The sequence below is a fragment of the Tauraco erythrolophus genome, chromosome 6 (genome assembly GCF_009769465.1).
Source record: "Tauraco erythrolophus isolate bTauEry1 chromosome 6, bTauEry1.pri, whole genome shotgun sequence".
In the NCBI taxonomy this organism is placed as follows: domain Eukaryota; kingdom Metazoa; phylum Chordata; class Aves; order Musophagiformes; family Musophagidae; genus Tauraco; species Tauraco erythrolophus.
In genome coordinates, this window is record NC_141470.1 from 9,125,595 (window position 1) to 9,254,958 (window position 129,364).

Genomic DNA, 129,364 nt, shown 5'->3' on the forward strand with positions numbered 1-129,364 from the left:
ACTAATCAGACTTTAAGAAAAACTATTGTTGCCAAAGAAAAAGCAACACCGTAGGGGTGGGGGGGTAGGGGTACCTATATTAAAGAAAGGAAATAAGAAAAGGACAGATCTCTGTCTCCACATAAAGCAAGACAGAACTGCATACTTGTCTCGTCTGAAAAACAGGAGGTTGCAGGGTGCTAAACATGAACTACTGAAAGAAAATTGAATGAAGCTCCACCTTTCACGGACCCTGCCATCAATGTTTTGTTCTTACGCCAAATTCCTGGACTATAAAAATCTGCCTATAAGCCAAGAAAAAAACACTTCCCTGGAAGGATTTTCAAGTCACCGCTTCATGGCAAGATGGAAATAAAAAAGGGGAGGTCATTTTGGATCTTCTGCCTAATTTGGAGTTGTTGCAAAGGCAAAGAACCGGTTCAGATAGGTAAGAAAAAAATCTAATTCTCAGATTTTTTGCTCACATATTGCTCTACATATAGAGTCATCAACTGAAAATGTGTAACATATCCTTGTAAGAGCTGTAGGCAAGCCAGATACTGTTTACCATTGTACATTTTTGTCCTTAATGTCAACCATTTAAGTACTTTCCTTTTTTTCTTTCACTACTAGGTAGTTTATCAACTGTTTTATGTCTTAAGTGACTAAACTTAAGGAAGAGACTCTCTGGATGCAGTTTGCATCATAAAAAAATCATGGCAACCTTTTCAACACATTTCATATCTATTCGTATGTTACCGCAATGCCTGCTCTGCTTGATGGACCAGTATGAAATACTGCATTAGGTGTAATCACATTTTTTTGTGGTCTGCTGCACTGTTGCCTCCTGGTTTGGTTTTGAATGTCATACACTTTTCCCAGTTGCTTAATACATAAGAAATTGATGTGACAGTTACTGCTGCCTTAGTAATTATATCAACTCCACTTCCAAGAACAGCCAAACTTTCGCATTTCCCCTCATTATTGTGCAGAAATGTGCTAAACTACCCTACTCTACTCTAGTGCTGCGAATGTCTATGGCAAATTACAGTCCCTTTAAAAAGGTGTTCCTGTAAGGACTTTTTGGCACTTGAGTATGTGTTGTACATTTCTAACACCAAGAGTTGAATTTTTCAGTGTTCCCCTGCTTAGGGGGAAATATTTAATAATATTATGGAGTTCTTTGGAGTTCACTGAGTGTATTAATGACTGGTTTTGGTTTGATCTGTGATGCATGTTGCTATGTTGATTTTCCTAAATGTGCTACATAAACAACACAAAGATTTGTCATTCTTTCAGATGGACCTAGAAGATATGTTAAAAGCATTTTGTAGCAAGTACATCTTATTTAATTCAAGGTGATTCATGTTGGCTTTGTGCGGCTCAGTGGTATGAAAACTACTTTCTGAAGCGATGTCTTATATGCACTTAAAGTATGTATCAATACCTTCAACACAGGAACAACTCAGAGGTCTGAGACGCGAGTTTTGGTTGAGATGAAAAACAAGTAGCTCTTGAGCTGGCTCCTGAAGCTGGTGGCAGCCTCAACTGCCGAGATCAGCGGCTGCCATTTTGTTGAAGAGTCATGCCACCTGTGATGTCTCCTGGAAGGGACTCAGTTCAAGACTTTGGACCAGAGTCTTGCCTGTGTTAAGAAGCAGAATTTCAAAAGTAGAAATGAGATTTAGGCAGCCAGGATGGGATTCCCCTCACTTCACTTTAGATATCTACAGTGTAAATGTATCTACAGTGTAACTGTAGACTTTATAGACACTGCATAGAAACAAGCAGTCTTGGAATGTCTTCTTCCTAGGTAGATATGTAAGAACTGAACCTTTACTGCTTCTCACTGTTAACTTTAAAGGAGCCTAGGCACATCTGCTCATATTGGAGGTATCTCTGACATGGACTTCAAAAGTTCAGTGAGATGAAACTCCTTCCCACAAACTAGTATATTCCAGGTGTTAACATTTTTGCCTTCGAAAATCTCTCCGTTTTTAAAAAAAAAAAAAAAAAAAAAAAAATGGAAAAAAGAAAAGCACGTCGTATGGGGTGAATTTCTAAGCTCCCCTCCTGTGAATCTTTCTCTAGTCCAGGTCTCTACTGTCGGTAGGAGTGAATGTGCCACCTGGGGCAATTTCCACTTTCATACATTTGACCATGTCAAGTTCACTTTTCCTGGAACCTGCACCTATGTCTTCGCTTCACACTGCAATGACAGCTACCAGGACTTTAACATCCAAATCAGGCGCAGTGACAAGAATAGCTTCCTGATCTACTTCACTGTCACCATTGATGGAGTGATTTTGGAGGTGAAGGAGACAGGCATTACAGTGAACGGGAACAAGTGAGTAAAGACCACACTGTTGTTTTCTTGCGCAGCAGTTTTATTGCTATGTATTAGCAACAGATGGTCTATCTAAAGTGATCCTGTTCTGCAGATGTGCAAATGGCTCTGTATGATATGTTCATAGTGCTTTGAACAGGGTGTTGCGAAGAGTCCACCCCATAGTGGTGGAAGAGACAAGAAGCACGTAAACTACTTCTCCCAGGGATCAACACCAACGTATTAGGCAAAAGGCAACGTGTATGTTATAAAAACAGAAAATGTAGGTTTCCTTAACGTTGCTTTGATTTGGGAGGGATAGGTAGAGCTAAGGAGATAAAATCAACACTTTATTTATAGAAGGTTTTATTTTGTAGATATTTTGTATTTTTTTCTCAAAACATTATTTCTGTGGTACAAACCCTACTGTTGCATGTTGCTGTTCAGGAACAGATGGCACTTTTAGAAAAAGTTTTCAGTTTCCAGATAGATTACTCTAGAAAACTGCACTGCTTTGCAGAACATAGCTTCCCTTGGGATCTTCTTATACAAAAGACTGAAGTTTCAGAAGTCAAAATCCACACCTTCGATTCCAACCTGAAATGAACCAGAAAGCAAACTGCAAACAGAGGAGTAAAAATACTCCCTAAGTAAAATGTCATATGCAACAGTAGCTGAAAGCTGGGCACAATTTTAAAGGCAGCCCTCATGAGAAGTGCAGTGACCTGCTCCCAGCGTATAGGTATGAAGGGCCAAGGCAGCCTTTGACTCTGGGAAAAACCTTCACAGCCTTGTTGGAGAGAAAATTGCACACATATGGGCTGTCTTCTCTTGACAGCCTTCCAGAAACGACCAAATATAGAATAACATCACTCAGTTGTAACTATAGTAGCAAAATCCAAACGTGTCTTCTAAATCAAAGATGCAAGAAATCTCCTATCTTTTAGCCATTTTCCGATTTTCTAAGTTTTTCAGGCTATGGGAAAATAAACAGTAATTGTCTTGGTGAAACGAAAAAGTAATGTAGGTCTGAGTCACATCAGTACATGAGTAGCAGAATAGACCTCTTTTCACACTTCTATGAATCCCAAAAGTGAAGGAAAGCCTGGAGAGATGATGAGAACCTGCAGTATCCTTGTACGGAGGGCCATTTTCCCAGTATTTTGATCTTGCTCCTTGTAACATTTTGGGTCAGATCCTCAGGATACGTAAACAGGCAGAGCTACATTGGTACCAGTTGAGTGGTTAATGTAGTATTGACACACTCATGACCAAAATACATTATGTTGTGGATTAAGGTGGGTAATAGGTCACTGTGGACAAGGTGATCGTACCTAAATTTAATGTATTGTGTGGATGAAGGCTGATCTTGAAAAGAAGGTCCTCAGGGCTTATTTAGCTCCTTTTGAATCTAGTTTTTCTTCCTGTATCTCTGAGAGGATTTAATAAGTCTTTTTTTCAATGCAATCTGTTTTGTTCCCTCCAATTTCCAGGATCCCCATGCCCTTCAGCTTGAAGAGCATCCTGATTGAGGACACCTGCGCTTACTTCCAAGTCACTTCCAAGCTGGGCCTGACACTCAAGTGGAACTGGGCTGATACTCTCCTAGTATGAACAGCCAGTTAGTTGTTTTTCTCTTGGTGAACCTCATCAATGACGAAAAGCAGAGCTAGACGCAGGCACAGTGTTGATATAAGAGATTGGGGCAGGGGGGATATCACTGTATCCATAAGCTGATAGGGACAGACTAAACTAGCTAATAGTTTCATGGGGAAGGGGCATGAAGTCACAACCCCCAGGCATTCCCAACTAATTTTATGTGACAAAGGTGCCACTGTTAACCCTGGAGATAGAATTTCTGAGCTACCAGCTTCCTGCTTGAGGTACTGGCAGCAACACAGCTAGTCCCTCCAGCTCTGACTTGTTATTTACCCTCTGTCTTGACGCACATCTTGTGTGGGAAACTAATCTGTGTGGCCATTTCAGACCTTGGCCTCTCTCATTCCAAAGCCTTGCTATGCAGGAGTTCCCCTCTATACATTAACCCCAAAATAGCCTCTTCTGCAACACTATATTTACACTTTTGGGTGTGAAAACTTATTCTCCACGATCAGGACTGAGATTAAAGAAATGAAAATTGTGTGTCATGTTTTGCGTTTCAGAGAGACAAAGAGAGGGTAGAAGGTGAATAGAGAGTAAAAAAGTCAGGAATCAATCAAGCTCTCTTCAAATTCTGATTTAATGAATTATGTGCTTTCCCCCTTCCCCTGTACTAATTAATACCTGAAGTACTGATAGGGTAGTACTGACGTCATTCAGGTTCACAAGGCAGTGCTTTTCCTACAAATGCCTTGTTTTGGTGAACCTGAATGACATCAGTACTGCCCTCCAAGCATGTAGGAATGATTAGATGTAATAGTCCTATGTGCTCACCTGGCTTTTTATTGCCTCTGAGCGCAGGCAGAAAAAGTTACACTGGACAGACCCACCTCTAGAAGTGCTATGAAGCTTTCCATTTAGCCTATGGATTAGAAAAAGCCTTAGATACAGCTAAAAGCTGACCAGAAGCTGCTTCTTTGCAGCATCCAGCATCAGAGCACAGTTATCTGACCTGCCCAGAGTGGAGCTGAGGTACCTTGAAAGAGGTACCACGTGTCTATATACCAGTGTATCTATACTAGAAGACATTGGTCCAAGGATTAGTCCAGTATTCAACATACTTCAGTTAGCTCTTTCGTAGGTAGCAATGACAATTGCTAGAGGATTATCTTCCTATTTAAATTCAACCTGTGTGCAGGTAAGTTTTATGACAGGTTTGTAATGGAAAAGGAGACTTCTACAAATTGGTGATGAGCAATTCTGCTGCTGAGCTTTTCCATTGTGTACCACTTTGTAACACCTGGTGCTGATGTGGGGAAAAGCCTTTAACCTCTGGGTTTCCTCTTTCCTTTTGTTTTGTAGCTGGACTTGGAAGAAACATATAAAGAGAAAATATGTGGTCTATGTGGAAACTATGATGGTAGTGAGAAGAATGATTTGATTTTGAATGGTAGGTCATGAATATAGCATATTCCACACAGAACAGAACTGTTGATACATGACACGAACTTGGTATATGTTTCTTCTAAGCAGAATTTCAGATTTCCTGAAATACATCAACATTTCCATACAGAGAAGGTGTACTTTAAGAGATTCTGGGATGATTTGGGTTCCTCTGCTGTTTGCAAGCTTGCAAGAGTCGCAAACCTCTTTGACACAAATTAATTGCCTGGCTATCATGCAGCAACATTGCCAGGTTCCCACTGATAATAGCTAACTTTAAGGAACTTGTAGTCTCAAATGAGACATGAGTGCATTATCCGTCCTTCCATTTTCAACATTTTACACTTGGGTATCAAGTGTGATTATTTTTGCCTTTAATGAAATGGAAGCATCATCACTGAGCCAGAGAGATTTCACTGAGCATCTTTGCAGAAGCCGTGGTGCCATCCACTGACACCTTCAGATATTGCACTGAACTGGAAAAAGGCCAACACAGCAAACAGCTGAGGCTACAGTCCTGCGGCAGGTTGCATGAGTGGAAAGAAACCTGCACCCTGGGGTATTACCTGCAGGACTGAAGCCAAAGTTAGAACATCATCCCTTCATGTAATACTTGGCCTTCTTAAGTCACCAGAAAAATATTGTCATCTGCCTCTCTCATTCAGAAAGAACCCTAAGATTTGATTAAAAATACCACTTGTAGTGGTAGATTTGGGGTTCATTTTCATATTTCACATTAAGCTTTTTGAGTGCACCTTAGTCATGTTTCCTCCCTTTACTTCAAAATGCAATAGGTAAAAACTAAAGCTGGCAATTGTTTTTAAGAAACAGCTTGCTACTGAAAAGTGCTGCTCTAAGAAAAACAGGCTCTTCTTTTACATATTTAGTTCCGCAGATAACAGGTTCCCACGCCCAGGGACCAGCTGGCCTCCCACATCCCTCCTTTCTGCTCTTTTGTGGAAGTACCTCTCTCAAGCCTGCACTTAGTTAAGTGACTGAGACAGTATAGGAGAATAAGCCTGGTCAGAAACCTGTCTGTTTAAACTTAAAAAAAAAAAAAAATAAAATAGAAAAAAATCAGAGAATGACAATTTCTGCATACTTTTCATAGAAATATATAAATTTCAAACTTGATCAGAAAGATTTCTCACATCCAGGGTCAAGTTTCTGGTAATGCTTTGGGAAAATGCACCCCTCTAGCTAATGAAATGGTTACAAATGTGTATTGTGTGACTGTCTTCCTTCTGCTTCCTCCTCCTTCCTCTCCCCAGCTTCTCTAGCCTGTAAAAAGTAATAGATTTCCAGATAATTATAAATATACGCACCTAAGGCTGTACTTTAAGATGTGATATATGACCATTACACATGCAAACACAAAACTCTGTAAAATTGAATACTCCCATAATGAACAGAAGTCTTTGGAAGTGATGAAGTCAAGAGTCTAATGTGATTACAAATGCCCAGGCTGACAGCAGACCTTGATATAAGTGTGCCAGATTCCTGACTACAGCTCAGCAGAAGTTATAACAGGCTGTAATGGTCTATAATATGGATGCTGTGGATAAATTTGGGCTTTTGGAGAAAAGCATACTGCTTTAGAGTCCAAAGATTAAGTGCATCTTTATAGCCCTTTAACTGATCTAAAGAGTTGCAGGCAGTTACTCAGATGCGTCTGGGGATTTTGCAGGGTATAAAATGCATCCGAGGCAGTTTGGGAACTTCCACAAAGTAGAGGATCCATCAGAAAAGTGTGCTGACGTGAGTCCAGATGACCACACTGGAAGACATCCTAGGAGGGAAGACGATAGATGCAGTAAATATGTAAGTATGTGTGGCCACGAAGTATAAACTCTCCTGAACTACGGCCCTGGAGAGACTATGTTGAAACAAGTGTTAATTACAGAGCATGCATTGAACTGAATTTTTCAGGAGTTTACCCATGAATCTGAGCAAAATGTTGATCTTACAGCTAATAGAATATCCTATTACAGTGTTAAAGATTCAAATATTGGGAAAATGCAATATTGAATGACAACTTCTAGTCCAAGAGAAAGGACCTCATGTCAGAAAGTTAGACTTAATAATCTTCTGAGGTGCCTTCCAACCTGAATTATCCTGTAATCCTGGAATTGTATCATCAAAAATTGGGATGCACATGCATAAATCTGAAAGCTGGTAAAATGTTAACTTTTGCTCTTCTTTACCTTCTTTTCTTTCTCACAGAAAAAAAGATGCAAGAAACTTATGTCCCGTTTTGGAAACTGCCCCAAAGTGGTTGCATTTGATGACTACGTAGAGACCTGCACTGAGGATATGTGCCACTGTGCCGTTAATTCTTCTCACTCTGATTTGGTTTCCAGTTGCATATGCAGCACTTTAAACCAGTACTCTCGAGACTGTGTCCTCAGGAAGGGAGACCCCGGGGACTGGAGAACCAAAGAACTTTGTTGTAAGTAACTAACTGCTCTGGAGATTTCTTTCGGAGTAAACATATACACATGTATTCCGATCCCAGCAGAGCAAAGCTAGGAGCTCTGTTAACTACTGTGAATCAATCTGTAGAAGCACTTCGACAGAAACATTGTTAATGGAAAAGCTTCTACAAATTTAACTTAATTTTGCTCCTTAAACTAGAACTATAACTGAATATTGACCCCCTCTTCCTCAGAGCTGTTTTCTACAGTTCATTTTTGATTTTTGCCATGCACAGTTAACTCATAAATAGCCTTGTTTTAAATGTTGACATCTAGTCAGAATAAGTCACTGAGAAGTCTAATGTGTTTGTCCTTAGCTTATCCTGTGTTTTCGTACTCGGTAGTCGCAGATATCGAGCAGGAAAACACTGTAAATCCAGGGGGAGGGCTACAGGTAGTTCTCCCAAACTGCTGATGTGGATTGGGATAGAAAATTAATGCCAGAATGACTGATGCTTCAGGTAAAATCAACTATTATTTTACTATCTATGAATGAATCCAGTGTCCTTTGCTTGAATCATGACTTCAGCCAACCTTGAGCTAGTACAATAATATGAAATAACTCCTATTTCCCAGCAGTACTATTTTCTCCAAAGATGAAGTGAAAGTGACCATGAAAAGTTCCTTTAGAGATTGGAAAAACATGACACATATGGATAGAAAGTTTTCCAAATAAGACACAGGGGAAAGGAGGAAGAAACCCTTGGGTAGTGATACAATGATTTGAGAGCTTTTGTAAATACATCCTTAATACACACCATTTTCATTTGGTCTTGCAGATCAGGAATGCCCAAACAACATGGAGTACATGGAATGTGGAAACTCGTGTGCTGACACATGCGCTGACCCAGAAAGGAGCAAGATTTGTAAAGCGCCATGTACAGATGGCTGTTTCTGTCCTCCTGGTAAGGCAGTTCACTTCTTCCAATGGGTCACGCATATCAAGGGACAAAGAGGGAGGTTGTTCCCTTTCAGTTAGTGGCAATTCTTTAACATTTTGCACTAAAGCAAGTTAGTAAACTGTTTCTTCTAGCATAATTTAACAACTTCTTGGAAGAACCAGATCTCTAAATATTCAAGATCCTGACACTGGAGGAGGGGAGGGAGAGATTTTTAAGGACTAGACAGAAAAAAAATGGTATGGATGTTGAAAGAGAAGAGGTGTTCTCTAGACAGTAGGAATGCAGGTGAAGATGCCAGGTGAGGTGTCTCCCTGTTACCAGGCTAGATCTTGGTGTAGCTTAAGTCACACATAATCTAAATGCATTGCTGGTATGTGCATGTGTAAGTCTGCCCTTGAAGTAGAGGCTAAGATGAGGATCTGATTTCTGTTAGATTCATTAATAGAAAATGATGGATACTGTTTTACATCCTTGTAATCTGGCACTTGATAATCCTGCTCAGGGACAAATTCCAGTAACATGCAGAGATATTCTTTGGGTTTTCTATTGCTTTCATTTGAGCTCTAGTAAGAAATGTTTGCCATCCATTAACACCTGAAAGGCCCTGGTGTGGTGTTTTCCTTAAAACATATTCTATCCATTTACAGAAATGCTGAATACTCCACAGTTTTTTTCCTTACCCTAATCTTCCTTGATGGTGTTTCCCAAACTCACCAAAGGTATATTAACTAGTTAATGTCTCTGAACAGGAACCATCCTTGATGACCTCAGTGGCAAAAAATGCATCCCCAGAGACAACTGCCCCTGTATGTTTCAAGGCAAAGTCTACTCATCTGGAGGGACTTACTCCACTCCCTGTCAAAACTGGTACTGTTGTGAACTTGATTGCACTCACAAGTAGGAGACATTTATTTCAGGGCACTGATGAGTTGCATTTTGTTCTTTTCTCCTTTTTTTTCCCTATTTCTCCTTTTTTTTTTTCCCTGTTCTGAACATTTGTCTTAAATAATAATGCGAAATCTGGGTCTAAATTTCAACAATACAGGAAAATGTAAAGGTAGTCCTCAGCCTCACATAGTTACCACCCTCACTTGGAACCACCAGCAAAAATTGAGCTCAAGATTTCAGAATGCGAAAAAGTGAGAGTCTTGGCTGTGTAGTTTAGAGGCATTGGCCGTGGTTATTAACCATGTTAATGAGTCACATTTCCAATCACCTCTAGATCTACAAAGGGCTGTTTTAAGGCCTGGATCTCAAAAGTCCTGATCCTTGAGAATTATTTGATTTAGAAAATACCCTGTAGCTTGAACCTGTCTCCACTCCGCGTTAGTAAAAGGTGAAAAGACCTCAGGTATATTATTTTCAAACCAGTTTTATTTCTTACTCTGATAGCCATCTAAAGAATGAATAGTTGTGTGTGTTGTTTGAACTCCTGTGACACAGCATCATTTCTTGACCGTAGGCCTAATCTTTACTATAGAGAGGAATGAAATATGCTGTGGTGCATGGAGGGGTAGACCAGATGTTCTGCAAACAACTTTGGATTAAATATTTCCTGCATTTTGAGGAAATACTCCTCAAAATCTGCAATTTTGAGGAACTGACCTTGATGGGCTCTGGGTGTTTCCCACCTAGCCACATCCTCACTTACTCCTCACAAAGCCAAAGCTAATGAGACTGAGCAGTTCTCTTGTGTCCGCAGCTCGAAGATTTGTAACCGCTCGTTATCTCAGGTCCTCCACTCCACTAGTTGCTGAAGAGTTGCATCAACTTGAAGAGGTTCTTTCTTCCTTTAAAAAGTCCAGTAAAAAATTTAGGCCCTGAAAAACATTTCTTGCTTGACCAACTCAGTGTCTCTCTGAAAGAGCTAGCTTGAAGCCCAGTGCAGTTAACTTTCTCATTGAGAGGCTTCCAACCTTCATACTTTAAGAGCCTAATACAAAGTCTTCTTCAAACAAGGATTTAATAAGGAGATGAATCATAGAATCATAGAATCATAGAATCATAGAATGGTTAGGGTTGGAAGGGATCTCAAAGAGCATCTAGTTCCAACCCCCCTGCCATGGGCAGGGAAACCCTCCACTACACCAGGTTGCCCAAAGCCTCATACAACCTGGCCTGGAACACTTCCAGGGATGGGGCATCTATCTCTGGGCAATCTGTTCCAGTGCCTCACCACCCTCTGAGTGAAAAATTTCTTCCTTAGATCTAATCTAAATCTACCCTCTTTCAATTTAAAGTCATTATCCCTTGTCCTATCACTACATGCCCTTGTAAAAAGTCCCTCTCCAGCTTTCCTGTAGGCCCCCTTTAAGCCATGGAAGGCTGCTATAAGATCATCCCAGAGCCTTCTCTTCTCCAGGCTGAACAGCCCCAACTCTCTCAGCCTGTCTTCACAGCAGAGGTGCTCCAGTCCTCAGATCTTCTTTGTGGCCCTCCTCTGGACTCGCTCCAGTAGCTCCATGTCCTTCTTGTGTTGGGGACTCCAGAGCTGAACGCAGTATTCCAGGGGGGGTCTCACAAGAGCAGAGTAGAGGGGCAGAATCACCTCCCTCCACCTGCTGGCCATGCTTCTTTTGATGCAGCCCAGGATATGGTTGACTTTGTGGGCTGCCAGTGCACATTGCCGGCTCATGTTGAGTTTCTCATCCACCAGCACTCCCAAGTCCTTTTCCTCAGGGCTGCTCTCAATCCATTCTCTGCCCAGCCTGTACTTGTGCTTGGGATTGCCCCGACCCACATGCAGGACCTTGAACTTGGCCTTGTTGAACTTCATGAGGTTCTCACAGGCCCACCTCTCCAGCCTGTCAAGGTCCCTCTGGATGGCATCCCTTCCCTCCAGCATGTCAGCCACACCACACAGCTTGGTGTCATCTGCAAACTTGCTGAGGGTGCACTTGATCCCTCTGTCCATGTCACCAACAAAGATGTTAAATAGCACTGGTCCCAGTACTGACCCCTGAGGAACACCACTCGTCACTGGCCTCCACTTGGACATTGAATCGTTGACCACAACTCTTTGAGTGAGACCATCCAGCCAACTCCTTATCCACCGAGTCGTCCATCCATCAAAACCATGTCTTTCCAGTTTAGAGACAAGGATGATGTGTGGGACAGTATCAAATGCTTTGGATAAGTCCAGGTAGATGATGTCAGTTGCTCTTCCCCTATCCATCAATGCTGTAACCTCATTATAGAAGGCCACCAAATTAGTCAGGCAGGATTTGCCCTTAGTGAAGCCATGTTGGCTGTCACCAATCACCTCCTTATTTTCTATGTGCCTTAGCATAGTCGCCAGGAGGATCTGCTCCATGATCTTGCCAGGCACAGAGGTGACACTGACTGGCCCGTAGTTCCCTGGGTCTTCTTTTTTTCTCTTTTTAAAAATGGGGGCTATGTTTCCCCTTTTCCAGTCATTGGGAGCTTCACCAGATTGCCATGACTTCTGAAATATGATGGATAGTGGCTTAGTAACTTCATCTGCCAGTTCCCTCAGGATCCGCGGATGCACCTCGTCTGGTCCCATGGACTTGTGCACCTTCAGGTTCTTTAGATGGTCTTGTACCTGATCTTCTCTTTCAGTGGGTGGTTCTTCATTCTCCCAGTCCCTGCCTTTGCCTTCTGTGACTTGGGCTGTGCAGCTGGAGTTCTTGCCAGTGAAGACTGAGGCAAAGAAGTCATTGAGAACCTCAGCCTTCTCCATATCCCGAGTAGCCAGGTCTCCCATGAATAACAAGCTAAAAAGACAAAAAGGATGTCATCTGTGCAGATTCGGATACAGATGTTGTCTCACCTTTGCTCCTTTAAAGCTATGTTTGTTCTAACTGCTCCTTTTTTGGGTTTTGCACAGTACTTGCAAAGGAGGCCACTGGAGCTGTACTTCTCTGCCCTGTTCTGGAAGTTGCAATATAGACGGAGGATTCCACATAACAACATTCGATAATAAGAGATTCAATTTTCATGGCAACTGCCACTATGTCTTAGCTAAGGTACGAACAACCTCCCCTTTGACTCCTACATCTCTTAAGTAGCATGAGGCGTTCAGCTGTGCTGGAGCTTTATATGACTTTATTTAAGTGGCACCAATCCAGCAAAGCACTTCAACGCATGTTCAGTCTTAAACCTCATAAATTTTCCCATTTGAAATGGATCGCAAGCCAACAGATTTATACTTAGCATCAAAGTTTTGCAGCTTCAACATAATTTTACATGTTTTTTAAATTGACTTGTTTTTCTTTTTGGATGTATTAGTGTAGATTTAAGCATTTCTCCTGAAGCTTTCTTCATGTATGACTGTCAAAAGGCAGCGGATGAGTAAAAATTCCTTTGAAAAGATTGAATTCCACACAACTTTCTGCAGCTATGAAATCCACTCAGGTTGATAGCAAGGAAACAGAGTGCAGAGGAAAGGCAGTGAACATTATTAATTTTGGGAATGAAATAAAGCAGTTTGCAGTTAGAGATTAAATGCCTCAGTTCTTTCATTATTCCATTTCAGCTTTCCAGAGATGCTTTTTTCCCCTTGTAGCTCCTTTCCTTTAACGTGCTAACAATGGCTACATGACCCTTTTCTCATGTCTTTTCAGAATACTGATGACACATTTGTGGTGATTGGAGAGATCATCCAGTGCGGGACATCAAAGACAATGACTTGCTTAAAGAATGTATTAGTCACACTAGGAAGAACTGTAAGTAACTTGCTTTAATTAGTGACACATAATATGCCTCTTTTATTTAGTTTTGAAGATGGGTTTTCTCCAACACTGTGGACTCGTTTTGGTCTGTTGCAGTCCTGAAATGACAAGATTAACACCAGCAGATGATGTTGTGCATGTGTTTATTGGTTTTGTTCTAGAAGAGTTATTTCCTTTCCAGTTCTTCTGGATTCTCATTTTATCATTTTCTTTAGAGGTAGATGGCTAAAAATTAGCCTTGTTGGCTTACCCTCTCTTTTTCATGACTCAAACTTTTTCACTTGTTTGTTTTTGAAAGACTGAGATTTCTACAAGAAAATATTCCCTTGTTTTTACAACAGTTCTGAGTCCTGAAGTTTTTCCTAATGTAATGAGTGAAGTTGCAGATTTTTCCAAATGAAGACCCGAGGCTTCTCCTACTGAAGATTATGCCATGATTCAAACTGAATTCAGTGGAAGCCAAGTTAGGGCTGGTATTAATGCACTCCTAAAGTTATATAGATTCATTCTGTCCACCTGCTATTTAACTGGTGTAGTCCTAACCTTGTTAGGAGATCCAACATCCTAACCTACTGCTATAGTCAATAAAGGAAGATGAGTATCTACAAAGGACAAGTCATCCCACCTGAGGTATGGGATGATCCTCTGGAGGGATCTGTCTCCCTCTATCTGCTACTGAGGGAGTTTGAGTCAGATAGCTCTCATTTTGGATATGTTACATTTCCAAGGAGATTCCAAACCTACACGTAACATCTCACGTGTTTCTAAAGAAGATAACTAACCTCTCAGGTATGTGAGAGCACTCAGTCAAAGCTGGTACTTATTGAGACAGTTTTTCATTTTTTGTTATGGCTTAAAGATTTGCTCTATGTTACTGTATGGCGTCCAGACACCGAGTTACATTGACCCCAGAGTTGATCACATTTTGAAGATTGTAAGGTGCTATTGTCTGTCTCATGTCATGTGCATTCACAACTGTGGGCTTTTTCTATTTCCTTTTTCCCTGCAGACTATAAAAATATGTTCCTGTGGAAATATCTACATGAACAATTTCATTGTGAAGCTGCCGGTAAGCAAAGGTAAAAGTCCTTCTTCACATCTTCCCCAGATTATCCTACATCTATTTACAGAGGAATTCCTGCTCTTTTCTGGGAACACGAGTCTGAGACTCCCTGGGAATTCCTGTGTTACATTGGATGCACTGGTAACTCTTTACTCAGCTTCATACAGATTTTCAGGTGCATATTTATTTATTTTCCTTTTAGATGGCATCACCATCTTCAGACCCTCTACATTTTTTGTCAAAATTTTGAGCTCAACTGGAGTACAGATTCAAGTGCAAATGAAACCTGTAATGCAGCTCTCCATAACAGTTGATCATTCTTATCAGAATCACACATCTGGTAGGCCACATCATGCTCTTTCAGTTTGCTCTTAAACTGAAATAAATTTAAGTGAACAAATTGTTTGATTTTATATTGACTTTCGTATGTCAGAACCCTCAGTTAAATCTATAGCCTTCCTGAAACAAAGTGTTGGCTAAACCCTTCAATTTGCTGCAGAAAATCAGATAATCTCTGTGATGTTTAGTGCATGCAAGTCTTTTAGACTTCATCTGTAAAAGCAAGCCTTCATCAGAGACTTGTGAGATGCAGACTATGTTCTTGGTTTTGCCACCAATCTCCTGTTTACATCATTTAAGCTTTTTTTGCTTCTGTTTCCTGTCTGTGTAATGGAATTACATCCTGTCTCTCTGATCCATTTTGTTTTGCTTTTGTGATTTCCTTTGTTTATAAGCCTTTGGGAAAGGCATTTCTCTGTCTGCCAGTGTTTACTGAAGCACATTTAAGCAACTTCCAATCTCTGTGATATCACTAAGTGCTACCGTAATGCAGAAAAATAATAATTACACTCTAAAGACAGGGTTCTGTCTGATTTGTGGGAACATCAGGAAATCTCTGAAGGAAAATGGACTTCTCTCAGGCAAGGTCCACTATAGAGCTAAGAGTATTCATCTAGAAGCCATTCCTTTTTCCACTCAGGTAGTAATTTCTTCTTCTCTTTTGCCTTTTTTTTTTTTTTCTGCCACCCACACAAGGTCTTTGTGGCAATTTCAATAATATCCAGACTGATGACTTCAGAACAGCCACTGGAGCTGTGGAAGATTCAGCTTCTGCTTTTGGTAACTCATGGAAAACTAGAGCCAGCTGTTTTGATGTTGAGGACAGCTTTGAAGATCCTTGTTCAAATAGTGTGGATAAAGGTAGCAGGCTTTTCATCTCTGGATTATCAGTGCTAAATAATTTTCACATGATGGATAACCAAAAAAGCTTTAGAAATCTCATAAACATTAAAGGCCATCGCCTTTGAGGCTATTACAAGAAAGAACACATTGGGTTTTGCAGGTCTTTAAGATGACAGCTTTGCTTTTAAAACAAAACGACTGCACTGCTGGAGAAAGAGCCAACATCTTCTTCACTGATAACTTGAAAAGCACACTTAGCATCAATGAAACAATTTAGGTTTAAGGCAGAGCATACCTGGTTGTCAATATCTGGGCAAGATCTTAATCCAATCTTGGTTGTTACAGCTATGCTGAAGTCAAAAAGAACAACTAATCAACAGTACCGACTTCAGCAAGCATTGCACTGTACTCAGTGTCCAGTCTGGTTTCTCACTTTGACTGGGTTTGGATATATATAGGATTCAGACTGTACTCTCCTAGGTATTGCCCCATGTCATTAAAGCTGCAGCTCATAGCCACACAGTTCACTGAATATTTCGTTTGATGTTATTGCTTGACTATAAAGAATTGACTGACTAAAGAATTGGGAAGGTTTGAGGGGAAATGATGAAAATGAGGTGCTTTTGCAGATGTTCTGCAAATCCAGCTGCAGTAATAATGTTAGTACTTGGAAGGCAAACCCTTTTTTTAGGGAGATGGCTGCTCACCCATCCAACTATGATTATCACCTTGATAAGTTAATGCCTCGTATTTCCTTCCAGCATTATCTGAACATTTCAGAACATTCTAGTTCAGTGTGACACCTGATAAGAATATTGATTCGGATAGTAACGTGGTTTAAGTGACTATGGACAATGATATTTTTTCCCACTTCAGAAAAATTTGCTCAGCATTGGTGTGCTCTTCTGTCTAATACGAGCAGTGTGTTTGCTGCCTGCCATTCTGTTGTAGACCCTTCGGTGTACGTCAAGGTAAGGCACTGGTCTAAATGGGTTGTCTAATCTAGTCCAGAGACTGATCTGTCATGAAGGTGGTCTGGCCTATGGGAGTGAAATAGGTTACAGTAATACCTATTTGCAAAGAAATTCACTGATGCTGATGAGAAAAATAACAAAATAAGAGTTTTATGGAAGATGCGATGGGCCTTTTTGGTTGCAGCTTTGAAAATATTAACTGACTGCCATCAATGACAGTTCGTGTTGCATGATCGAGAAGTGAAATAAGAAAAAATCATCATTTATATCCCATTTATTACTGTGGAATCATGTTAGTCTCTTCATATTTAGAATGCAAGAAGTTGCCCATAAGTACTCTTGGTGTACTGCTCTATAATGCTGTGGAGAAAGTTAGCTGAGCCGGAGTTGCTGCATTTATGTGAATAGTAAAGAAGTTTCTGAAAAAACACATAAAATTCGTGTAGGGGTGTGTGTAATGCAACTTACTGAGAAAATACCTGAGCCTCAAATTTTGCCTAAAATGTAATGTGTCTTCAAGTACCTTTAAAAATATGGCTTATGCTTTATCTTTCTCAAATTTTCCTCAGAAAATATATTTGCTTGAGAATTCGTGTTAACTGTAAGTAAAATAGGAATTTGCAATTTTCAATCAAGGAAAAGTAATAACCAGTTTCTTGGATATATCTGTTACTCTTGGTGATCTCATCAGATTTTAAACCATGATTCATGGAAGCCTTTTGCACCACATCAGTAACAGCACGCTAAGTCATCATCCATGCAGTATGACCCTACTGCTTTTGAGTGGCTGGCTGTATCTGGGTCTTCTGTCCAGCCACCCAATTAGAAGAAATTGAGCTTTAAATCCCCTTTATACTTACCTATTTCTTTAGATATCATTATATATCATTCCCTATTAAACCATCTTCTGTTATGCACCTGTTATTTAATTGGGTGTATCTTACCTACACACTACATAGGTACCCAAGTGCCAGTCATCGCTGTGCAGTATTTTCAGTTCTGTGTATTTTCAGGTGACATACTTTGACACGTCCTAGATTGTACATTCTCGTGGGAGGCTGGTGTAGCTCTTTCTTAGTGCTTTAATGAACTGTAGGTGCCTTTATCATTCTTATTATTCATCTATTCATGAGTGTTAGATGTAATGTCATTGCAGTTACATGACTAATTGATTTACTGTTTCTCAGGTTTGCATAGTATTTCATTAGCATACATTTTTAATTAAAGATATTACAAATTAAGTTTCATTGGTAATAATACTTTTCAAAAATATATTGATTGACCATATTTTGAATTGCTATATGTTTCCCTGTTTCTTCTGTGAGGTGGACATAATAATACCCATGTCCTTTTCTGTCCCCTAGAAATGTATGTATGACACCTGTAATGCTGAGAAGAGTCAAGTTGCACTATGTAGTGTGCTCTCTACTTACTCCAGAGACTGTGCTGCAGCAGACGTGCCCCTAAAGGGCTGGAGGCAGGGCATCTGTGGTATGCATCTTAAAATACTTTGGGTAGGGATATGGGGGAAGAGCTTCAGGAGAGCAGTCTGTGGCAGTCAGTATCTTTTCTGCCTAGCCATCAAGTTAGTGGGTGTTCGAAAAATAGAATAGGCACATATTCTATAAAACACTTCTGCCTGCCAAAATCAGCTCATGTCCACTTCATGCTCTTATGATGCATGTTCCTTGTGTAAAACATTAGGTGAATTTGATACTTAGAGAAGCAAAAGAATATAAGGTGTATTAATGAAATCACAACAAGGAGTTGCAATTAGGTTAGTTTAGAACACATAGGCCTCCCCATGTATTTTAATTTTGACACCTTTTTTGCAGTTCATCTCATTGCCCATGCAAATAGTATCACTTTCATTAACTGCATTTTTCCATGTTATAATAAAACAGTAATGGTTTTAATAAATATATATTGATGATATCTGAGAAGGTGAAAGTGTTTAAAGGCGTTTTCAGTTCAGAACTATCTAACAAATGAATAAAAGTTTCTTAGACACACACATTGTTGCTAAATCTTGGGTTTGGAGTCCACATATGTATATCTTTTTCTTTGACACTGACAGAATTTACTATGAGATAGTATCAGACCTGAGAATAAAACTAACAAGTCCCAGCTTCTGAATTTTACATGAATATTTCCATTTTTCCATTAACAATCAGCTATTTCAAGTGAGATTTGCCTATATCAACATGAAAATAGATGTATGGATTTCTTGAATAATATCACATCTGATTAGGAAACAGAACAATTATTTTTATGCAGCTTTGGTGCAGCTATGATCTCTTTAGTTGCCTGACTTAGTGTCTGGCTGGGATATTTAACAGAGACGAACTATGTAACTGATATGGTGCTTTGTCAAAGGCATTTAAGATTGCAGTAAGAACAATTTAACAAACCTATGCTGAAATAATTCAAAGGGAACATAGTGTAGTCTATAGCATATTATCCTAGAGTCACACAGATTTATGTACTAAACACAGTCACTGTTTATTGAAAGCTTTGTTACTGGCATAGAATTACTGGCAATTTTATGCCAAAGAAAGACTGGTTTGCCACATGGGTTAGTCTGAAATCTGTGGACTCGTGGCACAGTAGGTAATATTGACTCAAACAGTGCAGTAACCTTGGGAAAAGAATGCTAATGCCTTAATCAGCACAATCATTTTAGGCCTTAGTTTAAGAAGAAATAGTCTTTCGGGAACATGCCTGTGATAAGATTGAAGGTTGCGCTATTCATGAGTGAAAGAATAAATGGGCCAGAACAGTCACTCTCAGTGGTCTGTTCCTTTGTGGGGGTTGGAGAGGCTCTTCCAGCTCCTGCAGCTGTGTCCAGCTATGCTGGGCTGCAGGCAGCATCCAAGGAAAATTATATGTTAAGGGGATGTCTAACTGCAGTCAGTAGAGTATGTGAAATAAGGAATCCCTACTAGCTAGCTGTTGGCAGTGTGTATATGTGACGCAACCTTTAGTGGAAGCATGAAACATTGCTTGAGTTACTGGTTACTCAGAAGACCACTGGGGTTAGTAGCCTCTGCTAAGTAATAGCACTGTTTTTCTAGTGTTCCTTGTGCAAGCTAGCTTGAAGCTATCTTTGGTATCCTCATGTTCTCTGCACTCGCATCTCCGGTTGTGACATATGTAATCTAAGATTACAGATCTGTGACCATGAGTACTATAATCAAATAACCTTTTTCTTACCAGGTCTCACATTACCAATATTGATCTTTTTCCCCTGTGAAAAAAATAAAGGGAGAAAGTAAACACATTATTTTATGACATTAATAGCTAACAATTAAGACACTCATTCAGGTAAATCTGATGTAAACTCATGTTCAAAAACTTTCTTATTTGGTCTATTTTGACTTACAAATACCAGTTGCTTCATCTTCATAGTATGCCTATAAAGTAGGAGAATATGGCCTGCTCTATTTATACACTGGATATCGTATCTGTTCTAGCTAAGACCAGGAAACCAGTTGGGTTTTGTTGGTGGAGGTGGTGGTTTTGAAGTGTACACAAACGCAGCACACTAACTAATGTGAGAAAGTGTACTGTGGTCATGGACTGGAAAACCATACAGAACTTTGTTTAAGCATGGAAGCTATTGCCGATACGGTGATAACATTGCTGCAAAGTTGGTTAGCACAATTACCTATGAACAACTCCCCTGTACCTTCTAGTACATTTGTATATATCTGAAAAACAGCTGTGGGATTAAACCTGTGGATGTGAGCTAAAAGGAGGTCTAAAATTATTAGATGTCCTGTTATCATTGAATTTCAGAGGAATCTGGATACTGAGTTTTCTTGAAAACCAGTCTTAACGCAGATGATATTTCCTGATGTTATCCCTGTGGGTCACTACTGTAGATTTTATGGCAGAGGTGTGTTTCTTGGCAGGCTGTGAAAATTAACCAGCTTTTCACTGTCTTACAGGGTCAGCTGAGCTCTTTAGATTTTGGTGCTTAACTGCTTGGTTCACCCAGAGGTCTTGGAAACAGTCGCTTCTGTTTTCCTCAGAATGTGGCAAAGTGTTTTCCTCAAGTTGTCTATGAGAATTCAAACACACTTTTTTTGATAGCTTCAAATAATTAGCAGAGTTCCTTGGCACTGCCCATTTAAAGTCAAAATTTACTCCTTACAAAGTATGCTAAATTCTTAAATTATTCCCAGCCAAAGAAATTATTAATAAAGGACAGAAAATAATTTTTTTAACTACAAGGACAAGTCAGAAGTTATTGGTTTCAGTTTTTGGTGTAAAATAGAAATGTAGATTGTACAAATTACAGAATTATACTGATTCCCTTATTCAGTCAAGATATACCCTGCTGAGTGTTTCAGTGTTCAGTGTAAAGTAGTTTAGGCTATGTGAGCAGACTTCCCCCAGACCACTGGGAGACAAGGTCTTCTGGTTTGAAAAAAGCCCACATTTATGGTTACCAACATGCATTAGCAGCATAAGCAACGGTTGCACAGAGAAGGCCGTACATCCATTTTATTTCTCTTGCAAAGATCCCTCTGAGGAGTGTCCTGAGACTATGGTTTATAACTATAGCGTGAAGTACTGTAACCAGTCTTGCCGCTCGCTGGATGAACCTGATCCGCTGTGTAAAGTTCAGATTGCTCCTATGGAGGGTTGTGGTTGCCCTGAAGGGACCTACCTCAATGACGAGGATGAATGTGTAACTCCGGATGACTGTCCCTGCTACTACAAAGGCAAGATTGTTCAGCCTGGCAACTCCTTCCAAGAGGACAAATTGATGTGGTAAGCTCCTCTGACGATGCAAAGGCTGCATACCTGGGGGATGTCAGGGCTCACTGGGGAAGTCCCTGCTCTAATCCCTGAACGGTGTCATTTTACAATAAGGAATAATGACAAATTTCTCCTGGATTGTACCAAAGCAAATATTCCCCGGGCCGGAAGTACAGCCGCAGAAAAGGTTAAGCTCCTATATTCCTGGTGGCAAACAACAACCTGAAAACATGTTAAGCAGAGTAATGTTTGCAATCTATCTCTATGCAAAGTTCATTGTTGTGTAAAAAATATCCATATACGGTGGGGACAAGTTTTCTAGAAGACAGGGGCTTGGGGGAGTTTCTGGTTTCGAAATGAAAAAGCAAGATAAAAAAACCACCCTCCAACACACCATCCTGCAGACTATTTAAAATATAACAATGAGCCAGGAAAAAAATCCAAAATCTCAGTTTTGAAACTGAGGGGTTTTAAAAGAGAGAGAGAGAGAGAGAGAGAAATTTTGGGGAAAATACTAAAAATAACATAATTTATTTTCATCTGCAGTGAAAAATGATTATAATTTTCTCACTTTCAACCAACTCAGGGCAGCAATGCAAACAAATACCAGGGGAAGATTGTTTTCTTCAAACAATTTATTTGTATCTTTAGATGTCTGCTTATTCTCTCTCTTTTTCAACTCCCATACTTTTTCCCGAGGATTCTAGACTATTTTGTCAACACAGATTTGTTTAATAATTTAAGAGATCTCTTGTTTAAGAAAGTATTAGTCTCATCTCATGGAGTGGAAAATAGATGCTTAGGACAAACTTAAGGCAAACACACAGTAAACCAGTGGCAGATGAGAGAAGAGTATTTAAGAACTGGGTGCCTTAATCTTCCTTCTGGGGATGGCAAATCATGTCTGTGAACCTGACAGCTGTACCAAATATTCATTTTGATAGGAATTTGTTATTTGTGTGACTAGTGAAACTTTGCAGTGCCTTTCTCTTTAGTGAGAGGGAAATGTGCAAAGAACTGACGTGTTTCCTTTTACGGAATCTTTTAGCAAATGCATTCAAGGAAGATTAGACTGCATTGGAGAAACTGTCCTGGTAAAAGGTGAGATTTTGTTAAATAATGGCATTATGGTGTCAGCTAGTATTTATAATGTTTTTCTGTGTTATCTCTCACTTTCTGTAACATTTTAGCATTTACACACTTTGGCCTTCTCCCAGAAATGTGCTGGTTATTGATAGTAGTTGTCGTAAAATGTCACAAGACTTGCTGAATTGTTCAAAAGATGAAGATATTCCCAAAACTTAGAAGTTGTTATCTGCCACCTTCTAACCCAATGTTGGAGGGTAGAAGGAAAAGCTAATAGAAACTGTAAATGAGAGACACGTGCTGCCCTCTGAAATACACCACTCTGTTTTACAATTGCTGATGATGTTCTTACTGCTTTCACTAAATTACCTTCCTAAAATGTTTTCTTCCTCCTATAGATTGCCCAGCTCCTATGTATTACTTCAACTGCAGCTCTGCAGGTCCCGGTGCAATTGGATCAGAGTGTCAGAAAAGTTGCAAGACACAGGACATGCACTGTGTAAGGACTTCTCCTAGCAGGAGCATGGGACAGCATGATTGTGCATGTATGATTGTCCTTAACAAACGCTGACGGTAACATATTACGCTCTTCACAGACCAACTGCTTTACTGATAACACAGCAGCTATAGCTATTCATGTAGCTTTGGTGATTGTAGTTTGAATGTCAGTAACTTACAGTTGGGGAATTAAAAAAAAATTCAAAAGTTCGGCATCCAGTGCTAGCACCTCTGCTGCTTCCCTGTACTTTCTGTGCATTATTGAGTTTCTTTGTCTTGTACCTTTATATGCAGTATGTCACAGAATGTGTTTCTGGCTGCATGTGTCCCGATGGGCTGGTATTGGATGGCAGTGGAGGATGTATTCCCAAAGATCAATGCCCATGTGTCCATGGAGGACACTTCTATAAACCTGGGGAAACCATCAAAGTGGACTGCAACACATGGTATGGTATTCCAGCGACTCTTGTTTTATAACAAAGGCTGTTAAAATTGTCAGTGTGCTCATAGGGCAGGATGTATTTTGAAGCCTTCCTCTTCATCATTAGACCCACCAGACTTCTCGTAAAAATAAAAGAGAATACATTTCCTCTCTGCAACACACTGCACAACTCTGCACTTGGGACAACACATACCAAAATCTTCTGTCAAAAGACTTCCATCCTTTTCTGCAAACTGCTTCCACACCGGCTTTAGAATTACCAGCCTCATCCAGGTTGGTCTGTGGCTGGTCATTGTACAAGGGGGAATTGAGTCTGTGTCTGTTGGGCACAGCTGAACCGCAGAAAATGATTGAATTTAGAAGAAGGAGGAATTGCGAAAATCTTCTAGTGACTTGCAGTGCTTCTGGGTGTGTAGTTCCCAAGTAAGATAAAGTAAAGCTCCAGTTGCTCCAATCGCTGGTATAACTCTGCCATAGACTTCACTGTTATTACTGGTCATGGATGGTAAAATGCTTTGAATGCCTTATTTAGTGAGGATGAGACTCTATAGTCCTACCAAGAGGATACTCAGAAAATTAGAGCCAGAAACGCTTTGATCTGATCACCACTGGCACAAGCAACCAAGTTTAACATGTGGAGTCAAACCCTGATAAGCAGTTGATGACATCACAGAGGCCATTAAGAGGTTATATTGCAGTGAGGACTTTGTTTTCTTATGAGAACAAAACATACACAGGAAAAAAAATATTTTCTCTGTGTCAAGGGTATAACAACTAAAATTTTCTGCCTGCGGTCTCCCTGAACTGCAGGTAAAGTTTGTCAAGGGAAGACAGAAACAATATTGGTTCACACCACTGCAATCAGGAACAGAACTGACCACACGGTACCTCGCAGATTAATATTCAGAAAAGGTTGAAATATTCAGTTCTTCACCTTGAATTTACCTCCTAAATCCCCACTGTCTGCTGCCAGGACTTAATGATTTAAAAGAAGTTTGAAGGACAAAAGAAATAGAATAAAAATAGACAAAGTTCAAACTTGTCTTGGCAATAAACACGAACTTTCTGGTTAGTAAGTCACCTCATGGCATGGTCCCAGAATAGTTGAGAGGGTAAGCCTGGAAGAGTGAGAGATGATTGTTTTCTCTGTACTGCGAAACACAAACCTTTGAATTACTCTGCCCCTGTTGGGGTTAAGGAAAACAATGCTTCATCCAAAGATTCTGATTCTTTGCATTTCGCCTCCCAGCACCTGTAACAAAAGGCAGTGGAACTGCACAGACAATCCCTGCAAGGGAACCTGCACTGTGTATGGAAATGGGCATTACATGAGCTTTGACGGGGAGAAATTTGATTTCCTGGGAGACTGTGACTATATCCTTGCTCAGGTATCAATTTTTTTCACTTTCCTATCCATATGCTTTTCACACCTCACATTATAGAGTTCCGTCTGAGTAGTTAAAGGGCTATCCCATGCAAAACAGTCAACACCCATGAGTAGAGTCTACTCCCCTCTTCTTGTACCTAGAACAGATTCGGCGAGGTTTTTCACGTAAGAGCAAAGCCATTAACCCTCAGCAGTGACACAAGAGGGCACTGCGTGCTCTTAAATGATTAACTCCTGGGTGGACAGCCCTTTCCTGAAGTAATTCCACCACCTGCAAGGGGAAGGAATGGGTGTGGTGTTGAAAAGCAAAATGTTTCTCTCGACCATCCAAGACTGACAGTATTTTTGTGGTGACAGAAGCACGTAGGGGTTAACGCGTGAGCCTCATGTACAATATTTGCATGCAATGAGACAGTATTCTGTGAGACGTTTTGTCGTCTCCAAATTACAGTTGGTTTTGCTAATTTTAAGAAAAAATATTCTTACTTTTTTGGCTGTGCAGGACTGATGCTATAAAAAGCTCAGTTTTTTCCTTAGCTTTTCTCTTTGAAATTCCTAGTCAAGTACGAACCTGTCACCAGATCAACTGCCACCAGACTCTTCTAAAATGCCGAGGTTTGGTGAATAAAAAAGTGACAAAATAGCAGAAATTTGATTGGAGTGTCATTCATTTAGAGTTCCTGAAAATGTTTAAGACTGACTGATTGCCTGAAAAGATCTAATACAACATTATCTATTTTTCTAAGGATTTTTGCCCCAATAACATGGATGCTGGCACCTTCCGAATTGTAATTCAGAACAACGCCTGTGGGAAGTCACTCTCCATCTGCTCCCTAAAGATCACACTGATTTTTGAGGTTTGCCTATAATTAGTTATAACTGAGGAGCTGTAGTCTTGATTTTGCAGCAGTTAGTGTAGTATTCCCTTATATTCCAACCCAGTTGCTGCTAGACTGTACCTATGGAAGTCAAACAGCTAGAAAGCATAGGCAGACAAGCTGGAAAAGGTTCACGTATTTGGTGTTAACAGGGATGGACACTTCTGCAGGTGAGGGGATAGATACAGGGAGTCAACAGCACTCTATGTATGTGCATATGTGTGTATTTGCATTTGTGACATTAGAGGTTTAGGAGTGATGGAAAAGTTTTTACAGGAGCATGTTTTTCTATCCTGGTTTGAGCACAGGGCAGATATAGCAATAGAGGGGAGAGGTTCTTCCCTCCAGCTCAGGCCTACCATTTCCCCAGAGCGTACAGAAATGAGATTTCTCCTGTAGTGGGGGGTGAGGGGATGATGAAACAAAGCGGCATGGCAAGGGCTGTTCTAACATGTCCAATTGCCTGTGCACTCAGGAGCTGCTGTGCCAGCGGAACAGATTTCATCTAGAATGAGGAAAATTTCTGTGGCTGTAAGACTTGTCATGCAAGGACGGTCGTTTCCCATTGAACTCAGTGGGTCTTGCCTGTGGCTTGCATGTCTGGCAATAGACCAAAATGTAGTGTAAAGACTACAGAAAAATGAGATGAAGGACAAGACACAGAATACCGCTGCTGTTACACGAAGTTTTCTATTCAATTTCCTTCCTTGCGATGTATCTTTTCCTTGTAGAGCAGTGAAATCAGGCTCTTGGAAGGAAGAATTCAGGAGATAGCCACTGATCCAAGAGCTGAGAAGAATTACAAAGTGGATCTCAGAGGAGGTTACATTGTGATTGAAACAAATCAAGGAATGAACTTCATGTGGGATCAGAAGACTACTGTTGTTGTTCATGTGGCACCGTCTTTCCAGGTAGGTATGGGATGGACTGAGAGTTATGATTTCAAACTCAAAGTTATGCATCCAGAACTGGAGCCCTAGTTTGAAAAGCAGGGCTTGGAGAAGTGTTCGATTCATTGGACAAGAAGCAAGCAGCCCATGTCTTGTGTTTTATTTCATGGTTCAGTCAGTATGAAACACTCGAGAATATTTGGAACTAGAAGTAAAGCCAGACACTTTGCAGTGTTAGAGGGCTAACAGAGTGATCTTGTCTCTTGAAGTCCAGCTTTTTCTAAGCTGTATTTTGATCGCTGTTTAGAAATTTACAGCTATTTTACCTTGGCCTGCTCTAGAGTTTATTCCTGTCAAACAGTGGGCTGCATTCAAAATAAACAAACCATTCACTGTGCCTATGAAAATTACCCAGGGAAAAGTCTGTGGCCTTTGTGGGGACTTTGACGGCCGCTCAAGAAACGACTTCACAACCAGAGGGCAGTCTGTGGAGATGAGCATCCAGGAGTTTGGAAACAGCTGGAAAATAACAAGCACCTGCTCAAATATAAATATGACAGACTTGTGTGCCGATCAGCCTTTTAAGTCTGTCCTGGGACAGAAGCACTGCAGCATCATTAAGAGTAACATCTTTGAAGCCTGTCACAGTAAGGTAATCCTGTTCTCTCATCCTCAGTAGTTTCACACTAGGTATTTGTTGCTACCATGCAGCACATTTTGTGCACTTGTGCACAAATTTTTACTATTGCAGGATATTACACAGCATCCTTGAGTATAAGGACTACCTTTCTCAAAATCTCACTTTACAGTTATGCCAGTTGAATCCTGTTGCACAGTATTGAGGAAACAGTAGTGCCTGTTTTGAGCAACTGAAGACAAAGAGGATAAGAGTTGGCCAGCAGAAGTAAAAAGTTAGGTATCGGTTTGTAAAATCTAGAGATAAGTTATTACAGGACTGTTTGTATGGGAATCCTTGAGAAAGTTTATTCAAATTACCTAAAGAGATTAATTATTTGGTTTATTTTAGACACAAATTGAATTAATCTAAAGAGAAACAAGGCTACTAATTTGTAATGAGAATGCCTATACAAAGCTTCAGTGCATTTTAATAAGCCATTTTAAAAGCAAACTTGCCTTAATTTCCTTGGTTAGCTTATGTTGGCGCAGGTTAAAACATAAGAGACGTGAAGTTCAGTGGAAATAGGATTTCCTTTTACACTGGCTTAATCCCTATCTCTCAGTTAGAGAGTGCCCACACTGTCTAGCCGTGCTAACCCAAAGCAAGGTAGTTCAGTCCTGCAGAAACTACACTGGAAAGACATTTTGAGCATAAATACCAGTATTATACACATGAGAATGAGAAGATTTAGAGTCCAATTTTACTAGGCAGGTAAAAAGAGAAAACTATCTGTTGTAAAATATCATAGCTCCTTTGTAACAACCCCAGCCTGTCACAGGCTCAGCCTGGTTCTGCCAGAGAAATTGCCAGTGGATGGCAAAAACTCAGAGCCCTTTCTCTGATTAAAACGCAGTGCAGCAGGTACATCTGTGGTAACAGACCTGTCGGTATTTTGATAGGTGAACCCAATACCATATTATGAATCTTGTATTTCTGACTTCTGTGGCTGTGACAGTGTGGGAGACTGTGAGTGCTTTTGTACCTCAGTTGCTGCTTATTCAAGAAGCTGTAGCAGAGCTGGTGTCTGTATCGACTGGAGAACGCCTGCCATTTGTCGTAAGTATTGCACTGAAAATGCACACAGAGAAGCCGTGCTCCGTGTGCTCGGGCACATGGGAGATAAAGAAGCGCAGAACTCTTGACATTGCTGTGCATGTGTGACTTAGCAAGCTCTCGTTTGCAAGGTGTAGAAAATAACCCCTGCCTGGTGTCTGAGACTTGGACGTTTTTTATTCTTCTGTTCCAGCTGTGTTCTGTGATTATTACAATCCACCCGACAAACATGAGTGGTTCTATAAACCCTGTGGAGCCCCTTGTCTAAAGACCTGCAGGAATCCACAAGGGAAATGTGGGAACCTACTGTACAGTTTAGAAGGTAATTCTTGCTTGACTTTGATGCAGTTTATGGGAGTTGAAGCTATTAGTCTAATTTTAAATGTCTTAAGCATCCACGTTGCTGAAAGGCGGTCCCATTGGCCCCAGAAACTCATTGACCGTGACTTACCTGGGCTAATTCCCCATGTGATGGTGCCATTCATCGCATAATTTGCCTGTTGCTTTTAAATCTAGGGAGAGATAAATGATCATTCAGTCTAAAATTGCAAAGAATAATTATCTGTTGACAAACAGAGTTAATTGAAACTTTAGGGAGAGAGGGGGAGAAGGACATGGAAAAATAATTGGTAATATAAAGAACATTCATACTGGGATCACATTCATTTGGGGATGAATAGAAAACACATAAATATCTGATAGAGGTGTTTATGTGTTTTCTCTGGATCTGTGTTAAGCTGACTGAGAAAGCTTTGTTTGCTTTAACTTTCCAGGCTGTTACCCAGAGTGTAGTCCTGACAAGCCATATTTTGATGAGGAGAGCAGGAAGTGCGTCTCCCTCCTCAACTGCACTTCATGGTAGGTCGGTTGATGGTGGGAGGGGTAGAACAGGACTGGAAAGGACAAGCTAGGCCATATTTGGTTTGCAGTCATAGGCAGTGGCAATTACCATGAAATCCTCCAGGAGTAGACTTTTATGTAAACGTAGATACAGTTGCAGACATTGTTATTCCACATACATATTGATTCAAGTCAATGAAACAAGTCTTCTCCTTTTCTCTTTCTCTTCAGCGATCCTAAAGAGAAACTATGTACCAAAGACTCCAAAGGTAACTTCTCATCACCCTCGCCATTCATTGAGTGATGATACGACTGAAACAACTCAACATCATGTATTACTGCAGGTGTATTGGTATTAGGATTCCAGCTAGCTAGTTCAATAGGTTGGTTCACAGCAGTACAGATATACTTTGATAAGCAAAATGCAGCCTTTGACCTGAAGAACTGTCTGAAGGATAATCACAGGGAGGAAGGAGAGAGGCATGAAATGTGGGATTCACCTCACGCAGGTAAATGCCGCTTCTCCACATTTACACTTCCTCTGTAGTCAGTGAAGACAGACAGAAAGTAGCCTGAAGCAGGCCATTCATGGCACCTGTTTCAATGAACACTTTTAGAACAGGTGCTAGTAGAGTTAGTAGAAGCGCTATCTCCTGTCCACTAATTTCATAATAAGTCTAGACAGCGAACTGGTGAGAGACATATTTGCATACCTAAAGGACACACTTGCTTAAGTTCGTTCCCATATCTGGGAGAAACCACATCCCAAAATACAGGGTGACTCAGTAGACATCACATCTTTAGTTTTTCTGATTTTGCTACAGTAATAGAACCCTCAGGTTCCTGAATGTACATTCTCCAAAACCCGGAGAGCTTCTCATATATCTAAACGAAATTGTTTATCACTGCATATTCCTCTTTAGTGGATGGAAATGGCTGCACAACACCTTCTGAGTCAGTGTTTTATCACTCAGCAAGGCAATAATCCCAGTCCTGTTTCCTGCCGAGAAGGTAGACACCTGTGCTCCATGCTGGGTGAGGACAGTGCCACTTCTGATGTTTTCACCATCTAGTAACTCCTCTGTGCAAGCTGACTCCAAGAAACACCTGCAACAACAAAAATCCAACCCACTTTAAATAAATGAGGTGGACTCCCAGTGCAACTTCTCAAGTAGAAACTGAGGAAGTTTTTCAGCTAGGCAATTGATGTTTGATGACAGGAGCTACAGAGAGGTAAATCCAGGTTTTTGTTTTCATTTGTGTTTATATTACAAGTGTCCCTTGTTAACACAGCATTTGCTCTTTTGGTGCCACAGATTGCCTTTGCTGCTACAATGGAAAGACCTACACCTTAAATGAAACTATATACAGCCAAGTATATGGGACCAAGTGTGGTGATGCCATCTGCGGCCCTCACGGACAGATCATTAAAACAGTCATCCCTTGCAGAACACCATCCACACCAGCACAAGGTACTAGATTTTTAAGAGGTTTGGGAGTGATTTTATCAAAGTCTGTAACGTCAATAAGATTTCTCCATCTTGGAAAAAGACTCCTACTGCATGTCTAGGATAAGCACAGAATTTAAGGCAGTTGAAGGTTCAGGAATGAGAGGTCAGAGCTTGTGGGACTCATGGTGGGGACCAAAAGTGTGATTTTTATAGATTCTTACTGTCAATGAAGTAAAAAGAGAATAGAAGTATTCAGGCATTTTTCAGAAAAGCTTTTACAATAACCTTGGACATAACACAGTTAACACTCTGGTGTTATCAGTCTCAATATTTCATACCTCTAAACCTTGTTTTTCTCCTACACATCACCTATATCACACTATGGTTCTTATTGTACTGTTTTCTGCATTGGATCAAGTCAGTCTTAAATGGGTCACTGGTGCAAGAAAATAAAGCTACCTTCCCAAAAGAGGAGTTGCAGTGTGAAGAGGATGTGAATGAACAGAAAATAAGAAATAAAAAGAAATAAAGAAAAAGTGGAATTTTGCCACATGATTATAGAAAAGAAAAATCAGTGGCTAAAAAGTTGTATATTATCCTGGTAGCAAATTATACAAAGGGGACAAATTTAGCTTCTGTACTCAAGTGAGTGGAAGAGCTAAAGACTTGATGGTGAGCCTATATTTACTAAATGTGTTAACAAGTGGAATAAGAAGTGCAATGGAGTAATAGCTAGGAAAGGAAGGACTGTTAAAAACAGAGTGTGAGTTGCATAGTAAATTGTCTAAATGATCTGTCTGTGTTTAAACAAACAGGTGCTTCACAAAATGGAATGCCATTGGAAATCACCTCTCCAAAGTCAGGTGGAGTCTTGCAGGATTAGAAAGTTCAAAAAAAACCCTTAAATTGTAATGAATAAGCAACAGTAGAAGGGTGGTTTATTGTATTCTGTGTAGAAAAAAACTAACTGCAAGGGGAAGTGTGTGTGTGTCATTCTAGTAGCATATAGTGTAATAGAATAGAGTATGTATAAATACACAGAGAATGGTTTTAGTGTATACCTATATAGAATGTGGTGGGGGTATAGAAACTGTTATTTTTTCCTCTTGTTCTGATTGTAGAGAATGTAATAGATGCCATAGATCTTGAAAGTAGAGTAGCAGAGGATTTGAATATTAATTGATTTCCTTTCCTGCAGAGGCACATATGCAACCTGAAACATCTGTAACTCCATCATCAATGGTAGCCACTCCCTGCTTCTGCAATGACAATGGACAGTTGATTCAAATGGGTGAGAAACCAAGCAAATTTTTTTTCTGCATCGTTGATGTGGGAAGATGTACTGCTAGATAAAGGTGCTTCGGCAAGGGCTCGTTCAGCCTGCTGCAGTTACACATTATCACGAGTTGTTGCATCTTTGAACTTTAACTAACACCTTCAGAACTACAGGTCTTCCATATCCTATAACTTTGTACTGGTTTGGGTATCCCTGGTGTATGCAAGCTTATGCCAGGTGCTGACTTCAGTGGACTCCCTCACAAACACTGAATCCCAAACTACTGAATGTTGAGTTTGTAATCCACAGTCATATTCCAAAAACAGAGGAGGAAAGGCTCTTCTTCATCTCTCAGTATCTCCTGAACCACCTATCTCCTGGTCTTCATGAAGATCAGAAGCACTCAGTGACGTATTCACTATTTTCTCCTCTTGTATTCATTTTCAATTCCCGCTAATGTACAGAATTCCAGATTAGCTGCCTGTGGACCTCCCTCAGCCTTTTCCATTTGGATGAATTGAGCTCCAGTTCAGTCACTGAATTCAAGGAGTGGCAGACAGACAGTCACACCTGAACATGACCATTGGGTGCAGGCATCCCTATCTAGTTAAACGCAGGGCTGAGTACTCTTCCAGTACCTAAAGGGAGCCTACAAAAAAGCTAGAGAGGGACTTTTTACAAGGGTATATACTGATAGGACCAGGGGCAATGGCTTTAAACTGAAAGAGGGGAAATTCAGACTAGATATAAGGAAAAAATATTTTACAATGAGAGTGGTGAGGCACTGGAACATTTTGCTGAGAGGAGTTGTGGATGCTCCATCCCTGGAATTGTTCAAGGCCAGGTTGGATGAGGCTTTGAGCAATCTGATCTAGTGGAAGGTGTCTCTGCCTGTGGCAGGGGAATTGGAACTAGATAATCCCTTCCAACCCAAGGTCCTTTCCAACCCAAACCATTCTATGATTGTATGATTCTATGTGGCTGATCTGTCATGCATGAGCCTTGAGAGTTGCTGGTTTCATGTACAGTCCAGCACTAACAATCGGGTTTTGGCCTTGCAGGAGAAAATGTTTCTCTGCCAGTGAATATACCAGGTCATTGTGCTTACTCCATTTGTAATGCATCATGTCAGATTGAATTAATATGGACAGAGTGTAAGATTGGTCATACTGAGGCCCTCAAGATCTGTGATCCAGACTCCAAAGCCTGTCCACCAATAGCTGCTCCCAGTGCAAGAAGCCAAGTTCCTGCTTCCACGGGGACTCCTGTGAGCGATTGTCTTGGGCTTATTCCTCCCAGAAAGGTGAGAAACTTGAAAGAAGAAGATGTGTTTCTTCACCTACAGCATTGCCTGCAGCCAAGACTTACAGGTTCTCCTCTGATGCTGATAATCACCACTGCAGCTGCACTGTAGGTGTGGAATTAGATGACTTAGAAGTATACCAAAAGCCTCCCTAAAAATGAGATAATAAGTTGAAGGTTATTCTGTTCACCTGAAACATCTAAATGATTGTATACGGGAAGAGCATTGCATAGGGGCAATGGATTTAAACTGAAAGAGGGCAGATTTAGGTTAGATATAAGAAAGAAATTTTTCACTCTGAGAGTGGTGAGGCAGTGGAACAGGTTGCCCAGAGAAATTGTGGATGCCCCATCCCTGGAAGTGTTCAAGGCCAGGTTGGATGAGGCTTTGGGCAACCTGGTGTAGTGGAGGGTTTCCCTGCCCATGGCAGGGGGGTTGGAACTAGATGATCTTTAAGGTCCCTTCCAACCCTAACCATTCTATGATTCTATGATTCTATGACAGCTACCCAAGCTGAACAAAGACTAGGAAACCATATCTGACAGTGTCCTACCCTCAGAAGTGGTCAGAACTGTAATATGGAGTCCCATACAAAATGTTGTAGAACAGAAGTAGATACCAAGGTTCTGTTGGTTGCCATATGTTTCATATTGCCTGGTTTCCAGAGAAAGAGTAGACAGCAAATAAAGCCACGATAGATAGGTAACTCTATGGAACATAGTTGCTGTGTGTGATTTTAAAAACTTTGTTACAATACTTTGTTAGTACCTCTCCTCTTCTTTTTTAATTTGTCAATAGTTTAATGAAACGTGGAACTTTGGAAACTGCCAGATTGCCACTTGCCTAGGAGAAGGAAACAATATTAAACTGTCCAGCGTGACTTGCCCTCCTCAGCAACTGAAACTCTGTGTCAATGGTTTCCCATTCACAAAACACTATGATGAAACTGGTTGCTGTGAAGTCTTTGAGTGTCAGTGTAAGTATTGCAGCAGGAGAATTCCTTAAATTTGTTATGTTCAGCTGGGTCTCAAGAAAGATAAGTCTATGTGGTCAACATCTATATTATGTTCATATTAATTCAGTAGGATGTAATGGAACAGAAAGTCTCATCTGAAACATTGACTGTTAAGAGCAGATAAGAGTGTCCTTGCTAGGCTAATTTTTCTTTATCAAACTGGTTATTTCAGCTCACACTGAAAGTGAGCAGGAGAGTTAAAACTACCTTGTACTTACAGGAAGCTCAGAAGCCAAACTTGAAGTCTCTCACTCTGTCTTCCAGGTATTTGCAGTGGATGGGGAAACGAGCATTATATGACTTTTGATGGAACATATTATCATTTTAAAGAAAACTGCACCTATGTCCTTGTGAAGTCAATTCATCCTGACTCTCACAATTTCTGGATTCACATAGACAACTACTACTGTGCTGCCATTGATGGAGCAATTTGTTCAATGTCCCTTCTAATTTTTCACTCCAACTCTGTTGTTATTCTGACACAAGCAGTGGAACATGGAAAAGAAAGAAACTTGGTACAGTATTGTGTTAAAATGAATTTTCAATATTATTTTGCTGTAGTTATATTACTATACTGCCAAATGTCCTGCCACAACAAAGGATGATGCTTGTGTCATGGTTTAACCTCAGCCAGCAGCTAAGCACCACACAGCCGCTCGCTTACTTCCCACTCCCATGGGATGGGAGAGAGAATCAGACAAGTAAAAGTGAGAAAACTCATGGGTTGAGATAAAGACAGTTTAAGAAGTAAAGCAAAAGCTGCACACACAAGCAAAGCAAACCAAGGAATTCATTCACTGCTTCCCATCAGCAGACAGGTGTCCAGCCATGTCCAGGAAAACAGGGCTCTATCATGTGTAATGGTTACTTGGGAAGACAAATGCCATCACTCCAAATGTCCCCCACTTTCTTCTTCTCCCAGCTTTATATGCTGAGCATGACATCATATGGCAATCAATACCCCTTTGGTCAGTTGAGGTGAGCTGTCCTAGCTGTGTCCTCTCCCAGCTTCTTACGCACCCCCAGCCTACTCGCTGGTTGGGCGGGGTGAGGAGCAGAAAAGGCTTTGACTCTGTGTAAGCGCTGTATTACAGCCAATGTTATCAACACTGTTTTCAGCACAAATCCAAAACATAGCCTCACACGAGCTACCATAGTAGAAAAGTAGAAAATTAGAAAAAATAGAAAATTTTAAAAAAGAAAATAGAAAAAAAAAGTAGAAAATTAATTCTATCTCAGATAAAACCAGCACAGCTTGAAAAAAAAATGGAATAGGTAGAAAATGCACTTACATTGTTTTCTCCCACTCTCTTTTTCCCTTTGTGTCAACAGAAATTTGTATGTTATAAAAACTTAGGAAATTATCACATAGTTGCAAGTTATATTTTTCATCCTGACATGCGTATTCAAATATAAATTGCAACATATTAAAAAGGAATCACAGAGAACTGCTTAAATGGCTGCCTTTGACAGAGTTCATTTGGTGCACCTGAGGTCTGAATTTGTGTTGCTCTGGTTTCCAGTTGCATAAACTGTATACCTTATTCAACAGAAGGATGTCCACAGAGACCTTTTGTTTCTCTTCTTTTTAGATTTTGTTTAATGATAAGAAAATTGTTCCAGACATTTCCAAGAATGGTATCAGGATAACCAGTTCTGGCCTTTATGTCATAATTGAAATACCTGAATTAGAAGTTTATGTCTCCTACAGTCGCCTTGCATTTTACATAAAACTCCCTTTTGGAAAGTTTTATAACAATACCATGGGACTGTGTGGTGAGTGTCCTCATCAGCTGACAGTAATGAACACAGTAAATTTTCCTCATTCTTTCTTTTGTCCCCTTGTAAATATGTCCAGTTAAACGACAATGATGCATCTCTAAATGTTTGCAACTCCACTGATTTCTATTTCTCACAAATTTTAACAAATTTATCTCATTTGGTGGAAAGACACTGTCAGGAGACAGAGTTTTAAATCACTTCCTTTCATTCTGTTCACAGTCTGTTGATGGGTGAAAATAGGCTCTTTCTAAGCCCTTCCTCTTGGTCATAACTACTCAATACGGGAATGTACAAAATCTGGCGAATCCTGTGCTTGACAGAGCCGTGTCAGTTGTTCTAGCCACCAGAAATGCATCAACCAACATGTCAACTCTGATTTTCATGTAACCGGCAAACTATTTCTTCTAGCCTTCTCTTCCTACAAACGGTTTTTGTGAACTCATCCAGGATCCCATGTGTTGTTACCTTCCCACAAGGAGGAGAACTTCCCTCCAGGTTTTCTCTAAGGCAGCTTCATCAGCATCAACTGTCCTTGAACTGTCCCTTTGCTTTTATATTGCTACCAGGTACCTGCACTAACCAGAAGTCTGATGACGCTATGAAGAGAAATGGTGAGGTTATCGAGTCCCTCAAAGAGATGGCATTAGATTGGAAAGTCCCAGATCCTACCAATAGATACTGTAATCCAGGTGCCTCAGAACCAGCTGAGATTGAATATCATCAGCACTGTGAGCCTTCCAGCCTGTGTAAAATCATCTGGTAAGACAACTCCCAAAAAAGCCAGAAAAATAAGTCCACAACATAATTTTGTGCTTCACTGCATGAGTTTGGTGAACTATTATAGGATATGATGCAAATATGGAGTCTAGCATACCTTGAAAAACTGAGCAGTGAGCTGATGTGTGCGTGTTTCTGAGCTTGGCAGATATTTTTCAGCTGCATCATCAAAATCAGTCCTCCCTTAATAGTGTCAGCTGCTTGGCTACCCCTCTGCCTGTCAGTTCTGGAGAAGCAAACCAGGAACTAGCTATAATTCAATATCTGAAAGCTCTGGATGAAAAGGAACACAGTCAGAATATAGTAAGAAAATGTGTGTGTCTGGTTTTAAAATAATTCTGTGGTTTAAAACAGGATTTTCAGACATGATGACATAAAACTTCAGCGTATAGAATTATAGCTGAGAGCTGTGCAGGAGACTTTTCTTTGCAGGTATAGGTCCAACGTAAAATTGCTTCTTTTCAAAGCATTGTAAAGAATGGGAGGTAAAGATCATTCTTAATGAAGCTGTGTGGCCATATGGCCTATCAGAGCAATTTGTAGTTGTATCTTTACCTTGATGCTTTCTCTGGGCGGGGATGGGTTTGGTTCTGAGTTCAGTTCTTCCTTCCAAGTAGCCCTGTGAAGTGAAATGCTGTGTCTGTCTCCTTGCTTTGCGAAGGAAGCTGACTGAGTGCCATGGTGTGGTCCCCCCCCCAGCCCTACTACGAGGCGTGTGTGGCCAGCGGGTGCTCCGAACGGCAGCCCAGCGCTGAGTGCCAGAGCCTGCAGACCTACGCAGCCTTGTGCGGGCTCCACGGTGTCTGCGTGGACTGGAGGAGGCAGGCGAATGGGCAGTGTGGTACGCCTGGGAAAGACCTGATGGTGGGGGTGAAGCAACTCCTGTCTGTTCTTTCCTCACCTACACACCTGTTTGTGCTCCTCCACATCGTCAGCCTTCAATCCTACCTGAGCTGCTCTGGACCTGAGAAAAAGCAGGAACAAACCAAAGAGGTTGTTCCAGTCCAGAACTGGTGCAAAATAAGTGGGAAACATAGTCTCTCCTTGAGCAGCTCAGCTGAGTCCTGTGTGTTACTTAGAGCTTCGTCACCAGGTGGCAACACATAGCTTCTCTCTGTGTGTTTTGCCCTTCTCAGGGGGACCCAGTGATTCAGGGGTAAGCACTACTAGCACTGTCACAAGCATCTTGCTGAATCCGTTGATCCCCTCTTGCTGAAGACGCAGGGATCCTCTCACTGGGCAGGAGTCTGGACTGTGCAGACCAGTGGGGTGGGCTGCATTAGCGTGTGCGGTTCGAACGTGGCGCATCGAAGGGATGCATGTGGGTCCGGGCTTTCTAACCTGTGTGTTGTGCTGCTCCACAGAGCCCAGCTGTGCGCGGGATCAGGTGTACAAGCCATGCGGGAAAGCAAAAAGAAACACTTGCTTCAGCAGGTGGGTCATTTCCTAAGCACTTTTCAAGTCCATAATTGGAAAATTGCCAAGGAAGGCTGAAAGTTCACATTCCCCTGGGATTTTGATTGTCCCAGAGCACATTTCTGCCTCTGATTCATTCCTGTTTGTATTCTAATTGTGCAGAGAAGCTGTTATGGACACCATACCCTCCCAAAATAACACGCCAGTGTTTGTTGAGGGATGCTACTGTCCTGATGGAAAAGTTCTTCTGAATGATCATGATGGCATTTGTGTTTCTGTCTGTGGTAAGAAACAATGTAAATGGTGGGATGGGAAGCGGGGATAAGACCCTGACTAGAAGTGCACAGTAAGGGGGATGTTGTGGGTACAGAGGAAATGGGGGAGACCATGACACTGACCCTTTCTAGTTAGGCTGGAAGTGTTTCAGACTGGCAGTTTCTGCCTGCTCTTGTGCAGAAAGTGCAGCTTTCAAAAGCATGAAGAGGAGGATCTTTTAAATGTTTTGGATACACATCCTGTGACTTTGCACTCTGGATCTCTCTTTCTCTTTGTGTCTGTTTCTCAGATTTCAAGACTTTCCTTCTATTCCTGTCCTCCTGCTTCTGTTGTTTTCCTTGGTTTCCATCGTTAAAGGAATCTGTAATTCATTTTACAGGTTGCACTGCACAAGATGGATCAGTGAAGCAGGTAAGAAAAAGGAAAATACTGTCTTTATACTGTAGCTGGGTGCTGTGACCTCCTGTAAAAATGACTGAATTAGTTTCTTCTTTTAATTCTAAGCTCAAATATCAGTGAACTGTAATGACACTGGGAAGAAACGGCAGATTTTATTATCTCCAGAACTTTATTAATCACTTGAGGTACAGAAACAGAAATAGCAGTTTGTGGAAATCACTATTTCCTGGTAGAAGGACCAGGCTTCCCTCCTGGAAAATTGTAAATCTGCAAAGGAAGGTGGCAGATAATAGCATTTTTTCATACCATTAACCTCTCCTCTCTCTGAGATTTGAACTCTTGCTTTTCCTATATAATAAATTAGGGCAACCCAGCCCTACACTGTCTTGCAGCAGGCATTCATTAACATAATGCTTCTAGTTTTTGCTCTCTGAACTACTATCCCTGTTGTTTTCACAGCCTAGAGAGGCTTGGGAGCATGACTGTCAGTACTGTGCTTGTGACGAAGCGACCTTGAATATCTCTTGCTTCCCGCGCCCTTGTGCTAAATCTCCACCTATCAACTGCACCAAAGAGGGCTTTGTACGCAAACTAAAACCACGTCTGGATGACCCATGCTGCACAGAGACAGTCTGTGGTGAGTAGATAATTCAGATGTCATAATGCAGCATCATTTGCCTCTCGCAGTAATCCTCAAGTGAGATCTGCTACCGCACAAGTAGCAGATTCAAATAAACACACTGGAGTGGTCATTTCCTCCATCTAAATGCCAGGAGGTCTTGCTGTCAGAAGATACCTCCACTGGTCCAGCTTGTATTCTAAACTAGTACCATGACCTGCTAGAGATGTACATTGTAAAATCCCCCATGTACCATTGGGACCACCAGGTCCTTCACAGGATCCTCTGGCTCTTGTTCGTTCTGAGATGAGAGAGCGATCCTTGCACAGAGATCTGTCCAGTACAGGAGGATGTGCTCATCTCCCAGGCTCTCCCAAGGCTTCCTGTGGAGGTTTTTGATATATGTTTGCCCTCACCTTTCCATTTGTACCCTCCCACTCCCAAATGCCCACCGCAGCACAGGACTCCCATCAGCTGGCTCCTAACCCTGGCCATTCCCAGCACCCATAGGAAGATGCAGGACAGAGGATCCTGACAATAATGGTGGAATGGTTTTCTGTTCCTCATCCCTTCGTGCTGCCAGGCAGATGTCTATTAGGCTCCTTGGATGCCTTGAGGGAGAAGTGGGCACTGTCAGGGTGCTTTGCCTTGCATGTCCTAACCTTTACATCTTTGGCTCTCATCCACAGCCTCTTCATTTTTTTTACTCTCTGACTCATTTACCTTTACTCCAACTTGTTTCTCTGTCTCTTCTCAGTCTCTGAAATAAGGGTGTTTAGTTTGGTTAGAGGTGACATCCAGTAGAGGAAGAGAAGCAGGAACAAGGGCCAAAAGTGTATGTCCAGGGAAGAGCTTCACAGTAGAGCAAGCTTAGAGATACTTCACCTGAACATGACACAGACTCCAAAAATGTGTGGTTCGAGAACCATCTATTTCTACCCAGTTTCTCAGATGTTCAAGCTTTAGTCTGTAAGTAACACTGCTGGATGTGAAGCTTTGGCTTATTTTATCTCTGTTGTCTATTGCAGAATGTGATATAAAAACCTGCATTATCAACAAAACAGCTTGTGACTTAGGCTTCCAACCAGTAGTCACTATATCTGAGGGCGGTTGTTGTCCTATCTTCTCCTGTAGTAAGTACCATGTTTCCTTAAGGTGTTTTACTTATTCCTCAAACTATTTCATTTTTTCTAAATGAGTCAAAATCACAAGAAGTAGCTAGCCTCTTGCCTTCCCTCTCAGTGTTTACGATTGACCATATACTGAATGTCGGTTACATCGAACGTACCCAAAAGCTCTGCTGCCAAATTCTATTTCCAGATTCACATACCTGACCTAGCTTCCCATTGGCTCTGTTACCAGCAAAGTGGTTAACAATAGATAAAAGCTCATCTGATTTCAAGTATTGGTGAAAAAACATGAGGTAAATAGATTTTTCCATATGGAAAATACCAGGATATAGCACTACCCCCACTTCATGCATAACATCTGAGCAAAAGTTACATGTGGGCTTCTGAAAAATCATTAGCACCACGTACTAGTTACTTTTTTCCCCTTTTGTGCGGGTTATTAAGGTTAGTGAATAAGCTCAGTTCTACTCTTTGTCTCCTCTAAATCTCTCACAATTTAGAGATGAGTACAGTAAAGGTTTACAACATTCCTCCTACATCTTTTTTTTTTTTTTTTTTAACAGTACCAAAAGGTGTATGTGTTTCTGAAGGCATTGAATTTAAGGTAGGTCTTCTTCCAGACACTTCTTTCCACAGGTTAATGCTGCGCAAGCCAGAAATTTCTGAAGTTGTTATTGTCAACACTGACATAAAAAGCAGGATTTGAATGTAATTCTTCTCTCCTAGTAGTCCTGTGCACTATTGGAAATGTTACTGAATAGGTAATGCTAGCAACCAGCAGCTTGCTTACTGAATGAGATCTTACCTATGTTTTAGAGTCAAGAAGTCAGAATTGTGATCAAATACAAATTTTAAATCTCATTGAATGTTGTAAGATTAATTACTAGGTCAAACTGAGTGAAAACTGATGCATGGAATTTATGAGATTACGTAATAACTCATTTAATGTGATTGATGCACTTGGGAGTGTCAGCCTCATGTTCATTTTGTCATACTGACTGTGATGCTCGAAATCAGAGATCTGGAGGTACTCGTTTCAGGAAGTTCTTCCAAAAATAATTCCCAAGCATAAGGATTTATTTTTAGTTCAGGGATGTATATTTATTCTAGAACTCGCTGAATTCTTGCCAAGGCCAGTCTCCTCTCTCGTCTATATTTCCAGCCTGGGACAATGGTGCCTAAAAGCTCTTGTGAGGACTGTGTGTGCACAGATGAGCAGGACGTTGTGACACGGACCAACCGCATCCAGTGTGTTCCAGTGAAATGCCAAACCACCTGCCAGCAGGTCAGCGCTGCACACTCCCTGAGCACAAGCAATGGCTGTTGAGGGGACGTACTGTTAAACTGGGATAGTATAACTGCTTCCTCACTGAAAGAGAGCAGGATATAATCTTCTATTAGATTTTTTTTTTTATAAAGTCCTTTTTAAGGTGCTGATTGTGTTTGCTCTAGCAAATTTAAGAGATTACCCTTCGAAAGATGCCCTGAGAGAGAATGATTGCAAACCTGTTAAAGAGAAGTTCAGCTCCTTAGAGATGACATTTGTGCCATTCTGTTGGTGTTGCCCATTGTCAGCTTAAAATTAAGATTGTAAAGAAACTGCACTGTGGTTTATATGTTTCCACACTCTTCTCAGTACTTGTGAGCTGAGTCTGCACACAAACTGTTGAGCCTATTACTAAATGTAAGCAAAGAGTGCTTTCTTTTCCATTCTTACTCAGATAAGGCCAGACCCGCTACAAATCCTAAAAATGGATAAAATCATTATCCTTTATCCTGAAGCCAGCCACATCCATACCCACCAAGAGACCAATGCATACCTAAAATACAGGGGAGGAAATAGCTGATATATGATCTTCACATGTCTGACAGCAGCAGTTCTTGTGGATAATCATACCAGACCAAGCACTGGTGGTAGATTGGGCAAGCAGTCATACACTGAATTAATTTATTTGGCCTGACTTGTGCGTTAGCTCGAAGATTAGCCAATGACAGGGTTTTCATGGTAACTGAAGTGCCCAGAAGTCACTATTCAATAAGGGAAAGAACTTGTTGGCTTTGATTGTCAGGCTTAAAGTGACAATATGTTTCTAAAGACAACAAAAATGAAAACCGAAGGTTGGCTCATTTCCTCTGCCATCTCCAGTGTGGCTTTGATATGAAGGTGCTTCATGAACAAGACACCAGGTAAGATGGCTAAATGGAAACTTTATTCCCACAGGGTTTCCGCTATGTGGAAGAGGAGGGTCAGTGCTGCAGCCAGTGCCAGCAAGTGGCATGTGTGGCAAATTTTCCATTTGGCAATGTGACCATTGAGGTAAGCACTCCCTTGCCCTGCACACAAGGCTGAATTATCAAAAAGATATCAGCATTTTTTTGAACCAGTGTCATGCATTTTCAGCCTGGGAAGACCTCTAGGAGATTTTAAAAATGTCTGTATTTCCAAAGTAAATGTAGATGTTTATACAGTTACTCTCTGCTCTATGCATGTCACACGGACCACTGTGTTGAAAACTATGCATCTCTGGCAAGAATGGAAATCATGTTACCCACTCCTCCTCCTGACATGCAACAGAGAGAAAGAATTTGTAGGGGACGGTGTCATGGTGTAACACTGCTCTTGCAGAGATATGTGAGCTGGCTTCACATCATACTGCTCCAATCTGGAAAATGTAATTATCTTGCCTCGGAGATATAGGGCTAAATAGTGTGAGTGAGCTGATATAGCTATACTACCACTAGTTCTGAATTTGCTGAGGGGGAAATAAAAAGTGGCATAGCTGCTGCAGTGTAGTGTGACTTGGTAACACACCCAGATAATATATCATGTCTTGTGAGCGTAGCATTGTGTAGACATGGACTGAGCCTCAGGCTAGCTCTTTGGTTTTATTACAGGCTGCTACTCCTGTGAACGGTTAATGATGCTGTCTCAACCATTGATTATTGCCTTACATGCTATTGCTTCTCTGGTAGCTCTTGTGTTCTTCCATCTTTTCTATTTCATCCTTTTATCCCTTGATAATTTATCTTGCAAGCTAGCTTCTCATGTGGCAATAGAAAATTTTTATGTTTCCATGAGGAGGCTTTGCGTTTATCCATTAACCTCTGTTATGAAGAATTCTCTATTCTTTCACACTTTTTGCTTTTCTTCCATCTTTTAAAAAGGAAAACCATTGAAATCCTTTAAAAAAATTATTTTTCTTTTGCATATATTTTATTCCAGATACATTAACACACTTACCTTCTGGCATTTCTTTTCATAAGTCTGTGCTCATTCTGGCACCAGCTATTGATTCTTTCTACCTAGGTGCCCACAGAGGGGATTTTGCATGGGCTGTAGTGGGTGAGCTTGGTACATAATCTGCAGATGTGAGTTCCAGACATCTCAGCACTTTCAGAGTGATATGAACAATCCAGTCTCTCTGTCAGTTCATTGAATGTATTACTGTTGCATTATTCTATTTTTATTGCTATACTATATTGGTTTGTTGTTTTTTTTCCCCCTGTTTTTGTTCAGGTTGGAAAGAGTTATAAAGTTCCATATGATAACTGTACTCAATACACGTGCACTGAATCTGCAGGCCAGTTTTCCTTGACTAGTACAGTAAAGGTCTGCCTACCATTCGAAGAATCAAACTGTGTCCCAGTAAGTATTTTAGAACAGAAAAAAGCCTCCTAGAATGAGCCCTGCTGTTGGTCTGGGAGTTTACTGTTTCGAATGAGCCACTTCAGTCTTTCTTGATCTTTCTGAGCTGATCACCCTTGTTTGAAGGAAAAGTGCTTTTTCAGCCCTGGAGTGTCCCATGGAAGTAAAACAAAACTATCTGCCAACAACACACACACATTTTACTCGTTGTGATATAAGCACTAGAACTTGAAAGAGAAGAGTATTGAGGCAATAGCAAGGTGGGATTTTTCATTACGTGAGAAACATCAGTGTTACGAAACGCAGCTCAGCAAATGGTAACTCACCATGGACACCTGAGGAAACCGATGAACACAGTGTCTTCTGATACATGGTGGATCACTAAGCAAGGAAGTGGTAGATGAATGAGCAAGGGCTATAATTAATGGCCTGGCTTTCAGCAATCAGTGGTTTCCAGTAACTTTCAGAATCCTTGTGAGGCTTCACAGCAGATCTGAAAACCGAAGCATGGACAAAGACACCCATTGACTTGAATTAGCTTTGGGGTAGATTCTGTGCTGGTCAGACTGTTCAATTCCAGGAGCAGCTGTCATTCTCTGAGGCTGTGTTTTTTGTGCTGGCTTCAATAGGACCTACATAAGGTCAGGCATGTGTTACCAGGCTTGTGACCGGATATACAGTTTTAAGAAAATTCACTCCGTTCCTTGCTGGATTTTTTTTTAAGCAGTTTTATATATAACTGGTACACAAATAGTTCTGATGAGGAATCTGTGTTGGTTAGAGATGAGGGAATATACCTGAACTCTTATCATTGCTACTAGCTGCTGAGCAGTATGTGCATCTGAACTGTTCTGGTTATGTTTGCTTTCAATACAGGGGACAGTTGATGTGACTTCAGATGGCTGTTGTAAGACATGTGAGTGCATTTAAACCACTGATTCCCTAGCCCAATACTGTTAGGTTCTCCCCTGCTTGTAGTCCTGCTTCTGCATGCACTGAGAGTGTGCAGTTTCCACAGACTGGAAGGCTGTTCTTACAGCAGCAGAGCTGTTCTGTACCTCACAGCTGAGGGTAAAAATCTGCCTTATTCTTCCAATAGGGACCCTAAATTTCTTTGATCTCTTTTTCTGTTTTTAAATAACTGAAATACAGTTAGTTTGAACTACACTCCTGATTAAAAAAAAAAAAAAAGTAGAAAAAATGCTCTGTATTCTTTCATCTGGAAACTGCATGGAAAAAAGGGTCTTTTTTCCGCAGCATCCACTCAGAAATCGTAGGTTGTTACAGAGTCACAAATGTCATTTACAACAATTTAAAAAAAAGACAAATCCTTCATGTCCCCTTTAGGTCTTGGTTCAACAGTATCTTTACATGAACTTATACATAAGTCTTCATTTAAGCTAGTCCAAAAATAGAAAATTGCCTTGACCAGTAGGAGATTGCTTTGCTGAATTAGTGCCTCTTTGCACTCTCATTTTTGGTTATGCGTTTGAACTGTAAAAAGTTCCAGTAGGATGATCTGCCCTTGGTTTACTAGCAGATATCTTTCAAAACATTTACTCCCCAGCCTGAAGAAGTCTAAAGGAAGTGTTCTCCTACACAGGTATGGACCTGCCGCATAAATGCAAACGCAATGTAAAAGAGCAGTATATCGTCCACGACAACTGTACGTCAGCTGCTCCGGTCCCAGTGCCCTTTTGTGAAGGGACGTGCAGTACATATTCTGTGTAAGTAGGAAATCTTTCCCTGTCCTGTCCCTCTGTGTAAGTAGGAAATCTTTCCCTGTCCTGTCCCTCTGTGTAAGTAGGAAATCTTTCCCTGTCCTGTCCTGTGTCTGGTCTTCTTGGGTTCTTTTGGCCAACGGGCTGCAGCTGTTGGCCCCTTCCTGCTATTTAAAAGGACCTGGTTGGGAAACTGGGTGTGCAGAACAGCAGTCATCAGCAATGTGACTAAATGTCTGTAGTGTGTCAGGAGTGCCCTATCTTACGAAAATAGATCCCTTTGAAAAGACATCAGCTAAATTTATTAACTACCTATTCTTAAACATGTCCTTATGTGATATTTTTTTTAACAGCATCGGTGTTTAGTGGAGTTTTTTCCTGCTCTTTGGCCTCTGCACGAATTGTTCCATTCTGTCTCGCCAGAATGGGCCTAATCTAAAATCCACTGAAGTTAGTGGGATTTTCCCTGTTAGTGTCAGAGGATCTGGCCCTGCATGGCTAGTAGTGTCCTGAGGAAAGACAGTTATTAAAAAGTAGAAAAATAGATGGGAAATTTTGCTCCTCTGCTCCTTAGAGGTACCTCCATTTGGAGAAACAAATATGGATCAGTTTGGGAAGACAACAGGCATCAAACTGATGGGCAAATCTCATTTCTATAGGTATTCCTTTGAGGCCGGTGAAATGGAACACAAATGCATTTGCTGCCATGAAAAAAGGAGTCACGAAGTGAAAGTTGAACTGGTTTGCTCTGAGCATAAGACGGTCCAATTCACATATGTGCATGTAGATGAATGTGGATGTGTGGAAACAAAATGCCCGAGGAGGAGAACATGAGCATAAACTAAAGGAAATATTTCAGCTCCCACTTAATGTTTCCCTAGCAAGTGAGTAGTTTAGAAAACAGCTGTGAGTAACCTCCAAATGATCATACTTCTCTCTTGTGCTTTTTCCTTCTGGTATTATATGCAGTTATGAAAATTAGCTAAAGGTTTTATTCTAAATGTTTGTAGAATAAACTGCATTTCAAAGAGGACTCGTTCTCCTGTTTCAGTGGTGCTGCTAACGGGGCAAGGTGTCTAATGTCTTTAATCTCTTAGTGGTGTATAAAACAATTTTATTAAAAGACACTCAGCGCCAGCAGATGCCTTTCAAAAGTCCTGCCTGAAGAAAGTGCATATTGTAAAACCACGACCACACGCATGACTTCAACTCCCTCAGAAGGGAAACCGCAGTCGCTTCCACAGCTGGGTTAGAGAGGCAGGACTCAGCTTGGGGGTGTATTTGCATTCTTCTCCCCAGTGGTCCTGCACCTACTTTGGCTGTGACACTGGGTCACTGGAGGAAAGCAACGTACTTTTTTCCTTCTGTGCAGTGAGCACTACATCAGGAGTGTAAAAACCTATTTTACATATACACTACAAAATTACTATATTTGCACCCTTATTGTGAGTCCTTATCTCACTAATCTTTCATATTATTTGCCAACATCAAACTCTGAGCTGTGTGTCAGGTGAGAGACTGGTATTCAGCCTCACTACTGGTTACATGACTGTGATTTGTGTTAAAAACGACTGACTCCCAGCTAGCATGTCCAATGGTACTGGTGACAGTATCCTATGTGGACAGGGACCAAAATGGTCCAACAATAGCTTCAGAGTACACAAGGAAGGCAAATGCTTCTGCTACTTGAGCAATTTGATCTTTTGTGATCTGAAACACAACTCAGGACTGTGACTTTATCTTAGGGTGCAGTGTCCTGCACCTTGCTGCGTGGGGGCTTTTGGGAATTGTTTTGAAGGGAATGCTTTTGAACTGACCAAGTAGATATGAAGTGCATTAACCTTTAGCTTTCCGTTTTTAAATGCTGCAGCTATTGAGCCTCAAGTAATCTTTAATTCTTTTTCATAATAAATCATTTCAGCTAATACAAGGCTAATTTCATGTATATTATTTCATTATGGTGTTACTGATCTTAAAGTTGCGTGAATCCTTGAATTTGGATAGACATAAGAGTTGAATGGTACATGTTTTTCTCCGAGCTCACCTGAGAGTTCTGTGCTTATTGGGTCATCACTGTGATGCGATAGGGCAGTTCGTGTTATGTCTCTGCAGGGTTCAGCTTGGAGTGTTTTAACTAACGTGTTCTCCAGCCCCTTTCTGCAATGATTTGTCTCAGACTAAGGCTGGTGTGTAAGAGCCCTTGGGAAGTTACTGGTTTCTTAGAATTGGATATTTCAAGAACCAGGGTAGCTGGCTTAGACAGCTGAAGTCAGAGGAGTTGAATTTCATCCTTTGTTTTTATTCTGCTTCCTTACAAACAGTAAAAGAGATGCTGGGTGTAGTTAACAATAACAGTGGGAATAGGTGCACTGCATATATCTTTGGGAAACACAAACAACAAAATCCAGCAAGTAATGAATCCAGCTGAAATAATAAATTATAGAATCACAGAATATCTCAAGTTGGAATGGACCTATAAGGATCATCAAACTGAACCTAACTCTTCCATTCCCAGCCTCTGCACTAGTCAGTGGACCAGTTTGCTTGGTTATAAATGATAGGAATCTCCAAATAATTTGGTTAACTGTCAGTGCAATGCAAGTCCCTTGGAAGGCATGTGTGGCAATAGCTTGACAGTGAAGTTCGTGTATAAATTTCACATTAGCCCAGACAATGTTCTTACTGATACAAATCAAGTGCATGCAGGCTTTTTACAACGCAAAGAACAGCAGCTAAAAAAGGACATTCCTTTCTTTCCTCCTTGCCTTTCCCTGAGGGGGAAGAAACCATTCTTGAGTGCTTTTGTGGTCAGTAGAGTAAACAAACTCTAAGTAGTCAGATAGACTTTCATGTAAATCCTGCAAATCAATCATTCTCAGCAGGATGGCTTAGCAAGAAGGAGATCAGAAGGCTTAGTAAGAACGAGATCAGAAAACTTTCCTATCTCTGCATTATCCTCAGGTGGGAAGGGGGCATAAAACATGATCTAATCTTACCAGGTGTACTTAGATTTCTTTTCTCCTGTGTGTTTTAGCGACAATGAGACTTTATACAGAAGCTGAGAATGGCATTGATTTAAAGGTAGAGTTTCCTGTTCATTTTTGGCATGCATTTTGCTTTTCAGGCAAGTGAAATGCTGGAACCAAAGGCACATTCCCATCTCCAGAGCGCTTTTGAACAGAGGATCATGTGAAACTTCACATGCTCCTTCTCCGTTCCCAGTTGCACCTGGCACTTCACTTACTCACTCAGTCCAGCATCTGACTGGCCTGTGCAGTACTATTTACAGCTCCGATGACTGGGTATTAAAGTGAACACACTGGTCCTCTGTTCACAGGTGCAGAGTCCTATTTAGCTGAGATGCAGCCAGCAAGGCGAAGACTCTTTAATGAGAACTTTCAGCTTCCTCAGCTCAGAGACAGGCAATGGGTCAAACATCTCCACACACACAAACGCACAGACACAAATGCACAAAAATGGAAAGCTGCTCGATCTTGGGAAAGTGTTACACTGGAAGCAAATGGATATAACGACCCCTTGCAAACTGGCCCTTCTTCCTGAGTGGCTCTGCCTCTGCATGCAGCAGCATTGCTGCTTGCACGGAGCAAGCTGGACTGCAGCTGAAGTCTGTGTGTCCTTCTTTAGGCTGTTGTCACAAGCCTCCCACGAGAACTGGCCAAGTTGAACACAGGCAGCTCTTCCAAGAAAAGCTTCCCTGTGAACGCTTGACTTGATCATGATCCTGCTGCCACTGCTGTGTGGCTGCTTCTCACGTGTAAATGGTCAAGCCTTCATGTGTAGCCCCAGGCCACCTCTTCCAATTAGTGACTAGTCTCTGCAAGTTAAACATTTCCCTGCGTAACACAAGAAAAATCAGTGGCACTGCTCCAAGTACTTTTTCTTCCGTTTGCGTGAATTCTTTACACCAGCATCCACTTCAATAGGGTAACCCCAGGAGAACCAGCCTTCAGCTCAGCCAGTTGGGCCAGGGCTCAGCTGGTTTCAGCCTGTAGCCATTCTTTTCTTATCATGTGAGGATGGTACTCCCACTCTCTGAACGGTTCTGAGGCAACACACCAGGAAGTACTGTCCCATATTGCTAAAATAAATATTTGCTGGAGATACTGCCTCGTGTCAGGTGAACACGTCCTAAGACACTTTATCATGTCACTGGTGTGCACTGAGCTTGGGTTGCCACTATGTGACGAACTCTGACTTGCCTATTGGTTTGTGGCTTGGAAGGATCAGTTCCCAACACTACTTTGAAGTAGTTTAGCTAAATTTTTGTTTGGCTTTTGTTACCAATTATTGGTGTTCGCAAGGAGGAAAAGAAAATTAAAGGTATATTCTGAACTTTTATTTGAGGAGAGGCACTGTTCTTTTAGAAACTTTTCCACTGAGTGGATCCTCTGGCTGTGGAATCGAACCTCTAGTGTTATCTACAGTGTACTGTATTGATATCAATCTATTCTGGTATCTAGAATCTCTAGGTGAAAACAAAGACTGTGAACTGTAAATGCCCTCTAATACAGAAGGGATTGTTTTAAAAGAATGCTGCACCTATTTTGTTTCGGCATACCGGCTTAACAATTAGAATGAGAAAGTCGCAATGTAAACATGAAAAATTTGTCTAAATATCACTCAGGAAAGTTATCTGATTAGTAAAGAAAATAATATGGCAAATCTGATGGACCGTCTTGCAGTAAGGGGGCACCAGGCTCTGGGTGGTCTGAGAGCTGTGCCTGACTCTTGTACAGATTCGCGTGCTCAAATACGTGTTCTTGGCTTTGTTTATATTTCCTTTCTGATCTAAGATAAGTATGAAGGAAGGCTTTTCTTTCTTTTACGTGATCGTGACATTTAAGTACATAAAGCCTTTTTGCAGTAGTATATAACATGCTACCTGCAAACCTGAAGCAGCCATGCTCACTTTTGTCAGGCATCCCAAACATTCTTTAGGAGAAAGAACTGTGACAATTTTCCAAAGACACCAAGAGGAAGATATCAGTTGTGAAAATCTTTCTTGTTTTTACACTTCAAAGGATCTGATTATTCGGTATCTTTAGGGCAACAATGGAGTCTCAGTTTATCTTGTACGAGGCCATTCTCACATCCATTTAATTCTTTGACAACAGCAATCCCTCTCTAGGGAAAGCAACCCCATCGGCGTCGGTGTGCCCAGGCAATTGGCTTTGTGTCAAAAGTAGACCAGGGTTTGATCTCGAAGCTACAGAAAGACTGCGATTTCTTACGCACTTCACGTTTCTCTAGGTGTGAAGACCCAATTTCCATCAGTAGTCTCTAAGGTGGTTTAATTGATTCTCACTGGCTTTAATTTAATGATTTTTCTAATTCAAAGGGAATCTGTTCAGTGGCTTCCTGTAACTGTAGCTTGATGCCTCTGTTTATAGTTATCCTTGTTTCACTCGAGCTTGCTTTCTATGAAGGCTAGCTAGTTTTCAAAATATCGTCTTTGTTGGAAAGAAAATTATTTAACTACTGATCCTCCAGAGGATCCAGTTCAGTGAGTTCTTCCACGGATATTAGTGAAGAAATCAAGCAGGACTGACTGTGTAGGCTCTGGTTCATCTCATCTACCTAAAACCCCATATATATAAATTAGGAGTGGAGGCACTATAATCTTTCTGTGCAGCTACGGAAAATTTCTATGCGTCCTACCTTAGAGTTCAACTGTCTTCTGGAAATGTCCCCACCTCTCCCTCTTTTGACTTCATAGGCAGTCTAAGGTAAGTACAGCCCTATCTCATCTAAATCCTTTAAAGCAATGTAGGAAGTTGATCCCAAATGCCAATTTTATATATTTGTAATAGGAAGTGGCAGGTATTTACCACAAATTCTGCCAACTCTATGTCCTGCCTTGAACATTTCAGCCATCCTCTGGACTTTCAGTGAAAGACCCTTTCACCCTGATTTCTAATACGAATGATGCTACGAACAGTTTCATTATTTTCGATAGGTTCTTTGGTGAGGGTTTCATCTCACTTATTTTTAACATTTTTAGTGGTCGTGAATTTTTCCCTTACTCTTTTTTTTGTTTTTTTTTAGTGTAATCCTTAGTAGCTAACCTCATTCCCAACCCTGACACAGAGTAAGTCATATTTTGACCTAAACCAATCTCCTTTAGCATGACTACAGCAAATCAAAGGGAGCTTAAAATTGGGCTAATTTAGCAGGCAGGGAGTTTGCTGCCATTCCTGCGTGTCAGCTTGCATTTCTAAAGGCCACTGAAGAAATGTGTAAACTCTTTTGTGTTCCAGCTCTGAAATGTTTTTTTCCATGTCACCACCTCTCCCTTCACTGCTATTCAAAGACAATCATGAGGCAAGTTCATTGCCACTCCTTTACAGCATCTTACCTTCACTTCTTTACTTATCCAGACATTTTCTATATTGACTGATCCATTTCCCGTAATGCCATAAAAACCTGGCTGAAAACCAGAGTTTAATCTGACCCTCAGTAAGTATTGTTCTATAAACAAAAGGCTACCAAAGTGCAATGTAGCCATACCAGCTGCTACTTTATGGCCTGGAATTAGTTTTCCCCCTAGGGCTATTTCTCTCCAGGACCACAGCATATACCTTTACATCCCCAAGCACCCCAACTTACTTCTAGCTTGCTCGCTTACACTTTCTATTTACTCTTGATGATATTCTCTGGCTTTTTCAGCTGCAGTCATTTCAGGTTAGGTATGGAAAAGATTTCCTGGGTATGCAATATATGCTATAAATCTATCTTTCTTTACTGTTACCTCAGGAAAATTTTCAGAAACAGTTACAATTCGTCACACCCATCCTAAATAACCAGTTCGGGAAATCCTTCAAAGGATTTTTATAACCTGCAATGCTTACTCTGTATGGTGAAGTGCCTGTCTGGAGGCTGTTTACTGAGAACAATAGCCCCTGTGGCACCGGTGTGGATGCTTGTCCTTCTCCATCACCAAATAAATTGGACTGGACATCTTCCTAAAAACATCTGTGCCTTTACAGCAGCAAGTAGTTGACTGAATGACACTTTTGTATCCTGTCTTGTGCTGCTTAGACTAGATCATAATGATGACCCTTATAGCCTTCATAAAAGGAAAAGCGGTTTCAGGCACGTTCTCACCCTACATCCACACTTTCATAGTTGGATAATTAGGTATTTGATTACTTGTCATGCAGAGGATTCCACCAGAAACAGAAGCTAGGCCTATTAATTCATGTTTCCCTCAAGCTCTCTGACTTGAAAAACATCTGGGGAAAAAAAAAAGGAAAAAATAACAAACAGAATTTTCCTAGTGGTCTCACGTTTTGCTTTCAGAGTGATCTTTGAGAGTGTGCTTGACTTCTCTGACATGTTTTTATGAATAACTAATGAATTAAGCTTTTTGGTTTTGATGTCGATTTTTCACTGCAGACTAAGACTCAGTGAAAGGAGTTTCTTTGCATCTTGGATATGAATGTTACTGCTGTGTCCTGGGTTTACCTGACTGATATTTGTCCTGGGATAGCATGGTACTTCTGATAAAAAAAATTGTCAGTTCAATAAAAATCTTAAAGAAATGAGTCATTATTTTATTTGATGGCCAGTTCTACATCACTGCATAATATTGCCCTTGCTCGTAGATACTGGGGGATTCCACCATCATATAGTTACATTTCACCGGTACTGAATCGCTCTGAATTCTCTACTTTCTAACAACTTTGGGTCTGATTCTCTTCTAGTTTCTGGTTTATAAATCTTGGATAAATCAGGAATCATCTTTCTTTTTTTTTTTTAAATCACAACTTTTTATTACAGCTTTAAAACTGAACTACATTTTTAGTTTTAATTTCCCTCATAAGGTGGGCTGCCTTGCCTGAGAAAGATTCTCCTACAATAAATAAAAAAGTTTTTATTCAGCAAAGGTGAATACTTTGTGCATGGAGCTTGTAAAACATTGCAGGGTCCAACTATTTGAACAAAATAGTCTGTTAATAACGCATGCAAGGGATTATTAGTAATTAAGAACTGTTTCTCCTTGTTCCTGCAGTCAAAACAACGGAGCAAACATTGAAATATGTAATCTTTGTTGCTAATGGATTCTGACTGGACTAGCAGGTCCTGCTTCGGCTGCACAGTTTTCTTTGAAGGAAAAACAAATTAGTTATGTGTTCAGTCTGCACTACAGCTGGAGACATGAGATGGGTCAGTACTGTCGGTTAGAGTGAAAGATATGCGTACACCAGCAGAATCTGAGAGAAAAACCCTTGCTCTCTGCAAAAAACCCAACTTGTCATTTGATACCAGCTGACATTGAAAGTGGTGTTATGATGTGACAGAAACATGGTGTGACAGGATCCCTAGCCAGCAAGTTCACTGAAGTGGAATGTTTTTAAAGTAAAAAGGGCTCTCCTATGCCAAAAGAATACCAGATACTTCCAGTCCCTACAGCTGGATTTTACTTGAGTACAAAACAGTAATCTGCAACAGGACTCTCAGCAGAGGAACTGCAGAGCTGTTGAGCAAATCAGATTTTAAAAGGTTTGACAAAATACGTCCCCTGTCACCTGTGTTCGTGAAGAGTGGGTCCCTTCCTCCAGTCCAGCCCCAGCCAGGACCACTGGGGCCAGGTGTCTTCAGGGACACCTGAAGACAGGAGGAGCCTCCTTCTCTCCCTTGCTTCTGAAGATTGTCTTTGGGTCTGCTCTTGGCTGCAGAAAGCCCCTGCTCCTTCTCTCCCTGTCTGCACGCCTGTTGCAGACTCATCCCTTATCTTTCATACCCCGTCTATATCCATTTGCCCTTCTAAATCTTCTCCCAGTTAGCTTAGGCCTGTGCAGTTACTCTCAGGAAAGGAGCCATGTCCCCTTCCTCGAGAGGATCTACTTCAGGCTGCAACAAATATGGGGCAACCCCCAACCCCCAGTATTAGTGCAGACTGGGTGACGAATTGATTGAGAGCAGCCCTGCAGAGAAGGACTTGAGGACTTGGTGGATGTGAAACTGGACATGAACTGGCAATGTGCGCTTGCAGCCCAGAAAGCCAATCACATCCTGGGCTGCATCACAAGAAGCGTGGCCAGCAGGTCGAGGGAGGTGATTCTGCCCCTCTGCTCTGCTCTTGTGAGACTCCACCTGCAGTACTGCGTTCAGCTCTGGGGTCCCCAGTGAAAGAAAGACATAGACCTGCTAGAGCAGGTCCAGAGGAGGGTCACAAAAATGATCAGAGAGCTGGAGCACCTCTCCTATGAAGAAAGGCTAAAGTTGGAGTTGTTCAGCCTGGAGAAGAGAAGGCTCCAGTGAGACCTTCACAGAGGCCTTTCAATATGTAAAGGGGACTTATAAGAAAGATGTAGAAAGACTTTTTGCCAGTGTCTGTAGTGAATGACAAGGGACAACAGTATTTTTTTCCGGTAATGGTGTTGGGACACTAGGATAGGTTGCCCAGAGAAGTCGTGGATGCCCCGTCGTTGGCAGTGTTCAAAATCAGGTTGGATGACACGTTGAGCAACCTGATGTAGTGAACGATGCCCCTGCAGGGGGGCTGGACCAGATGACCTTTGAAGGTCCCTTCCAACCCAAGCCACTCTGTGAATCTATGATTGTAAGTGTTCCTCTTCTCTATAGAGACACACTCTTTAATCAAATGTGCAACAAACAGCGGTTGTTTTCACCAAATTGCAAATCAATAATGGCTACTTTGGGAGCTTTTATTTTTAATAAACACAAAGAGCGGTGAAAAGCAAGGCAGTGCTCTGCATCCATTTTAGGCAGAGGAAATCACTCCAGTACCTCTCACCACCACCAAAAATCTCTCCTTGCTTGTTCTCTGGGCTTCTGTCTTTAACCTGCCAGGGCACACCGGCTGATCTTCTAGTTGTTTAACTTCCAGCGGGTGTCAGCCTTTTTGCAGAGTCACACCCCAAGCTTTTGTCCCACAAAAATGTTAGCCAAGTAACCACAAATTGCAGTAATTTCTGCTGTTAAAAAATTTCATGCATAATTGCATCACTGGAACAGAAACCTCTTGCAAATCTGTCTTTCCCCTTCAGTGACACTGTTACTCCTGGGCTCATTACAAACGCTCGATGTGGCATCTTGTTTCTTTACATAAATCCTGGTTTTCTTTGAACAAAGATTTGCAATATTGTGTCAGAAAATAACCTCGGTCTGAACCTTTTTCAGTATTTTAAGTGTGACAAATGGCCAAGGTAAAAAAAAAAAAAATCCAAAAGTGAATTTTTTAAAAACTAGTTGACTTAGATTACTATACTACAATATTCATAATATTATTCGTGCTCTGGCTTTTAAATTATACCAGGGGTATTGTAGGCATTTCAGAAACAAAACTTTAGAGAGTGCCAGTTTGTTCACTCTGGCAGGTCTTGATCTTTTCTTTACAATATCTAGAGAACACAATGAATACAATGAAGCTATTAGCAGAACAAATTAAAAGCCAAAAGTCTATGTTACACCTAAAAGTACCAAGATGTTTTCTTATGTTTTGACAGAGGATTAGACTAAAACTGCAACCATAAAGGTGAAATTTTAAGAAAAAAAAGCCACAGTTTGACCATGTGTCAATTGTAGGCAAACATTTTCTGGAAAGTCAACAGAACTTTAGTAAGACAATAAAGAAATGGTGTGAAGAGAGAGTTATTCTTTTGTTTACAGTAAAGCATTAGATTTATTAGTATGACATCCATTTGATTGTATACCAATCCTGACATTTCATGTACCCTGTATTAGTTCTCTTAAATCCTACTTACAACCATAGTCCTCCTGTCTGTAAATATGAATGTTTGTTGAGAACCAAAAAGATCTGATGCTGACAGAACTTTTTCAGGTGAAAGATAAAGAGACGATTTGCATATTTTGGTGCATACCATCTGCACCCAGAAAGTCAATACAAGAAGGGTGGAATAATCAACAGGTTTTACAGAGGTATTTGCTTTTTCTTCCTTAATCTGAAATCAGACGTAGTTTGTAAGCCATTGATTGTGAAAGGCCCTGTAACAATTTTTCTTGGGGAATGGCAAAGGCAAAAAACCTACCGGGTTTAAGATAAAGATCAATACATTTATGAGAGATTACCTGATATGATTCCTTCTAGATACAAGAAGGGAATCTGGCCACCTGAGAACTCTCTTCCACTTCAAAGTTGTTAATAAATTTTATGGGTGGACCAGGGACGTGAGCTTTAATGGCACAAGTCAGGAGGGCCATGTGGATGCTTTTAGTGCACACTGAAGTCCATATTGCGTGTTTGAACAACATGTTCCTGACTGTTGGTGTATTTCTGTCTAGAGAGCCAAGTTAAACTTCATCTTCTTGCTTTCAGTACGTGATTTGACATAAATCATGGCTGCAACGACATGTCCAGGATCTTTGCCAGACTGAACATTTAACGTAGCTTACGTCCTGAGCTAACATTCCTTACAAAGCTCCAACACTGGGTTTTTAGTGTTAGCTTGATAACTTCTACTATAATTGCAGTAATGTCACTGAATTTCACCTTATCTTATCTGTGACCCTTTCTTTACCATGAACATGCTGATCTCAAAGCCCAAAGTTAAACCAAGTGACCTGGCTTTTTTTTTTTTTTTTTGCTGTGCTTGACGGGGAGATGTAGAGGCTTGTAAGACTGCCTCTGTTTCATGATTCATGTGTTGTTTGAAATTCACTGTCACAAATTCAGACTCTCTTGGGTGTTCATACTGCAGAAGAGGTGACTGTATCTCCTTTATCTTAGCTCAGTCATATTTTCTTTTGAAGATAGCATATCCTGTGGGATCAAGTGTTATTCTGCCATGCTTTATGAGATCCTAAAGAAAAACATTGGTGAAGCAAACTGCTGTGTGTCACTAGAGGTGTTTTTGCACTGGACAATGTTTGCTTTTCAAAACCCACTTTCAATAGAGGTAATAAATCATTTAATTGCTTTCCACATGTCTGCTGCAGCACAGCTAACCTCCTGCTTCACTGGCCAGGCAGACTTCAGCCAACACTGTACACCGAAGAGGTGAAAAGGGGCCCAAACTTAATGGCAGCAGAAAATTTGTCTCTGTGTTGTCAAAAGCAACTATTTCTCTCTAAATCAAATGCCAGCACAATGGAATCACCCCAAAATACAGTATATTGTGTTGCTTTTAGGTTTTAACATGGGAGTCTGTGCCCTCATTGTTCTTTTCCTTATACCCGTAAGCAGTAGTGTTTACTGTACAATTTCCATGGGTTCAGCTTTTGTGCTTAGTTAATTACAAGGAAGCAGCTACAATTTAAAGTTATTGCATTTCTGAAACATGACAAAGCACTATGAGACAGAACTTTTGTGTCCTGTAACTGAGCAAGTGCTTTTGAACAGCTGTTTTTGAACCGCAGACTTCACTCTTCCTATGCATGTCCAGCCCTGTTGTCTTTCTCACCACGTAGCAGTATGCTCCATGTCAAAAGCGAACAAATTTAGGAGTTTAGTAAATTTTCAATGTCAGTGTAAGTGACAGGAGCTATCTGGGGTGCAGCAGATGATCTGCATGGGGTCTGGAGAAGTCCTGTGGCCTGTTGCTCAAAACATGTACAGTGGAAGATGACAAGGGCCAACACTGCAAAATGGTATTGATGCAGAAGGCTTTTAATGTGTTCACTGAAGATCATAATAAAGCAGCAACAAGACAAACTCAGGTCTGCTAGACAAGGATGGTTATTTTCCTGTAAAAGTGACCCAGACTTGAAGAAGAAACTTTGTGGTAAATATGATGGACCCATCTCTTGCCTATTAAACTGTACCTCAGGTTCATAATCTGGAAATGCTCCTGTGAAACACATTTCCTAAGATATGGGCTAAAATCAGTTGCATTCCTGTTTTCTCCAAGTGGAGTTACTAAAGATTCCTTACTTTTTTAGAAGAATTCAGTTTCTTTTGATGACCCACCAAGGGTGAATCTCTGCAGAGCCAAATGTTAGGATAGTCACTGGAGACTGTGCCTCTAAGCTTGTCAGAGGTACTGCACCTCACCCAAAGTCCTGAACAGTTCAAATATATAATAAAACTACTTCCAGTGACACCACTGGCTTTGGAAAAGCTGCTGCCTAGTGAGGTTCCTTACTATTTTTTTCCTTTCCTTTATATTCAGCACACCCTTTTCAACAGTTGTTTATAATTTTGCAATCGTTTTATGTTTTGGTTCTCAGTTTATTTTTTCAACAAAGTTTATTAGGAAATGCTGGCTTGTTTAAAAAGAAGCGTTTCTGATGGAAAATAGTATGGGAGCACTTCTTTCATTTTACCTTTGACTTAAATTAAAGGTAAATCCTGGAAAATAAACTAAGTAATGAAACCACACTTCCTGTTCTTCTTTCTCCACTTATACTGGTTGACTAGCGAACCTACTGAAAGCTTATCTCTTTATGGAAGTGAATTTGGATTAAGGGTGTGTGTATGAACCTAAACTGAGTGCTTGTAATTGATTGGCTTCCTGGGTGATTGCTCTTATCTGGGAACTAAAAGTGGTCTGTGCACAAAGCTGATTCAGAATAAGACACTCTAGCTTCAGAAGACTCCTTTTTTTCTGAATTAACCTCATCTACAAAGTACTGGGATAACAGGGTCGCACAGAGAGTGAGTGTAAGTCCTAGCATGAGATGTTCAAAAGAGGCAGGAAAGGTTGGAAGACAAGGACCATGCTATTTGCCCAATAGAGCATCAGGCATGAACCCACCACCTTTTCCATAACTTGTGAGAGCTTATAACAGTTGAGACAAAATACATGTATTTGCTGCGGTTAAGTCTCTATATGCCTTCTGTGAATAATTTGGAATCTTGGACAACATTTGCAATTCTTCCTTATTCATGGCCAATAGAGTATTTATAGCATTTTTCATACAGGTAGAAATGTTAATAGCCTGACATCCCGGATATATTCCAATATGCGTAGTTCCATTTTGCTTACCCGTGTTAGCCCTGTAGTTTCAGCTCCTGTAGCCAAAGAATTTGCTGCTTCTTGTTCTAAACCAGCCAATAATAATCGAGTTGTCAGTCTGTTGACTCACAGGGCAGGGCGTTCCTATGGCTTGCACTGTTGTTACATCTGTCTGGTAAAGAAAGCTCATTATATCATCCATGCACAAAATATTTTAGCTAACACCATCTTTCCCTCATTCTTCTAACTATTCAAACATTTACCTAAGGAATAGGCATTTTCCATCCTTGGCTAACAAGAGATTTGGGTTCAGTTTGGTTTAGTTTTCACTGGAAAAATAGTTTCCAGACTTTGTTTTTCAGAAATGCAGTTTGACTTCTTCCTCTGACATTTTTTTCACCATGAACAATTGTGATTTTCACTATTTTCTGATCTTTAGATATGATTAAAAGGGCTAATAGGTACAATTAGCATACTAACTCTAAGATCACGAATAAGAGTCTACACCAAGAAGAATAGAGATTGATTAAATCTTGACACTGGTCTTGTGAGCTGTGCCAATATCGACTACTTCTTCTATCTACATTAGCTAATGATAATAATAATATACTCACAGATCCTAAGAGAGAAAAAAAAAATAATAATTTCTCAGCATTCTCAGGGACTAGCACAGATTCTACGCTCTTATCCCCATCTCTCAGAGATGTTGAGGCAGTGAAGACAGCGATGGGGGACACTTTATTTACAACAGCTATGTGCCATACATGGTGGAAAGCTTTTCACTGTCCAGTTTCTAGCAAATTCCTCCAGAGCACTTATGCTTAACCCTTTAACAGTAAGAGAAAGAGGAATTACTCATATTAAATTTGTATTGGAAAACTTTTACTTTGGGATTTAAAGAAATATCCAGCTCCTTTAAACACTTCTTCATATGTTTTAGTTTCTGATGCGACCGTCCCTGTGGACCTGAACAAAACTATATGAGCCTTGCAAGCCTGTCTGTGTTTACTGGTTCAAAAATTAAGAGGACTTTTGTTAGTTCATCTACATAAAGATGTAGGGATTGTTTGTTAATTTTTAGTTGAGATACCTAGCCCATATTGCCAGGATGTATAGTCCGATAACATTAAGCAGCATGAGATACTTTTAAGAGTGTTTTTCCTGGGGTTGACGTCACATAACTTTCTTGAGTAAAAGCAGCACGCACCTTCCTGCTTCACTCAAGACTGGGCAATGAGGGCTTACCTCATGTTTTCCGCACACCCACAGTGTCAATAGTAATGGCTGAATGGAACCATTGAAATACTAATATTGTTCATTAAGGAGTCTTTTTTCCACCACTGGTTTTTGTCTTGGGTTTTTTGGGGTTTTTTTTTGAAAATCAAGGGAAATGAGACTTAACCGGAATGGCTGTAGCACTGAAAAGAAACGAGGAGTTCCCCTAGGAAGATTTCTTCATGCTGCAAATTTCTTACACGTTTATTTTGGCAGAAAGTATTTTATAAACTCTATGGAGGAGTGAGCAGAGGCATATTTAACAATATAAAAAAAGGCACTGAAAATGCAATGGATTGGTAGGAAAGTTAATCTCCTTATGCTTTAAACCATGATTTACAGGCAGAGCTGTGTTGTCGGATATGTTTTCAGTTAAGATAGCATATACACACAGTACAATCGCTTTATTTCATAAGAGCATTAGGATTCTTGCTGAAGAAAGGCGCTATTATAAATGCAACACATGATTATAATTATTAATATATTAACGATTGTAAGAATTATTTCAAAGGAAGTCAGCTATGTGTTCAAACAATATCATGTTATCATCAGTTCCTATCTATGTACAATATAAATGGGATTGAAACCAGTCCACAATAACGTCAAAGTCCAACTGAATTTCATTTACAGTGCATTAAGCAGGAAAGAAAGATAATTTTGGAAGTGTGGGATGTTTGGACTTTGCTTACTTTGGCAAGACCTGTTCCTGTATAATACATTCCTGGCTCTCCCATTTTTGCAGTCAACAGCTATTTTTTTTTTCAATACCAGAAGATCAGTGTGCTCTTATAAAACAAGGTTACCTAATGCTCCTAGCACATGTAAGCCAAGGGGAAACCCCCTCTATTCCATGTCCTACAGCCTTTCAAAGCCAGTGTTGGCATTCTTTTCACTCTGCTGCATATGGTTATTTTTTCATAGCTTGTTGCAAGTAAATAAAAGCAGCCCAGTGTTTTGAATGAGTGCATCTATCAAAGAACTAGATGGTCCCCAGTCTGATGCATTTAGGTCCTACACTAAGCCCATTTGGCTCAGGTAGATGAAGATTTTACTGCTGGTTATTCTCTTTGTCCCTCACTTACATGTTCTTGGCACAGCCTTTCCTCCAGAAGGAGCAAATGAGCTCTGGCACTGCTTTTTCTTCACCACCCCTGGCATCACCATCTGCTCTGCAGGATCTCCAGCCCAATTCACTAGATCCACTAGGATCTCCAGCAACCCTAGTCAGACCTCACTAAGACTTGTCAACACATTTCCTCTTTAAATAGCACAAAAGCTACAAGACAGGAGGGGGTGGGGGGAACTCAATGGTATTGCAAAAGCCTGCATGAATTGCCCAATCTCCTTTCCCTCACCAGCGGGGAGCACTCTCTGAGAATGATTCCTGCATCCCAGCTACCTTGTTTGCATGTGGTAGGTGTGTTTGGTGGGGTGGAAGGTGGACGGAAGGAAGTTGCAGCTGCAAACCAGTCAAGATTATCCAAGGACCTTCTTCCAGGCCATGGATTAATTTCTGGCAGCTCCAGGTATAAGAAATACAAGCCACTGCCTGGACTCCTGACCTTCTGGCAGTCCTGTAGGCCATCTCTACCCCTCACCAAATAACATCTGGCTACGAACTTCACAGCATGTGCTCGCATGGAGACTTCCCGCCTTCGCCCCTTTTTTTTTGTGCTTCACATGTCCCCCAGCTTAGATGCCTGCAGATAGAAATTGCTGTGGAACAGTTAAAGCTACGGCTATGGACCTGCTGTCTGTTTGCTGGCTCACATCTTGTGGGACTGCTGGTCACTGGGAAATTGGAGAAACTGCTCCTTTCTAAACTGGTGTTCTCTTTCCTAGGGAGGTGTGGGTCAGGCAACATGAGGAGGGAGGAGTAGGAAGAGTGGAGAGTCAGAGAGTTGCTATTCCAGTCTGAGAAGGCACGTGCATGGTAGGATGTTGTGGGCCTTGTGTGGCCCTGGACAGGTCTGGTCAGTCCTACTGGGGTGGCCATGAAAGTCCAGCTTCCTGGGGAACTAAAGGTTGTGCCTCTCCACTGCTGCACATACAGGATATTTTATCTGCAGCTGATCTCTTAATCATTGACTAACTGCCCTCCAAATAAATTTTATTTGACCTTAGTTGAGTTTGCAGTCAGAAACAGGCTTCTGCATGGCCAAAATTTACTTCCTCTTGCCCCTCTTACTGTCCTCAGACGTTCAGTATTACAAGATCTCTGACACGTATTTCATGATTTTTGTTCTGCTTTGGGAAAATTCCACTGTTCCAAACTCTAGCCATTTTCAGGAAAGTAAGTGAAAACTGGTTACTGTTAAATTCTAGTCATTGTTTGGTCTGGTCTTGGATCAGTCACTAATTGTCAGCGCTTTATGCTGGTTTCTTTAGAAACCAGAGTTGTAGCTGCCACTCCTTTGCTGCTTAGTTCAAGAAGCAGAAGGTAGTAAGAGAAGATAGAGGCAGTTCTAAGACAAAAAAAAAAATCAATCCTATTACATTTACAGACTAATTTCTCTGATTTTTAAAGGGTCACAACATGCAGTTCTGTAACTTCAAAACACACATAGTACCAGGAAGTAGATTACATTTTTGCTGGTACCGTACCAAAAGTATTGAGTGTTTGATGGACCATATCTGTCCTAATAATGAAAAATCCATAGTTTGTCAACATATTGCCTTCGTAGATCATAAAGCTGTGTATCTTTCAAAAAAAAAAAAAAAAAAAAAGGACATTTTTTCTTTAAAAAGTTAATTACTGAGCTTCTAGCCTATCCCTTCTCGATTGAAGTATGTTCAAGAGTCATGGAGGTTTGATCTTAAACAAATATCCCAATGAATTTATTACGTCAAAGTCATGTTCACTCCATTGTGTCTAATGCCAAAGGTATTGAGGAAATTCCATCAACAAAATCATTTTCCTGTCTCCCTGCATTCGTTGCCAAGAACAGCATCAGCACAGCTGATAACCAGAGTTGCTATTGGTCTGTAGCACTCTTTTCAAAGGAAAACCAGAGCACAAAGAGAAGAGTCTCTGAAATGTAACACAAATGGAGAAAAAAATGGTTAAAATGTAACTGTTTTGGTCCTCAGTTGAACAAGACTTTATGGGAAGTCAGTGAAACTTCAGCCTAAAGTGAAACAGGTGTTAAAATTTGCTTCTTGAATAAAGACCCTATCCTGGTTGGGACCTACCCATCTTAGGTGTAAATAGAACAGTTCAAGGATGTTCAAAACTGTGTTGTAAGTGAAAGGCTTCTCAGGGTGCAGTGCCCTTCCATGATTCAAGGTTGTTGTCCTTATATGATAAAAGACCCTAACCTCCCGCCCCTTACAATTGCAGTTCTCCGGTGGCCATTCCTGTTGTTGTTTTGTTCACTTTCATCTTTGCAGAAGAATAAAGAGAGTGGAATGAGATAGATAATCTTCCTTCGTATCAGCTGGGATTTCTCTCTAGAAAAGTGAAGAAGATTTAAAACTGTAAAGTTCTAAGTGAGAGTAATTAGAATACCTTTCACTACTCTCCATCTTCAGTTACTGAACAAACAGAGGCCTTATGTGTGCACACACTTCCTTATGCCTAAGGCTAGAACCCATTTTCTCCCACAAGCCAGCCAGAAAGACTTCAGGTGTTTTTCAAACCAGATCCTGAAACCAAAACCAGCCAAACTTTAAGGTGTTCAAATTCTGCACTCTGATTTTCCATATGGGACCTTTCCCTGTTTCACAACTCTTCTAAAAGAGAAAATAGAAGGATGCGGCTTTGCATTGCAGAGGCTAAGCTCCTTTTGAATTGCCTCTCCCACTGCTTATCTTCATTCCTCTACTCATTCTTTCCCATATCATGTGCTTGTGATGCAATTGCAGCAAAAACACGTGATCTCAAAGCCCATGCTTAGCGCAGAAATGTTATAGCCTCAAGATTATTGCATTTGTAGAGCTGGAAGAGTTAACGAAGAGTAAATGGCAACAAGCTACTTGAGAGGAGGGAGAGATGTTAAGAATTGAGGCATTGTTTTCTGGATTAATGGTTCGTACACAGAGAGGAAAGTCAAAACTTTTCCTGTTATAGGCAGTCGGGATTGGTAGAGTCTGGTCACACCTTTAGAAAAAAAAATCTTAGTAATTTACTCCAAACAATACCAAGTAAACTGAAACTTTTCAGGTTGTTTAGTCTTCCTCCTTATACATCGTTTGGTGAAGATTTAACACTTTTAATCAGAGCTGTAGTGTTTAACATCTGCGATTGGAGTTGTAGCAATGAGAAAGGAGAAGTGTGGTGGATGGATATACATAAGCCTGTGTCTTCTTGCTCTGCTAACCGTGGAGGTGACTGGCTGAAGCTGAAAGGGGTGAGTGTTTAGAAGGGTAACCAAAGCACCTTGAGCTACACATAGAAAAAGTAATCTTAACAGTGAATCACTAAAAATGGCTATCCATTGTATTAACATGCTCTTAAATCCCTCTTCTAAGAAAGATGTTATCCAGTTGGTCAAAACAACATTAGCTGCTTTGCAGAACTACCTGTAAAAAGAAATTTATCTCTAGAAAATGAAATGAGCACAGCCAGAAGAAATATCTCCAGGAAAACTGTTATGCAGATTCCCTGACACCAAACAATCCATGACAGTGTCTTCACTTGTTGATGGCTAGATCTCACTTTCAGTCTCTTTTCTCTTCCACAACATGCCTTGCCTTTCCCTAGATGACTGCTTCTTCCCAAGGTGAGATTTCTAAGTACTTGTGTTCTTAACGAAGGTATTTGGCAGTTCAGTTCCATAGAACTTTGCTTTAAGCTCATTTAATGAGAAAATACATCCTGCTGCTTGACCTATCCTGCATAATCATAGGTTGGCCTAATACCAAAATTAGTCACAAATTTTGTGGAGCCCAATGTACAATAACATGTAGATTCTTGCTCCATCTGTTCCCATTTTTACATGAGCCAGGTGCCTAGGAAGAACTGGAACACAAGTTTTCTTGGTGGAGAAGCATACTATATTGTAGCATGATGGAAACGCATGCTGTATCGTAGCCTTGTGAAACAAAAGATAACATCTATTATACGTATTATGACAATGTTTAGGCATGAAAGAAACTCTTAGAAGCTCAGCTGCCAGATCTTAGGCAGTAGTTCACAGGTACATACCACAAAGAGACTTCCCTAGTTCAATGGGACTTCACATAAATACAAATTTTCTGAGTGTCAGGGGTTCATCAAATTAGATTTTGGTTTCTATGATCCTCTCCCTCTCTGAGTTTTAATCTGTATAGATGAGGTCAGACCCTGAATATCTCAAATGTCACCTTGGGCTTATACTACCTGATTTCATCTGTTTAAGTATGTTGGCGAGTTAAGACCCTTAGTTGCCCACTGAGTCAATACCTCCTCAAGGCAGTTCAGCCCATTAGAGACATAAATCTCCTTGTGTTACTCTCCACTGACTCAAATCCTAATTTAAGTACCTCAGCTAAGTGTCCACATCAGATTGAGTGTACTTAGAGCACTCATATTTCAGTAGCAGGCAAGCTTTTGGCATCCATTAAAACTAGAATCTGCTGTGAGTAATAATTTAAAGATACTCAGCAGCGCTCCAGCCTTGACTTAACAAGCACAAAGTGTTTCTCAGCCTCTCTGCCTGTAACCCATCAAATGACTCTAGTCTGATATGGAAAGAGATCCCACCAGGAATAGGTCCCAGATTTGATCTTCCATTCTTTATCCAGATATTGTCCAGATACTTTGCAGTTACTTCTGTGTTCCTTGGAGAAACTGAATGCTTTGTAAACCCTGTTGTCCATAAAGCTCACAGTCTAACCTGCATTTGCTTTTAATCATAAAGCAATAGACACAACAAATCCTGAGATGGGTCTGCTTGGTGAAGATTGCAAAGATAGTGTAAAAACGATGGTAACTTCATGATCAAGGAAATTTTCCATTACTTTAGGGAAGTAGAGTTCAGTTGTGCTGTCAGAAAATGTCAAGTTAAATATTACTTTGGTTTCTGAAGGCAGTTCCTGATTGCATCTCTTAGTCCTGCAAAGTTGCCTAATCCTAGCATCATCCTTTTCATGTGTGCTCTTGTAATCAGTGGCATTTCATGGACATCAGCTTAAGCCAGCAGACATGTGAGCTTCCAGAAAGGAACACATTTCAGCATCCCATGATGGTTTCAGCATCCTGAGCAAAGCAGTCCATTTAATACAAAGTGTAAGATCTCAAGGGCAGAGAAGGGAAAGATCCTCACTGACTACAGCTGGGTTTGAATCCCATCTGTCATCTTCGTTTCACTGCCTCTGGTGATTTTGCGTATCAGCTGACACAAAGGGAAAGCATTCTAAAATAGCTACATGTAACATAAATGCCAGGAGGGAAGCCCTGTGCAGGGGCTGCAGGAAATCAAAGGACCTTCTTCAGTGGAACAGCAGGAATAACTCGTCAACAAAGAAGGCCACCCATTAGTCACTGTGAAAAAATCTTTATGCCTCCATGTCTACGCTTACTATCCATTGCTGGTGAACAGTGGTAGCGGTTGTAAACATGTAGGAACTTCCTATAACATGACTAAAATTAATTATAAAGAATGTTTATTTTTGCTAAATGTCAGGGGTCTCCACCTTTATTAGCATCAGTTCATCCAGCCTCCTTGTATCCCGTGAAGAGCTTTACATTGTCAATTTCCCTCCCAGCTCTCTCTCTTCACCCCATCTGTCACAGCAAGCTTACACTTACTAGGGCTACACTGTTGGTGTTACCAGGACATGGAGGATCTTCATATTGTATTTTGTGCTATTCTGTGAAGTGTCACTTGAAGAAGGCTAATCCTTTTTTAAAATATAGGACCCACCTACTAAATTCAGCTACTGGATTTTTATCCTACTTTTGATCTGTACCTGTTTACCAACCCTCCACAAAACTTTTAAGTAAAATAGCAGGGTCAGTTAATACTACAAGACCCAGGAAAATTAAATAGTTCTTTATAGATTAGGTTTTCCTATCAACTCTGGGAAAAAATAGTATAGGGTAGTGTTAAATTGTTTGGCTTAAAACCAATGTTATTAACCCACCATCTTTACATGTTAGGATTTTGTTGTTTCTTCAGCCACAGTTTCAGAAGAACAAGTCTTTTTCTGATGTTGTTTCTTAGACTAAAAACATCCTGACTAAGTAAGACTTAAGAAAATATTCCTATAGTTTTACATGATCAGTAAATTGTTATACAAAGCTAAATATGCATTGATGAATGCTAATCACTGCCCTTTGGGGGGAGGTGAAATCGTCAGTAAATAAAAGGGAATAGTTAGATAACATTTCCACAATAATGAAACAATGGTTGTATGTTTGCATAGCTGTACTCAGACCAGAAGATCTCCTCTGTTGAGACACTGCTACCTGTTTAAAAACAAACTTCTTCAAGTCTATGCTAAACAGTCTTCTTTGACTGACCAGATGAAACAGGGCTCGAGATAGCTCCAAAGAGATGATCTGAGTTTCTCAATTTAGACCTAATCAGTTCTTACAACTGGCCAGGGAGGTGGAGGTTTAGTAAGGTCTGCTCTACCACTTTGAGTCCCTTCCCTATCCTACCTCCTCTAATACTCATGAAGATACACCCCTCCTATCCCTCATCCTACTTTTACATAGGTATTGGTAAGGAACAAGAAAGAGAGAGAAGTCACTGAGCTGTGAGTACCAGGTTTCTCTTAGCAGTGAATGTCCTTATAGAGAATCATTTTCCTAGCAGGCACCTCCTTAATTTTTAAGATGACGTTTGCTCTGCCGGTGGGGAGCACAGCAACATTCACTGGATGGACATTCAAGGCCAGGATACAGCAATGGATCAAGGTTGGAAATCCTACTGATACAGAAGAGATTGAAAAGGCTTGAGCAGCATCAGCGAAGAAGAATATGGAGCTCACTGTAGGACAGCTCTGCCAGGAAGAAATTCTTGGCTTCTACTGCAGGAATGGCTTCAGAGTAGGCAGGACCGGAGATCAATAAAAGTAGGGACAATGGTCAGCTGTTATACCAAAATCCATCAGACTTGTGCCCCAGAAAAACAGAAGTGAAAGAAACATGATCTATTGTAGGTTGGAGAGGTTGCTTTTTCCCTCAGGGAACACTTCCTCTTAGCCTAAGTAATTAAAATGCACAGCATATTGTTTGCTTCATAGTGGCTACTTACGTGACAACTCTCAGGGTTAAAGTACCATAAATCATACATTTTTTTGGTCAGGATGCTTAAAAATCTGATATAAACAAGGTCCTGACAAAAATGTTACACCACTGGAATGGCCAGGAGTCATTGATTTTATACATTTACAGCTTCTCTTCCCCACATGCAAAACAATCCAGTTTACAGCTAAATTTGTCATGGGAGCTGTTTCAGACTTTGAAAGCCCGTGATACCAATGGCTGAGCAGTGACAGATTAGCTAGCCAAAGAGAACTGAGGTGCTTGTTCCTTATGATAATGTTACTCATTTCATTCCAAATTATTTTTCCAAATATTTATATGAAACCATTAACCCAAAGGGTGAGTTACCCCTCACCTCAAACCAGTCTCAATTTGTGCTGGAGCAGTCATAGCACCACTATGGAGCAGGACTAACAATTCCATAAAGAGATGGAGAAGGTAAAACCTTGATTACAGAGCAGCTGAAAATTTTATCCAAATGATCTCTGTTTTTCTTTGTCTAAGAGGCAGGATCCTATTTTCTATTAAACTCAATAGGAGACAGCGGTCCGAAAAAAAAGTACCCCAGAATCTGCTGGAATGACTGCTACCCTAAGGCTTTAGGAAATGAACAGGTTAATTCCACATATGAAAATCCTAGTCCTGCAGATGCAAAGGTGTGCATGGAATTGAACAAAATCATAAAATTAAATAAATTTCAGTATGATCAGCAGTATTTTGCAGATTTCATAACATGGAAAGGATGTTGAATTGGCTGAATTTATTGTAGTGTAGTTTACTTGAGGGGTTAGGCCACTCTGCATTTGTGCGTGTGTGTGTGTTTGGAGTGACGGGAACGGGATGGACAAAATCTAAGCAGTAAATTGATGTTAAAGAGCTACCAAAAAACATGATGACCTCAATCATGTGGGAAAAATAGCTTGTTTTGGAAATTACCAAATGCCTGTGTATTCCCACTGGAGCTCTCGGAAATCTGTCAATCATGTAAGAAGCTTTTTCTTATGCTTCTAACAGGAAAATATTTTTTTTTTTATTACAGAAAACATAGAAAATTATTTTTGAAACAATAAATAAGTTTCAGAGTCTGATAGTGGCATAACAAGAGTACAACTGAAAAGAGATAAAGCATTTATAACAAGTTACATTCCTCGATGGTGCCTTATCAGGTTCTGTGGATAGCAAAAATCAGAGTGCAATAAAGTCTATACAATATTACGTTTTAGCAATGTTGACAGTTGCAAAAAAGCAAAAGGTGGGTTGTCTTATGTATTTTAATAAATCTCTTTTTAGTAAGAGTTGTTTATTTGTCATAAAATCAAATCACTAATGCAGCTGTCTGTGCAGAATACTATCCACACAGTTTTGGATAAAGGGGACTGGTATCTTCATCCCTCAGTTTTCTTTGACAAATGGGCAGAGCCTCTCTTCAGTAATTTGTCTTTCGTCAACACCTTCTTAATCATGAAAGTTATTAAGCTACACGGTTGACAAGTTTAACTGCTGGAACTTCAATGGGAAAATTAAACCACAAGATGCCCAACATCCAGGTTGGTTTAAAATAAGTTCTTTGATGTGATAAAAGGGAAAAAAGTAATTTTTCTCCATTTTCAGTGTATTTCTTATAGTATAGTTTTAATTTGTTTAAATGCCTTCACATATAAGCATACAAGCATACATATAAGTTCCTCTTAGAATTAAATATAGTCTACATATTTTATATTGATATTTTCCCATAACATAAAACATAATAAAAAAATTGTGCAAGTTAGAGTCAAAAAAACTGGTTCTAAAGTGGCATTTTTACCATGCTGAATCGACTTTTTATTGATTAGATGTGTCATTTTCTTTAACACAGTTTAGCAAAATATTTCCGTTCTCTTTTCTTTTAAAGGCAAAAATACTTTAATGGCATTTTCATTACTATTTTTCAGATTAGCTCAGTTCATGACCTTTGAGTGATTTTGCCTTTAATATTCTGTATTTACACAACAGTACGAGTTAAAATGATAGCGTACTACTACTGTATACCACATTTGCACCAAAATTCTGCTAGATCTTCTGAGATGGAAAAATAGATGGTTTATACCTTAAAAATGCATTCATTTAACTTAATATGATAACATCACCATGTATCCAACATATCCAACATCACAAAGCTGGTTAGTATTCAAGGATCACCTTCTACAAGCTCATGAGCGATGCATCCCAACAAAGAGGAAGTCGGGCAAAAACACCAGAAGGCCTGCATGGATGAACAAGGAGCTCCCAGACAAAATCAAACATGAAAGGGAAGCCTACAGAGGGTTGAAGGAAGAACAGGTAGCCTGGGAGAAATTGTCCAAGCTGTCAGGGATCAGGTTAGGAAAGCTAAAGCTTTGACGAAATTAAGTCTGGCCAGGGACATCAAGGGCAACAAGAAAAGCTTCTATAGGTATGTCAGTGATAAAAGGAGGACTAGGGAAAATATGAGCCCTCTCCAGAATGAAATGAGAGACCTGGTTACCTGGGATATGGAGAAGGCTGTACTCAATGACTTTTTTGCCTCAGTCTTCACTAGCAAGTGCTCCAGCCACACTGCCCAAGTCACAGAAGGCAAAGACAGGGTCTGGGAGAATGAAAAACTGACAAATGGCTGGGCGGAGAATGGATTGAGAGCAGCCCTGAGGAAAAGGATTTGGGAGCGCTGGTGGATGAGAAGCTCAACATGAGCCGGCAATGTGCTCTGGCAGCCCAGAAAGCCAACCATATTCTGGGCTGCATCCAAAGAAGTGTGGCCAGCAGGTCGAGGGAGGTGATTCTGTCCCTCTACTCAGCTCTCGTGAGACCCCACCTGCAGCACAGTGTTCAGCTCTGGGGCCCCCAACATAAGAACATGGAGCTGTTGGAGCACATCCAGAGGAGGGCCACAAAGGGCACTAAGGGCTGGAGCACCTATCCTGTGAAGACAGGCTGAGAGAGTTAAGATTGTTCATCCTGGAGAAGAGAAGGCTCTAGGATGATCTTATCGCAGCCTTCCAGTACTTAAAGGGGGCCTACAGGAAAGCTGGAGAGGGACTTTTTACAAGGGTGTGTAGTGATAGGACAAGGGATAATGGCTTTAAACTGAAAGAGGGCAGATTTAGATTAGATCTAAGGAAGAAATTTTTCACTCAGAGGGTGGTGAGGCACTGGAACAGGTTGCCCAGAGAAGTTGTGGCTGCCCCATCCCTGGAAGTGTTCAAGGCCAGATTGGATGAGGCTTTGGTCAACCTGGTGTAGTGGAGGGTTTCCCTGCCCATGGCAGGGGGGCTGGAACTAGATGATCTTTAAGGTCCCTTCCAACCCTAACCATTCTGTGATTCTATGATGCTATGATTCTATGATTCTATAACTGTAGGAGAAGATCTGGTTTGAGACCATCTAAAGAACCTGAAGGTGCACAAGTCCATGGGACCTGATGAGATGCATCCGCGGGTCCAGAAGGAACTGGCAGATGAAATTGCTAAACCATTATCCATCATATTTCAGAAGTCGTGGCAGTCTGGTGAAGTTCCCATTGACTGGAAAAGAGGAAAAATAGTCCCCATTTTTAAAAACAGAAAAAAGGAAGATCCGGGGAACTACAGGCCAGTCAGTCTCACCTCTGTGCCCAGCAAGATCATGGAGCAGATGCTCCTGGAAACTATGCTAAGGCATATGGTATAAAAGGAGGTGACTGATGACAACCAACATGGCTTGACTAGGGGCAAATAGTGCCTGACAAATTTGGTGGCATTATATGATGGAGTTACAGTGTTGATCGATAAGGGAAGAGGAACTGATGTCATTTACCTGGGCTTGTGCAAAGCATTTGGCACTGTCCCACATGACATCCTTGTCTCTAAATTGGGGAGATGTGGATTTGATAGATGGGCCACTCGGTAAATAAGGAATTGACTGGATGGTCGCGCTCAAAGAGTTACAGTCAACGGCTCGATGTCCAAGTGGAGACCAGTGACAAGTGGCGTTCCTCAGGCATCAGTATCAGGACCAGTGTTGTTTAGTATCTTTGTTGGTGACATGGCCAGTGCGATTGAATTAGCTGACGTCACAAACCTATGTGGTGTGATCGACACGCTGTAGGGAATGGATGCCATGCAGAGGGAACTCATCAGGCTTGAGTGGTGGGTCTGTACGAGATACATGAAGTTCAACAAGGCCAAGTGCAAGGTCCTGCACCCAGGTCAGGGCAATCTCAAGCACAAGTACAGACTGGGCAGAGAATGGATTGAGAGTAGTCCTGAGGAGAAGGACTTGGGGATATTGATTGATTAGAAGTGCGACGTGAACCGGCAATGTGTGCATGCAGCCCAGAAAGCCAACTATATCCTGGGCTGCATCCAAAGAAGCGTGGCCAGCAGGTCGAGGGAGGTGATTCTGCCCCTCTACTCTGATTTTGTGAGACCCCACCTGGAGTATTGCATTCAGCTCTGGAAGTGTTCGAGGCGAGGTTGGATGAGGCTTTGAGCAACCTGATCTAGTGGAAGGTGTCCCTGCCTATGGCAGGGGGGTTGGAACTAGATGATCATGTCTGGACGAAAGCAAATGTCACTCTGGTCTTAAAAAAGGGCAAGAAGGAAGATCCAGGTAACTATAGACCGGTCAGCCTCACGTCCATCCCTGGAAAGATAAGGGAACAACTTATCCATGATGCTGTCTCTAGGCATATCAAGGATAAGAGGGTCATTAGGGGCAGTCAACACGGCTTCACTAAGGGGAAGTCATGCCTGACAAACCTGATAGCCTTTTATGAGGACATCACCCAGTGGGTGGATGATGGTAGGGCAGTGGATGTGGTCTATCTTGACTTCAGTAAAGCATTTGACACAGTCTCCCATGACTTCCTCACAGCTAAACTGAGGAAGTGTGGTCTGGATGATCAGGTAGTGAGATGGATTGTGAACTGGCTGAAGGACAGAAGCCAGAGAGTAGTGGTCAATGGGACAGAGTCCAATTGGAGGCCTGTATACAGTGGTGTCCCTCAAGGGTCGGTACTGGGACCAGTATTGTTCAACATATTCATCAATGACTTGGTTGAGGGAATAAAGTGCATGGTCAGCAAGTTTGCTGATGACACTAAACTGGGAGGAGTGGCTGACACACCTCAAGGCTGTGCTGCCATTCAAAGAGACCTGGACAGGCTGGAGAGTTGGGTGGGGAGAAATTTAATGAAATACAACAAGGGCAAGTGTAGAGTCTTGCATTTGGGTAAGAACAACCCCATGTACCAGTACAAGTTGGGGACTGAACTGCTGGGGAGCAGCACAGAGGAAAGGGACCTGGGGGTCCTGGTGGACAGCAGGATGACCATGAGTCAGCAATGTGCCCTTGTGGCCAAGAAGGCCAATGGCATCCTGTGGTGTATTAGAAGGGCTGTGGTTAGTAGGTCGAGAGAGGTTCTCCTCCCCCTCTACTCTGCCCTGGTGAGGCCGCATCTGGAATATTGTGTCCAGTTCTGGGCCCCTCAGTTCAAGAAGGACAAGGAACTGCTTGAGAGGGTCCAGCACAGGGCCACAAAGATGATTAAGGGAGTGGAGCATCTCCCTCATGAGGAAAGGCTGAGGGAGCTGGGTCTCTTTAGCTTGGAGAAGACTGAGGGGAGACCTCATTAATGTTTATAAATATGTAAAGGGTGACTGTCATGAGGATGGAGCCAGGCTTTTCTCAGTGGCATCCAATGATAGGACAAGGGGAAATGGATATAAGCTGGAACATAGGAGGTTCCGCTTAAACATGAGGAAAACCCTTCACAGTAAGGGTAACTGGAACAGGCTGCCCATAGAGGTTGTGGAGTCTCCTTCTCTGGAGACGTTCAAAACCCGCCTGGATGTGTTCTTGTGTGATCTGATCTAGGTGGTCCTGCTCAGACAGGGGGATTGGACTAGATGATCCTTTGAGGACCCTGCCACTCCCTAAAATTCTGTGATGCTCTGTGATTCTGTGATCATTAAGGTCCCTTCCAAGTCAAACCATTCTATGATTCTATGATTCATGGGTAACCGTCTCTCTGATAGTCCACTAAAATGCTCTGATGTACCTGGACCTAATACAGGGTCCCCCTGAGTGACCAATAAACCTTAATGCCATTCTGTAGTTTTCCCTTTGTTAGGAGGAAGCCGCCTGATGTGTTGACATAATCTTTTGTACATGTTTTCCCAAAGTATAAATCCTTAAAGTTAATATTGGTATTGTGTGTTGATTTGTTTAAATTCCCCTAATATGCATAAAATTGAATAGACACAGCTTGTTTCAGGTTTGTCCTACACACAATGAAGAGAACTAGACAGTAGATGACTGTATAATCTCTAAACAATCATTATAGGGATTATATAGATTTCTTCAGAAACCAAAGGATAAATCAGAGAATATGTATCAAACACTAGGAATGTCCTAGTGTCTCATCAGAGAGCTAACTGTCCAGCTGCTGGCTGTGAGAAGGTACGAAAGGGCTCAAGCCATAAAATAAATCAGGTCTGGATTTCAGACACTTTGGAAGTAGAAGAGTTTAGTTTCATTTGGCTTATTGCATTGGCATGGCCCATGGACAAAGCCGACTCAGAGACAAAACCTACAATCAAACACTCCTGGTTATGATGTGGATTAAGGCAGAATTTAAAAAAAAAAAAAAAAGCCAAATCCCCAAGTGCACTCAGCTAATGCTGTTCCTATGAAAACACCCAGCAAAGTTTCTGATTTTCAATCATTGTCCAGAAAGAAAAAAAATTGTTTTACCTCATGTAGGTATTTTCTCACTGCACAGGAAATCAGAAATTTCTTGACTAGCTGCTCCTGTCTTGACAGAAATTACTGAAGCGTAACGAAGAGTTAGGCAGTGATTCTGAGTATCTTCTGATATTATAAATGTGCATAATTCCTTGTAGTACTAAAACATCATGTTCATAGCTTTTCTGTATAATAAGAGATTGAGACAGTTCATTGTGTAAAATCTCTGTTTATATGGAGAGAAAAACAAATTTGTGTATAAATGCACCTGTACATATACATACGTGAATATAAATATGAATGACTTGATTTCTTTCACTCAAACCTTCACTTGTCTAATCCACTCAATCTTTCTCTTTTTCTAAAAAATACATGTATTTTAGCACATGATCTCTTTTTTCTTGAGTCTCTGTTGCTCAAAAGGAGTAAGGACTATGAAGAAGTTTATTAAAATAAGTTAAAAGAGCATAGCTTATTTAGCCAAAGATTCAAAACGAGTTATGACATTTCTTTGTACAAACATAAAAAGTTTGAATCTGAAATGGACAGAAGAAGGATACAAAGAGAATAATGCAAACTAGAAACCGAAGTAGACAAAATATCAGACAGTGATAAACCAGTCATGACCTTGGAAATACCAGATTTGGCATTGGTCTTCCAAAAGGCTATTACTAAATACCTTGGAGATGGAGCTCAATCCCTACAGAAGGATTGAAGTAAATTTGGAGGAGAAATCCTGGGAATAGACTTCACAGTTGTGTAACTCCCCCTCCCCCATCCTTGCAATAGCTCCAGGGACAGGGAGGATGTTGAAGGACAGAGAAGGAAGTAATCGTTTCCTCCATATCCTTTCACCCATGATTTGGCTTCCAGGTGTGTTTTTCAGACTCTGAAGTCCTGGAGATTGGGCAGAGCTAAGAGGAAGTAGAAGTGCTTGTGTGGCATTCCCTCTCACAGGTGCCCAGCTGCCATAACCTGTTTGCATCAGAGAGTTAAACCAGATCTTGAGCAGAGAGGAATTTTTTTCTCAATGAAATATATTGGAAGGGGTTGATGGGTTTGAGGGTTTCTCCTCTTTTCTCTGATATGAGTGTGATTCGTCAAAGACGATGTACGTAGGAAACCTACATTCCATTCTTTTCTGTATCCTTTACCCTGTTCTTAATTATAAAATGTCTTTAAAGGTACAGACTCTAGCTAGGCTGTTTTGTTTGTGTTTTCCTGATTTGTGACCTCCAGGTGAGTTTTCTCTAGGAAAGCAGTTTTTCGAAATTGTGCCTTTAATGTGATAACCATTCAAGAGGCAAGGCAAATGTATTTAGGAAATAAAGTATAGCAGGGCACGGTGACGTGTGAAATTTATGCCATCTCCTCTATGCAGCCATAGTGACAAGCAGACATCTGCTCCAGAATTTCCACGAAGTCTTCACTGCTTATTATGGAGTGAGCTCCATTCTCACTTTAGATCTTTATCCTGCTGTCACTGCATTGAATGGAAAGTTGAGATTTTCATGCAACCTCTCAACATCAACTATGTTTGCTTTAAGACAAGCACCAGAGGACTCAGAGTCAAACAGTGAGTGATGCCAAGCCTGGCTTTAAGCATATAGTTTCTTTGACATGAGGAAATTTTATGCAAATGAAGCTTATTCCCTGTTTTCTTGGCAGATTTCTGAGAGGTTCACTGTGCCCTGATTGATTTGTCTTTTCTTGTGTGTAACAGCATTACCTGTAGCAAACTGGCTAGTCATAGAAAATCATTTGCTACACGTTCTTGGAAAGATATCAAATCCAGAAAGAAGTTTAATTAACCTTTGCGGTCAAGCTGATAAGGCACAAATTTATTTGCAGCAGTAACATTGGCTAAATACAGATGGTTATGCTTGATGAGGACATGAGCCATCAATATGTCCTTTAAGCTTTTACTTCCCTCTACATATCGTTTTGGCAGTTGCCTTTTATGAGGTCTCACTTGTTGTGAAATTTTAGATGCAAATTCCTGGGAAGTCTGTGACATGCAGTTTAAATTGCTACATATTTCTACTCAAGGAATGAGAAATTATCTGATGCTTCTCTCTGGCCTCATTTTGCTGTTTGAATGATGATGCTTCTGACATACATGTACTGGTGAATAATCTTGGGAATCTTTTTGAATGAAAGGTGTCATGCAAATGTAAATTTTAACTTGTTAGAAATACCACTTCAAACTTTGTGTTAGGAATTATATGAACAGATGTTTGAAAAGCCTGGCTAATTCCCTTTGAAATACAAGACATAAGCTAGTGCTGTTGCCTGCATGGTTTGAGTCTAGAATAATAGGAATTCAAGGAGTCCAGGAGTTAAAACCAAAGAATACTGGAAAAGACAGGCAAGGTCTGTAAGAGTTTCCACCCCATATTTTCTCTTTTTTGTAAAAGAAGAGACATTATGAAAGAAACTGGTTGTTTTCATTCAAAACCTATCACATTCCCAAGGAGTCTTGTGACCACCTTCATCAGCTTTTGCAGTCTTAAATTTCTCATATACCTCCACTGCTTTCTTGATGACACAGCTTCCAGCAGTCCCTGGTTCCATCAACCCTAGGAGCTGCTGCTCACCAAATTCACTCATTTTGCACTGAGAACAGGATGCTGCTGCATCTTCTACATGTTTGAAAAGACCTGACTTGTCACAGAGAGTTGAGTCATTTTTACTACGTTCTTTAAGGGTGCATACAATGATTTATAAACATAGGACTGGAAACAATCTGTGTGCCAGAACTGTTCAGTCTTATTTTGGAAGTAGATTAGAACCTGGCTTCAATGCACACCCTTTCTGCAATTGCCAAAGAAGAAAGATCATTTAGAAATTGTCTCTGCTAATGTTCAGAGTTGTCTTGTTTTGCCTTTTACCAACCACTCTCCCCCATTTACGTCAGGTCCTGTATCCTGTACTGAACCCATACATATTACGTGCGCTTCTGAAGTCAGCACCAAGATTCCTGCCAAAGGCCAGATGGTGCCAAGGGGATATCACCTTGCTATGTGATCTCCATTCCTGTGTGGAACATCTCTGCAGACACTTGCTTCTCCATCCATCTCTCTACTCCATGCAGAATGTGAGAGATGGTATGCTGACAGGTCAGAAGCCGGGAACAAGGAATTGTGCAATTCATGTCCATCAGCTTTCTCTGTTAAGATCTGCATGTGACTAGACTCCAACCCCACAGACACTGGCTGGAAGATCAGCAGCAGTCGGGTCAGTCTGCTACGTGGAGGTGACCAGATCTCCCACCATGGTCAGGCTGCACTGCTGTTTGGGGTCAAGTGAAAAAATTTAGGGCTAAGATGAAAGGCAGATAGGGGCCCAAGATCAACATCAAGGACAATGCAATTTTGATTACAGCTACAGCTTTACCGACATAGCAGAATTAGGCAAAACTGGGTAAGAATACACGTACACAGATTCTTCACTGAATGCATTCATTAGGTCATCCCACTATTTGCAGTGGTTAAGCTCTAGGCAAAGCAGCAAAGTGTAGACTTCCTCCAGAAGAGTTTTTCCAAGTGATAATCTCTACTGTTGACATAGCTAGAGAAAAAAATGCCGGTCTTTCACTTCCTTTAATCCTGTTAGTTTGTAATGCTAGAGAGTTAGGACAAAAATGAATCAGAATAAGAATGAAAACTACCAGAATAAATGTTTCTACTATCATCTAACCTGCAGCATTTCCTGCACTTCAAGCACATACACATGCCCAGTAATAACACTATCTCACATCTATTCGGGGCTTTTCATCTTCTACGGCCGCACAAGCTGTTTTAGAATGTTGTGTGGATCAGTGATTTCCATTTGTAAGCAATGCAGAGTACAGAGAAACACTGCAGAATAGAGGATAAGAATAGTACCACGTTTAGTTGAAAGCATAAGGCAAATTTTGTAGCCTTGAAAATTCCTCCAAATAGGAATCAGACCATTATGGGATTAGTATCTTCCTCTTTACTGAATTTACCTCTGATCATCAATTTTTGCCTGTATAATTGTTCTGTCAGCAAAACATCCTCTTCTAATGATATGCATTATGAATGGAAAACAATGGTCTAAAGCTGGGATAAAAGGTGAACGAGTCACCTACTGAATTGTTTATTAAGGGTCTCCGAAAGGTGTTTGTCGTGGGTTAGGCTGCTCCAGCAACCGAACCCACACAGCCGGTCACTCACCCTCCCCCACTCCCAGAAGTGAGGGAGAGAATTAAAGGAGAAATGGGAAACCCGTGGGTTGAGATAAGAACAATTTAATACAGATGGTTTAATACACAGTGTCGATGCTCACCACCCCCTCGTATCCGCAGCCCGTCTCATCCCGAAGCTGCAATCCCGGACAAACGCGAGGTCCCGAAATAGAGAGGGGCAGAGAGAGAGAGAGCACTCCGAGAGTGGGAGTACTGGGAGAGAGAGGAAAAAAAAAGGCAATAGAGCAAAAGCGCAGCAAGCGCAAAAGAGCAAAAGCGGTGAAAGAGCCAAAGCGCAAAAGCCCTTCTGTCCGGCTGTCCCTCACCTTTATACTGGGCATGACGCTGCATGATATGGAATACTAATTGGCCAGTTTTGCCCTCAATCTTAAGTTCCACCACAAATCACAAGGGGAATCGTGTCCCCCTTGTCCCGGCTATGCTCCCCCCTTATCCCACCGTGCTTCTGCACTCCGGCACACTGAAAAGTCCTTGGAGTCTCACTTCCAACCACAAACATCAGCTTGCTATCAACATTCTTCTCAGAGAGAGTCTCTGAGTAAAACCAAAACAAGGAGCTCTTCTAGCTGCTAAAAAGAAGAGCTAACTCTGTCCCAGCTAAAACCAGGACAGTGTTCTTCAAGCACAAAATGGCTGAGATTATATTATCAGACTGTATCCAGCAAAAAGTAAGTACAAGAATCAGAGATACCGTGCACACTTACTGGCATTGAAAACTAAAGAAGCAAAATATCAGAAATCTTTGCTAAACTCAGATATGCAATTGTTCTCTGAGGTTACTTTCCTGAAAGCATAATTACTTCTTCTTTAGTAATGTTTTTATTAAAACTTTGTGTCATTCATGTCACTGGGAAACTCATAAATACACATATGAAGAAAAAGATAACCAAAACAAAGCTATTATGGCCTGAACACAACTCTCAGGTCTTTGTTCTTGTACAATCTCTTCAACAACTTTGTGTTTTTTGACAGTTATTATCATAGTGGTTCTGGTGTAAACCACAGTGAGACCAAGTGGACCTTTTCCATTGATTTTATTGACATTTTTATTGAGATTACCAAGCCTAATATTTTGCTATATTGTTCTTTAGAACACATCAGAAAGTATGTGATTTCGTATGTACATTACTCACTTTTCAATGGATATGAGCCAATGGCCTCTTCTGCCCTGCTTGTCCAATTTTTGACAGCTTAAAAGTCAAGACTCCTGGTATTTTTAGCTGCTGCTTTACTAGAAAAAGAAACAAACAAACAAACAGCTGTGTGGCAAATTAGATTTTGGAATACTGTTCCAAATTTTTTAACTATAACTGGTAGAGTAAAATCATACTTAGAAATGTAGAGATCGTCTTGAAGGTATCAGGTGTTACCTCACTGTCTTCAGAGATTCAGAGATTCAGCCTTAGAGATCCCAGAAGAAAAAAGAGCAGTATGGTCAAAACTTCCTTCTAAGGACCATTTCCTAGTCTCTACTACTGGCATTCTTTTTAACCAATACACACTGCCATATAATGTCTATGGATATTTACTTAGGCCTTGCTGTTGGGTCACTATTTTCACCTAGACCACAAGATTCGTGGAAACATTCACATATCATAATCTAATCACAGATGAGATACAAAAACGAGCTTTGCATGACTGTACTAGAATGACTCAACAGGTTTTGGTCCATGTCTAGTACACTTCTGAATGCTTTTGATTTACGGTGACATCTCATCAGATTTCCATCCAGAAGGACAATCTAATATTGGTTTGGAAACTTTTTACAGCAACCAGTTCCTACTCTGCCTCAGCAAATTCCTCCTATAATTGTTTTATTTATGTATTTATTAGTCACATGTGGTAAGTAGAGTTTTGAATAATTTGGAAGATCTTTTATGGTTTGATTTGGGGTTTTTTTTTTCTTCAAACCAAAGTAACCTGTCGGTGAATTAACGGGATGCAACCTTCTTTGCAATTGTGTTGACTTGTTTTCACAATAGACTTTCAGGTGTCTCTCTGTTGTGGGCCCAAGGATGAGAAATTGACCTTTACTTCCTCAGGTGGGACATGCTTCAAAAACCAGTTACTGTGCATTTTTCCATTGACTTCAGCGATCTTATTGTACATCGCCCATTCGTTGGCCACACATCTACTTAATGATTGATGCCTTAAGTCTGTTACTGAACCAAAAGGAGTTGGCAGGTGTTCTGTCTACATCCATACACAAATTATCTGCTAGCTGTGCATCGGGAAGATGAAAAGGGATTCAAACAGCCAATTTTTTGTTTAAGTTAACGGAGGCTGCAGTATTATTATTATTATTGGATTATATGGAAACAGGACAAAAGTGTAACAAGATTGTACAATCTTTAAGAAGGCCTAGCAGTACTCAACCTCTTGCCCTGAGACCACAACTTTTGTGATAAAGTTAATTCAACTTTCTTTCAGTGCTATGTTATGAATTATGTTGTGTGATAGCACTATAAGAGAGCCCATTTCTGTCCAGACATTGCAAAAGGAGGCATAGACACCCGATACAAACACTGCAGATATCCAACAAGGTGTAAGACTTTATTTTTTCCCAGCTTTTTTCTTTTGTCTAACTAATTACACTCTAGAAATAGTAGACATATCTGTAAACTGTTATCATTGTTACAGATCTATTGGGAGGTGCTCCTTTACGTCACGCCCTTTCATTCAATATTGTTAACGCAAAAATATGCAACACAATGTAGCGAGGTTTCTTATGGTTACTAAAGATAAAGATCACACATTCACCCCCTGCCTTTTTTGAGGCAAATTTAGCCTGATGATTTTGTTTCTCCAAGTATGGGTACACTATCTTTTGGTACTTATGAGCCAAAGAGAGAATGACTGCTATATGTGACTATCTTTAAGTGTGACGCACAGTCAGAGAAGCAGGGGAGAAGCTATATTTCCCACCTACACTCCCAGCTCAACGGATCATGTTTGACCAATATTCTGCTTTTCTGTTCCTCTTTCTGTTCCCAAGCCCAACATGTCAGTGAAATGAAGCACCACAATCTGAGGCAGAAAAAGAACTTAAAGATAGAGATACAAAAATGCCCTTAGCACAGCTGAAACTCCAGAAAGGCTTCGTGGTTTTCAGCAGTCTGTGTTTTCTGACAGGTCCCGCAGCAGAGCCAAGGAAGGGGTGGCCAATGCTGAGCAGTGAGGTGCAGCCTAAGCTTTCCTCTCACATCAACTCTTTGTATGGTCCTGGGAAATGAGCTTCACGTACCTATGCAAGCGTCCCTTTACCTGGAAAACCACAACGAGATCAACTGCCTTGTAGCACAAAGGAAAGGTGTAAAAAGCCTTGCTGGAGAGAGAAGGAAACCTTTGAATGAGAGACTCTCCAGCAAAGGATGACTACACAGTCAGTTCTGTGACACATGCTTTGCACATCTGCTTGGGTGCATCTCTTCCAAACTCTCCTTGTTCCCAGACAGTATCTGTACTCACAGTGACAATGATCAACCGGCATATGCTGGAGCAAAATAAATTAGCTGTAATGTGGCATTTCCTTGTCAGCAGCCCCTTGAGACTTGTGCATCACAGAAGCAAAACAGACCCAACAAGGAGGACCACTCCTTTCAGCCCATCCTCCACAAATAACTTCACTTCCTCATTTGTTTCCAAGATGTAGAAGGGACAACATCTTCCATGTGGGAGCTGCAAGACGACATCACTTTGTATTATGCCATCTGGGACTGTTTCAATTGCGAATCAGTTGGAAGTATTCAGGTTGTTTAAAAAAAATGTTACAACTTCAGCCTGCCAACGCTTCATATCTCTTTAGAGCACAGAAGCAGCAAGTAGCTCTACGTATCCCATGCCAGTTTTAGAGCAAAAACTTTCAGTAGCCTTCCAGATGCTTTAAGAAGGGACACAGAGTACAAGCTATGGAAGTTGATCTTCCTGAGTGAGCCCTTTTAAATCCAAACAAGATATAAACTCATAAGATCTTGGCTAGGTCTTACCAACCTGCAGCACACTTTCCAGGAACATTTGCCTCAGTATCTTACAGCTTTCTAGGGAATGGGCTGACATTGCTGTAATTTGATTTGAGGCCTGTCAATGACCAGCTTTAGGACAGAAGGGGTGGAGATGGGAAAACTATTTAAAAAGTCTGTTATCATTACCTTGATTTGAGATTTTGACTTAGAAGAATTGCAGCAGGTCTCCAGGATGAAGCTCTGCAGAGACACTGAGTCTATTCACTAAGGACATATTTATTGCTGGAGTGTTACAGTTACTAGAAAAGAAAGAATGAGTTTTTCTGGTCAATACATAACAACCTTTCTACTAAGACATAAACAAATCCTTGTGCAATTGCCAAGTGACTTTTTTTTCCCATGTCTGTGAAAGCATTTTAAACATTACAAGTGGCCACTTTGCTGACATTAAGAATGCATCTCACTGAAAACTGGTGGTCATGGCTGGAACAGTAATCAACATTTTGCTTGGACTTCCATCCAGCAATAAATAAAACAGAGAAAATGATCACAAGGACAGCATGGCTCTATTTCTTGAACAACCCGAGTCTAAAAATGACACCAGAAAAGGAGGATTGCAGGGCAAGGATCAGAATATAGACTGATTGAATGTGATTGTACCAGGTCTAAATTTTCTTCCAAGTGTAGGTACTATATACAATAACTTACAATAATATTATGCCCAGCTTTACTACTTTGCTCTGTGTGCTTTTCAGCAAATATAACTAAACTATGAATATTTGCCTTCAGCTGTCACCTGCACACAAATACTGCAAGTTAGTATCTACTGTATATATTTAGTTTCAGATTTAATATCTCCAAACACTGTAAAAAAATAATTCTGCATCAGTCTTGTGACTGCAGTGTAACTGTTAATGCTGGTAAAGAACAAAGTAAAAGTTTTGGACTAAACTGAACAAAAGAAAAAAAAGCTGGAAATACAAAGAAAACTTTAAGTCGTAAGCCAGCATATGGTTTTTTAAAAATACTAGCTTGTACCCAGGCTGTCACAGTTACTCAGTAAAAATGATATCCGGGAATGTCATTTTCACTTAGTGGCTTTTGAGCTTCTAAGCCTGGATTAGAAGCAGAGCTCCCCCAGCCAGTTCTCTGGCACTGATAGATCTTTCCAAAGGGTTTCAGGTTTACGTGAAAACAATATACTATATTATTTGCTTTAAAATGGTTCAGAGTTTGGTTTTGGATTGGAATTCTCAATCAAGGTCAAAAAACAGACTTAAGAGGTACTTGTTAAACTCTCCAAGTCAAACATTTTGCCTGCACACGCATAATAACAATGGTCATGAAAGTCCACAAAAACATCAGTTAAAATGCATATTAAAGGTCACAGTGTCAATATATATTGAATATTAGGGATATCAGGAATACTCAACTTTAACAAAAATCACAGATTATCAACATGGAAAATGTGGAGTAAAAGTTACACATTTAAATAGGACTTTCGAACTATTTAAAGTAAGTGGTATAGAAATACATGAATACAGAAATACAATGTTAAATAATGGCAGGTTAGTTAAAAACCTATTTTTTTAAATCAGTATCATGTTTCAGTACAATCACAATATTTATTACAGTATAATAGAAACTATTTTAAGCAGTCCTAGTACTCTAGAAGCTTTCAGAAATAACATCATATCACAACAGTTTTTCTTCTCATACTCACATAGATTTTTGCTTAAGAGAAGCAAGTATGGCAGATGTTGGAAAGGAAGAGTTATTTGATTAGTTGTTTTGAAGGGCCTTGCATTGATTCTGTATTTTATACCCCTTATTTTATTGGTTAACATTATAATTACATCACTTTTATATTATTAATTTCACTAGAAACATAAAGTCAAATATTAACTTTCTAAATGTCTTGAAAAATACTGCTGGACTTACAAGGATATTTGATACTAAAATATCTTTACTGTATAATTTATAAAGATTTCAATCTTACCACATGAATGCACTACAAGATTAATTGCGTGTGTTATTCCTTGGAAGGCAGCCATGTGACTGTTCTCATATTAAGGTAAACCGTAATATACTTATTTTATTCTCATGTTCAATGCTCATACCTTCTTTTGTCTATCTGAGTGGTAATTCCACTTTTAGCAAGGCCTCTCAAACACTTACTGGTTTCTGTTTACACAGCCCTATGGCCATTAGAGTTAAAAGCTTTAGCATAGTGAATAAACACCTTTATATGACCAGCTGACCGCCTTCTACATTCATGTACTGATGTATTAAAAAGCCTGACATGGGCTACTAATTCCAGCTCTCATTTTGTATGTACACATCTTCAACATTACATCAGACTTCGTTCTCCACACAACTGTCTTAGGACCTTTGCTGGGGACACCAAAAGGGGTCTTATTTGGCTCTTGTGTCACATGAAAAGTTGGTTTAGTCTTGATTTGGAGGGATGTGTGAGTGCGTAGTAATCGGATAGAAACACAGATCAATCACATTGCAGAAGGCTCTTTTCACCTGACTTTGGGAATTTGAAGTTTGGGCATATAAGACCACATAAGCACCTCACTTTCCTTATCCTAGTCATGCCAAGACAGAGGAATCATCTTCTAGAGGAGCCCTTTTCTCTCTCTGGATTCAGGGAGATCTATATGAACCCATAAGGTCAGAGAGCTGTCTCCAGATGGCTCAGGCTAAGTGAAATGAGTCTTACATAACATGATAGAATATATCTTTAGAAATTTTAGCTTATGTAAAAAATATGGGTACTTTTATATATCAGCTGCAGCAGTATAGGCTAATTTAGATCCATTTTACATAGGTTTTGTGGTATGTCTGCACTTTGCTGCTGTTGGAGTGACAACAGAGTAGACATGCCTTTAAGAAACAGGATGTCAGTTTGTTCGGTGATTCATGCAAGGCCTTGAGAGCCCTGAAGCCTTGACAGTGAATGTGCTGAGTGTAGGGTCGGTACCACTGGTTGTAGACTGTTCAGTACTACTTGACTATACTACTTGTTTAGCAATTTTTTTAATATGAACAACTGAATATAAAGCCATGAAACAAACTAGACACTACATAACAACAATCATCATGTTCTAGGTTCATTCCTAAATTCTCAGATCTCTCATTTAAAAAAAAATAAAAAAGGCAGCTAGGTTCTGCACACTAAAAAAGGCAGCTAGGTTCTGCACACCAGCAATATTTTCTTAAATAAGGGGTACGGTTAAAAAGGCAGCACAAAATATTGAAGGGGTTGTTTCCCTTCCTTGGCCACTATGTAGAAAGAATTAGAAATATCCCTATTTATCTGGTGTTAATCTCAAACGTGCATGAACTACTAAAAGTAAAAAGAAGATATTTGTAGAGAACAAATATCAGTTTCCTTATCTAGTTTTTCTTCAGGTCACCAAATCTTAACTGGCAAACAAAAATGGTTTTGTGGCTCTGAGACTTATCAGTCTTCATCAAAAAGGTTTATTTACAAGCAGTTTCTTAAAGGTGACTGCATTATACAGTAAATTCAAGTGTTTTATGAGCTCAGAGTCAGCACTTAAGCAAACTGATAAAACACCATTTACGTGAACAGTAGCACATCTGTGCTTTTGACCCAACATGTTTACTTACAGTCGTAGTATTAGCCTTAATCTAAAGATTTTGCTACACAACAGTAGCAGAATTATTTCTGAGATTGACAAAGCTAGCTCAGTCTAGCCCCAGGGTAAAATATCAGGGATCCCCTTGGTTCATTAGAGGTTCATATACAGCATGCCGTGTCTCCATTCTTCCTCACTCATCACCTTGGACTACACCAGAATTACCAACTCCTGCTGCAGGCTTGTCATTCCCTGTGTCTCTACTGGTCATTTGCATATCCTTCAAATCCATGTATTTTCCTCTCTTTTGAATATCACTGAATCTCCTTTACATAGGTCAGCTATGTAGCAACACATCCACATCAACAGTAGTAAACAAAGCTGCTGGTTCACCTTGAGCCCCCAACCCCATGCACAGGGTGGTCAGGTCTCTTTCGTTGGTAGGCAGATGCTGAAGATACCATTACACAAACCTTCAGGCTCTGTTACATGAGGAAAGATAGGCGTAAATTCCTCTTATTGGTGAGCTATTCTTTTTTGCTGTCTGTTGTGAGATTTCTTGCACTTTCCTTGGAAAGCACTACTTGGCCAGTCATTGCCAAAGGCAACTTACAGGATTTACAGGCTTGGCTGCTGGAATTAGTCTGATGCACCTCTTTGTAAATGTGTTATTGGTGTTTTCCTAACGTAACTGCTTCACAGCAATTCCCAAGAAATCACAGAAGGGCTTCTTGGTCTGCCAGTACTTGAGAAGACTGTACATGGATTCTGACAGCACCAATTCCTCTTATTCCAGAAGGAAGGGCTATTTTATACCCCAGAGAGATGAACTGTCCAGAGAAGGAAGAAGCTCTTGAGAGGTCAGAGCATAGATATGAGACACAGGCAGTTCTAGTCTGTGGAAGACTGAATCCCTGTGAAGGAGGACATCACCCTCTGCGAGCAATGAAGATGACTTTGGATTCAGATTAGGGTTCATTTCTCCTTCAGACACTAGCACTTTGCTTTAAATCTGAACAATGTCTAATTTATAGAGTTAAAGACTAAAACATATTCCCTTTCATAATCTGTTGCCTTAAAAATATGCAGATCAAAGCATATAGAATGAAATTAAAGTAGTATGCAAACCGATGTCCCTTAGAAGCTTTGCCTGTACATACAGTTTATTACAAACACAGATCCAAATCTATCAAGACACTGAGATTAAAAAAAAAAAAAAAAAAAAGAGAGAGAGAAAATGAAAACCCAACTTGAAAAATTATTCTGAGAAGAAATCCTCATCTCTTCAAATCTTCATGGATTTGGATTTTCAGTAGAAAAGATTATTCATATTTCTCATTTTTCCCCTATATTTACCTTAAACTCCATCTACCTACTGTTTCTTGGGGGATGCCTATATTCTCAAATTCCAGCATAGCTAAATGGTCTTTTTCTACCCATGTAGATGTATTTTAACGTGCTTTTCAGTCTGTCAGCACTGAGCACATTTGATTGCAGAGGTAGATGGCAGAGTTGCTCCCCTACAGACTTCCTCTTCGGTCAATTTCGATTTCCAAGACACATTTAATGTTTATTAGAGACTGTGCATATCTTCGTCTTACAGCCTTGGTTGGAACTTAACTCAGCAGTCCCACAAACACAAAACTAGAACCAGGAAAGAAGTTACACTTTCCTGTTATTTAGTTTCTCCATCAGCAGCAAACCCTCCCAAAACCCCTCAGGGGGGAGTTAAACTGTGACGTGGAGTGTATCTCCTTGAAACATTTAAAGGTAGGGAGTCAATAGACCAGATCCTCCATGAGGTGAAGCTCAAGGTAGGCCTAGTGAAACTGAAGGAGCAGGGACTGCTGACAACAATTGCAGATACAGCCTATTCCAGCGCTTCCTTCAAAGTATGTCCATTTTTTCTTATGTTTTTGACGGAAATGAGGTAGAGAGGCCATATAAGGCAGGAAGGATCTACAGGATTCCCATGTACCAAATAATTTTATTTCACCGTGGCAGAGAAAATGTCAAAGGACAATTTGGATAGGGGATTATAGAGTTGCATCCACCTAGGTATGCTGGAGATTAACTCCTGTTTTACATATCTTTATCTTTCTTGTTTACTTTTCTCATGTAATTTTTGCGATCTTCGTCCATTGAATTCGTTTTCTGTTTGGTAACTTGTATGATGGGTTGCCTCCTTAGCTAAACATATAGATAAAATAAAAAATTGAGAGAAATAATATAAACAAGGTTGTTATTATTATTAAAGTGAGTCACAGTTAGACAAAATACAGGGGCATGGAGTGGGCTTTACTGCACTAAGAAGAAAAATAGTATAATTCACCTGTCTCCTACTAGAAACAGAAAGACATTATTTCATATAAAAATGAAACTTATTTCACTAATAAGTTTCCTAATTTTTTGTAAGGAGGTCATTTTTTTTAAAACCAGACTTCTAACTCTTTCGCTTATCTTTCTCAATCCCGTTTTTGGAAAAAAAACTTCCTCACAACGTCCATAGCTTACAAAAAAAAATCTGAAACAGGGAAGGTGGAAGGAAACATGATTGATTCTAAGTCCAGCTCTGGCAGAGTGTTCTTCCTCCCAAAGCAATGGTGTTTTTTTAACCATCTTACTGTTTTCTTTAAATATGAGTGGCCTGGAAGAGTTATCCAAGCCAAGTGTGCAGAGAGACCTGTGCCCCACTCTATCAAACTGCAGACTTCAGAATTTTGAAGCTGCTCTGGGAAAGAGAGACACACAATCCATTTACTACAGGTTTTGGTCTCCTTACAATTCAAACAATTTGAAATAGCTTTCTCATTTTTCTAAGCTGCCTCAGAATTTGTCCCATCTATCCTCAGTCACCTGGTCCCCAACATGCTTTGCTCCTTGCCTGTATTCTCCAAAAGGAGAAAGACCAACAACCCTTCTTCATTCTGTGTTTGCCCCTTCCTATCTTCTGTCATTATGGGCTGTTGGACCATATGCTGTGCTAACGTGCTCTACTTTAAAAAGAAAATCAGGACAACAGATTTGGAAACATCTCCTGGAACATGTCTTTAATAAGTTAATTGGAGACTGAGAAGTGAACTGAAGGAACCTGGAGCTGAACATTACTCATGCTTAATTTGTGGAGTTAAAATAGTCCCCAGGCAAATGAAAACAAATAAATGGTATTATTTCCTGTATTGTATTTTCCATAAAACCTTTTTGTTGTGACTGAAATACAACTAGAGACTTCATACTCAGCTGCTGCACGACTCACTGAGGTGGCCCTTACGTATGTGCAACTTTGCAGAACAGGAAGAGAATCTGAATCTCCATGTCACTCACAGTCTACAGTAAAATTTACACTGCTGGTAACACAACCAAACACCCCATCCCCACCTCACCCAGGAGCATGACAAAGATCAGTAACTCATGTGGCGTAATATAATATGTTGTATCACTTGACAAATCCAACAGAAGGACTGACCTTCACGTAACATTTTGATACATCATTCATGAACAGATTTTCTTTCAAATTTACATGTGGATTAAGGAGAGGGGAGGAAAAGGGAAAATGTGGAGGTCATAATAGGAACAACACAAAAAAAAAGTACTGTCACATGGAGAGCTAAAATTCCCCAGCCTGCTTTCCCAATTTCTCCAGGAGCTATACGTGCGTTTGAGAAGGTGTGTCTGTTTGCTGCCTTTTCCACCTGATATGCTGACAGAGACGTCTGCATCCTGCCCACTCTCCATCAAACATTTGACTGAGGAAATAGTAGATCTTCACCCACAGGCATTCAAATCTAAATTCCAAACAGAGTGTAAAGTCATTTCCTGAGCACTATGGGGCAACAGAGCAGTCCCTGTTTCCTGAAAATGTTGGTCAATATGACATAACTTTCCAGTAGTAGCATGTTATAGGGGAATATTTCTTGTACTAAGACTGCAGGAAGTTAACCATGGGAGTGGGCTCTGAGCATGTGACAAAGCCAAAATACTGTCCAGAAGATGGCTATGGCTTACTTCAGCAAGGAAGGGAAATCCCAGTTTGCAGGGAGGCAAGGAGGGCTGACGCAGAACCTTTGTGTACAGCACTGTGTTGTGCAGGTTTTTGTCTGGGTAAATGTTGTGGTAGTCATAAATTCGCCCCGGAAAAGCTGCTTGTGAGATCAGCAAAGGTTGCAGAACCTGTAGGCTGTTCCCACAGTTCTGTCTCTACCAGCACTGTCAAAACTTGCCCAAATAAAGACCAAGCTTACTTCCTAAGGTCCCAAGTCCATGAGAAGAAACTTTTGACCAGGTTTGCAATGCATTTATCTTGGGAGGAATTGCAGCTGCCAAGAGCTCCTTGTCAACACAGATCTGTTAGAGGAAACAGATAGAAAACAGTTAGAAATGTTAGAAATTTTTATATTGAGGGTGGTGAGGCATTGGAACAGTTTACCCAGAGGAGTTGTGGATGTCCCATCCCTGGAAGTCTTCCAGGCCAGGTTGATGAGGTTTTGAGTAATCTGGTGTAGTGAAAGATGTCCCTGGCCATGGCAGGGCGGGATGGAACTAGAGGATCTTGAAGGTCCCTTCCAATTCAAATCATTTTTTGATTCTATGATTCTATGAAGCAGTGCTTGCTCTCTCCCACAGACAGGCCTGAGGAAGCATCCTTACTTCCAAATTAGGGTCCATCGTTATTCTTCTTACTACAGTTTGCACCCTCATGGTCATGCACTGGGTTTTGCTCCTCAATATTTCACTTTGAAGCCCATCCTTGTGATTTTGTGCAAATGGTTGTTTACTTGCTGTGCAGAGAATCTGCTATACTATTTCTGAGAAAGGCACCTATCAATGCATGGCTTAAGAAACAAAAAGCTGAGAAGGGGCATGGTAGATGCCTTTACTCAGCTGTCAAGAGTCGCTCCGAATTTGACTGTGTTTTGAGTCTGAACTGTTTCTTGAATAAGATGCATAATGAAAATAAATAGAAACAAAAGAAGTGACTGTTGGGAAATGGAGTGGTAAGACTCTCTATAAAGATGAAAGAAGAGATTTCAGGAGCATTTCTCCCTATAGATGCAACAGGTGAGTGACAGTGGAAAGCAAGACAAAGAGAAAGCAGCCTTATTTCTGATAGTGGCAAGTTCTGATGCACTGCGTGGGTTTTAAACCTGTTCATGAACGCAGCTGGAGGAAGCTGGTGCTGAAACTGTACAGCTTTTTTGTGGGATTCCTCAAGTTTTGTATCTCTCAAAATAACCTCCTAAACACACTGGTTTTAACCTTGTGACCCAAAGACAAAACTGCAGAACAACAGACCGAAGAAACAATTTTGAAACTAAGAGTTAAGAATTAACAACAAAGACTTTGCCAAACAAGTGAAAAATTTGAAGTTCAGACTGAATGTATAAAGGAGGAATAACGTTTCAATAAAAGTACTGGGAAAAGATGAGTGAAGCTCTTGAAGTCACAGACAAGCAAGAACATTATCCTGGTGTGCACAGATGGCAGAACGGAACACAAGAGCTAGTTCAGACAACCAGGGTGCTCTCAGTCTTAGAGAGAAGGAAGAATAGGGAAGAAAGGGCAGGAGAGCTGAAAGTGCCTTCATGACTCACAATGACTGGAAAGTACATGATTGCACTAAAAAGTACGTATTTTTTTTCAGCTAAAAAGGGAGCTCATTCGTTCATCTAGAACAGTAGTGCATTATGAGGGATGACCCACAGTGGATTCATTCAATTCCAGAGCAGTAGTCCACAAGATTCAGGCCTAATAAAGACTGGTTTCTAGAGGATTCTATCTTCTTGGTCCATTGAAACTGTAATTGAGTTACACTAAATGGAATTTTAATTGAACTACACTAACTTTATTAATCCAAGCTAAGAATGTTATGAAAGCACCAGCTTTCAGTCAGTATATACATCTTAGTAGACATCACAAAATCCACCCATCAGGTCAGAGGTTTTTTAAGGTGTGCGGCAGCGAAGCCTTGTTTCCAACATACAAGTATTTTGATGTTAAGTTCTCATGTTGATTACCTGTGCAGTAAGGGGTAAATTAATACTGAAGCTTCTCCTACAGAGGAAGGTCTTTAACAGAGATATCCTAATAAAATTTCTTTCATTTGCTTGGCTAATTTCTCTAGCCTTACAGATACTTGAGACATGTAGCCATCTGTCAAATTTGATTGAAATTGCCCAAAAGTCCAGAAAATATTCTGGGGAACAGACAGATGTTTACACCACGGAATAGATTGTTATTTCCAACACATATTGCATAAATAAGGGGTCATTATTTAAAAAGGGGATCCTTTCTATTAATCCCGATGGTAAAGGTTGGAGTGATTGACTGATCAGGAATATTTCTCTTTTCTAACACATTCACAAGACTTTGACACGTGCCCTTAGTGAAGCAGAGCATGAGTCTGTGCCTACTCACTGCTGCTTCTGTAATATACTGCTTCTGCAGACACAGGTTGGCTTGTGTTCAGCAAGGTCACAAAACACAATCAATTTTTGAATATTCATAGTGTCAAACATTTGCATAGCTGGCATGGTACTCCAGAAGGGGCAAAAAAAACAACAACAGCAAAAAAGTGAAAGCATTTGCAGGAGAAAAAAAAACTGCAGGACAAGAATGGGGTGTGTTTTCTGAACTGCTACCCTTGAGTTTTGATTAAGCATTTCCTTACTGCGTAATTCCAGAGCCAATAAATATGGTCTCAGTTTCTACAACTTCCATTTGCTGCTTTCACTGCAAATGCACATTGGTCTCATTCATTTAAAAACAAGATCCTGTCCTGACTCTTCTCCTGATATTTACATCTTGCAGAATGGAAACTCTTTATATCTCAAATATTCTATTTCGGTTTACGCTAGAACGTCTCTGTTTATTGCCCACAACTGATAACAAGTGAAAGGTATGCCATGGATGACTCATCTAACTCAATGTGCCACCACCTGCCCTGGACATTTTGCCCAGGATAAATCAGATAGCACATCTTCTACCAGTAACACTTAATGACTGCTTTTCAACACACTATTCAGTAGTTTATGATCCATGCAGACCCATGATATACCTGAAGGATTTCTCAACTCCACCAGACTATAAATTTACTAGTATGACATTGACAAGTGTTGAAGCCTTCCTTTTCTTTACAAATTCGCCAGTACATTCCTCCGTCCTTTTGCTTGTACTTATATCATAGAATCATAGAATGGTTTGGGTTGGAAGGGACCTTAAAGATCATCTAGTTCCAACCTCCCTGCCATGGGCAGGGACACCTTTCACTACACCAAGTTTCTCAAAGCCTCATCCAACTTGTCCTTGAACACTTCCAGGGATGGGGCATCCACAGCTTCTCTGGGCAACCTGTTCCAGTGCTTCACCACCCTCAGAGTGAAGAATTTTATCCTTAGATCTAATTGAAATCTGCCCTCTTTCAGTTTAAAGCCATTGCCCATGTCTTATCACTACATGTCCGCGTCAAAAATCACTCTCCAGCTTTCCTGTAGGCCCCCTTTTAGGTACTGGAAGGCTCCCCAGAGCCTTCTCTTCTCCAGGCTGAACAGCCCCAACTCTCTCAGCCTGTCTTCATAGCAGAGGTGCTCCAGCTCTTAGATCATCTTTGTGGCTCTCCTCTGGACGCGCTCCAACAGCTCCATGTTCTTATGTTGGGGACTCCAGAGATGAACGCTGTACTGCAGGTGGGGTCTCACGACAGCAGAGTAGAGGGGCAGAATCACCTCTCTCAACCTGCTGGCCACGCTTCTTTGGATGCAGCCCAGGATACGGTTGGCTTTCTGGGCTGCCAGTGCACATTGCTGGCTCATGTTGAGCTTCTCATCAACCAACATCTCCAAGTCCTTCTCCTCCAGGCCGCTCTCCATCCATTCTCTATCCAGCCTGTACTTGTGCTTGGGATTGCCCCGACCCATGTGCAGGACCTTGCACTTGGCCTTGTTGAACTTCATGAAGTTTACACAGGCCCACCTCTCCAGCCTGTCAAGGTCCCTCTGGATGGCATTCCTTCCCTCCAGCGTGTCAACTGTACCACACAGCTTGGTGTCATCTGCAAACTTGCTGAGGGTGCACTCAAACCCACTGTCTACGTCACCGAAAAACTTAAACAGTGTTGGTCCCAATACTGACCACTGAGGAACGCCAGTTATCACCTGGTCTCCACCTGGACATCGAGCCATGGACCGCAACTCTTTGCAACCACCCAGCCTTAATTACTGAGTGGTCCATCCATCAAATCCATGTCTCTCCAATTTAGAGACAAGGATGTCATGTGGGACAGTGTTCAAATGCTTTGCACAAGTCCAGGCAGATGATGTCAGTTGATTTCTCCTTTATCATCAATGCTGTTCTCCTGTCATAGAAGACCACAAAATTTGTCAGGCAGAATTTGCCCTTAGTGAAGCCATGTTGGCTGTCACCAATCACCTCCTTATTTTCCATATTCTTCCTTTTTTTTCCTTTTTAAAAATGAGGACTATGTTTCCCCTTTTCCAATTTGCAGGAACTTCACTGGACTGCCATGACTTCTCAATACAATGGATAATGGTTTAGCAACTTTGTCTCCTTGTTCCTTCTGGACCCACGATGCATCTCATCGGGTCCCATGGACTTGTGCACCTTCAGGTTCCTTAGATGATCTTGAACCTGATCTTCTCCTACATTGGGTGGTTCTTCATTCTCCCAGTCTCTGTCTTTGCCTTCTGTGACTTGGGCTGTGCAGCTGGAGCTCTTGCCAGGGAAGACTGAGGCAAAGAAGCCATTGGGTACTTCAGCCTTTTCCATATCCCAGGTAACAAGGTCTCTCGTTTCCTTTCGGAGAAGGCCCACATTTTCCCTAGTCTTCCTTTTATCACTGACATACCTATAGAAGCTTTCCTTGTTGCCCTTGATATCCCTGGCCAGATTTAATTATCTCAGGTCTTTAGCTTTCCTAATCTGATCTCTGACTGCTTAAATAATTTCTCTATATTACTCCCAGGCTACCTGTTCTTGCTTGCACTCTCTGTAGGTGCAAGCAAGCACTTTTTGTGTTTGATTTTGTCCAGGAGCTCCTGATTCATCCATACAGACCTCCTGGTATTTCTGCCTGACTTCCTCTTGTTGAGATGTATCGCTCATGAGCTTGGAGAAGGTGATCCTTGAATATTAATCAGCTTTCTTGGGCCCCTCTTTCCTCCAGGGCTTTATCCCATGGTAGTGTCCCAAGCACATCCCTGTAGAGGCCAAAGTCTGATCTCCTCCAGTCCAGGGTAGTGAGCATGCTGAGCACCCTTCTTGCCATCCAAAGGATCTTGAACTCTGCCATTTCACAGTCACTACAGCCAAGGCTGCCCTTAAGCTTCGTGTTCCCCACCAGTCCCTCCTTGTTGGTGAGAACACGGTCCAGCATAGCACCTCTCCTCATTGGTTGCTCCATCCCTTGGAGAAGGAAGTTATTGTCAATGCATTCCAGGAACCTCCTGGATTGCTTATGCCCTGCTGTGTTGTTCCTCCAACAGATATTGGTGTGGTTGAAGTTCTCTATGAGGACTGGGGCTTGTGAACATGAAGCTGCTTCTATCTGTCTATAGAGGGCCTCATCTGCATGGTCTTCCTGGTCAGGTGGTCTGGTAGCTAGACCCCCCATTATGATGTCACCTGTCCCTGCCCTTCCTTTAATCCTGACCCATAAGCTCTCAGTCAGCTCCTCATCCATCCCCAGGTCCCAGCTCCGTGCACTCCAGGTGGTCAATGACATAGAGGGCGACATTCTTCTTCCTCATCTTCCCTGCCTATCCTTCCTAAAGATCCTGTACCCTTCTGTTCCGACACTCCAGTCATAGATTCATGCCACCACATCTCTGTGATGCGTGGTGCTCTCAGCTTGTCTTGATCAAAACCTGATACTATCCCCTCCCCCTTCAAGTCTGGTTTAAAGCACTGGTCAATGAGTCCTGCTAGCTCATGAGCAAAACCCCTCTTCCCTCTTGAGAAATCCCATCTGACGCCAGAAATTCTGATGTCATGTAGGCCATCACATTATCAACAAATCCAAAATTGTGGCAGTGATACCAGCTATGGAGCCATGTATTAATAGACTGAGCACATCTATTTCTTCCAATGTCGCTGCCCACAACTAGAAGCAGAGAGAAAACAATAACCTATGCTCCAGCTTCCCTTACCAACCATCCCAGGGCCTGGAAGTCTCTTTTGATTGCTCTCAGACTACATGTCGCGGCTTCCTGGGTAATAGTCCAAGGGCTGTACCAGGCTCAGAAGTTTCCTAGCAAAGTCCTTAACGCAGGTTCCAGGGAGGCAGCAGACTACCCTAAGAGGAGGGTCTGTCCGGCATATTGAAACCCTCTATTCCCCTCAGAAGGGAGTTGCCTACAACTATAACCCGCCTTTTTTTCCTGGTGGAGGTGGTCGTGATACAGGGGGTAGGTCTTTCTGACCCTGGCAACACCTCTAGTGTAGGTGGACCATCATCCACATCACATTATCCATTGACTGACCTTCCACATCCAAAGCCTGTTGTACAGAGTTACCTGGAAAGGCAAGGAGGGCGAGGAGGGGGTTCGCCTGCTGCCCAGAGCACAAACTTGCCTCCATTCACCCCTTTCCTGTAAGCTACTGTCTTCAGCCTGGTGGAGGGAGGATACAAGATCCCCTTGATCTTGGTGTGTGTATGTGTATATATTTACATGCATCTACTAGATACGATATGGTATGATGTGATATGATTAATATAATCTCAAAGGTGCCTGGTCCTAACTTCACCAGACTGCCTCCTTGCCGTATGTCCTTGCATCCTGGTACAAATCCGGGCAGGGCCCATCATTATGGTACTTGTGCCTCGGGTCTTATATTGCTGTCCTGAGTCTGAATCCAGTTACTGTTGTATTGCTTCCCAGCAGTGGGTGGTACTGTCATCCAGAAGGGGCAATGAGAGCTATCTCATTAGCTTTGAAGTGCGTTTACCCACTGTCTCAGAAGGCTTTTATTTATTGTATGTTGCCCCACCTACCCATGTACTGCCAGTGCAATTTATGTCTTATCAACCTCCTGGGCTGCATTGGGCAGAGTATTGCCAGCTAATTGAGTGGGGGAAGGATCCTTCCCCTCTACTCAACACTGGTGAGGCACATCCAGAGTGCTTTGTGCAGTTCTGGGCTCCTTGGTACAAGAGAGATATGGAGCTGCTGGAGCAAGTCCAGCAAACAGCCACAGAGGTGATTAAGGGGCTGAAGCATCTGTTATACAAAGAGAGGCTGAGAGAGCTGGAATTGGTTAGCCTGGAGAAAAGAAGACTCATGAGGTGCCTTAGCCTTGTGCATAACTATCTAGTGGTTTATTTTCTTGCTGTTTTTCATGTTCCAGGAAGTTTCTAAACTGCTTATTGTAAGATATAGCTGAGGAATCCCAGAGGAATAATTTATCTTACACATGCCCTGTTCTCACAATAGTCTGTAAGCATCTACTGCTATTCACCCAGTTATTCACGCTTTTTAGGTTCTTATATTTTCAGTAGAATATTTGTTGGACCGTAACGCCCACATTCTTGGTGTAGGTCTCTGTTCCATTTCTGGAGATCCCATAGATGTTCCCCTGGTCTGCACTTCTGCCAGCAATGGCAAGTGCCTGTTTCAGTCCCATCCCTGCCTGATCTACCTAGATTGTAGTTTGTATCTGACATCATGCTCTCCCAACACTACAAGAGCTTTTCTAGGCAGTCCCTTCCTTCAAGGCCTGCTGACATTATCAGCTTTTCTGCTTTCAGGCTCTCACATAAATTATTCTGAAAACTGTTGCAAAATTGTGTACTGTTCAAACATTTTACCATGGCATGATTGATGTATGAACACAATATTTAAAAATCATTGTATAGTTGTATATATTGTTGTATACACTGTTATGAACTGCTACTTGTCTGTTAACAACCACTTTTCTCATTAGCTGAGTCAGCTAAGGAAGGTTTTGTGCAAGAAACGACGATTCTAGTGTCACATGTCTGCAGATACCTATTCCACCTAAGCATTGCTTGGGCAGTGTGACATTTAAGTTAATATACATGGTTCAGGAGACCTGAAAACACAAAAGAGGTAAAAAGAAGCTCTGATTTAGATGAAGGACATCACCTAATCCACACAATCTAAGAACGGACTCAGGACTTTGATTGAAATAGGGAGGTCCTGGGAGGACTGAGTTTTGATCCAACAGTTTTTACCTAAGAGAGGGATGCTGTTTAGTAGCTTCTAAAATAAGGTTGCTATCAGAGGAAACACTCTCTAAGTGAGTTTCGGCTCATGGAGTAAAACTGTAGTCACCCTAACAGCAAAAAACAGCTGAGCAACCAGAACATTTTAAACAGATGGGCTTAAATCTTAAAAACAACCAAACAAAAACAAACCAAACCAAAACAAAAAAAGTAGCATAGTTCTTTCAGGTTTTCCTGCATGTTGTTGGGTAGGGTGGATGCAGGCTTATCTGAGCCCCAGTGCCCCACCTATGGCTTCCAGAACCGCCTGGAGCTCCTGCTGCCACCACAAACACTACTGGTTACCAAGGAGCAAAACCTCACTGTTATCTACATCAGTGCTATCAGAAGTTTTTGTTTAAATTGAAACAGAAAGAGGGACGCATCTCCTTCCTACACAGGTGCTTTGTTAAGGGCTGTGTTAGTAAAAGTTCTACACTGGTCCTAAGATTAGACATCCAAAGGGGAGCAACAAAAGGAGAATGAAACTATAAAGTAGGCTATATGGCATTTTCCCCATAGATGTTTCCACCCTTACATTCCTTTCAGCGTGTCTCATCCTAATAGCATGTCTCACAATATCTATCATGTTTTCCATGACTTTGTGATAGGTACATGTGACAACAGTCTCACAGAGGGAATGTTTTGGCCATGTTGTGGGAATAACAATATATTTTATGATCTACATCTACTGGATTACATAAACAAGGAAAACCTTGCTTCCAGTTCTGGACTTGGAATTTTTCTCAGATTTGATATAAATAGCTGACATTTCTGTTCAGAGAACTTACAAACCAGCATGAACATCTGTGATCTTAAAACTCAAGTTTCTGCATTACCTTTTTTTCTTTTCCTTTTTTGACTTCTAAAAATGGCAAAAATACAAAAGCCCTAAGGATAGTCAAATGGAAAATCAATCTTCTGATACCAAGTCTTTAGAAAACCGATCCCTACAAGCAGACGGGCCCCACCTTGCTGCAAATTGAACAAATAAAGAATGATTTATCTTTAGGTGCAATAAGCATCATACAAAAGTTTGCCAAAGGCTGGATAATTCCATAAAGCTGCTCAGCAAGAAGCCAGAAGTGATTAGAAATGAAAGGTCCCACAACACCACCCTGGGTACTCAGCTCTTAATCAGGTTATCAGGCAGCAGGGCTTTCCTTAATTGATATAGCCTTTTATCAAATGAGGGTCTTATCTCATTGATGAGGTCATAAATATGAGTCACATAGAGTCAATAGGATATCTAGCACAAAGGCGAGACTATACATTGTAAGGGCGAAAGATATTGCAGGTATTGTAGGTGCTGTTTACTTAAAGGCAACTGGTGAGCGGTGCGGCCCTCTTCGACCTTCAGAAAAAGCTGCTTCGACCTCATTTTAAGTGATGTCTACTGCTCAGAGTAGTTCTGCTAATCACGATTTGATGTTGTTGCCTTGGCAATGCTGTGTGGTATTTTGAACCTGGGGCCTGATTTCCTATAAGCAACTGTAGTTCCACTGATTTTCAGTTGCCACATAGCTGAGATTTTGGTTTAGCTAAGCTGAATGTGTTCTCTGAACACTGAGTTTTGTGTTGTTAACTGGCAACCAACTCACATTAGGTAAAGAAAAATGAATGTTATGAATGAAATATTTCATATTTTTTACCAAAATTTTATCTTCAGAATTGTTGCCAGTCAGCACTGGACTTCCTATCTTGGAGATATTGTTGCGATGACTCCTGGTTTCATACCTGAGTTCTGGTATGAATTTTGGCAAGCCTTTGACTTTGATTTCCTACAACTCTTAGGTACCTAACTAACCCTTCACTGTTTCCTGCATGAAAACCAGTGCCTTAGAGTTTTCTTAGCTTCCTTTTATTTTTTATTTTTTTATTTGTCTATAAATTAAGAGGGAATGGGTCTGTAAAAAAAAAACCAAGGCATTCAGCTAACAGGAGAATCCTAGAAAAGCCCAGTAATAAAAAAATACTTCCACACTAGTGCCATCATCTAGCTGCTAAAGCTTTAAGTCAGAGAAAACAAAGCACTGTGTTAGAAGAGCCAGTCACAAGATCAGCATGCAAATATTTTCTTTCTGAAATTATTTTTTAAACTAAACTTAAAATATTTAAGGTTGATTAAAACATGTTGTGTACATATTATCATAGAATCATAGAATGGTTTGGGTTGGAAGGAACCTTAAAGATCATCTAGTTCCATCCCCCTTGCCATGGTTCCACTTTCAGCCCCAGTAGCTCAGTTTAATCCATGCTGCAGTTCAGTGGCTTCCTATCAGGACAAGTGGCATCGAATCACAACATTGCTGACAGCCTTCCAGAAAGGTAGCTCCTTACATGGGCATGTAAAATGACCTAATATCCAGGTTTTCAAGGAGCAGATCAGCTTTTTAGGTATGTTGCTCAGGTTGTTTGCAGAAGATTGCACTGAGAGAGGTACTCAAGCCACAGATTTTTACGATAGCATCTTTATGCCAGCAGGAAAGCAATGGGTGTGTTTTTTGCAGAATTTCAGGCAGATTTTGAGCTTATTGCCTGACTGGAAGTTACACAGCCTGTGTTAATGACCCTTGCAGTGGCAAATAATATGGGTGATACCAAGGCGAGACAAGAGCAAACCACCCATTCAATCTCTCTTTCACCTCCTCATTCCACAGGCTTGAATTCTTCTCCCACAATCAATGGGACAAAGTGAGCCATCACTGAAGGCTATGGCAATGGTGTGGCCGGCTTGGTTGCACAGCAGTAGCCATCGCGAGTTTCTAGGTTTGCTGCCTTCTTCCAACTGGCCAATTCTGCAGCAGCAGTGAACAGTTACAAAACTCACTCAACTGAATGAGACCACATTCCCTCTAAAGCCAATGGAGGGAATCAAGCTCCTCCAGGGAAATATTTACAGCACCAAACTTAGCACCGTGCTATTCTCCCCTAGCAGTGGAAGAGGTGGGATACAGCTACATGAACACAGGTATCTGGTACCTTTCACAAGTATCTGGCATCCCCTGTGGCTGCAGAGGCAGAACGGCACAAACTCCCTATTCATACTTCTCAGGTATCCTGGACCATTTAAAGGACCACAAGGCTTTTGCATTGGCACTGCATTCAGGCAACTACATCCTACTTCTGGGGTCTAAAGAAAGATGTCCAAAACCAGGCTGTGCCTGGGAGTCCCCAGTGCTCCCAGATGCAAAAATATTACAAAGCGCTGAGAGAGGAAGTATTTGTTCTCATCCTTAAGTAACAACTCCTTGCTAATGTATCACATAGTTTTCTTGAGTGGTAACAGGTTCCACTTTCAGCCCTATTTGGAAAAGAGAGAGGGCACAAGAATGTAAAGGAAAAATATGATGTGATGCATTATCTAGAACCGTAAAAATGGTGCATCATTCATCCAAGCCCAATCTCATCTGACCTACTGTCAACAGAGCCCATGGAAAATTCCAGCTCCTGTTTTCAAGCCATATAGACAATAACAGCCTGCATTTCCAAGCCTAATTTATTGCTAGTCACAGGTACAGAGTAATTAAACAGGTACATCAAGAGATATTGTTCCTAGTTCATTTGTCAAAGATTAAAAGGGAGCATTCTTGAAGAATGAAACAGGTACTACTTTTTTCCAACATGCTTCCTAAGATGCATACCATATATAAATTATTGCTGCTTAATATTTATACTTTCATGGCAGTATACTTGCTGCACTAGATGGTACAGCAAGAGGAGTAATCCTGCTCTTGGTATTCTCCCTCACTGGAAGGTATCAGGTGTACAAGCACGGTGAGTTTCCATGGGTCTTAAAATCCACTTTGACTTGGGCAGATATGTCAATGGCTCGTACCTGCTGAGCTTGAATTCTCATCAAAAGTACAATCCCGCTCTCCATAAAGTCTGGCAAACCCCTTCAGTAACCCCTGACAGAACTGCAACAGTATCCATGGTCTATTATAATTATCCAATGAAAACATAAACAAACTGTGTCTACATCAACAAAGCTTGCAAAATGAAATGATAAACAATCATTCATGGCAAGCAAGCTGACAAGCAATAACTTTTCCCTTCTCTTACACTGAGAATGTGAGAAAATAGAGTGTTCTGTTCTTTGAGCCTGTTGCTTCCATTTAACATTATAGGAAATAACATTGAAGTATCTTTTCTATTCTTTGGTATATATTAAAATTTACACCATTAGGTAACTAAGAGACGCTACAGTGGTCTAACAAATTCACATCTTAGTGCAAAAAAATCACATAATCTCAGCAAAAAAAATGCTTAACCAGACTGTAAGTTTCTATCTAATTCCTGCAAACTAGTAATAGGATTATAGAATCCTCTAATGGTTTGGGTTGGAAGGAACCTTAAAGATCATGTAGTTCCAACCCCCGTGCCACAGATAGGGACACCTTCCACTAGATCAGGTTGATCAAAGCCTCATCCAACCTAGCCTTGAACACTGCCAGGGATGAGGCATCCACAACTCCTCTGGACAACCTGTTCCAGTATCTCACCACCCTCAGAGTGAAGAATTTTTTCCTTAAATCTAATTGAAATCTACCTTCTTTCAGTTTAAAGCCATTGCCCCTTGTCCTATCACTACTAACTCTTATAAAAAATCCCTCTCCAGCTTTCTTGTAGGCCTCTGTTAACTACTGGAAGGCTGCAATAAGATCACCCCGGAGCCTTCTCTTCTCCAGGCAGAACAGCCTCAACTGTCTCAGCCTGTCTTCACAGCAGAGGTGCTCCAGCCCTCGGATCATCTTTGTGGCCCTCCTCTGGAACTGCTCCAGCAGCTCCATATCCTTCTTATGTTGGGGGCCGCAGAGCCAAACACAGTATTCCAGGTGAGGTCTCATGAGAGCAGAGTAGAGGGGCAGAATCACCTCCCTCCACCTGCTGGCCACGCTTCTTTGGATGCAGCCCAGGATACGGTTGGCTTTCTGGGCTGCAAGCGGACATTGCTGGCTCATGTTGAGCTTCTCATCAATCAACACCTCCAAGTCCTTCTCCTCCAGGCCGCTCTCCATCCATTCTCTATCCAGCCTGTACTTGTGCTTGGGATTGCCCTGACCCATGTGCAGAACCTTGCACTTGGCCTTGTTGAACTTCATGAAGTTCTCACAGGCCCACCTCTCCAGCCTGTCAAGTTTCCTCTGGATGGCATCCCTTCCCTCCAGCGTGTTGACAACACCACACAGCTTGGTGTCATCTGCAAACTTGCTGAGGGTGCACTCAATCCCACTGTCCATGTCACCAACAAAGATATTAAACAACACTGGTCTCAATAATGATGCATGAGGAACAGCGTTCATCACTGGTCTTCACTTGGACATCAATCCGTTGACTGCAACTCTTTGAGTGCGACCATCCAGCCAATTCCTTATTTACCGAATGGTCCATCTATCAAATCCATGTCTCTCCAATTTAGAGACAAGGATGTCATGTGGGACAGTGTCAAATACTTTGCACACGCCCAGTTAAATGACATCAGTTGCTCTTCCCTTGTCTACCAATGCTGTAACCCCATCACAGACGGCCACCAAATTTGCCAGACACCATTTGCCCTTAGTGAAGCCATGTTGACTGCCACCAATCACCGCCTTTTTTCCATGTGTCTTAGCATAGTTGCCAGGAGCATCTGCTCCATGATCTTGCTGGGCACAGAGGTGAGACTGACTGGCCTGTAGCTACCCGGGTCTTTCTTTTTTCCCTTTTTAAAAATGGGGGTTAATTTCCTCTTTTCCAGTTGATGGAAACTGCACCAGGCTGTCACGACTTCTGAAATATGATGGATAATGGTTTAGCAATTTCATCTGCCAGTTCCTTCCAGACCCACGGATGCATCTCATCAGGTCCCATGGACTTGTGCATCTGCAGGTTCCTTAGATGGTCTCAAACCAGATCTCCCCCTACAGTTGTCAGTTCTTCATTCTCCCAGTCTCTGTCTTTGCCTTCTGTGACTTGGGCTGTGCAGCTGGAGCTCTTGCCAGTGAAGACTGAGGCAAAAAAGTCATTGAATACCTCAGACCTCTCCATATCCCAGGTAAAAAGGTCTCTCGTTTCCTTCTGGAGAGAGCCCACGTTTTCGCTAGTCCTCCTTTTATCACTGATGTACCTATAGAAGCTTTTCTATATTTTTTTTCTATTTTTTTTTAAATTAGGTGATGTTCTGAAATATGATGTGTATAGCTTAACTAACAGAACTAAAGACATATTCCTTGTTCATGTAACTGAACAATAAGTGTCTTTCTAAATTCTACCTTAAGTGTAAATCTGCTTTTTCTATTATTACAAATATTTCCAAATCATATCTGACTTCATGATATGAGAGGAAACCTTCAGCTGGCCACTAATGCTTTAAATTCCCTGTGTTGGTGAATATAATGCAATGTTTCCTTTAGATTGGCTCTTGTAAGTGTATTTTGAAAAGGAGGAAGTCACATTTTATGGATCTGTAACTTTATTTTTCACCAGCTTGTTATTTTTTCCCTTATCTGTGTTTATTCTCTTCTTTATGGTAAAAGATCTCATAAACTCCATACAACCACTTTGTTACAACACCTTCTGATGTGACGACAAGGCAACGTAATTGCTCTCGGAACCATAATGATCTACCGTATCATCAGAAAAGCCAGTCACATAAAATAAAGGCAGGATTCTTATCTCTATGTGAAATGTAATGGTTTCCTAAAGATCAACCCAAGCAATTTTCCACCGAAATGCACTAGCTTCAGCTTTTAGAAATCTGTCTACGTTTCAGTGAGGTCTCTAATACTATGTCCACATATATGATCTTGGGTCAATTGAGTGATGGATCTAATGATAAGCTTTTCTCATCACTAGAATAAAGCCTGAAATCCACTGTTAGGCATGAACATTGCAAGCACCTCAAGCCTGAAATTAAATGAAGTAGTAATATGAACATTCGTATTAAAGCAAAATTTTTTTTCTTGTTTTCAGATCAGCTTGCAGGTAAATTAAAAAAAAAGAACTCAAGCTAAGAAACTAAGGAAGAAAAATAAAGTCACAGTAAATGACTGGGAATGAGAAATGCACATTTGAAAACTGCTGTGTCATTGAGTTGGTGTGTTTTAACACATCTACAGTCACTAGAAAAAACTACAGATATGTGGACCGTAAAGCAAACTGGATCTTACAAAATATCTCCCATTTGCTACTTCACATCTCATGCATTTTATAATGAAAACTACCCAAACTTTTTTGAGTAAAGCATCATGTATTTCTTTACTAACAGTGATTTAGAGCAACAAGCAGTTGTAAGAATCCACAGGATCTCATTTTCACATTGCTTCAATATATATTTACCACGTGAAATGGGGATTTGCAGGCAGAAAGATACTGCAATAAGCACGACCATGTTTAATGATTCAGTGTGTTTGTCACCTGAATGGAATCCACTCATGGATTTGAAAAGCCCTTAATTACAGTTCAGCCTAAAGACTAATAGGGCTCTGCAGGCAAACAAAAGTGGACAGGTGGGCAGAACAGAAAAAAAATTAATGTTGAAAACATATATTACTAAGTCTAATTATTACACGTCCCTGGTGCCATAAACCTGAGAAGTCAGACGTTAGTCCTCCCTTACAAGAAATCTAACTGAGTTTCTACACCCTCATACTCATTCTTAAATCCTGGTTTCAATTGCTCACCCACATTGTGTGTATGCCAGCTTGATCCCAGGCTCTTACTGGAAACAGACTAACTCCATCCAGTGTGAAATCTGGATTTGAGGGATACGTCCATTGGGGAACTTCGTTGCCAAGGTAGGATGGAGAAGCTTACGTTAGGACTAGCTCCCTCTGACCTACATGGTCCTTGATCCAATCAGTTCCAATCCAAATGTCCTAGTCCCATGCCCAAGGTTCACAACTCAAGAGTTTGGCACCATATTTTAAGACACCCCTCTCCCCTCTCATTGGTTTGTGCACTTTAGACTTTTCAGTCTAAGGCCCAAACCAAACACGGAGTAACTATGGTTTAGTGCCAAAGCCCTGCACAGCACTCAGAGGAAATCCAGGTCAAGAGCTTCCCAACATGAATGTGGCCAATCTGCTCCAGAGAAAACTAGTCCTGGCAGTCAGAGATTGCTTGGATGATGTTTTTAGCTGTAAAGGCATAGTATGGTGTTTAAGTCTACAAACTAATTTCACTCTTCTCTGTAATAATCACACAGATTGGCATCTCATATTAGCTTTTGATTTCCTAAAGCCAAATACTTTATTTTTTATATATTAATCTCTGCAGTTTTAAACATACACACGCATACACGCACGTACAAGCCTATAAAAATCAGACATCTGAAATTGTTTTACACTGAGGTCCAACATACTTTCATTCCTTCAAGCATACTTAGAAATATTCTTTTGAATGTTGCCTCCTTTGGAATCCTTTCCCTTCCTTCCGCATCTCCAAGCTGTTCTTCTCTTAGGACAAACATATAATAATAAGACAGAGGTTCTTTTATTTTCATGTTTTCTCTTGCACTTTTGACTTATATTGTTACCTTTCTGCTCAGTGTTGGCACAGTGATGTGGCACAGCAGGAGTTTCACTTTCCTTTTGAAAGTTCTTGATAAGTGACAAATGGAAAAATCAATAAACAAACAACCTCACATATAATTAATTTTAGAATAATCTTTGGAAAAGGACTTTAAATCTTTTATAATGGAATCAAAGTAACATTTTTTAATATTTTAGTAGAAAACTGGAACTAACTGTTTTCAGACAAGCAGAGCCTTTTTTTTTTTTTTTTTTTTTTTTTTTTTTTTTTTTTTTTTTTTTTTTTTTTTTTTTTTTTTTTTTTTTTTTTTTTTTTTTCTTTTTTTTTTCTTTTTTTTTTTTTTTTTTTTTTTTTTTTTTTTTTTTTTTTTTTTGTTTTTGTCTTTTTTTTTTCTTTTTTTTTCTTTTTCTTTTTCTTTTTTTCCTTTTTTTTTTTTTCTTTTTTATTTTCCTTTTCTCTTTTTTTTTTCTTTTTTTTTCTTTTTTTTTTTTCTTTTTTCTTTTTTAATTTTTTGTTCTTTTTTTCTTTTTTTTTCCTTTTTTCTTTTTTCCCTCTTTTTTTGTTTTTTCTCTTTTCTTTTTTTTTTTTTTTCCTTTTGTGAGACTGCTGCCTGTGATGGAAATGTTGAGTTGTCATTCACAAGCCTCTGCAATACCGGAAAACTGTGGAGGTCAGATCCCATCTATAAGACTCTCCAGCCTGCCCACCAGTTTGTGGCAGCCCTCATTTGGTTTCATGTGGTCATGCACCTGAGGAGAATTGATTCCAGAGAACCAGGGCTGCGTAAGCTCACCGTTTTGTACAGGAGGAAGTAATCATTAGGTGGTGTGGGCATCACTTACTTCCTGCTCAGCTGCTCCCCGTCTCTTCAAGGGAATAGAGCCAAATAGGAATAACCATGAAGGTGGACTGTGCCAACAGGATGCTGTTGGCCAACAGGTGGCCCACCCCCAGGGACACAATTTTTTTTTTGCAGGGAGCTGATGTATATTAAATGTTACTATGAAGGAATACAGCTTGCCACTGGCCATGGGCACAGATGAGCTGGTCACGGGCTCTGAGTGTTGACACCCGCCATGCAGAACTGAATCCTATAGTTTCCCAAAAGATTTCCATCTCCTTGTTAAGTGATGTGGGCTTTCTGTTGGTGGCATGCCCAACGGTATCAACATAAAGATTCTTACCAACTGCTTGAATAGAGTCCCTAAAGGCATCACTAAAGTGAAGTCTTTACTACTTTGGAGTAAAAAAGAATAAGTAAGAGTCTTCTTATGGACTTTCCCAAGGCCTCCCTCTCTTGAACAAGTCAATTCAATACTTTAGGGAGATGATTTTATATAGCTGGTAAAAAAAACCTCATGAAAATTTTTGTCAACTTTCAGTGACCACAGATGTCTGTTTCATGTATACATTTTATAAGTTGTCAGGAACACAGATTTTTAAAAACTAACCTGGAAGCTTGGTTTGGGGCACAAGGAAAACATCTGGAAAAATGCTAACTATTCTGTCCGAAGTGTGGTGGGCTCATCGCCTTCTCTAACTCTACCATTTGATCCTGTGAAGGGCACCATGTAACTTGTCCCCCCTCACATGATTTCCCCAAGCAGGTATTTTCTCTGATGTGTCTAAGTGCAGACTATTGTTGCTGATACTCCCTGTAGCTACCAGGAACAGGCTGGATGGACACACAAAAAGTAGCCTGAGTTGCATTCCTCTTTCACTGTATCACTTGCTTGGTCAGACTATGCTGCAAGGGACAGACAGTGTGGATAATAAAACCATGTACATAGCAATGGGAAGTAAAGGAGTGGAGGGGAGAAAATGTAGGCTGTGTTTGTTTTTTTTTTTATCAGTTCATCTAGCCAGGGGCATCAGATAAACACAATCATTGACACAGAGATTTGTTGAGTTGGAACATCACCCAGACTTGTTTTGGCATCGGTACAGGAAGAAGTCAGATTGTCTGACTCAGTAACTTTGAATGGGTTGCTATTTCTCTGGTTATTAACCGGCATCTGAGAGCTGCTAAATCAGTAAATTGTTAGCATATCTGGATCTGAACTCAGCAGGCTTGACTTGCTCATCCAGTTGCTGTTGCACATGCTTTGACATCAACTTTAGCAAGGAAGAGGATCTGAACCAGGAACTCCTATAAAAAATTTTCTTTGAAATCAGATTAGCAAGTCAGAAATGCCAAGTGATAAGAGAAGACTTTCCTTCACAGACTTCCTTTAGCAGTTCTGAGTCAACGGCACCAGGAGGACACAAGCCCTCATATCCACACAAACAGGTAGAAAAGTTGATGCACTGCCATCACGAAAAGTATAATTTTAGCTTCACTTCAGCAAGCTATGAAATGTAATTAGAGATGTATTCAAATCAGATATACCTTCCTGATTTTACAAAAAGAAAAGAAAAAGGTATAATGTGCTTGGAGGAAATGTTCACCCCCAAATTTGGATGAAAAAAATAAAGAAAAATATATAGAGGAGGGAATCAACCTGTAACATCTTTGCTTGCTGGTTTTGACGTTGAAGTTCTTTGCAGGTAAAAAGTGAGCATTCCAAGCAAGCAGACGAAGAGTTGCTTCTTTGGCTGGGGGGAAGGAATAGAGGGGGAGAGTCATTCTTTTTTGGAGTGGGCTGGTTGCTAGAAAGATCTTTTTAGCAAAATTATCCTGGCATAATGTTCCTGACCAGATCTTCTAGTAGCAGCCCTTGTGTTGACAGGAATCTAGCAACTCGGAGACGCTCAGCAAGAGACTCAGAAAGGCCTGTGCTTTGAGGTGTGGTATGCTGACTACCTAGCTGCACTTTGGCATCACATCTTCCAAACATACTCTTTGACGATCCAGACACACTGAAGCCTGTGGTTCCTCATCAAGCAGGCATGTAAGATATACTGAGAAAGAAGTATTTGGTGAACATGTGGGAGGGCAGTTTCTCTTCTAAAAGTAACAGAAGTTTCCCTTCTTTTCCTCTGTTGAACTATGATGATACTGGACCATCTCAGACTCAACATCCTTTTTTTGGGCTGGAGCTCCAGGATAAAAAGTCAGAGTGAAAGCAGGAAGATATTATAGTAATTTAGGAACCTGCAAGTATCCAAACTGCTCCCAACTGAAGAGAGAGTTGTCCAGCCTAAGAGTTTTCATTTCAAAGAGGGTTTTTTTTTCCATCTTTCCCACCATAAGTTACCTTACAAAAACATTACTGCTACATTTTTAAACTTCTCTATATAGTAAAAATGTGATAATAGTGACTCAAAAATGTAGGATATTTCTATTATAGGCATCACATCAAAACCTCTAACATCTATAAAACCAGACAGGTTATTTTGTGAAAAGCAGTTTACGGAAGGGAATTCACATGCATTCTGGTTTACATTGGTCTAGTAAAACCTCCCACACCTAGCCCATATAGCATCCTACACAAAATGGAATAAGGAATTACACAGAGGAGGTGAAATACTCAGAGTATGAAATGCACTTAACTGAGTGTCTTCAATCCAGCACTTAGTTTCTTGGTCCTCCTTTATTGAGAGAGGCACCCTCCAGGAGATCATTCAGCCCACCTAAAACCTGACTGGGACACGTGGTATAACTACACTTGAAGCTACCATTCTGTAGCAAACATCATTAAAGCAGCATTCAGAAGTAGCTTCTGACACCTGACCCAGGAAGATCTGCAACACTTCTTTGATTTGATCAATATTAATGCAAAAGAAGAAAACACATTATATTGCTGGAGAAATGGAGCTAAGCCCTGTACACCCAGTATTTTCATGCATAAGCTCTAGTTAGGGCTGTGATCCGTCATCAGTGTGGTAGGTCAAGAAACACCACAGGTATGGTGTTTCTTCTGTCAATATTTGTTCAAGTCTGCAAATAAGTGGATTATCTGCATGTATATGTCTCTGTGATGGTTTGAATATAAAATTTGTTGTTATCAGATCACAGAGGGTGTAACACAAATTTGACTACATTCATTTCAAAGAGCTAAGCTCCTTTTTCACCTTGGTGATTTACCACAAACTTTTCACAGTAATATCATCTCTGGGACAGAGACAAGATCAAAAGATATTAAATAAATGACAGAGCAGGAAAAAAAAATCTACTTCTTTTACTTTTCTAGGTATAATGTATAATAACATAGTCAAAAGATTTCTCATCAGAATCAATCTTAAAGATAAACAATGGCTTTTTGAGTAAATGGGAATTCACTTAAAAAAACCCAAACTAACAACAACTGGAAAGGAAATTAAAAGAAAAAGCTCTAGATGAATGACTTTTTTTCCATTCTCATTTTCATAAACATTTGAAAGGTAGGGAGAAGAATATACTGAAGCTGTTAATTCGACACTCCTTACACATTTTTATCACATATCTGGTGGAAAGGTGATTTTCCATCATGCTTTCTATGCACCGTATGAATTTTCTTACAGCAGCGACTCCTACTTTAAAGTGAACAGAGCTTTAAGGCGAAAATGTCACAGAGGTAAACAGAAGATTACACATTTCTATCATGCCTGGAAAATAACCTATAGCACCTACCTTACTAAGCTGTCATGGAAGCCAAAATTGTGCTGAGTCATTAAATCAAGATCTTCCAGTCAACGGGAGAGTTTGAGGTTCCTGGTTCAGCATTCGCCTTCATTTTCAGACAGTAAATGGTGGGATTTCCAGACTTCAAAGATAATAAGTATTTGCGTTCATGTCCTTGTGCAGGAATGGTATATTTCACTCATGGGGAGAGAAACTCTATTTGGTCTCAGCTGGGAATATTCATTCTTTCTAACCTATAAAGGGGACTTTCAGAGATGCTCTCAGTCTAAATGCTTTCTTGAGAAACATCTACTCTAACTCAAAAGTAAAGCCAAGGATTTTGGCAGTTGCAAGGACACCGATATGCTGCACATCAAATGAGCAGCAGGTTGAGACATGCAAGTTCCAAGTGGGTGATGAAGCCCATTCGTAACTACAGTCAGAGCTACCAGTAGCAGGCATTCGGAGAAGAACTTGCATTTGCTTGCACCACAGTATGATAGCACTGAATAGGAAAAAAAAAAAATAATTATGTACTTCAAAAATAATCAAGTGCAAGGGATGGAAGAATAGGGGATTTTGCAAGTTTAAAAGAAAAATACTCAAAACTATCATCTTTACTTTTGTATATTATTTTCGTATATTTTCTTTCAGTCTTTCTCTGATTACTGGTAATATGAAAATAATGTATTTCACAAGCTACTTCTATATATTTCCTTTAAAAAAATACAGATTTATTTTTCTAATTTATTATAACCAGACAATTTTCTGCTTGATATTTTCTCGGTTAAAGTCAACTAATATTTTCCCCTCTTTCTTATAAGTCCCTTTACTTTTTATGAGCTTCTGGCTTGTTTCTTTGCTACACATATACCTATCTCAAGTTCTTTATTGCAACATTTACGGATTTCATATATGTGTACTCTACTTTCTTTATATCTTTTTTGTGTTCTCTTTAAAGGAAAGTACTTCTTTCTTTACTTTTCCACACACCGCTAATTTTTATTGACCGGATAGAGAATATGAGCTCTACTTTGACACATTAGTGTGTCAAAGGAAAGAGTAAAGGAGTTTGCATTTGCTTTATTAGATATTAAAAATTGTTTACCTGGTTCTTAAAAAAAGTTGACACTCTTTCTCTCTATACCTCATCCCGTTATAATTATCTATGAAGTGTCCATGTTGCTACGGCTTCATATCACTTCTGGTTTTGGCTGCAATTCTAACATGCAAATGGCCAAACAATCAGCTTATTCCCAAAAATCAGGTGAAACAACCATAGCTGGTAGGCAGCATAACTCTGATCTTTTTAGAGATATTTTAGCACATCAGCAAAAACAATTGTTCAGTGGAGGGCTTACATGCTTCAAGATTTTTTCTGCTTTCTCCCTTCCCACTACTGGTGACACAGCTATCCCTCCTCCCTGGACACACACAGAACCCAAACAGTAGGCCCAGATCGGATCTATTATGGGTGAGCTCCACAACCTCTAAGACAGCAGCAACCTGTCAACAAATGCTGTGCCAGTAACAGGCTGAAGCACCGCTTCTGCTCCTCTGTGCAGCGAGTACAGAAATACAGCACAGCCCTGCATCCTTGGAAAGTAAAAGTGTTTTATCCAGTAGCTTTGTCCTTTGGATCTGAATTTTGGGAGGAGCTGATGGATAGGAGACTCTAATTTTGAGTAATGCACTATAAAATCACAGGGACTTCAAACATAATTAAATTATGGACATAATTAAACTGGAGCATGTTACATCTGTTAAGGTCTATACATCTTTTTGTTCCATGAAGCATCACCCAGGGAGGGGTCATAAGTGCAAATTCCAAAGGGATAACCACTTGCAGAAGCTCAGCTTCCTTCCAGAAATCTGCATATGGTCCACCACCCATCTGCAAACGCACAGGACTAATGGGAAGATAAGGATCAGTGATGACATGGAGTAGGGATTCTTACTGAACTCGGTTCTGTTCCAGTTGCTGTTTCAGATTGCCACCCAGCAAGAGCCAAGAGCTTTTCAGCAAATTATTCAGAGCTTCTCTAAAATATTTTCACCTGTTGTCACAAATCAAAAGCATCACGCTAGTAAAACACATGTTCACCACTCTTCAAACAACCTTACATCGAAAGCAGCTCATTTCCAGCCTTTTTCATTGCTTCTGTGTTCTTCTCTTACTTCTTACTCCTTACAACCCAGTCACTGCTTCCTTCTCCCTCCCTCTCATCTCCCGGCTATCCTCCCCTCATCCCAACTCTCTCCGTGCTTCTCTGACCTCCACAAACTCACTGCAATGTAAATGCCTGGGGTCAACCTACCAGTCTGCGCTGTGAAGACCAGAAGTGTTTCTGATGAGATTGTTCTCTGCTCCCAATCTCATCTTTCCTGTTGGCACAGTAAACTTGTTGGGAACTAGTGATCTGCCTGGCACTGTCAAATCTGCTTTTAAGAGCATTATTAAAAAAAAAAAAAAAATCATTACAAAAGGAGGTCATTATCAAGGCCATTCTCCACTCTGAACATTGCTCTCTGTTGACATGGCTGCTGAAGCAGGAATAAACAGTGGCAATCAGTGTGAGCACTGGTTGAGAGGCTCTTCCATCAGCATCATGCTACAGTGAATACGCCTTGAAACAGGTCCTCATGGACCTCCTCATTCACTGCAGAGCTGTTTCTACAAGTGGTACATATCTTGTCTAGCTCTGGTCTGTCACAACAGGGAGAGGAAAAAAAAGGAGAAACATTAGCTGTGGGTGACTGACTGAACACAAATAACTGGAGGGTAAAGACGTTTAAAATGCAGCTCATTTCCCTCCTTAACCTAGTCCCAGTCTTAACTGTAACGTCTTGGAGGTAAATGTTCAGAGGGGGCAGAAGTTTTTCCTGCAGGGTATTTCACTTTACATGCAATTTCATGAGTTTCTCCTTTTATGAGTGTCTTATGCAATGCTGTAAGCCTGGTAGAATGGTCTGTGGCAGAGTGTTTCAACATTTCATTCTTGCACTTGGTCCTTCCAATTGAAGGAATGCCTCCAAGATAACAGGTGTGTAGCGACTGAACAGATCGGTTGATTTCACACAAATATCCACTTTCATTGGACCTGGATAAATATATGCAGTAATTCTTTGCTAATATTTACTCAAAGAGTTGTCCTTTGTGCATGTTCCATGGAACAGCTGCACTATACTCTGATTCCACACTTGCTAGCTTTTGCACTTCCTTTTTCCTAGGACCATTTTCCCATACACTATTATGTGCCATTCACAGCCTGTTTTGCTCTTTGGTTGCAAGACCTTTGTGGCAGAGACAAATTGTTTGCTGTGTAATTACATGTCTAGCAGAGCAGAAATTTGGCCTGAGACCAATATATATATATGTATGTATGTATGTGTGTATAAGGACGGCGGTCCTGCTTCTGTTTATTTGTTCACAACTTCATATCACCTTCCACAGCAACATACTCAAGACTGGCTATAGGTCACCCAACTCATTCTCCTTTCTTCTCAGTTCATTTTTCCTGTACTGGGCCATCTTCCCTCAATTCCCAACACTTCCTTTTTACTAGATACATGGACTGAGCCATTTATTATAAAATAACACAACTTTGCCTGCCATAAATGTGGAACATGCAAAGTCCAGTCTGTAACTAGAGGTAAGAGAAAAGAGTGTGATCCAGATCCAAACTTTCTCAGGCTTTTGGAAGACATAAATAGTGGTTTCATTGCTAATGTTCAGGTGTACATCTGAAGCATCACAGCGGAGGTCAGAGAATCTTAGTTTAGCGTCTCTTCTAAAGGTTAGCGCTAGTGGCTGTGTGCTGCTCTCTTACAGTACATCATGGACCAAACTCATAATTAAATCAAGAGAGTTAGATTTAAGTAAGTAGAAGAGGACTGGTTTACAGTGTCCAAGAATTTACCTCCATTAATTTTTGTTAACAGAATAGAAATTTTCCAACGTGCTTCCAAACAATGGTTTCCTATGACATTTGATGTAAATATTTACTTAAATTAATGTTAATTTTTCAATTTTTTTTTTTTTGATCATCTGTACTAGAACAGTATTGCAAGTCTACAGGACTGTCACAAGTGTAGGAATAACACATCCTATTCTCTTTGGCTTAAACATAATTTTCATGGACAGACAGCAAAGAATATATATCGTGCTAGAATCCTGCTTTGACTTAAATATTTAGAGGGCTTGAGTGTGTGACTGAAGTGTAGTACAACTTTTGTTCTCAAATTTCATTTAAGAGACCAATGTGATCCCCTGTTTAGGGAGATCACATGTTAGAAATGCAGGTCTTTTATAGCGTCTACATTTAGCCTGTATCCACAGCTAAACAGTAGCCAGCTGTTCTATTACCCAATGACCCCTCTCCACTGGAGAAAGGGAATTGAGAAAAGAAAAGACCCATGGGTTGAGAAAAAAACTAATAATTGAAAGATAATAATAATAATAATAATAATAATAATGACAACAATAGCAATATATATATAGACAAGTGATGTACAGTGCTGCTGCTCACCACTCTTTGGCCAATGTCCAGCCTGTTTCCGACCAGCAATCCCAAAGCAAGGAAGTCCTCAAACTGCAATCCCAGAAGAAGAGAGAGCAGGCCTCAGGAGCAGAATGATGAGCGAGACCCTCCAGGGACAGCAGCCACTGAGGAAAAGAGAGAGAGAGAGCTGAAGAGCTGAAGAGTGGTTGTCCCTAACCAACTTTCCAATTTATAATGAGCAGGATATTACATGGTCTAGAATATCTATTTACCAATTTAGGTGTCAGCCTCCCTGGCCACACTCCCCTAGGTTCTTGGATGTCTGGGTCGTTAGCAAAAAGCAAGTTGAAAAGTCCTTGAGTACTACAGATACCTGCATACCATGGCTAGCTACAAACTAAACCAAAGTGTCTTACCAACTTTGTTCTCCCTGAATTGAGTGCTGCAGTCTTTTTAGAAGTGCAGCTTACTGTAGAAATGTAGCTTCTCTGAGCAGAAAATTGATTCTATGATTCTATCCCAGCAAAAGCAGGACATATATAGCTAGGTGTTCACATCCACAGAATCTGGGAAAAAGGAAAGGATTCCTATCCATCTTGAAGCATCATATCTGCTTTAGAAATTTTCTATACACTGATACAATAATCATTCCCCTCTACAGAGCAAGCTAAATGCCTGAAGTTCTATGTGCTTGTAAATCAAAGTCAATGGATTTATGCTCATTTATAACAAATTTGAGCTGGCCAATAGTTACTCCACCAGACCTAACTTGCAAGTTTAACTGAACTTTAACTCAAGTCTTAGTTTGAGTCTTCATTTTTTTTTCCTTTAAAAAAGACTTTTTCAATCTTTCCAAAAGACTCATCTAAGTTATAAATATCTTTATCTTAAGTATTACATTATTGCACAAGTAAGAACCAAATTATATATTGTCAGCCGGACTTCCTCTAAGTCATTCTTTGTAAAAATTCAGTGATGGTCTCAAAGATGGCAGCTTTTAAAAAGTTGCTGTCTCTTTCCTTGCTGGCTGAAGAGCTAGTGCAGTGGTCAGATATCCCTGGAAGGCTGGTTATCAAAGCAGATATTAAATTAAATCAGTAAATGTCACTGGAAACTATTTCACAAAGGAGCCAGAGGGTCTGAGCTGGCAGAAAAAGCCAGGGTTGGCTGGTCCAGGACACTGCTTTCCTTGCTTCAACTAGTTAAGAGTCAATAATCAAATAGCAGATGAAAACAGAAGCCATAAGAGTTCTGCAAAAAACCTACTTCCATCCCAACATTCATATGAAAAGTTGCATTTCTATGCAATGTATTTCTATGCTTTCATATGAAAACAGCATTTCTCCAAGGTTTTGTGTATTCCCTCCGTTTGTGTATTTGAGACAAGGATGATTCCCTTCTCCTCCAGCAAGAGATCTATCTGCATGACTGATGTACCCTCAGGCAGCCTTTCCTGGTGCCTCACCCTTTGGGATACTAGAGCTCTCCTTCCAATCTTTCGCTCTACTGGTTGCTACATGCAGCCAGAGACCAAGGTGCCTTGCCACAAACACTAAGTACTCCAGCACCTGTGTCCTTAAATGAATGGAGGGATGCAGCACTTTCAGGCAATTTACCTTTTGTCTTGAAAATCTCTGCTGGCCTCCTCCGCTTCTTTCAAGTTGGATCTTACCAGCAAATCCTACTTCCCTCTCAAACAGCATTAAACATGACTCTCTTATGTAATCCCAAAATGGTGTTAAGAGTGTGGAAGGCACCACTTGCACCCATTTTCCCAATGTAAGGATTATGTTAGAAATGTAACCTAAAATTTTTTCCATTACAAGGTAGACGGTATTTTCTGTACTTACCAAAAGCCACTTTCCAGCTGGCACCTTGAACAAATATGGAAGCTTAAACAAATAAAAGTAGACAAATATTCTATAACTCCCAAAGATGGCAGATCAAATAGGTGTTCTGGAAGCTGTTCATTGAAACAAATAGTTGTCAGAATATGTGCCTCTAGCCACAACTATCAATCATTCCATTCATGTACTGCAGAATTTCCTCTTCAGGTGGTATTTGGAAATGAAATGAAATATGATGAGAGGGGTTGAAACTTTCCTCCCTTATTTTCTGACCCTACCAGCTAGAAAAATAGCCTATTTCCACTTTGTGCCACAAAAGGAGTCTGTTTCATCCAAACCGTCCAGTTTCAACTCCATCATCATCATCGTCATTCTATTATCACAAAAGCTCTGCTCCTTGAATCCCTACTTCACTCTTTACCAGTACAGAAAAGCAGGTAAAGAGACTCTGCCTCTCCCCAGTTGCAGAGAGTCTTGCTGCCTCCATGTAGCTCTGCTAGGAGACATAGTGAGGACTCATCAGCCAAATCTCTGTGAAACAAGTGGGAAATGGGACTTGGAACAAGGCTTGATTTGGACTGAACTTCAGTGAGACAGCACCAAAGTATTTTCCAAATTTGAAGTACTACTTTTCCAAGCAATGAAAATGCACGATCTTGTCAACAGGAGGTCGCACACTGCACATAGTCATGTTCTCAAACATTCAACCAAACAATCAGAAGTCACAAGGTAATTAAAAAGATGTTTGATATAATTAATTACAGGTCTATAGGGTCAATTTATTTCATTACTTCAATTCTAGGTCTTAACTACAGATCAAGACAGAATACAATTTACAATGGTTGTTTAAGCTCATCACAGCGTTTTGCTTCAGAGTAGTTAAATTTCCTGACTGAAATGTGTTAATCTGCAAGTGAATGTAATTGTGGAAAGGACCTGGGACATGTGAAGTGGCAAGATAGATTTCCAAGGACTCTGTGTATTTCCTGCTGTTGCTGCACCATATTGATCAAGAAGAACATGCCATTTCAGGTGTGTTGCTCCCTGTTTAGTCAGTGAAGAATCAAGCTTGTGCTGATGTTCAGGGTTGTTTCCAAGGACCTGTGACAGATGCAGTAACATTTGTCTCTTCTATTGTGTAAAAGATGCCACCTGACACCCCTAGAAGCCATATGTAAATTAGCATGTTTAGCATATATGCTGGCTAGGTGTGGTATTCAGCTCAGTATATTTAAATTCCTTATTGCTCCACAAAACCTATCAGGAATAAATGATTCTTCTATTTACATTAGATTGACCAGGATATCCCTTCAGGTAAAATTTCAATTTTGGTTTTTTGCAGAAACATGCAGACTTAACCTTGTAGTGCTTGACCAAGCTGTGTGGTGTGGTCAACACACTGGAGGGAAGAGATGCCATCCAGAGGAACCTTGACAGGCTGGAGAGGTCCTACACATGGGTCAGGGCAATGTCAACCACAAACACAGGCTGGGCAGAGAATGGATTTAGAGTAGCCTGGAGGAGAAGGACTTGAGGATGTTGGTTGAAACAGTCCAGAAAGCCAACCGTATCCTAGGCTGCATCAAAGAAAGTCTCTTGAGACTCCACCTGGAGTCCTGCATCCAGCTCTGGAGCCCCCAACATAAGAAGGACATGGACCTGTTGGAGCAGGGTCATGAAGATGATCTAAGGGCTGGAGCACCTCTCCTATGAAGACAGGCTGAGAAAGTTGAGGTTGTTCAGCGTGGAGAAGAGAAGGCTCCAGGGAGATCTTACAGCAGCCTTCCAGTACTTAAAGGGGGCCTACAGGAAAGCTGGAGAGGGATTTTTTTCAAGGGCGTGTAGTGATAGGACAAGGGGCAATGGATTTAAACTGAAAGAGGGGAGATTTTGATTAGATCTAAGGAAGAAATTCTTCCCTCTGAGGGTGGTGAGGCACTGGAACAGGTTGCCCAGAGAAGTTGTGGCTGCCCCACTCCTGAAAGTGTTCAAGGCCAGGTTGGATGAGGCTTTGAGCAACCTGATCTATTGGAAGGTGTCTCTGCCCGTGGCAGGGCAGTTGGAACTAAATGATCTTTGAGGTCTCTTCCAACTCAGACCATTCTATGAGTCCTACAATTCACTGACATGTGAAATTTTGGCTGAACAAGAATTCCAAATGTGCGACCTGGATGCTTGTGGGCTGTATGGTTACTAGCAAGAGAAAGTCTGGTGTTTATCTGGGATAAAATGAAGTGGGATTTCTGTACTTTGTTCTTACTGAACATGAGAAATTTCCTTTCAGATACCTGTCTGCACAGCACAGCTTAGTATTATACACACATTTCTGGGTGGAAACCAACCAACAAATGTTATTCTTTGCTATTGTTCTTGTTCTCCTAGATAATGGTTTGAACAGGCTTGTCTTTGTTTTCAGATAAGTTGTTCATTTAGTGTTTTAGCACCAGAGAGAACAACTTTTTGGCAGTGCTGTGCATTCTCTATGGCTGTGTACTTGCCAAATATTTTGTTTAAAAATACTGTCATGATAAGAATCCACTCTTCACTCTAATAGAAAATACTGACATACTCCAGTGGTATAGATTTTGCACTAATAACTAATAGAATAGGAAATTGCTAAGACAGGAATTCTATAAATTAATAATTTATTAAACTAATATAGCAAATTATTATTACATATTATACTAATATGACAAAACATTCTAGTTCTTTGCATGAACATGTAAATTGGTATCTATTCTGGACATAGTTCCATTCAGTGTTTCATTCATGATTTGGATAATAGTATTCCTTGATGATACCAACCTTGGATGGGCAACAAGTACTCTGGAAAAAGAACTGGAATCAAAATTATCCAGATAAACTGGAAAAATACCTAAAATTAAGACCAAAACATAAAAACTATTTGAGCAGTTGATTTTGTGTTGGCAAAAGGAATTTAGGAATTGCGGAGGTTCTAAAAGCCATCCAGGAAAGTGACACAGTTTGCTATAGTTTCCAGTTAGCATGTTAGCAAAATAGCATCATATTACTTCCATTCAGTTATTCTTTGTTTACCATTGAGTAAGTTTGAAACTCTTACGCTTCCAGAGCACTGCTGCACAATCTTATGTACACAAGCTGCCAGGAATTTATACTGCAGCTTCATCCTTAGAGAAATTCTCAAAACAGACTTCAGTCTGTAAATTCTAGTGTTTTTTACAATTATTACATTTTCTGCTAGCAATAGTAGAACACCAGGAATCACCATCAGACCTATGGCTATACTTAAATAAAGCAGCCAGGACATGCTAATGAGACCCAAAGTTTTGAGGACAGGAGGAGCAATTGCCGGTAAGTTGGATAGGTGCATAACTCTTTAAATACATTATTCATTGTAAGGGTAAACCTTCTCTTTAAGCTCAAAGATATTACTTGCAGGTTATGGTAGTGACACATGAAGGAAGAAACCTGTTCCTAACACCTTCTGTTCAACTCAGCCCCTCTCAATTGCGTTTCCAGAAGGTGCTCTTTTAGTTAACCAGTGTTGCGATACCTTCAAGAAACAGCGTGCTGTAAGTGAATCTCTTTTGTGATCGTGGCCAGAGCTTAAGACACAACATTACCATTCTACAAGATACTACTAATAGCTATCATTCCTTCCACTTTTCGTCCTTTATCTCCCAAATTTCCCATGAGAGGGACACAAGAAAATTCTCTGCATGCCTGCTGGGGCACATTCTGTGGCAGCACTTCCATCAAGGGTAGTTTTATTCTTTGTGGTTATTGGAATGAAGAGAAAAAGCAATGCAGAGATCTTTATCTGGAGCTGTTTCTCCAATACTGTGTGTTATGCCACTTCTTCCCTGGTTTGAAGAGGCACAAGTCAAGAAGCCTGCTGATGAAAGCATTGCTTCAGACTTCCATAATTTTAACAAATACTGTTTCCACACTATGAAATGTGGCTCTGAGTATTAAGTGCCTTGTTTTCAGGGAATGTTAAAAGGAAGAACGACTGAACTCATGAACCCAGAGTGTGGGCACTTAAAACCATCATCAGTGCCATAGATCTAGCCTCCACCCTTTCTTAGCACTTAGCCTGCCATCCTGTGTTATTAAATACTGAGCTTTGTTACACACTGCCCTGGACAGTGGTTAGGCTTGTTGTGTATTTAAGATTTTAATGGGATTTGTCCTGCCTAATCTTATATGTTGGAACTGTACAGTGCAAAACAGTCATTGCTCTTTACACAGGGAAAGTGTCCTTAGACCCATTTATTTACCTACTCACTTACGCTTCTGGCTACGACCAGGTTTCTCAGGTGTTTCTACCCTATCCCTTTATTTACAAAGGTGGGAATCAGCACAAATCACAATCTCTTAAAGGTCTTTGATTTTCAAACTTCTAGGCTAGAAGACAACTGTTCATATATATTTTTACTTACTATATCAAAAAAACCCCACCTTTTGCAGTTTAGAAGTTAGAAAGACTCATATTCCAAGCCCATGGAATTTTCCCCTAGCTTCTCTAGTGGAAAAGTAGATTGTCAAAGTAGATTGCTTATCAAGGTGGATCATCTCCCAGGACCACTGAATTTAATGGATTGCACAACACAGAGATAATCATTGCTTCCTCTAGACTTGAGGGCAAGCTGAGCAAAGGTTTTGCTTCTGGCTTTGAGAACAGTATAGTAAGTTTTCTGAATATCTGCAAAGGAATCCTTCAGTCGACAAAGTTTAACTGAATATCAGAAGATTTTATAGGACAGGCAGTGTGAAATCCATTTCTACTACCTAATAATCTAGGCTATCATAATGTTGCATGGGAGAAAATGTACAAAATTTGCATTATGAACTCTTAGTAATACCTGTAAGTTCAGCTTGGAATCACTAGAGGGGAAAGTGATCGAAATAAGAAAACATCTTGTATTTCCCCAGCTAGCTTAATCAGTGTAGATACAATGAATTCATGTGAGCCATGACAAGCTGGTTCAAACAGGGATCTAGCTTGACAGAGCTTCGAGCCATACCATGCATAGATAGCTCAGTAATTACTAAGTGTTATACTAATTGTAAGACAAAATACAGAATCATTTAAGCCTTTTGACATGCAGCAGTTACAGCAAAGTTAAAATATACTACAAAGCCCTAAAAAGTATACTGAAGTGATCATTGTATAGCTCCAGTATGATCTAAATACCTCTGTTTACAAGAAACCCAAACAATTCCTAACACAGTGAATGGTTTGTCTCACTTTTTTCACCTTCAGGCAGTATTTTGTCTTGATATGATCCACCTTCACTTTGCGTAGGATAAAACGGGACTGAGTTTCTGGGAGCTAAAACTCTCCACGAAAAACAACCCAGTCAAAGCTAAATTTTAACATTATCTTTTGGCAAACTGACTTAGAGCTTAGCTGGGCAATGCTTCAGCTGCTGATGTATGTATGCTTCCCCCTCTCAACTCTTCCCTTAGAAAAATAAGGCTGTCATTCAGCAATGCCGAGTACATAACAACTAGAATAGCTTATCAACAGTTGCAGACAATTCTCTGTCATTGGGAATCTCTGAGCCAAGAGAGGATGTTTGCCTAAATTATTTGCTCTAAATCAAATGAAAATTGGTAAGTTACATGAAAAAGGTACAGGATAAAAAGTGTATGAGAGTGTAATCTGAGTTAAAGAGGAGGTCTGGTTCAACAAAAATGATCACAGTAATCTCTGATGGCTTTAAATCTTTTGAGTCCTAGAAATGTACTAGAAGTCATTTGGAATATCACTGAAAGAGCAAGGAACTCACATGCAGGTTTACTTCTGCACAACTCAACTGAGTTATACTGAACTACTTTGAAACCAATGTACCAGCATAAGAGACTTTCCTGGAATCTTGAATTCAATCCAAAACCTGTAAGAAAAGAAAGCGCTCCCCACCTGTTTGCAAGAATGATTCAGAGAGAACAAATGAGCATACAAAGGAGTTCCAAAACTGCAGGATCCACACCATAAAAGCAAACTCAGTCTTCCTGTTTCTCTTCTTGTTGACAGAAACAGAAAATGGAGATGGAGAGCCTTCTGGACTGTGCTTGTTTCAGAAAGCTAAAGAACCCACTGTCTGCTATGAAACATATGTCAAATTTTTCTATTTCTTTCTAAGGACTGCAGTAGACTAATTTATTTTTAATTTCTTGTAAAGATAGAAAAAATATCTCCTTATTTCATGACATCATTTTTTTAACCAAAAACATTATTGCATTGATAAGGCTAATAACAGAAGACAACCCTTTGCGGCAATATTAATCTGAGATAAACTTCACTAAGAAACCCTAATTCAATTTCAATTTCAAAAAAAAGCCTTTTACAGAAATATGTTTTTCAGCCATTTCCATGATCATATAATTAATTCTACAGCAAACAGCTTTCTTCAGATCTCTTCATTTATTATGCATTTATTATTGCATATCTTACTTGCTTTAATACAGCGTTTTCTATCTGTAGTGTCCAAAACACTTTCCAGAAACAGTAACAACATTCCTATTTTATTGAGAGGAGAATGGATAACTGTGTTGAGCTTAGTTTGAGTCAACAGTCAAAAGCTTGCTCCCCACAAAATTACTTGAACTTATTCAACAACAAGGCTTAGTGCTTTCACCAATCAGTAAGATCTACTATTATTTCAGTCACAAAATTGAAACATACACAAATAATATATTTCAGTCAATAAGTTAAGTAAATTCTAGCACAAATTACTCTTGTTCTATATTTTAAAGTTGATTTTTTTTACTTTCAAAATACGAAATAAACCACAGTATTTTTGCAAAAATTGACACTATCACATACTATATTTTCAAAAGAAGGGAAAAAAGCACCGAAGACACATGAAGAATTGACAGAGGGGTGTTTCCCTAAAGGTAGTTGTGGGGCAATAAAAACAAGAGATAAATGTGCTTTGTTGTGTCGTGCAAAAGGAATCATGGCTTTTCTACCCTGTATCTGTATAATGGCTTCAGACTACAAGCATGCATCAGAACTAACCACACACAGAATAAGTCTTAAGATAACACAGTGTAGGACAAAAGTATCAGGAAGATAAAATTTGACAAAAAAAAATTCACATATTCCACATTGTATCAAGAGACAGATGAGATACAGAAGAAGATCAATTGTTTGAAAACCTAGCAAAGCAAATGAAAAGGCAAATCTATCCTCCAGAAAGTAAGCACTTGAATACCATTTTTATTATGAAAACTAGGTGAATTTGACACTGTTCAGGAATCTAGAAATACCATTTTAATTTCTAAGGTGACTATAAAGAGTTTATAATTTAGTCTTACTTTCCTAATCAGCAGCTCACCAAAATCTGCTTCAGATCTGAAGTCTATGTGGGTTACTCTCTGTTCACTTTATAACTAACAATGCAGACTCTGCCTTCATTGTTAGCATTTGAAGGAGCTGCAGAGTTAGAAGATGCAGTCTGTCAAAATTAGACAACAGCTGTAGCAATCACTACAGCTTACATCAGCATACTCCTAGTGAAGACTGACAATTGAACTGCCATTGATAAAAGTTTTCCTGATTATGACACTAGAAAGGAGCAGAATCATCTTCTACTCATCCATAACTCTGGCAGTCATTTCAGGCCAAGGGAAGAACTTTTAGTCAATACAGTTCTTATGTACCACACATGAACATATAACACCAGTTTTCAGTCACTTGCAGCAACGGAACAAAGCAGATAAGGACTTCCATAGTTTTCAGATCAATAAAGCCGAAAACTGACTACAAAAGAGGTCAACAGACAATTCATCCACTGACGTATTGAATGTTCAATACAGTACAAGTCTAGCTGCTCAAGTTTGACAGCATTCTTGTTTTATATCATACTTCAGCATTCCAAAATGATAAGGAGGCTGACAGCTCAGCTTAGCAAACCATGTAGACCAATTAGTCACCTCCATGATGCATATTTAGAGAATATATCTAAAAACCACAGTCTGTGATAACTTACAACACAGAGTCCAAAGAAATGAGAATTTCTCATGAGAAGTTCTGCTCTACCTGCTCAGACACAATGAGGAAGGATTACTTACATGAGTAATGGGTGCAGGCTATCTGAAGTCGTAATGTCCCATCTTTGTGCGTATGCAGTGTTACACAATCTCTAAGTACATGATTGGATCCTGCTGCTCTCCACTGGGTTTCTATTTCACTGGGTGCACATCAAGCACCTGCTGTAGGGAGGGTGAACCCGGATTCAAGGCTGAATGAGAGTATGTTGTGAGCATGATGGTTGTCCACAGTCCTCTCTCTTGTTGCCTGGAGAATTTGGCTGTTGCAGAGTGGATGTAGCACACAGATGTCACTATGTTGAAATTGATTCAATTTCTCCCTCAATTTGAATAGTTCTTTTTTGATGCTGCACATATCTGTTTAAACTGCAATTTTCAGTCAGTGACTTGTTTTCTTCTAGATGCTGTGCTGGACACTTCAATTTCTCTGCTGCAGAACTGTGGGACCTTCACAGTTTTATCTGAAGTCTACACTCTAAACATGCACACTACCAAAATAAAGCTCAGTACTTTGAAAAAACAGTTCTAGGAGTGCTAGACTCCTCACCCAAAATTACTGAATACCCACAACTTTTCTATGCCTCATCTAGCAATATCTAAAATAGAAATAATAAACCCCAAGTATTTCCAAACACATTTTCAAAAGCAATACATTATTACTGATGAACTTCTCAGGTACTCCAGTTATGAGCATCAAGGAGGATGACATAACAGAAACTTTAATTATTAAAATGAATGGCAATATTTGAATTGATATACTAAAGAGGTCTCTGCTAATTTTTATACTATAGCTATAAATTTAGTTAATTTCTCAGAGTCTTGAATCAGACGTGGACTAAAAGGTTTTTTTTTCCTTCTCCATGTTTGTCTCTGTTTACGTGCATTTGACAATATCATCCACACACTTTTTGGATAAAGAAAGTCTTCTACAGATTTAAACTAAAGGTATATTCGCAAGGGTCCTGTGGAGATAGAACCATAAAACTTCCACTAATGATAGGACTTCCGACAAATCTGATAATAGTACACATATATATCCACATCTTACACAGTCTGTTGTTTATATTATTACAAACGTATCTGAGTGTCCTTCAGCAGAATGATGCCCACCAGAGTCTTCTAATATGTAGGCTTTTTTGCAGTGGTGCATCACTAAGAGTTCCCTTCGAGGGTTCAGATATACCGCTCAGCTCAGCACTCCATTTCACCCACTTTTTTACTGGTTGTTCCATTTATTACTCTGAGCCTGCACTTACCAATTGCTTCTAAAGACTGGTTTTTGACTTTGGGGCACTACGGCACTAAATAACAGAATCCAGCTTTCAGCTGGCTTTAAGCAGTGCTGCTATGACCATACGGCACAGTATAGCCCTGCATAGCAACATCAGCTCAGATCCCAAACACAGCGTTGCTGTGTCAGTGCCCCAGAGAAAGGCAAATTCTCGTAGCTGCAATTTCATATCAATGTAGTGACACTATTTCCTATTATGAATTTATCTTGGCTGTTGCTACCAGAGGGATCTCTGTAACATGCACCACTGCACAATGTAAATATGTCTTCAAGCATGTGTGTGTACATCAATTTTTCAGTCGATAATACCAACTGCAAATATTAGTATGCACAGTTGCGGTGTCTGCGTTTACAAGCCATAAAGAGGCTTAAGTGTTTATTCCCTCTATACATAGAGATATCCTGGATGTGTTCAGGCAACATGGAAACCTCACTCTGGTTCCTAGGTTCATACTCCTCATGGTTCAGGACGTAAATCACTTTTTCTGCAGAACCTTCTCATACAGC

At 40.5% G+C, this 129,364-nt stretch overlaps 1 protein-coding gene across 1 annotated transcript; it reads left to right on the forward strand.

The window, feature by feature from the left end:
• The first annotated feature begins 345 nt into the window (after positions 1-345).
• Positions 346-46,801, forward strand: LOC104376232 (mucin-5B). The gene is given in 49 exon segments (XM_086613695.1): positions 346-427; positions 2,071-2,326; positions 3,799-3,913; positions 5,267-5,354; positions 7,035-7,168; positions 7,571-7,796; positions 8,601-8,726; positions 9,473-9,590; positions 12,574-12,712; positions 13,310-13,411; positions 14,427-14,496; positions 14,683-14,820; positions 15,516-15,680; positions 16,539-16,633; positions 18,001-18,127; positions 21,163-21,415; positions 22,452-22,504; positions 22,888-22,988; positions 23,282-23,433; positions 24,679-24,817; positions 25,563-25,673; positions 26,426-26,605; positions 27,000-27,236; positions 28,163-28,319; positions 28,510-28,638; positions 29,090-29,174; positions 29,388-29,425; positions 30,473-30,628; positions 31,384-31,470; positions 31,806-31,898; positions 32,945-33,186; positions 33,985-34,162; positions 34,466-34,716; positions 35,794-35,977; positions 36,550-36,742; positions 37,422-37,449; positions 37,451-37,601; positions 38,125-38,194; positions 38,339-38,460; positions 38,832-38,863; positions 39,311-39,488; positions 40,499-40,603; positions 41,164-41,204; positions 41,763-41,885; positions 42,822-42,917; positions 44,118-44,246; positions 45,123-45,162; positions 45,850-45,973; positions 46,627-46,801. Coding segments are annotated over 49 exon segments (6,414 nt in total).
• The last annotated feature ends 82,563 nt before the right edge of the window (positions 46,802-129,364 follow it).